The sequence below is a fragment of the Alosa pseudoharengus genome, unplaced genomic scaffold, assembly GCF_046254945.1.
Source record: "Alosa pseudoharengus isolate Yale_2024_CS ecotype anadromous, Long Island Sound unplaced genomic scaffold, YU_APseudo_1.1 YU_APseudo_1.1_scf_10, whole genome shotgun sequence".
Classification (NCBI taxonomy): domain Eukaryota; kingdom Metazoa; phylum Chordata; class Actinopteri; order Clupeiformes; family Clupeidae; genus Alosa; species Alosa pseudoharengus.
The window spans coordinates 41,491,212-41,635,390 of record NW_027468565.1 but is presented as its reverse complement, the minus strand read 5'-3'; the positions used below and the strand labels follow the sequence as shown (position 1 = coordinate 41,635,390).

The 144,179-nt window shown below is 42.3% G+C and overlaps 3 protein-coding genes across 3 annotated transcripts; 2 read left to right on the top strand and 1 right to left on the bottom strand.

Annotated features, from left to right (window-relative positions):
- Positions 1 to 22,476: 22,476 nt before the first annotated feature.
- LOC143138951 (uncharacterized) lies at positions 22,477 to 37,347 on the top strand. The gene is made up of 3 exons (XM_076299449.1): positions 22,477 to 22,494; positions 23,235 to 23,473; positions 35,301 to 37,347. Exons 1-3 carry the CDS (start codon positions 22,477 to 22,479, stop codon positions 37,345 to 37,347), a joined length of 2,304 nt encoding a protein of 767 aa, XP_076155564.1.
- A 16,428-nt stretch (positions 37,348 to 53,775) lies between these two features.
- LOC143138945 (RNA helicase Mov10l1-like) lies at positions 53,776 to 107,990 on the bottom strand. The gene is made up of 26 exons (XM_076299444.1): positions 107,900 to 107,990; positions 107,467 to 107,654; positions 107,109 to 107,268; positions 106,904 to 107,016; positions 101,660 to 101,844; positions 98,740 to 98,877; positions 98,136 to 98,582; positions 97,021 to 97,221; positions 96,306 to 96,420; positions 92,406 to 92,583; positions 91,708 to 91,778; positions 91,445 to 91,536; positions 79,775 to 79,833; positions 79,560 to 79,684; positions 79,413 to 79,479; positions 78,086 to 78,105; positions 69,932 to 70,093; positions 69,069 to 69,215; positions 64,062 to 64,183; positions 59,443 to 59,542; positions 59,166 to 59,312; positions 58,888 to 59,061; positions 55,360 to 55,509; positions 54,908 to 55,015; positions 54,045 to 54,185; positions 53,776 to 53,886 (listed from the first exon to the last, which is right to left on the bottom strand). Exons 1-26 carry the CDS (start codon positions 107,988 to 107,990, stop codon positions 53,776 to 53,778), a joined length of 3,612 nt encoding a protein of 1,203 aa, XP_076155559.1.
- A 4,355-nt stretch (positions 107,991 to 112,345) lies between these two features.
- On the top strand, positions 112,346 to 137,083 carry nuak1b (NUAK family, SNF1-like kinase, 1b). The gene is made up of 7 exons (XM_076272255.1): positions 112,346 to 113,553; positions 123,041 to 123,161; positions 129,024 to 129,175; positions 130,801 to 130,866; positions 131,341 to 131,460; positions 132,721 to 132,853; positions 135,928 to 137,083. Exons 1-7 carry the CDS (start codon positions 113,275 to 113,277, stop codon positions 136,974 to 136,976), a joined length of 1,920 nt encoding a protein of 639 aa, XP_076128370.1. The 5' UTR covers positions 112,346 to 113,274; the 3' UTR covers positions 136,977 to 137,083.
- The last annotated feature ends 7,096 nt before the right edge of the window (positions 137,084 to 144,179 follow it).

Sequence of the window (144,179 nt, the reverse complement as noted above, 5' to 3'; positions counted from 1 at the left end):
TTTGATTTTATAGATGTTTTGGTAACACTTTATAATAACTACACACAATTCATCATTTATTAAGCCTTTGTTACTTATTAGTTAATGGTTTGTTCATCATTAGTAGTTTCTTGTTCATACATAATTTATCATCAGTAAAGCATTTGTTCACACAATTATAAATGGTTTGTTCATAGTAAATAAGCCTATCCAAAAATATGTTTGTAAGTACATGATTTATACTTAATAAGTAATGAAACAACCACTTATAATGAAATCCTTTTCTTATTATAAACCAGTTGCAAACTATTACAAAATGCTTTGATCATCATTTGTAAAGCATTGTTCCTATGTTGATTCTCATAAACAAAGTATTTGTACGCACAATTATAAATGGTTTGTTCATAGTAAATAAGCCTATATCTAAAATATGTTTATGAATTATTGTTAATACTTAATACATTTTGCAATAATATTTTGTTGATGAAGTAATATTTCCATTATTTAACAGTTGTTACATACACATGCACTAATGATTAATTAGGGTGAGGAAACATATTTTATAAACCACTTCCTAATACTATAATTCATGATTAACTCAGGAGTTACAAGTGGTTAGTTAATGATATTTTGTGAGCTTATCTAAAGTGAGGACTTTCTATGCCTTGCAACACATTTTCAAATGAGTTGTAAAGATTACATTCACATTCATTCATTTAGCAGACAAGCGACGTAAACATGTCAATTAAATTGAAGGCCATTGACATAACAATGAAAGCTGGGAATCGAACCCCCAACTTTTCAGGCTATTGCATACTAGTCCTGCTCCTTATCCACTACACTACCTTGGCCCAGACAGAAACCCCTACAACTATGCAAGAGTTTCTGTTTTCTTCTACTACACACTGTTATTAAACATCTGTAAAGTATTATTAAATGCTGTATTCTTCGTTTGTAAAGCATTATTCCTACATTAATTCTCATCTGTAAATCATGTTTACACACAGTTAAAAATGGTTTGTTCATAGAAAACACGCATATCTATATTATATTTTTGAATTGACTGTTGTAATACCACTGGGCAGAGGTAGTGTAGTGGATAGGGAGCTGGGTTAACATGCAGTAATCCATAAAGTTGGGGGTTCAAACCCCAGCGTCCACCAATGTGGCCTTGCCCTTTAATTTCATTGACATGTGTCGCTTTGGGTGAAAGTGTCGGCTAAATTAATAAATGCATGTGTAAACTTTATAACTCATTTGTAAATGTGTTGCAAGGCATAAAAAGTCCTCACTTTAGATGAGCTCACAAAATATCATTAACTAACCACTTGTAACTCCTGAGTTAATTATGAATTATAGTATTAGGAAGTGGTTTATAAAATATGTATCCTCACCCTAACTAATCATTAGTGCATGTGTATGTTACAACTGTTAAATAATGGAAATATTACTTAATCAAAAACATATTATTGCATCATTTATTAAGTATTAACAATAATGTATAAACATATTTTAGATATAGGCTTATTTACTATGAACAAACTATGTATAACTGTGTGAACAAATGCTTTACTGATGATAAATTAGAAATTACTAATGATGAACAAACCATTAACTAATAAGTAACAAAGGCTTAATAAATGATGAATTGTGTGTAGTTATTATAAAGTGTTACCGATGTGGTATTATCAAAAAATGCTATAAATCTATATTATACATTTATTGAAAATATAAAAAAATCCAGTTGATTTACACAGCCAAATGGAACTTTGGATGGAAAACAAAATATAGTTAACTTAATAAATATAAATGATGTATGTCTACCTACAAAGATGTAGCTTGTTTTTTTGCATTTTTGAATAGTAAAAAATTCATATAAAATCAAAGAGTGAGTTTTTGGAAAAAAGAAGCTTTGTGTACTATGTAGGGCAGTTAGCCGAGTGCAACAGATGTGTTTTGACATGGGTAGGTCAAAAGGTGAAGGCACATAATAGATTTATAGCATTTTTGAATAATAAAAAAATAATATAAAATCAAAGAGTGCATTTTTGGAAAAAAGAAGCTTTGTGTACTATGTAGGGCAGTTAGCCGAGTGCAGCAGATGTGTTTTGTCATGGGTAGGTCAAAAGGTCAAGCCGCATAATAGATTTATAGCATTTTCAAATAGTAAAAAATTTATATAAAATCAAAGAGTACGTTTTTGGACAAAATAAGCTTTGTGTATTATGTAGGGCAGTTAGCTGAGTGCAGCAGATGTGTTTGGACATGGGTAGGTCAAAAGGTCGATTTGCATAATAGATTTATAGCATTTTTATAAAGTAAAAAATTAATATAAAATTAAAGAGTGAGTTTTTGGAAAAAATAAGCTTTGTGTACTATGAAGGCCAGTTAGCTGAGTGCAACAGATGTGTTTTGACATGGGTAGGTCAAAAGGTCAAGCCGCATAATAGATTTATAGCATTTTTGAATAGTAAAAAATTCATATAAAATCAAAGAATGAGTTTCTGGAAAAAAAGAAGCGTTGTGCACTATGAAGGGCAGTTAGCTGAGTGCAACAGATGTGTTTTGACATGGTTAGGTCAAAAGGTCAAGCCGCATAATAGATTTAAAGCATTTAAAGCATTTTTTTTACATTAAAAAATATTTATAAAATCAAAGAATGGATTTTTGGGAAAAAGAAGATTTGTGTACTATATAGAGCAGTAATCCGAGTTCACCAGATGTGTTTTGACATGGGTAGGTCAAAAGGGCAAGCGCATAATAGATTTGAAACATTTAACATTAAAAATTGTATAAAATCAAAGAGTAGGTTTTAGGGAAAAAGAAGCTTTGTGTACTAGAAAGGGCAGTAAGCCGAGTTCAGGAGATGTGTTTTAGTAACCCTAGTAAGTCAAAAGGTGAAGCTGCATAATAGATTGAAATCTTTTATCAGCCTAAAACATTCATAAAATCAAAACATGGGTTTTTGGACAAAAGAAGCTTTGTGTAATATAGGCAGGCCTTGTTTAAACACATTAAAGTTGGTTTGACACAAATTTGACCCTCGTAGTCAGTGCTAAATAGATTTTTTGAATGTGTCGAATATCCAACGTCCAATATAAAACCAACTTTACCACGGTTACAAACCGATGTGGCTGGTAACTTTTTAAAGTTACTAGCCAATCAGAATTTCTACAAGCCATTTTTTCCCCGGTGAAAATAAGAGAATTATGAGTTTATGAGATGAGTGTCACTGAATGCATTTGATCATTTTATTAACATTGTTGGCATGAATACATACCACAAAATATACACAGAAAGTGCAAACACTTCATTTCATGTTTGGGATAGCTATCTATCTATCTCTCTATCTATTTCTCTGATGATATCCTCATCCCCTGCTTCATTCCTCTTCTCGCCCCCATAAATCTGTCCCAACCGCCGCCGCATTTAGTTTAATCTTAACCATACCTGACAACATTTAGCTTTCCAAAAACGGGAGATTTTTTTTCGGGGGGGGGGGTGTCAGTGTTTATACCGGACCTGTGTTTTGCATATTTAATACGTTTCATACACGTGTTTCAACACTGCATTTCGGTCGTTGCTTTTACCTTACCATTACCTTACGCATGCCAGTTATGTATTCACCAGCTGCCTGCCTGCAGCCTACTTCCAAAACTCCAAAGCTGCTTGCTGTCAGATTTGGTTCCGAGGGCACAAGTTCAGTGTATCAAAAACACTCAATAACAGTTTATGTGATGTGTTAATCAATTAAAATTTCCAACAAATTCACAACAGCTAGTTCTGGAGTAGGCCATTATGGAAAGCGGTTTAGGACATAACGTCTGTCAAAATAACGCCTCCACGTGTAGATTTTTTACCTCTTCAGGAGTAAAAAATAGACGTCTGAGCGTCAGACGTCAAATTTTTACGTGTGCCACGCGCAAAAAATTTGCGTCTGACGTCAGAAGTAAAAAAATTACGTCTGGGTGATTTGCTGCAATGCCAGAGCCTTTGTGCCAGAGTAGACACAGCATTGGCTGCTGGAAACAGGAAATGCAGCTGCTATAGTTGCAGCAGAAGAAACAAGATGCCAGAGCAATGTGCAGAATATTCCTGCTCAAATCCATCGCAAACAGGGCTCGGGGGATTACTTTCCACAAGTAAGATTTAACATTATCGTACTATTGGTTGTATTTTGTGAATGCAATATTACCAGAGAGTTGAAAAGGAGCAAGGATCTTTGTTATTGTATGTAAATCGTAGCCAGCTAGCTAGGCTACTTGCTAGGTGTTCAGGTGTTCACCCGGCTATGAACTGAGACTTGATGAGTCATATTCCATAACACTGACTTACATTACAACTGACACAAGAATGCTATTGTAGAAATGAATCAAATATTACTAATATAACATTGGCCGGCGAATTTTACACAAGTGGCACAGACTGTAGCCTATTATCAGGCAGTTGCTACTTGTAGCTTAGCTAGTAATAAGTGTGTTGGTGGTAGCTTCACTATTTCCTGAATAAAGTAACTTTTCAATAGCTTAACTTCTTTATATGAAGTAGCTTGGCCAAACAAGCTACACTTTTGTCATGTGAAATTAGCACAATTTAAAGTAGCTTCCTTTGGTATGACAACTGCTCTGCCCATGACCGGAAAGCACTGCAGAGGGTGTGAAAACTGCCCAACGCATCACCGGTTCCTCACTCCCCTCCATCGAGGCCATCCAGGGCAAGCGATGCTTGCGTAAGGCGCGCAGCATCATCAAAGACTGTTCTCACCCCAACCACAGACTGTTCACCCCACTCCCCTCAGGGAGGCGTTACAGGTCTCTCTGCACCCGTAACCACGTAGCCTACTTGGAATAGCCTACCCCTCAGGTGTCTGAATGGCTGATCTCATTTAAATGTTTATGGAACCTTTCTGTATAAGTATATATACACTCTTTTGATCCCGTGAGGGAAATTTGGTCTCTGCATTTATCCAAATCTGTGAATTAGTGAAACACACACAGCACACAGTGAACACACAGTGAGGTGAAGCACACACTAACCCCGAGCAGTGAGCTACCTGCTACAGCGGTGCTCGGGGAGCAGTGAGGGGTTAGGTGCCTTGCTCAAGGGCACTTCAGCCGTGGATGTGGGCATGGAAGAGCAGTGCTCAACCACTTCCCCTGCCCACATTTTTCCTACTGATCGAGTGTGAGATCAGCCATTCAGACACCTGAGGGGTAGGCTATTCCAAGTAGGCTACGTGATTGAGTGACAAACCTGAGTAAATTGACTCAGAGTAGAAGAGCTGATACAGGAAACATGGTTGTGTGTATTTTAATATTCATAGTGGCTTAACAGTAATAGAATATTCTGTTACTGTACATCATATAAAGTGATGACATCCCAGATCAAAACTGGGAACATAATCCATAATGTTTGACAGCATAGACAAAAACTGGTTTGATACAAGTTGTAATGAGTTAAATGTAGTTGTAATTCTGTCGTGGCAGATATTCAGACTCGGGCCAGAAATTAAGTCCAAACATCTTGCCCACAACGTAACAAAAATACACCATTATAAGTGCTGAAGTCAAAAACTTGTCCCAAAAAGAAGGCGCAAAAGTCCGGCAGAGTTCCGTGCAAAAATTCCTTTAATGACTACATAGCGCAAAGCCTGAGTGGATCGCACGATCGCACTCCCGAACAAAGGTAGAACTCTCTTATTTATACCCCTCCAAAATGCTGACACAACACTACCCCGAACGAACTTTTCACCTTAAGTTTACAGAAAGTTCAGGGGTGTACAGTATAGAGTGATCACAGGTCATACATTGTGCATGGGTTAAATATCGTTCACCCCCTGCACTCTCCTACTGGTTGTTATGAGTAGAGCTCGCCCTGTGTACGCGTTATCTTGCAGCTTCAAGGCCGACTTTGGTTTCTTCAAAAGGCCTAGGCTAAGGCAGCATGAGACACAGTGCAACAAAATGAGACACAGAGCAGCAAACAGAGACATAGGGATACAGAGCGCACGTAGGGGGAATTCTGGTAGAATAGCTTCAGTATGTTAATAGTATTAGTTAAACTTGTTATTTAAAATGTTATAAGAGTATTATGGTTAGGAATAACTTCAGTGTATTACTTGATTATGATTAAGGTTATATGAATACATGCTTTACAGTTTCAAACTCGTTCTCTCATCATGATGTCTACAACCCATAGGATAATTTTATACAACATTCCCTCCTTTGAGACTTGCATAGTCTCACAAACTAAAAAATTATCCTTCCTTTCTGATTCTTATTTCTTATACTGGCTATACCGTCTCTGACTTTGTACACTTGAAGAGTATCTAAAATGGGTAGAGGTAAGAAGGAATATCACCATTAACATGTCAGTGAACATGCATTTCCGTGTCGTATTTTCGCTTTTGACTAAGCCATCATGGTATACACACAACATATGGTTTTTATATTATATACCCACAAGATAATGCAGTACTAGTACACACACTTTTCATACACACTGATTGTATCTTTTCGTTTAACACAAAAGAGTTATGGATAATTTTGAACATATGTACAATAGGTGATTAAAAACAACATACTGACTACTTAATGTTGTATCACACTCATGATTTGCTTGTTGAAGGTAAAAAGCCATTTGTTGATGGTCTTCACCAGCACGGTTAAATCTATAAGCTGCAAAGTCACATTGCATAGTTGGTCGTTGAGTTGTTGGTTCTCCTACTGATCTTGTTGCTGGTACCTTGTGTTCATTTCATGGTTCTTTTGGTGTGGGCCCTGCTTATGCTACAGGCATTAATGTGGTCATGAATGGGATCTTTGTTACTTCTATAAAGGCATTTTCTCTTTCTTTGGTATTATGCTCTTTGTTTCTTCCTTGATTGTTTTATCTTAGAGTAGAAGATCAGAAACTGGTGTTACCGTCCCTAGATGTGTACAATGCGGTGTATGAATCTTCCTCATCTGAGCCGTTTGTTGGATTTAGGTGATTGTGGTCTCATGTCAATCGCGTTGCTTTGGCATTAATTCAGAATTCCCTACTGGCCTTTCATGCTATCGCATACCCCAGTCCAGCGCTATCTTGTTTTAGGACTGGGGCTGGATCTGGAATAGGTATTAAACTTGGAGCAGGGTATGGACTTGGGGATAGTAATGGGCTTGAAGCAAGGAATGGCCTTGGGGGTGGTAATGGGTTTGGAGTAGGGAATGGGCTTGGGTATGTTAATGGGTTTGGAGTAGGGAATGGGCTAGGAATAGGGAATGGGCTTGGGTATGTTAATGGGTTTGGAGTAGGGAATGGGCTAGGAATAGGGAATGGGCTAGGAGTAGGGAATGGACTAGGGTATGTTAATGAGTTTGGAGTAGGGAATGGGCTAGGAATAGGGAATGGGCTTGGGGTGTGGACTGGAGATGGAAGTGAAGTTGAAATCCTCTGGCCTGGAGCTGGTGTCATTTGGGTGTAGAGGTTTTGAGTTGAGATCATCTGGTTGCAGGGTTCTGGTCGTAGTTTGAAGTCATCTGGCTGTGGACATTGTGTAACACCGCCACTGGAGTAGATGACTGTAGCCGCATTGAGCTGAAAGCAACAGTTACAGGTGGACTCCCCCAGACTCTCAAATCCTCACACATCGCTCAAGCAATGTAGCGCTCCTGGTCAGATTTATAGAGACAGCAGAATAGAACAAAAAGAAACAGCACACAACCCATACAGCCACACAAATCCTAAACCGTTTGGGAACTTGGAAGATTTTCAGATGAAGAAATTCATACAATCAGTTAGATTTAGCCCATAAGTCCTTCTTTAAGTCAGTCGTTATCAAATCTGTAAAACAATTTAACCAAAGTTAGTTAGATTATATGTTAGATTATATGACACACAGATTAATATTTAGATTAATATTTAGATTAATAGTTAGTAATAGTAGTTAGTTAATAGTTAGTAATGGTTAATAACAGTAATATTTCGTAGCAATCAATGTCTACATACTGTTATTCAAATTTCCTATCCCTCCCTCCTTTTGACATTTTTCAATGTCAACAAAAAATGGGATAGGTCTCGTATTCTCCTGGTTGTCAGTCTGATTAAGACCCCAGGTACGTCGCTCCATTCACACATTGCATGCACACTCACTCTTACATCTTTCACTCACCTGTCACTCACTCAAGCCTCATTCTGAATCAGTAACAGCTAATCTGCCCCACCCTGTTGCGTCCAACAGTTCCAGTAGGATGGCAAGGTTTTATGCTATTAGTCATTCTGAAATATTGTTGCTTTGGGTATTCACTCCCTACTACCCACATCCTTATTTCTCATGTTGACCGTCAATCAATACCAAGCGATCACAATCATCCTACCAACTTTTCACGCATTTCCACCTTCCTTGTAACTAATTAATTATTTCACAGAGTTATCATTTCATGGAAATAGTTTATGTTTTTTTTGATTATTATAAAGCGATTATTTATTTAGATTTGTTGGTTTATTCTGTTACTTTTAATTTCACTTATAGAGCGCCACAACATTACACATGTCTCATAGCGCTCTACAGAGTGTTTTTATGCTTATCAAATTTATTCTGTTAAAATTTTCTTTGTCTGTTCATTCAGCATATGACATTTATCATATCATAGTTAAAAATAATGAAAGTTTTGTTTTTATAAGGCAACTGTTACACTATTATTGTTTGTAGTTTTTCCTACTGTATATAGATTGTCATAAGCCATACTCTCACTCTTTATGAGATTTGGGAAGCACAGCAAAGTGTCCATTATTACCTACTGCTCTTAATACCATCACTCCTTAATCAGTTATGAGATCAATATTGAAGAATACTTAATTATTCTGGCCTTTACTTGCCCTTTCAGTTTCCCTAATCATCAATGTGTGTTGACCATGTGTATTATTCTAAGCCCTAGTAGAGCATCTTCTTCAATGACACATCAGATTGAACCCTTTCTTGGGGATTACTGGCTATGGATTCATATCCATGGCATCCTAAAGCCATGAATGCAAATTTAGACTGATTCTGGACTGGCCTGGCAACCAGAACCATGGATTAAAAATGATTTGAATTTTGAGCCAGAGCATCCTTAAAGACTCTTGGTTTACATTTCAATCCTCAGTATCCTTGAAGAACATGCCGTCAATCGTTCTGTCCCTTCTTAAGGTGTGGTGGGGGTTAGTACATATGTGTCGTCTTTTAGTTGTGACTTGAATATTGGTGGATGTCCAACTGAAGTGTACCTCTGGTCCGATCCAGCCCTGACAACCACTCTGGAGATTGATGAGATCCCACACCATGCTCATTCCTTTTCATCAACGATCATACTTCTCTCTTTAATTGTTGCCACATCGAGACTTGTTGCATTGGTATTTGCTGCACCTTGGTTGACAGTTGACATTTGTTGATCAAGTGGGGACCTCATAGTCCCTCTCCCACTCATGTTCTGATGAGTATGATTTTTTTTTTTTTTTTTTTTTTTTTTTTTAATGCCATAAAGACAGTTCCAGCCATAGTTGGTGTATTTTTGGTAGTCTCTTACTTCACTTGCAGAGGCTGTTTGCCTTTTTGTGTTCTTTCACTCCTTTTTCCAAAATGAGGCTCGGTTGAAAAGGAGTCAGGCCCAGTGAGCAGTATCAGGAGAATGCAAATGCTCCTCCCTCTTCCTGTGGTCCACTCCTTTTGTCGAGGTGGGACTCCTCCCCCTTGAGTCTGGCAGCAGTGGCTAACCGTCTCTGAAACAGTCTTAGCATTGGTATCACATGGGTAGACGTTGGTGTGGGTGACATGTCGGTTGGCTGTAATCAGGGCCTGGGTCTCGGATTCAGAGGGCACACAGCCTGTAGACAGACTCAAAACTGTGTTTAGTCAGTGGTTAGTTTCTAATCTTTCCCTGCTTCTGTACCCTGCCTTATCTAAAACATTAACCCTATTTGTTTCAAAGAATACCCTGGTTTTCATATCATTCCCCAAATTATGATGGTATCTCAGAACAGACATTACACTGTGCAATTAGTCAATTTGTTATTTCAATTTAGATTTTTATCCTAATCACAACATAATCAAAGTATTTGTCGAAATTTCCTTTCTCTCTTTTTTTTCTTAGCTTTATCAATTCAGCACATTTCTTTCACTGTGGTAACTATTTTAAGGATAACCTTTTAAAACATTTTTATTTTATTTTATATAATCTTAGTTCTTCCGTTAAATTGTATTCAACATTTCAATTAAACTCACTTTAAGTTGGATGGATGGCATAATTGTGGCAAACGATTGTGATCCCAATACCGACCGGAACAATTGAGACTATGATTTTCTCTAGAATGCAATATTCATTTTTATGTTCTTTTCTGTTATACTATCCTTTCTTTCTAACAAGTTAACTGAAACTGGTGACTAAACAATAATTGGTCAAAAGTTCCAATTCCATTTTCTAAATTCAGTGTCCATCCGCACATGAGTCATGCTTCCACCTCAACCCGGGTACACCCGCTTATACACTTGGACACAGCACAAATTCTGTCCAAGGCACTGGGCTTAACTTTTGCTGTACAGTCTTTTCCCGGTTTCCTTGAGGGGGAGTCAGGGCTCAGTGGCGGAGACCTCTACAGCAATCAGAAGTTAGATAAACTCATTTTCTCAGACACACAGAAACATTTACTTGCCCTCGGTTTGCATGCACTTACATTGGTTAGTATGAGATATTACATCAACCTTTTCCAAAAATGTTTTATATCACTCACGTTTCTAAGTTATCTCTCCAGCCAAAATGTTCTCTTTTCCATCAATTGCTTTTTCTTTTGACTTTAAGCTGCACTAACCAATGACAGTGCCACAACACACCAGGCAGGCTATTACTTTGTTTCAAAAAACATAACCAACAAAAAATGACCAACAAAAATACAAACTAAATTCAACAATAACTCATAACAACATATGCTCAGCAACACTAGTAATTGTAGCATACATTTTTCTAATTTCAAATGACTGAAATTAGTAATAGCAATTACAGTAAGGTGCAGTAATACCACATCTGATTCACCTTTATTTCACCAATTATTCCCCGCACCAATGCCCTTCAATACCAACACAAATACCTTCTTATCCTTTAGCTTACTATGAGGTGTGCCTTATCCAGCCTCTCCACCCGTGCGCGCCTCGAGTGGATAGCAATTACTATTGCAACCTGTCCTCATGTGAAACATAAAATTTACTGAGCGACTAGGGCAATTTTTACCTGCCGGCAGCTATCCCACGACAACATCAATGTCTATGAGCAGCCCACCGCAGTACTCAGTGAGACTTCTCTCATGCGACCCTTATGTCACTGAAACGTTAGTCCGCGATTAAGATTCTATCTGTGACAATCCCGAAATCCGACATCTTTGTCGTGCGGAATTCATCGCGATTATATCTTTTTAGGTTCTGAACTATAGCTCTCACCCGACCCATTATTCGTCGAGAACTATTATAGCAGAGGCGTCCCGTCCCACAAAAGCCCTTTAATCTTACACTTCATTTGCAATGATCAGGGATATAATTAGATTTGTGTCAATTAGTGAACTAACTTACAGCTACAAAAGCGAATTAACAGCTGGTATTCAAGCACAGCAGTAGCTAACATTTATGCAAGACACAATTAAACACACATATAAGCTTTTTCTAATAGGCTATTCATCCATATTCTAACCATCCATTGCTCTTCATCCATATTCTAACCATCCATTGCTCTTCATCCATATTCTAACCATCCATTGCTCTTCATCCATATTTACTCTCAGATGTTAGGCTCAGCTTTGTTTCATTTTCTTAAACTTTTGCTTTTTTTTTTTTATTATTATTATTTTTTTTTTTTAAAACATTCTTTTCAAATATCTATCCAATTGGTATGGTATAAAAATGGTGCGGCTCCTTTAAGGCTCAGTATATAGGGAGGGGGCAATAAACACAAAGAGACTAAAAAAAAAAAAAAAAAACTTATCGAACGGAACAAATTGTATGACTATGGTTCACCTATTTCATGGGAAAAGATGAGACAAACATCTTTTAAGCGATTCAAATGTAATTCAGGACATAAAAAAGGATTGCAGAAGACTGAAAGCCCTATTTATATCTTTTGTCATGCATTTTCAGTCGAGTTTATGAGAATGCGCACACCCGATGTCGCCCACACGCTCTCAAAACTGATCCTTGCTAATTATTTACGCCTTAATTTCTAATGGTATATACATCAATCAACCTTTTGATAACCTATGCCGCCACTTCCAAACAGTTTAAGTCATTTCTAACCATAATTTTTTTGTTTTTTTTTTCACTGAGCTCAGGCTCTTTTCTGTCCGGGATATTCAAGGTCATCCTCTGATAAGCACAAAAACTGTGATCTGATGTCAAACAGCACTCCTAGTAATTTCTCATTCATAGCCTACTACTGCACAATAGGGTTGTTAGTTTACAAAACATAAGCACACACATGCGGGGTTATTACACATATATTTTGCACCAAACTCTGCCAGCGACTCTTTAAAATACTCTTAATTTTATGTTTAACAATTTAACTAGGTTCTTTTGGAGGAGAGACAATTTCTTACCGTCAACCTGGGTGGAGTCCTGCACTCCAACACACTCAACAAAATCACAGAAAACAAAAAGCTCTACTTCGTATTCAATTTTGTGGGCCCTGGTGTCTTGTAGTGCAGGCTGGTCCCCCCAAGCTTCGGGTGTCTCGTTATCTCTCCTGGCTGGCTCGCCAAATGTCGTGGCAGATATTCAGACTCGGGCCAGAAATTAAGTCCAAACATCTTGCCCACAACGTAACAAAAATACACCATTATAAGTGCTGAAGTCAAAAACTTGTCCCAAAAAGAAGGCGCAAAAGTCCGGCAGAGTTCCGTGCAAAAATTCCTTTAATGACTACATAGCGCAAAGCCTGAGTGGATCGCACGATCGCACTCCCGAACAAAGGTAGAACTCTCTTATTTATACCCCTCCAAAATGCTGACACAACACTACCCCGAACGAACTTTTCACCTTAAGTTTACAGAAAGTTCAGGGGTGTACAGTATAGAGTGATCACAGGTCATACATTGTGCATGGGTTAAATATCGTTCACCCCCTGCACCCTCCTACTGGTTGTTATGAGTAGAGCTCGCCCTGTGTACGCGTTATCTTGCAGCTTCAAGGCCGACTTTGGTTTCTTCAAAAGGCCTAGGCTAAGGCAGCATGAGACACAGTGCAACAAAATGAGACACAGAGCAGCAAACAGAGACATAGGGATACAGAGCGCACGTAGGGGGAATTCTGGTAGAATAGCTTCAGTATGTTAATAGTATTAGTTAAACTTGTTATTTAAAATGTTATAAGAGTATTATGGTTAGGAATAACTTCAGTGTATTACTTGATTATGATTAAGGTTATATGAATACATGCTTTACAGTTTCAAACTCGTTCTCTCATCATGATGTCTACAACCCATAGGATAATTTTATACAACAATTCCATAAACATTTTCAAGTGTTTTCATATTTAAGTTCAGTGCCATCAAAAATAAAGTTTGATAAACAGACATTGGTTTGGAATAAGTAAAGGAAATGGTGTAACTGGGTTCAATATCTGTTAGAAAAGTTCCATAAACATTGAAAAGTGCAAGTTTGTAGGTTTGTTTCTGATCGTTAAAAAACAGACATTGGTTTTAGGCATAAGTAAGTGTAACAGTTCATTAATACAAGACAAAAAGGCCAGCATGTGTTATTCACAGTTCACAGGTTCCAGCCCCAATGAAGAGATCAAATAAAGAGGAATTAAGAAACATTTTAAAAACGGCTGAGATCAGCCCTGTTCAATGCAATCAGTAAAGAATCTGGGAGTGTCTTCACAGGCTCAGTGAGACAGAGGTTACTGTCATGCTGGTGACAGTACATGCACAACTGGTGCATGTAATTTTGTATGTTCCCAGTCCACCTTGCTAAAATTGCTTAGATACACTTAGACTGAGAACAAAAGTGCTACAGACAGCAGGTGGCAGTACATAATGAAACTGGATAAACTCCATAAAAGAGGACCGAGTCATCCAGACAGTGGGAAAATGGGAGACAGAGTGGCGAATGCAGGTGATTAGATTAGATTAGATTAAACTTTATTGTCATTGTGCAGAGTCCAAGTACAGAGACAACAAAATGCAGTTTGTGTCTAACCAGAAGTGCAAAAAAGCAGAAAAGTGCAATGTGATATACAAAGTAGTTGGTGCATAGACAGACAAAAGATATAGTGCAGTACAGTTGTTTTCAGAAGGTGGTTTAGAGTAGTATAAATTAAATATAAGTCTGTGCAGTGTATTAGCAGTAACCTTAGAAGAGCAGAATAAATATGGCCATGTAATATAAACAACATGTACAGACAGTAATGGTACTGCCAATCTGAATACTGAATAAATATGAAAAACTGAATAAATATGGATATTTAGTATAAACCATATAAACAGATATGTACAGTATGTACAGCTATGTGCAGTGTGGTAACAGTACCATTGTAGTGCAGAAACAGTAACATTATAATAGTATTAAGAATAAGTGTATGTGCAGGATGAAGAGCAGTAGAATATGGCTATGGATAAGTTTGTAAATAAATAGACACTATGGATGGGATCGGGTAGTCCAGTTGTGAGGGGGTGGGGTGGGACAGCACAGACAAGGAGGCATCAGGCGGGGGAGGGGGGGATGGGGGCTTAAATTCGTTGGATGTCACTGGGATGCAGAGCTAGAGTTTAGTAGGGTGACAGTCGCAGGAAAGAAGCTTCCTCTGAACCTGCTGGTTCAGGTGCGGAGAGACCTGTAACGCCTCCCTGAGGAGAGTGGGGTGAACAGTCTGTGGTTGGGGTGAGAACAGTCTTTGATGATGCTGCGCGCCTTACGCAAGCATCGCTTGCCCTGGATGGCCTCGATGGAGGGGAGTGAGGAACCGGTGATGCGTTGGGCAGTTTTCACACCCTCTGCAGTGCTTTCCGGTCATGGGCAGAGCAGTTGTCATACCAAAAAGGTGATGAAGGTGGAGCTCATTAATCAAATATCCAGTCACAGTGTAGCAGATGCCCTGCAGTACTGCAATCTAGAGCTGCACCTTCCTCAGTTCCAGGGGTGTGAGGAGACCGTTCAGCTCATTCGTGGTAGTCCTTGAGCAAGGCAGTTGTTCTGGGGAGATATAAAATAAATAAATGAATGAAAAGGGATTTGAGATGCATCTTATTTTTGTTAGGGTGAATTACATGTGAATAATACAGTGTTGGGCAAGCTACTTGGAAATTGTAGTGAGCTAAACTATCAGTTACTCTGCCATGAATAAAACTTCACTACACAAAACTACCACCCCAGTCAAGTGTAGCAAGCTTAGTAACACAAACACAGCAGGCTAGTTCACTACATAGGAAGCTACTTTAAATTGGGCATAAAAAAAAAAATTCTTGGGTTCCGGTTTCCGATTTATGTGCGACCCAAATTTATTTTATGAGCTTGGGGAAGAAATAACACTAAATATATTAAATAAATCCACAAATAAAAGGCGAACTATATTTACATTAATTACCCCTTGCGTTATGTATAGCAGGGGTTCCCAAACTTTTCAACCCGCGACCCCCAAAATAACCGTGCCAGAGACTGGCGACCCCCACTATCCCTGGATGTGACTCAAAAAATAAAATAAAATGTGCGCACCGGCCATACGCACTAGGCTTATCCAAACACGGTCTTAACGACAACACAAAAGAACAGAGCAGCCTGTTATGATTTTACATATAGAACTTTACTATATGATAAAAGCAGAATACCTTAGTCAAAAAATAATATCCATGAGTGCACGTTATTGCTGTCATGTGCAAACTTAACTTTGAAACATTACTTTAATTTCCATTTTAAAGCAACACCAAAGCACTTTTCCTGTCGCACGCACGCTTGTTTATCCAGCACTGGCTTTGGAAATAACGATGTCTACAGACAAGGTAGAGTACATTGCATGATTTTATGAAAGTATAATGTATTGCGACATCAGAAGCAAGTCAAATTTGTAGTTTCTTATGTCTCATTCCATCGAACTACAGATCCGCTAGCCGATCTGGCAAACTTGCATAGTGCGGTTAGCCGATAGGGTCGCGAAGAGAATGCAGAAGTGCCGTTCACCCTGTTACGAGTTGATGATTTTGGAAACAATATTTTAATGTACAAAAAATTCTTTGGTGTTGCTTTAACAGAAGAATATCTCAGTCAGGGTAATATCCACAAACTGTTGTTAACATATGTACATTGTTGCTGCGCAAATTTACATTTTGGCAACTACGTTTCAGCGTTAATCTCATCTAATGCGCTATGTGCGGAACACAGCAAGTCCATTCTTGGTTTAATTGTGGAGACGGCCACACGGAGATCATCCTCCACATTTAGACGCGATCTGTATTTGCTTTTAATATATGTCAGTGCAAAGAACGGCGTCAGTACGTCCATCGCGGCCTTGGATAGCTGTGGATATTCCCTCTCGACTGAAATCCAGAACTCAGCAAGCGTCTTGGAATTAAAATCTGTTTTTAAAGTGCGGTCACATGACAGATGACTTGCGGTGGTTACAGTGAATGGTGATCTTATCCAGTCATAATTTTTCATAATTTTATTTTTTCCAAATTTATTTGATTTATGGAAATCATTTCGCGACCCACCCCTCGCCGTCCCGCGACCCCCCCCCCACTTTGGGAACCCCTGATGTATAGGGATGAGCGTATTCTCTCTTTTACAAAGTAGCCTATGCACAGCTGTTCACGAAGACGATTGTTTTCGTCACTTACCAAGGCACTCGCAATTTTGTCCAAACACCGCAACTTTTTCGCAAATTTGACCAATCATCGTAGTTTCACCGTGAAATTTCACCTACCACAACAGTCCCTCGCGCAGAATATTGAGCCAGATGGCACACTTACTTCTGCACCTTTTGCATATGACACCAAAGACTGCCCTAACGTGTTCGTTCCTCTACAGTTTTGATGACAATAAATAGAAGGCTAACGGTAATGATCTGCTTACTTGCATCTCTCAACCTGGTGTTGCTAACCTACCTAGGCTATGAAAGTAAGTTAATTAAGGCCTACTTGGTTTACTGATTTTTGAGTAGGCTATGCAACCCATTGGCAAACGTTTACCTGGATATGTCCTTTTAGCTTATGTCATGTTTGCTAGCTTGTGGGCTTAGTTTGAGTAGTGCTACCAAAATCATAGAAATTAATAAAATTGCAAGACATTTACCTCTTCTATGATCCAATAATGATTTCATTTGAGTTGTTTTTTTTTAACATTTATTTAAACTAATGACATAGAAGACATTCCCAATTGCATCCACATATCGTAATGCACTATGCAAAAAGTGATTTACACTCGTAGCCGAACACAGTGAGATGCAAGCCTTCCAATCCACTCAGAAATGTACTTAGGCTACTCTCACGTCCTTAAAGGGGCAGGCAGTCAATTAGACGTACACCACCAATGTAATGACATTAAACAGAAGTGTAGTCAAATAGTTTAAATCAATATGAAATTACTAGATACTTACTTGGCTATTAGTAATTATGCAGGCCACAGACTATGAATTATTAAAAAGATATGAACTTAATATGAATTACAAAACATATGAATATATTGAAACATATGACATGATGCCATCTCTTTAGGTGACTGTGTTTTTTGGACAGTTCTACTATAATGCTTTGTGAATGACCTCAGTCAAAGCATTTTCACAAATAAAGTAGGCCTACTTTGATTTTCTGTAATCCTTACTGTTTACCTTTGATTATCCTTTTTAATAAGCATCAAGATTATCAGTGTGATTTTGGTCTTACTAACCTTAATTGCCCTAAATTTAAACTATTTTTGCAATTTTCACTTCCTCCTGCAATTTCTCCACAAGAAACAGCTAAAATCAACGCAACTTCCATCCAGGCATTTTAGGTCGCAACAGTCTCAAAAAACCTCGCGAAATCCTGGTGGGATTGATTTTCTACCTACTGTATCCCTTACTGCCACTGGGGAAAAAAAAAAAAAAAAAAAAATTCCCTACCGACCCATGGCCTCAACTGACAACCAACAGGAACCAAACCTTTTTTTTTTATGCCTTGTGCTAATTTCACATGACAAGAAAAGTGTAGCTTGTTTGGCCAAGCTACTTCATATAAAGAAGTTAAGCTATTGAAAAGTTACTTTATTCAGGAAATAGTGAAGCTACCACCAACACACTTATTACTAGCTAAGCTACAAGTAGCAACTGCCCAATAATAGGCTACAGTCTGTACCACTTGTGTAAAATTCGCCGGCCAATGTTATACTAGTAATATTTGATTCATTTCTACAATAGCATTCTTGTGTCAGTTGTAATGTAAGTCAGTGTTATGGAATATGACTTATCAAGTCTCAGTTCATAGCCGGGTGAACACCTGAACACCTAGCAAGTAGCCTAGCTAGCTGGCTACGATTTACATACAGTAATAACAAAGATCCTTGCTCCTTTTCAACTCTCTGGTAATATTGCATTCACAAAATACAACCAATAGTACGATAATGTTAAATCTTACTTGTGGAAAGTAATCCCCCGAGCCCTGTTTGCGATGGTCCGCCGATTTGAGCAGGAATATTCTGCACATTGCTCTGGCATCTTGTTTCTTCTGCTGCAACTATAGCGGCTGCATTTCCTGTTTCCATTCCAGCAGCCAATGCTGTGTCTACTCTGGCACATAGGCTCTGGCATTGCAGCAAATCATCCAGTCATCATTTTTTTACTTCTGACGTCAGACGCAAAGTTTTTGCGCGTGGCACACGTAAAAATATCACGTCTGCTCAGACGTCAATTTTTTACTCCTGAAGAAGTAAAAAATCTACACGTGGAGGCGTTATTTTGACAGACGTTATGTCCTAAACCGCTTTCCATAGGCCATTCAACTAGCCCGCTTGCTTACGACGAGACTCAGGCTGCGCAGTCGGCACCCGCTTCCTTATTTGGGTTTTGGGTTGCCAGGTTTTAGCCTATGACAAAAACGGTTGAAATTGAAACTAAGTGATCGTGTATAGGGTGTATTTCATACACAATCTGGCAACCTGAATGGATCAATGATTTTAAAATGAAGTTTGATGGCCATGCAAATTACAGGAGTTTTCCAGGAGAAATAACAAAACGGGGTGCTGGGAGATGACCTTGAAATACGGGAGAAACCCGGGAAAAACGGGAGTGTTGACAGGTATGATCTTAACTTAATAAAAAGTTTATATCAATTATCATCAACAATGACAAGCCAGCTGGAAGCTGCCACTCGTTTTCTCTCCCTCTTGTGCGTGCTCAGCGTTCTCAATTAAATGGATTAGCATTGGTCCTTCCTCTGTCTCTCGGTGCCCTATGCACAGTGCGTGATGCGTGTGGTGGTGATCACTGATCAGGCAACTTTTTTAAACGGATAATTTTCGCCTATACAAGCTCCTCACGTTCCTCTCCATCTTCAGCTAACTCCATAGACAATAAAATAAACGATCTAGCTGCTTCAGGTTTTGCGGCCTCCGCTACCCAGACAGCACACATAAATCTTACCGATGTCGGGCCGATGAATGCCGTTAAAGTCTAGAAGACATCGCCTAGGAAGCGTTTGCTCATTGGCAAGACATCGGCGGTGCTACCGGATATACGGTTTCTGAGATTCTGAGTTTCCATGGGTGGAGTCGGGTGGAGTTTAGCGTGAATATTTATGAGGTCGTGCGCGCGCGCCTAGCGACCCATTCCTTCCTGCAGCGTGAAACAATGGAACTGAAAATGTTGGCAGAGATGTTGCCATGGCTTTTCAACACGTTTTTTTGTATGTTCACATGGGATATCATGGGAAGACATGACCATTTCAACAACAGCTAGTGTTCGAGTGTAAGTGTAAATGCATTTTTGCGCCTATATTGTCTATGTTGTGACATACTGTAGCCTAGATATAGACATAGCCTACCAAATGTCATTGCTTCCATTTCTTATGGTAGCCTTGCACCATTTCGAATTTCTATTGGCCTATTTAATGTCAGTGGGACATTATGGGCTACCTTACATTGTTGCTTTTAAAGTGTCAGTAGGCTACTCAAGATGATACTTGTGTGATGTTCCAAATGAGTTTTAAACCTTGCCTACTCAATGCTAAAACAAACAACCTAGTTTGAAATTGGCTCGTTCAGTGCAATTCATGTAGGCTATCTGCCCAGTCCCCGACCACCACTAGCATATAGGCTACCTCACGAAATCATAATATAGCCTAATTGATATGTTGCTGCTAATGTAGCTTTGTAAAATAAAACGGAACTTTTGTCATTAAGTTGTCATTTATAGTCATTCATTATCAATAATTAGCGTTTGTCCATAATTGTTTATTAATCCCTATAGACCTAATGATGTTGTTGCCACAGCAGATCTTTAAGCCATGTTTTATTTGACATTCTGGTGTATCCCTAGCCTAGAAATCTAGACGCACCCTAGCGGCGGCAAATTAATTTGCTCAGCTTGTACGTCTAGTATCGAACCATAGGAATTTCTATTGGCTTAACACCGTGGATGACGGCCAATCACAGCGCTCTATTTCGTTAGAGAGTCTTAAGGCGGGCTTAACAGGATAACGACATCCTGCGACGGTGAACAACAAGGAAGGTGGCTATGGCAAACGAAGAGCGGTTGTTTGAATCGGCGTTGGCGTCAACTTTGGAGGAGTTGGACTTGTGCTTTTCTTCGAAAGTAGATCAACACAATGCACTTAAGTCATTCCTTTCGAAGAAGGATGTATTTGCCGTTTTGCCGACCGGATACGGATATGGTCGTAGCGCTGGCCTATTGCATGCCTAGGCAGTTTGAAAGACAATGATCTGCCCGCCCCTTGGATTAAGCGAGGTGAATGATTCGATGCCAGACTATACATGTCAATGATATAGGATGGCCCGCCAGGCTAGTGTATCCCACCATAGAATCTTGTGTAATTAATTAGGCCTATCCATCAGATTTATTTATCTTGTACAGACACATAGCATATTTACACCCTAGTGTAAGCAACTACTTGCATCACATATTGTATGTAACCCTAGTGGTCTACCAGAATTGGGCTGTTGAGTATCTTGTAAAAATACTGTCTGTATTCATCACTCCTTTTGCTCATGTGTGTGTGTTTGTGTGTCTGGCCTTGTTCTATATCATGTAATAAAAGCAAATTTTATCCAATAATAAAACTTGTTTTGTACAATCCTGTTGTTGTTATTGTGCCATTATGGAAGTAGTGCATTAATGATCCATACACTCACATTGGTTTATTCATGAAGGTCATTCATTCAATATGTTTTATCATCTCACAAACACTGCCTAAACAGTCCTTTAGATGGACGATGGCTACTTATAAAAGTCATTCTGATACACAATAGGATGAAAAGCTTAAAGGTTAATGTGGAGAATATGGTCATACAGACTCAGTTTGTTCCAAAAGGAGATACAAATGCAACAAAGTAACACTTTATAAGCACTATGTGCTCATCAAGGAGGATGACAAAAAACTACATAAGTTCATCCGAATGAGGTGAATGACTACATATGGGCTGATTATATATATATTGATATAACAGGGGAACGATAAAGTATAAGCTAAGAACACAATTGAAATAAGAGTTAAAACACATAGTAAAGGCCCTTAAAAACCCAAATGTCATGTGATGCATTACAGACCCACAATCCTTTGAGTAACAAACTTTACATATACACCCATCCTTTGTCAGACCAGTTGTGGGTTTAGTGAGTCAGGAGAATAGCTAAAGGAAAAGAAAAAAAATACTACGATGGATGCTTCTATGTTCCATGAACTATTTGAATTGAAGTCATTTGGGAGATTGCCCAATGACCTTAGTAAAAATGAAAAATATATATTACTAAGACGTGCAAAGAAGTTTGCCCTCAAAGGTAAGTAAATATGTGAAACAAACCTGGCCTAGGTAACAAGCCCTCAGAATGAACTTCTCAGTCAAACTTTATGTTTAGATGGTGAACTTCACTACATTAGAAAGGACGGGCTAGTAAAAGTGGTCCAGGGAAAGGAGGAGGTGGAAACCCTTCTCATGGAATTTCACACGTCTGCGCATGGTGGACACTGTGGAGTGGAGAAGACTCTACATGCACTAAATGCTAGGTACTACTGGCCTGGTATGTCTAGACGTGAAAACCTGGGTGAGTACAAGAAATGGTCAATCTCTCAAATAAGACCTTTCACTACTTTTTCACAATGAATCAACAATCCCATTATTTGCAGATAAAACAGTGTGCTCAATGCCAGAGCAACAAATCTGGCATTAAAAATAAATCCCAATATGAGCCCATTGTGGTAAGTACTTTCTGAGATGAAAGAATGTGTTGTCTATGTGAACTGAGTATGTTTTAATTATTTGACAATTGTTTATCAGGTGTCTGAGCCCTGGGAAGTTGTGGGGATGGATTTGGTTGGAAAGGTAAAGAAATCAAAAGAGGGCAACTATGAATACATATGTGTTATGGTTGACTATTTCACTAAATGGTCAGAAGCATTCCCTCTAAAATCTAAAAGTGCAGAGGAAGTAACCATGTGTATTATCAAACTCTTTTATCGATTTGGAGCACCAAAACGAATTTTAACAGACAACGGAAGAGAGTTTGTAAATCAGGTTAGTACCATTTTATCATTAGAATACTGCAGTATGAAATATCAGTGATAGGTGTAATTATTGTTAACACTTCTAATTAATTCTGTTGACTCCACATATTTAGATCAATGACGGCTTATGCAAATATCTGGGCATAAAGCACAGCCTTTGTGCACCCTACCATCCCCAGACCAATGGTTTGGTGGAGAAACTTAATGGTACCATCCAGAGGTAAACCATACCAAATTAAATCATTATTTAGCTAATAATGACTGAGCAGGCATGATAAAAATAAATCATGTGTATTATTCTTCTGCAGATGCCTCAGCAAACTTGTACAAAATAGGCCAGAGACATGGGCAGATTATCTCGAACCAACGATGTTTGCACTGAGGACCAAGAAGCAGCTAACCACCTGCTTCTCCCCCTATTATTTATTGTTTAGGAGAGAAGCTAGGTATCCCAGTGGAATACCACAGTTATGAGGTTTGCACAAATAAAGAGCTACTAAATGTTGTTACATGTACAGTTCCTATCATTACAATTGACATGCAACCTTACTCTTACAGGTTGATGACTCCATTGAGGACCTGGTGGCGGAAGAATTGGTGTTTTATGCCATCCAGAGGCAGGATGAGATATTTGAAATTGTGCACGGTAATGCAGCAAAAGTCAGGGAGAAAATCCGAAAAAGGAAGCAGCAGCAGGGCACACATTTGGCCATAATAGCAGGTGACAGGGTGCTGAGGCAGAATATCAGAAGCCAGCAGAGGAAGGGTGGCAAGTTGGACCCTCATGTTCTAGTGCCGTACACAGTTGTGAAGGTAGATGGAACAAGTGTTGACTTAATGGATGACAGGGGTACAGTCTTTCCAAAAATCAACATTGACCATATAATTCATTTTGAGGAACCACCAGAAAAAAAAAAAAAAAAAAAACCCATTCCCCCTGTACAGCTCCCTACATGAACAACCCAGACATGACCCAGCCACCTTCCCCTGTCATCCATACACCTTACAACCCTCCTGCTGCTGAGAGCCCTGCCCCTGCTGCCCCTGCTGCTGCCCCTGCCCCTGCTGCTCCTGCCCCTGCTGCCCCTGCTGCTGCCTCTGCCCCTGCCCCTGCTGCCCCTGCTGCCCCTGCCCCTGCTGCTGCCCCTCCTGCCCCTGCCCCTGCTGCTGCCCCTCCTGCTCCTGCTCCTGCTGCTGCTCCTGCCCCTGCCCCTGCTGCTCCTGCTGCCCCTGCCCCTGCTGCTGCTGCTGCTCCTCCTGCTCCTGCTGCTCCTGCTGCTGCTCCTGCTGCTCCTCCTGCTGCTCCTGCTGCTGCTGCTCCTGCTCCTCCTCCTGCTCCTGCTGCTGCTCCTGCTGCTGCTGCTGCTGCTCCTCCTGCTGCTCCTCCTGCTCCTGCTGTTCCTGCTGCTGCTGCTGCTCCTGCTCCTGCTGCTGCTGCTCCTCCTGCTGCTGCTGCTCCTCCTGCTGCTCCTCCTCCTGCTGCTCCTCCTGCTCCTGCTGCTCCTCCTGCTGCTCCTCCTGCTGCTGCTGCTGCTCCTCCTGCTCCTCCTGCTGCTGCTGCTCCTCCTCCTGCTGCTGCTGCTGCTGCTGCTGCTCCTGCTGCTCCTCCTGCTGCTGCTGCTGCTCCTGCTGCTCCTCCTCCTGCTGCTGCTGCTGCTCCTCCTGCTGCTGCTGCTGCTCCTGCTGCTCCTCCTCCTGCTGCTCCTGCTGCTGCTGCTGCTGCTCCTGCTGCTCCTCCTGCTGCTGCTCCTCCTGCTGCTGCTCCTCCTGCTGCTCCTCCTGCTGCTGCTGCTGCTCCTCCTGCTCCTCCTGCTGCTCCTGCTCCTGCTGCTCCTGCTCCTCCTCCTGCTCCTGCTGCTGCTCCTCCTGCTGCTGCTCCTCCTGCTGCTCCTGCTGCTGCTGCTGCTGCTGCTGCTCCTCCTGCTCCTGCTGCTCCTCCTGCTGCTGCTCCTGCTGCTGCTCCTGCTGCTGCTGCTGCTCCTGCTGCTCCTCCTGCTGCTGCTCCTGCTGCTCCTCCTGCTGCTCCTGCTGCTGCTGCTCCTGCTGATACTATTTCACTGCAATATTATCCCCGTTTCTCACAGTGCTGGAGAATATTTGGGAGAGGAGGATGGGTGGCAAGCTCTGCAGCAAAATAGGCCCATACAAGATTTTTACCTGGGACCTGGAATATCTAAAACCAGGAAAGAAACTTGAGAGCGAGGTTGTCTTTGATATTATCAGTATATTTCTATAAATGCCTTTCTTAATATTATAACCTATATTGTGATTATATTCCTTGAAATATGTATGATGTTTACCACAGGTAATCAATGGATATTTATGGAGCCTGGCTGCAGGCTCATCAACAAAAGCATTTGCCATAGATACATTTGAAATGACAAACATTTGGGAAGGAAAAGGCAGCAAAATGAAAAAGGTTCATACCTTTCTCGCTCTTAAAGGAATTTCATGGCCAGTAAAGGCATCAGTGCTGCTGCCCCTCCTGCCCCTGCCCCTGCTGCTGCCCCTCCTGCTCCTGCTCCTGCTGCTGCTCCTGCCCCTGCCCCTGCTGCTCCTGCTGCCCCTGCCCCTGCTGCTGCTGCTGCTCCTCCTGCTCCTGCTGCTCCTGCTGCTGCTCCTGCTGCTCCTCCTGCTGCTCCTGCTGCTGCTGCTGCTGCTGCTCCTCCTGCTGCTGCTGCTCCTGCTGCTGCTGCTGCTGCTCCTCCTGCTGCTCCTCCTGCTCCTGCTGTTCCTGCTGCTGCTGCTGCTCCTGCTCCTGCTGCTGCTGCTCCTCCTGCTGCTGCTGCTCCTCCTGCTGCTCCTCCTCCTGCTGCTCCTCCTGCTCCTGCTGCTCCTCCTGCTGCTCCTCCTGCTGCTGCTGCTGCTCCTCCTGCTCCTCCTGCTGCTGCTGCTCCTCCTCCTGCTGCTGCTGCTGCTGCTGCTGCTCCTGCTGCTCCTCCTGCTGCTGCTGCTGCTCCTGCTGCTCCTCCTCCTGCTGCTGCTGCTGCTCCTCCTGCTGCTGCTGCTGCTCCTGCTGCTCCTCCTCCTGCTGCTCCTGCTGCTGCTGCTGCTGCTCCTGCTGCTCCTCCTGCTGCTGCTCCTCCTGCTGCTGCTCCTCCTGCTGCTCCTCCTGCTGCTGCTGCTGCTCCTCCTGCTCCTCCTGCTGCTCCTGCTCCTGCTGCTCCTGCTCCTCCTCCTGCTCCTGCTGCTGCTCCTCCTGCTGCTGCTCCTCCTGCTGCTCCTGCTGCTGCTGCTGCTGCTGCTGCTCCTCCTGCTCCTGCTGCTCCTCCTGCTGCTGCTCCTGCTGCTGCTCCTGCTGCTGCTGCTGCTCCTGCTGCTCCTCCTGCTGCTGCTCCTGCTGCTCCTCCTGCTGCTCCTGCTGCTGCTGCTCCTGCTGATACTATTTCACTGCAATATTATCCCCGTTTCTCACAGTGCTGGAGAATATTTGGGAGAGGAGGATGGGTGGCAAGCTCTGCAGCAAAATAGGCCCATACAAGATTTTTACCTGGGACCTGGAATATCTAAAACCAGGAAAGAAACTTGAGAGCGAGGTTGTCTTTGATATTATCAGTATATTTCTATAAATGCCTTTCTTAATATTATAACCTATATTGTGATTATATTCCTTGAAATATGTATGATGTTTACCACAGGTAATCAATGGATATTTATGGAGCCTGGCTGCAGGCTCATCAACAAAAGCATTTGCCATAGATACATTTGAAATGACAAACATTTGGGAAGGAAAAGGCAGCAAAATGAAAAAGGTTCATACCTTTCTCGCTCTTAAAGGAATTTCATGGCCAGTAAAGGCATCAGTGGTAGGTGGAGTTGCTCAACCCTACCCCACAGCCTCCAGCCTGATGGCACTTCATGTGGTGTGTTTGTGTGTAAAGTAAGTGTGTTGACATATTCAAATGTTTTGTTAATTGTTAATAGTATCTGCCAAATAGAATTAATGTAAAGAGCATTGCTGAATTGAATGTTTATGGCTCAGTTTGCAGAGGCAGTCGTAACAGGGGGACATTTAGAGTTCCCCTGCACCCAGAGGGATGTGGCCAACCTCAGAAAACAGTTGGGTCTATACCTTCTGGAAAAATCAGGTATTTCAGACAAACTTACCTGAAAGGTCAGAGATCTAAGTTCAAGACTTACAGATCAGAATTCATAATACCATGTTTGTTTCCACAGAAGACCTTGGTGAATTATGTTAATTATGTGGAGACACTTATCCTTCTACACAGGAGTCCGTGGATACTTGGGTATGATATGTACATAAGATTCTTTTTTAATGTATATAACGTCTTGAGTTAATACTAATGTGAATCCTATGTTTTTTGTCTTCAAGATACAATGTGATGGCTGCCAGGGATGGTACCATTGCGAGTGTGTTAACTGGCCAGACACAAAAGGACTTTTTATTTGCCCAGGTTGTAAAGGGCCTGAGTAGCCTAATAAATAATTTCACAACCTTTTGTGTGTTTACAGTTTCATTTGTAGTAATTGCTATAGATTAGCCTATGTCCCAAAACAACTGTGCTGATGACGTCTAAATATACTTCTGTTATGACACAGGCTTGTGGCCATATGGTCTTCCTAGTAGGCCTACACTTGCTAAATCTACACAAACACAATTTGGGCAAGGAACACCAATGGAAACATACGAAGTGATAACATAGAGTAGTTTATTACAGATATTTGTCTCGGTATACAATAAGTCTTGCACAGGCTAGACTAGACTAGGCTAACAACAATCAAAATGATACACATTGCAGAGCAGATCATTTCATATCCAATATGATACTACAAATAAGTAGGCCTACCAATATGGTCTTCTGAGGCATAAAATAGCCAGTCCTAATGACATTAATGAAATAGTCAAAGGACCTAAACGTTACACCGCCTTTGTTTGACAGTAGGCCTAGGCTACAACATAACCAAATTGCATAACACTTACACTTACTTGACCAGCAGTTGTGGTGGAAATGACCGTGTTTTTTCCTATATAAACCATGTCAACATCCAAAAACCATGTTAAAACGCTGTGGTCTTATAACATCTCTGCCAACATTTTCAGTTCCATTTGATTCACGTTGCAGGAATAGGTCGCTAGGCGCGCACGCACGACAACCAACATTCATAAATATTCACGCTAAACTCCACCCGACTCCACCCATGGAAACTCAGAATCTCAGAAACCGTATATCCGGTAACACCGGGATGTCGGCAAATCATCGAAAACGATCAATGAGCCAATGTTTCAACGACTCATCAAAACTATCCCCACCCCCGGCTTATACGACCTTTATTTATTTAGGTCGGAACTTGAGATTGCACATTTTACACTAGGCTATAAATGATTAGATCTATAAAGACAGAAAGATGCCAGAAATATTTTCATTTCATTTTATTGAATGTTTAAAAGTCTGAATGATGAAAAAATGCTGTTAGAAAATGTTCCCCCAAAAATCAGGTTCTTCTCCTGCAAGAGACAAAAACAACAATTAATTCACTGCAACACTTTCATCTTTTAAGTCTACCCTTACCGATTGCTGTTAATGAATTTTCATAGATGCAGAGAACCACTACCAAGCTCGGAGAAATAGATTTCAAACCCATTAGCGTTACCTCAGCTGATATTTCAATCAAGCAGAGGCGAGCTAATGCCGTTTACTTGGCTAGCGCGCTAACGCCGGCCAAAACACGAACTCTGGAAGTGACTAGAGAAAGTTGGGACTGAAACGTAGCCTACATTTGCTTTGGGGACTTCGGCTGATGCATCTATCTGTGCATTTTCTCTGTGCAAAGGCGTTATGATGACACGACCAGGAGGTTAGCTCAGCCAAGACAGTAACGTTAACGTTAGCTAATAGCCTAGCTCCCACTCCTCTCCATTCAAAAACGACAGCCTTTCCTGGGTTAAGTCTCACGGTCAAATAATGGGTGCATCCGAATAGTCAGTACATACTAACGTCGGTTAGAACGTACTACTCAACCGTCAATTTAGTAAGTTATTTATGTATGCAAGCGAGTAGTAGGCATACTGGGCAGCCATCTTGCCTGTCCTTTGACCCCGGATGTTTACATGTGACGCCGACACACATGACGCACAGTGAAGGATGCCGCGAAATTTTAAAGCCACATCGGAGAATTTACCTCAGAGCCGTTCACGTCATTCGTCTTGTTTTGCTTGAAAACGACTAAACGTATTTATAAGAATTTACTCAGAGCCGTTCATTCGCCTTGTTTAGCTTGACACGACTGAACGTATTTACGAGAATTCACCTTATTTACTTTAGAGCAGTTAATTCGTCTTGTTTTGCTTGACACGACATATTTTTGGAAAATGTCCTACACAGAGTTAATGTATGGCAAGACAAAACGTCTGTCAAAATAACGCCTCCACGTGTAGATTTTTTACTTCTTCAGGAGTAAAAAATAGACGTCTGAGCGTCAGACGTCAAATTTTTACGTGTGCCACGTGCAAAAACTTTGCGTCTGACGTCAGAGGTAAAAAATGACGTCTGGGTGATTTGCTGCAATGCCAGAGCTTTTGTGCCAGAGTAGACACAGCATTGGCTGCTGGAAACAGGGAATGCAGCCGATATAGTTGCAGCAGAAGAAACAAGATGCCAGAGCAATGTGCAGCATATTCCTGCTCAAATCGGCGGACCATCGCAAACAGGGCTCGGGGGATTACTTTTCACAAGTAAGATTTAAAGGGGCCCTATTATGGTATTATTACAGTGCATGAAAATGCACTGTACTGTTCTTCCTAGGCTTCTTCTGATTACAGTGCATGAAAATGCACTGTACTGTTCTTCCTAGGCTTCTTATTCTTCTTATTATAGTGCATGAAAATGCACTATACTGTTCTTCCTAGGCTTCTTATTACAGTGCATGAAAATGCACTGTACTGTTCTTCCAAGGCTTTTTCTTCTGATTACAGTGCATGAAAATGCACTGTACTGTTATTCCAAGGTAGCCTGGCGGGGCCATCCTATATCATTGAGATGTATAGTCTGGCATCGAATCATTCACCTCGCTTAATCCAAGGGGCGGGCAGAGAATTGTCTTTCAAACTGCCTAGGCATGCAATAGGCCAGCGCTACGACCATATCCGTATCCGGTAGACAAAAGGGCAAACACATCCTTAGAAAGGAATGACTTAAGTGCATTGTGTTGCTCAACTTTCAAAGAAAAGCACAAGTCCAACTCCTCCAAAGTTGACGCCAACGCCGATTCAAACAACCGCTCTTCGTTCGCCATAGCCACCTTCCTTGTTGTTCACCGTCACAGGACTGTCGTTATCCTGTTAAGCCCGCCTTAAGACTCTGTAACGAAATAGAGCGCTGTGATTGGATAACATCCACGGTGTTAAGCCAAAAGAAATTCCTATGGTTCGATACTAGACGTACAGGCTGAGCAAATTAATTTGCCGCCGATAGGGTGCGTCTAGATTTCTAGGCTAATTCCAAGGCATTTTATTACAGTGCATGAAAATGCACTGTACTGTTCTTCCTAGGCAACTTCTTATTACAGTGCATGAAAATGCACTGTACTGTTCTTCCTAGGCAACTTCTTATTATTATTATTCCGCTTACCACTTTTTCTGTACGCTATTTCTCTTGAACAGTTTCACTTAGAAACTTCATTCAAACTTTGTAACGTAGGTATTCAAACGGACAAAGCTGCTATGTCTTTTCAACTTTGAAACTTTTATACTTTTTAAACTATTAAAGAAAAACTTTTTAAAAATCCCCATAGACTTAACATTGCCGATTGTGACATCATAATACGGCCGTTAAGCAATTATAATTCTATGGCAGGTGTTCAGGCCACCTGCAGCCTCAGGCTTTAAGCATACAATCTGGGTCAATTAAGACTACACATCCTATTCAACTGTTTCCTCTGCCCAAAACTGATTCAAAATAAAAGTCCTCACTACAATAATCCACTGTTAAACAATGTAACCCATTAAACTACTGAACTTTTTACATTCAACTTTTAAACGGTCTACTTTTAAACTATCATTACTATCTATCTATTAAACTAGCTGTCTATCAACAACTTTTAAATTATCTACATTCAACTTTTAAACTTTTAAACTATATACATTCACTAGCTGTCTATCAACAACTTTTAACTTGTCATCAACTATGTCAACATTTTTCATCAACTATGACTCCTACCCACTGTAGCTAGTTAGCATGGTTAGCAAAGTTAGCATGTTAACATTGTTAACATTTTTAACAAAACTGCTAAAAATGATTAGCTAGGTTAGCTAAGTCACATGGTTAGCATAATTAGCATGTTAGCATGGTAGTTAGCATAGTTAGCATAACTGCTAAAAATGATTGGCTAAGTTAGCTAAGTAACATGGTTAGCATGCTAACATGCTAGTAATAGTTTAAAAAGTATAAAAGTTTCAAAGTTGAAAAGACATAGCAACCCGATCTGTTTGAAGACCTACGTTACAAAGTTTGAATGAAGTTTCTAAGTTAAACTGTTCAAGATAAATTGCGTATGGAAAAAGTGGTAAGGAATAATAATAACTAGAAATGCAATTCCAAGGAATTACCAGTGCATAAAAATGCTAAAGTTGTGATGTAAAATATCATGTATAGTTAAAACAGATAATACAGAGATGGTTACTACGGTGATGCTAGGATAGACATGGTGGTTGCATAGCTTAATAAAAGTTGATAGTTTAAAAGCTGAATGTAGATAGTTTAAAAGTTGTTGACAGACTGGAAGTTGAATGAATGTTGATATTCAAATAGTTTAATGGCTGTGTATATAGGTAGATATTTGAAAGTTGGAACGGCTCTAATGTTTGCTAGCAGTTATGCTAAGATTTTTAAATCTGCTAACCATGCTACTTAGCTAATGTTTTATAGCAGTGCTAGCAATGCTAACATGCTAACCATGCTACTTAGTTAACTTAACTAACATTTTCTAGCAGTTTTGCTAAACATGCTAACTATGTTAGCAATGTTAGCATGCTAACTATGTTAACCATGTTACTTAGCTAACCTAGCTAATCATTTTTAGCAGTTTTGTTAAAAATGCTAACTAGCATGCTAACATGTTAGCATGCTAACTATGCTAACCATGTTACTTAGCTAACTTAGCTAATCACATAGACATATACACTAGATGTCGCCTTGACTACTGCTGTTTATTGGAACGAATGCGTCAATCGAGACGCCATCTTGCTTCAGTGATCCACTCCTCTATAATGCATTAGCGTCAATCTGGGCAAAGATCTAGCGAAAATAAAATCACCATAAATTGTCAAAATCTCAAGCAATTATCTAGTTTTTTGGGTTGTTCCAACTGACAGGCATGTATTTATGGTTGAGTCTAGAGAAAACTAAGCTTAAGACGATAATAAAGATACATTTTACCCGTCTAGCCCCATAGACTCCCATTCATTCTGCACTAGCTAGCGGCGGCCCCTAGAGGAACAATGAGTAAACTGCAACCAGGTTCAATACAATGAAAGTAAACAGGCTCTTCTAGACAGGCTCTGGTTGAGGCCACATATCCCTCTTCTCGTTTACTCATGTAGGCTAAGTTGTAATCTCACCAGAAGTTGCTGTAGATCTGTAGAACATTTACCTCTGCTACTAGGCCTACATAGGCTACGCCAGTCGTTACTTTTAAATCATGGGTCAGTGCCATGGGCCAACGAGATGTAGCTGAATTCATAAATGACAAAGCCATGAGAAAGGTGATTTTCTTACGTTTCAACAACAAAGAAGCCGATCTGCCATCATTGTGAGAAGTTCCCAAATTTGTCGCTAATCGCTAAAAAGGTTTTCTATCGCTGGGGATGGCCAAACGTCGCTAAATCGGTAACGCTGACAATACAGGAGAACTAGTTTAGCGCTTCAGATCCCTGTACAAAGATGGTGGCGGTGTTGACGCATGCTGAGAAGCAGAAGGCGACATCTAGTGTATATACCTATGAGCTAGACCGTTTAAAAATGTAATGTAAAAAGTTCAGTAGATTAATGGGTTACATTGTTTAATAGTGCTATTAGAGAAAAACTTTTTCAAAATCCCCATAGACTTAACATTGCCGATTATGACATCATAATACGGCCATTAAGCAATTAGAATCCTATGGCATTTTTAACAAAACGGCTAAAAATGATTAGCTAGGTTAGCTAAGTAACATGGTTAGCAAAATTAGCATGTTAGCATGCTAGTTAGCATAGTTAGCATAACTGCTAAAAATAATTAGCTAAGTTAGCTAAGCAACATGGTTAGCATAGTTAGCATGCTAGTTAGCATTTTTAGTAAAACTGCTAAAAATGATTAGCTAAGTAACATGGTTAACATAGTTAGCATGCTAACATATTAACATGTTAGTTAGCATTTTTAGCAAAACTGCTAAAAATGATTAGCTAGGTTAGCTAAGTAATATGGTTAGCATAATTAGCATGCTAGCATAGTTAGCATGCTAGCATGTTAGTTAACATATTTAGCAAAACTGCTAAAAATGATTAGCTAGGTTAGCTAAGTAACATGGTTAACATAGTTAGCATGCTAACATTGCTAGCATAGTTAGCATGTTTAGCAAAACTGCTAGAAAATGTGCTAGGAAATGTTAAGTTAGCTAAGTAGCATGGTTAGCATAGTTAAAAATCTTAGCATAACTGCTAGCAAACATTAGAGCCATTCCAACTTTCAGTTATCGTCAAATATCTACCTATACACAGCCATTAAACTATTTGAATATCAACATTCATTCAACTTCCAGTCTGTCAACAACTTTTAAACTATTTACCTTCAACTTTTAAATGGTCTACTTTTAAACTATCATTAAACTATCTATTAAACTAGCTGTTTATCAACAATTTTTAAACTATCTACTGTCTATCAACAACTTTTAAACTATCTACATTCAGCTTTTAAACAGTCTACTTTTAAACTATTAACTTTTATTAAGCTATGCAACCACCATGTCTATCCTAGCATCACCGTAGTAACATCTCTGTATTATCTGTTTTAACTATACATGATATTTTACATCACAACTTTAGCATTTTCATGCACTGGTAATTCCTTGGAATTGCATTTCTAGTTATTATTCTTCTTCTAACGCAGTTAATGCAGCTTCAACCGTTTAACGTAGAAACTTCATTCAAACTATGTTACGTAGGTCTTACTTAGGACATGTGGGCTTTGTATTTTTCAACTTTGTAACTTTTATACTTTTTAAACTATTAATTAAAAACTATCAAAATTTCCCCATTGATTTAACATTAGGCCTTTATGACATCACAGCAATTAGAATCCTATGGCAGGTGTTCAGGCCACCTGTCCCCACTGCCATTCTCAGGCTTTAAGCATACAAACTGGCCCTATTAAGACTACACACCCTATTCAACTGCTTCCTCTGCCAAAAACTGTTTTAAAATAAAAGTCCTCACTACAATATTTCACTGTTAAACAATTTAACCCTTTAAACTACTGAACTTTTCAACTGTTCAGCCATTGTAACTGTTACTTGTCATCAACTATGACTCCTACCCACTGTAGCTAGTTAGCTAAGTAACATGGTTAACATAGTTAGCATGCTAGCATGTTAACATGCTAGTTAACATTTTTAGCAAAACTGCTAAAAATGATTAGCTAAGTTAGCTAAGTAACATGGTTAGTATAGTTAGCATGCTAGCATGTTAGCATGCTAGTTAGCATAGTTAGCATAACTGTTAAAAATGATTAGCTAAGTTAGCTAAGTAACATGGTTGGCATAGTTAGCATGCTAACATGCTAGTTAGCATTTTTAGCAAAACTGCTAAAAATGATTAGCTAAGTTAACTAAGTAACATGGTTAGCATAGTTAGCATGCTAGTTAGCATAGCTACTAAATATGAAAACATTAGCTAAGTTAACTAAGTTAAGTAACTTGGTTAACATTATTATCTTTGATAACATAGTTTGCATAACTGCTAGCAAACATTAGAGCCATTCCAACTGTCATTTATTGTCAATTATCTACCTAAATAATTTAACCATTTAAATTATCCATCTATTTAACCGTTCAATCATTCCAACTATATTAAACCTTATCTACCAAGCAAATCATTTAACTATATAAACTATCCACCTATTTAACTGTTCAGTCATGCCAACTATATTAAACCTCGTCTACCTAGCAACCAATATAGTTTGTTTTTACTCTGTATGATATTTTACATCATATTTTTTGCATTTTCATGCACTGTATTTCCTTCAGGAAATGCTTTTCTAGTTATATTCTAACGCAGTTAATGCAGCTTCAACCGTTTAATGTAGAAACTTAATTCAAACTATGTTACGTAGGTCTTACTTAGGACATGGGTGTTATGTATTTTTCAGCTTTGTAACTTTTATACTTTTTAAACTATTAATTAAAAACTATTCAAAATTTCCCCATAACATGGGCTGATGACATCATAATGGAGCACTTAAGCAATTAGAATCCTAGGCCAGGTGTTCCGGCCACCTGCATCAACTGTCAGTTTCTCAGGCATACAGTCTCATTCTCTTAATATAATAAGACTAAACACATCTTGTTCAACCGTTTCCTCTGTCCACAACATAATTTAACCATTTAAACTATCCACCTATTTAACTGTTCAGTCATTCAGCCTGGATCAGCCATCTGATCCAGGAGGCCAGGGGGAGCCAGGGCAACCTAACAGTTGTCTGGCTGGACCTCGCAAATGCATATGGGTCCATGCCCCATTCCCTCATTAACAAGGCTATGGAGCAGTACCACATCCCCGACAAGATCAGACAGATGATCAACAGCTACCTGGGGTCATTCAAGCTGCGGTTCCAGACTGCCAAGTTCACCACCACATGGCAGCCACTGGAGAAGGGCATTGTAACAGGATGCACAGTATCCCCCATTCTGTTCATCATGGGGATGAACCTCCTGATTACAACAGCAGCAGCAGAGGCCAAGGGACCAGTTACGGCAGCAGGGAGCAGACAACCCCCACTGAGAGGATTCATGGATGACCTCACCATAACGACCACAACGCATGTGCAGGCAAGGTGGATCCTGAAGACTCTTGGGGCTGTAGCATCATGGGCAAGAATGGCTTTTAAGCCCAGGAAGTCACGGAGCATGGTGATAAGGCGGGGGAAACTAACAGAGGCTTTCGAACTGCATGTCCAAGGCGAGCAGATCCCTACAATCAGGGAGAACCCCATTAAATGCCTGGGGAAGTGGTACGACGACACCCTCAGTGACAGAAACAACATCTCTGACACTGTAAATCAGGCAGACGAGTGGCTAAGGAGGATTGACAAGTCAGGCCTACCCGGCAAGTTCAAGTCCTGGATATACCAGCATGGGCTCCTACCAAGGCTTATGTGGCTGCTGACAGTCTATCAGATCCCAGTGACTGCAGTGGAGGGAGTGGAGAGGAAAGTGAACAAACATCTGAGGCGGTGGCTTGGTATCCCTCCCAGCTTCACTGCAGTTGGGCTCTACATCCGATCAGGACAGCTCCAACTTCCATTTTCCTCTGTGGTGGAGGAGTTCAAGGTGGCTAAGTGCAGGGTGGCAATGATGCTCAGAGACTCAAAGGACGAGCAAGTAAGCAACGCAGGGGTCACAACACGAACAGGCCGCAAGTGGGCAGCAGACACGGCAGTCAGACAAGCTGAGAGCTCCCTGGAGTTGAGAGACATAATTGGCAATGTCTGCATGGGTCGGCAAGGACTGGGAACATCTCACTTCACACAGTGGAGGAAGGCAAGCATCCAGCAGAGGCGGGAGATGGTACAAGCGGAAGTTCGTCACCAGGAGGAAGAGACACGGAAGGCTAAGGCTGTGGAACTGGCAACCCAGGGAACATGGACCAGATGGGACCTCCCAAACAGGAGAGTCACATGGACTGAGCTCTGGAGGCTGGAACCTTTCCGTGTTAGCTTCCTCCTGAGGTCTGTGTATGACACACTCCCATCACCAGCAAACCTAGCCAGGTGGGGCTTGAGGGAGGACCCGCTCTGCAAGTTGTGTGGGAAGAGGGGGACACTGGCCCACATTTTAGCAGGGTGCCAAATCGCTCTGGCTCAGGGGAGATATAGGTGGCGGCATGACCAAGTGCTCCGAGTGATGGCTGACATTTTCGAGCAGGCCAGGAGAAGACCACAGCCGACCAAGCCACAAGTACCATCAATGCAATTCGTCAGGGCAGGAGAAAAGCCATCCTCCGTTAAAAGAGCCAGGACCAACATCCTCCTGGGGGCACAGGGGTGGGAGATGTCAGTCGACCTGGGGAAGAAGCTCACTTTCCCATCCATCGTCCAGACCACCTTGAGGCCTGACGTTGTCATCTGGTCAGAGCAAGCTAAGAAAATCATCCTGGTGGAACTGACTGTGCCTTGGGAGGAAGGCTGTGAGGAGGCCCATGAGAGGAAGAGCCTAAAATACCAGGACCTCATCATGGACTGCAAAGACAAAGGCTGGCAAGCATGGCTGTTTCCAGTGGAGGTCGGGTGCAGAGGGTTCCCAGCAAAGTCAATGTGGTCTGTGCTCACTGCTCTTGGCATATCTGGCAAGGAGAGGAAGACAGCTGTGCGCAGGATTGGGGAGGCAGCAGAGAGAGCCTCATGCTGGGTGTGGTTTAAGAGGGAGGAGGGGGGCTGGAGGCCTGGAGTTGATGGGCAGTGACTTGGCCACCACTGCTGACCCGCCAGCTGGAGGATGTAGCGGTTAAGGGTCGAAACACCCCGAGAAGGTTGGGCACCGTCTGATGACATCAGCTCCAGGCCAAAAGCCACCCATAGTCACTTTAGGGAGTGGCTGTATGTATAGCATCACGTGATGTATTCAACAAGTTATACCTCATCTACCTAGTTCAGTCATTCCAACTATATTAAACCTTATCTACCTAGCAAATAATTTAACCTTTTAAGCTATCCACCTATTTAACTGTTCAGTCATTCTATATTAAACCTAATCTACCTAGTTCAGTCATACCAACTATATTAAACCTCATCTACCTAGCAAATAATTTAACCTTTTAAACCATCCACCTATTTAACTGTTCAGTCATTCCAACTATATATTAAACCTCATCTACCTAGTTCAGTCATTCCAACGTACGACGGAGTATTAGGGCCACACATGAAGAAAAAAAATATTTTTGCCATGGCGAGATTAAACTCGACATGTTGACTTTAAAGTCGACATGTCGACATTAAACTCGACATTTCGAGAATAAAGTTGAAATGTAATGTCGACTTTAATCTCGATGTGTCGACTTTAAAGTCGCCATCTCGACATTAAACTCGACATTTCGAGAATAAAGTTGAAATATCATATCTACTTTAGTCCACGACGTGTCGGCTTTAAAGTCGACATGCTGACATTAAACTCGCAATAGGCCCTGTTTAAACATAGCCTACACAGTTTAAGCTATGAAGCCTACACTAATACACAATATGTTACATGAAAAATGGGCTTCAAATAGGTGTTATTGCATTGCATGTAAATGCAATGGACTATTATCACTGTTCTTCTTCTTATTATCGTCTATTTTTATTGCATTGCATGTAAATGCAATGGTCTATTATCGCTGTTCTTCTTATAATTATTCTTCTTCCGACCAAATTCAACGTTTAATGCGACTGAAACCGCTGAACCGTCTAACCTCATTCAAAGACTCCTACAAAGCTCTTGTAACGGACAATCGTTCTATGTATTTTTCATATTTGTGAACTTTATACTTTTTGAGATATTTAAGATAAAAGAGCAAGAAAGGTCCGTGTAACGCTTTGCAGTGCTATGTTCTATTTGCAGAACTCACATGAAAAAATATAAAAATAGGCTTAAAAATCCGTTATCCATTCTTTAGGACGGCACAGTAAATGGGTTATTGTTGCTTATTTTGATTTTCAATTGAGCACTATTACGGTTTTCTGTTCAAAAGTTAAAAATTGAATTGAATTTTCTAATTTCCCTTTTTTGCACTTGTGGTTGGACTGAACCACGAGCACCGGGGGGAGAACACCATCTAGCTGGGCCAGGCTAGATGGTGGAAGAGAGCGCCGCCTGAAGTTGTTTGTGATTTTGACATTACTTTAGAGAATAATAACTGAAACATTTTGGGAGAAGGCACGTTAAACATAACTTTCAGCCTATGTTGAACATATCTACAGTAGGCCCTAGCCTATATTTGAATACCATGGCCATGCCATACCAAATAATTCCCCAAACAGAATGCTTTGCCATCGACGTCAGTCTTGGCTATACCGGGCTATACAGGCTACCCCAAGCACTGTTTGACATGGCATTTTTGCTTATTTAACGCTTTACGCTAGACTAGGTTTCATTAGGCTAAACGAAGACACAACAGTGAGCCTAATTTATCAGTTTATCCATTTATTAATTTCAACAGCAAATAGCCTACATTGGCCTGTAGGCTAGGGCTCAAGTCCATTGGTAATGCTATAGGTCTTCAAAGCCTCCCAGATCAGGGCCCACTTCCCCGATAACGACGGAGACACGCTCTTAAGAGGGTTTTCTACGATTCATCTTACGATCGTTCGTTTGGTTTTTCCGACTGTTTCCCGAACATGCTCGTAGCATGAACGCGCGTGCACTGCTCTTAAGATGCTCTTAAGGGGAGCTGTCCACGTTAATAGTTCTGAAATATCCTCTGATTTGACGGTGATGTCAGGTGACTGCACGTCACAGCTATAGGCCTACCATTTAAACTTCGGATCTACACATTCACATCAATACGAATATAGAAACACTTTGACATCTGCATGTAAGCATCCCAAGTAGGTTATATACCACGCAGAGACATAAATAATTGTAATTATTTTAAGATTAGATTGTTGCACCATGCAATAATTTTTCGCGGTGTCACTTAAGAACACGTTTGAAGATAAGAAAGAAGTCGAGTAAGAAAGAGAGGAAATGTGTAGGCTTAGATTTTGATGCAGTAGGCTACAGACTAAACCACATGTTGCTTTCTCTGCTTTTTACCTCATAGGCCTAATAAAATATTCACTTAGCAAAGATAATGTCAAACTATTCTGGCAACGTCGCATTTCATAACTTGATTGCATTTTTGTCCGCTTTTCATCACATTATTATGACCATTAAATGTAGGCTATTTTGCACGCTAAAATCTGATTCATCACAGGTAAACACAATAAAGAATGGGAACGTAAATTGGATTATGTATTGTAAGTTGTAATTCCTCTGTATGTCCTGTTGGTGACCTCAGTGAGAAGTACTGTTAAGACGCTCTTAGCCGGTAACGAGTACTCTGGAGCACTCGTAGATCTACGAGTGTTTTCACGATGCTCTTAAGCTACGATGGTTTCGGGAAACAGTCGGCAAATCTTAAGACGTTCGTAAGAGGGACTTTACGACGCTCTTAGGCTTAAGATGCTTTCGGGGAAGTGGGCCCAGAACAATAGGCCTACTCATAAGTGTCAGGACGCAGCAATGTCTCCCTCTGCATAAGGTTCTGATCTCGAGCTGACATTATCAATCGCTTGGCACCTTGATACAAGCTGAACTGTGTTTGATAGTCCTCTATCTCTACATCCGCTGATAAAATGTGATTACCAACACCGCGCGCCAATATGTATCAGCCCCCCTCCCCCGCCCCCACGCGTGGTTCAGCCTAACAAAAACAGTAAAAAAAAAAAAAAACGGCAAAAATCCAATATTAACTGAATTTTACTTTTGTTTACTTTTCTTTATCTTGCGTGACTAATGACACATTTAGAAAATAGCAGCAATTATCTATTTGCTGACCATTTAAAAAAAATTGAAAATTGGATTATTGAACACATTTTTTATTTGGATCGATCAGATGGATGGAGCAAATAGAACAAAGCACTGCAAAGCGTTACACGGACCAAGAAATTCCCATAGAGTCAACATTGACCGCTGTGGCGGCAACTTTTAGCATTATGACGTGACGGGCAGGCTGCCTGCCTGCCAGCTGAAAGCAATCACCACAATCTTTCTCCCACTGGAGCTGTGAATATTCTAAACGTTTTGGACGTTTTCGTCTGCCGTGATACTTTACTTGCTCGTAAAACTCTCCTTCAGAGGCACATTTCTCTAATTACAGACAAGGTAAGTGTTTTGGTTTTTGGTATTTGAGTCATTCATGTCGTCAAACGTTGTTTCCTATTAGACATTAATCTCTGGCTATAACGTTAGCATGTATGACAGTGGGTCACAAAAACTAACGTTATAACGTTAGAAAACGTTAATGTTAAGTTAGTGAAATAGTTAACGTTAGCACCTTATTACGTTGATATTTATTATGTAAGGAAACCCACTGTTAATCAACGTTAATGTCGTCGACTTTACAGTGACCGGTTAGCTGTAGGTTTTGATAGCTAACGACAGTCAAACGTAACGTAACGTTGGCTCCCAGCTAAGCACTAACATTACATTTCATTAGGCAGCAGCGTTTTAACTAGAAACGCTAGAACACTAGAAACTAGAAACTCTGGTTCTATTTAACATTAGGTCACTTTCCACAGGTGTAGAATCAAGCACCTAGAATAGATTATGAATGCAGACTGGTGCTTGATTATACTGTGTGAAGAGACCTGATGAAACCCATCATGGTTTCATTCATGGCATGAATAGTCATTGTTGATGGTCGTAACGTTATACTGTAGCTTCTACCGTTCACATTTTAGTTAAAGCTAACATATGCTCCTGTTTTTATTTACCAAACGTTGTACACCGCTTGTTTGTGTAAATAGACCAGGCTACGTTTTCATTCTACGCTGTTGATTCTTATGTAGCCTAAGTAACTAAATACGATCACGGTATGCTATCATAGTTCGTTTTTTGATGGGTTTCATCAGGTCCCTTTCCACAGTTGTATACAATCAAGCACCTAGATAATGAATGCATGGCGCTTGATTAATACTGTGGAGAGGGACCTTATGAAAGCCATGAATAGGCTACTGTTAGGAAATGGACTATATGAAGTATTGTACAGAAGTTGCGCTATAACGTTTGTGTTGTCTACAAAGGCTACAATAGTATGTTTGCTTGGCCTACTCATTTCTGCCTATGTGTAGCCTGGCACGTGAATCGAGCTTTCCAGTTGTACATAGTAATTTGTAGGAAAAAATGTGTCTGACAGACCTAGCAAGCTGTTTTTATAGCAGTTGGTTATCAAGATACTTAGGCCTAGTATCAGAATGATCAGTCCTTACTCATGATTATCAACAGCAACAACAAACCCATGCCTACAAAGTTTTCTAAGCTGCTTACGTTTTATATTGAAAAAAATATGATTAGCTATCAACTATCCTTAAACTGAAAACAATAAAACACAGAATTCTGCTTTGTTTGTAATTTAATATTATAGGCTAGTATTTATCTACCAGTAGCTTGATGGTGCAACAATTGTATTGTACTCTACCTTTTTTAATTGTCCTAGAATTGTAGAGAATTGTTTAAAAAGCTTAAACTGTTTACCATGGTATTCGTTAGGTTAAACATGTGTCAGCCTAATGTAACTAATGTAACTTCACTTAAATAAATAAGCTGTATTGAACAATTGTACAATTGCAGACATTCCTTGTATTGTTTTGGTATAGCTGTTAAACTTGCTTGCTTTTGTCTTTTAGGTTCCAGACCAGTGGTGATGACCATTTACATTGTGTGTGTGCCTGTCTGTGCACACCTGTCAACCATACATCTCTGACAATGTTGCTAGCAACATACCTACTAACATAAATTCTTACAAACATGTGACCACATCTCAACATATCTGTGCACATACCATTTAACCATACTGAGACGTTTCTGAGATCTACACTGAGACATTCTGAGAACTATTGTTGGAACTTGTATACCTGTGAATCATATTTGTCAACCATTCATCATACCTGTGCTGTAACATCTGTGAAATTTAGTTATGCTGTTAGACCTCTGTTTTTAGACCTGAGCTGTGCTGTGTGAAAATTAAGATTCTAACTAAGTTCTGTCTAAAACTGATCATCCGAAGGGCTGACTCTTTTATTCTTCAGTATATCACCATTCAAGTTCTGTAAGAATGCAAATTCAGTAGACATCTGTTTTCTCCCATATCATTATTGGTTAACTTTAAAATTGGTTTCAACAACTTTGATTTTTTTGACTTGAAGCTTGCATTGGTTGTTAAGTGTTCATTAGTGTGTTCTGAGTATCACTCTGCTGTTTCTGCAGTACTGTATTAAAACAAAGAATGTTGATCAATATTGAATTGACCATTTATTTTTACTGACTGTCATATACTCTAAGCTAACATCTAAACAAGTAAGTGGTTTTCAAGAATACTGTAAGACTGTGTAATCTGAATAATCATACTGTAAGTAATATAATGTTATTGTAACAGGACAAGGTCCACGCCCCTTGCTTAACCCATTAGTGCCATTGCGAGTGGCTCTTTGCATTCGGAGGTGAGCCAATTAGCGTAGGGAAGTGGCTACTTAAATTGTAACTTTTAATTTGAAGGCTGACGTCACAGCTGCATACTGTTGGTTGTCCACCTGACTCCTGCCTTCACCGCGGGATCCCTTGTGCTCTTTTGGCCTCCTGCTCACTGTGCATGCATCCAGTGACATTCCTGGTAGGTTATCGTGGCATTGCGTGAGTAGTAACGTTTCATAAATGTTATAGGCTAGTATAGCTAACACAAACTTTGGGGGTTTTAGGATTTGCTGTCGGCTGCTGAACATGGGCCTCATAGCCGACCTCAGCTGATTTGGTATGTAATTTTAACCGTCTTCAAAATAATATGTAGCTTGCGTGGGTTTTTAATTGTATCTTTTTCGTGTAACAGAGCTTGCGGTAACACAAGGAGCGGCAACATCAAGGCATCTTGGTTCAAGTTCCGAATGCTGCTGTTTTGTTCTGTTTTGTTTTGTCCGCGCCCAAGTTGTGTTAGTCAATTTTAAACATTCCACACGGGAGAACTGTACAACGGACGCTCTCGTCCAGTTTTATTCTGTCTGAAAGTGGCCTTGAACGCCCTGCGTGTTAAGTGTCCATAGAAGCTGTGGTTGTGTGGTGGATTTCTATGACTTAACGGATGCATGTATGGTTTTTATAAACTTTGATAGTACTGCAATTATTATGAGACTTCAAGGCCTGTACACATCTTAAACAGACCAGACCAGCAGTCAAGGAGTGGGGTGAAGGAGTTCACAGTGACACCTGGCTAGATGGTCGAGGTGAAGGAGTTCACAGTGAACTAGATGGCCGAGAGCGAGAGGATGATGTAATTGGATGATGTAATGGTGGTAACAGCAAGGCCAAGTAACAGGTGGCAAGATAAGAAGCCCTGTTACAACTGGACTTTATGCATGATGAGACAGTGGGTTCCACCAATAGTCGTAACCTTGGTGGATGCTGATAGGCCAACAGGTGTCTTTCGAGGGAGGCGAGAAGGCCCAACTTCAAGGTTAAGGAGTATAAAAGATAGGCCGCAGCCATTTTGATTTCAGATCTCATCGGGGGCGCCAGCTGATGACATCTCATATCACCCTATTGCTTGACACCTGGTCTGGACATCGTTTAGGCTGGACTATCATTGCAATACGGTGAATAAAGATCAACAGTCTTCAGAGATCTCCTGTCTGCATTGTCTCCTTCGGACGCTTTGTTCCAGAGTGCTAATTAGTAAGTAGTTAAGTGATAAATTGTTCATTGGATTCGGAAGTGGACCGGTTTTTCCACGACAGTTGCTAAAATGAATGAAAGTTTGTGTTTTTATTGTAAGTTGTCTCCAGAGTGTGAGTACATACGATGTATGGTGTGCATTAGAATTAGTGGCTCATTCGTTGATCTCTCCCTCTCTTGCTGGACAGGAGCTGCAGGCCAATTGGGTGGCGGGCTATCTCGGTGGTGGTGTCCCTTCACTTTTCCTGCTGTGGTGAATCTTGAGTATCTGGTATTGACATGTTCACGTGTGGTGTGTCTTTAGACTCTACTCTGATATACTCTCCAGCCCTGGGTAAGCTTCAGCCCTGTTCCTGGCTCTTCCTACCCTCCATCAGCTGTTAGCCCACTAATCTTTTGCAACAGTCTGCTGTGTGTGTGTGTGTGTGTGTATTTGTGCATGTGTGATTGTGTATATTGTACATGTGTGTCCAGGCCTTGTAGGCCATTTGTGTCAGTGCCTTAGTGACTAAGGTTCTGACTGTTTGGAGAGAACCCACTCCCTGTATGTTTTAATATTTGTTAATAAAGACAGTGTATTTTTGGAACCACGCCTCTGGTTTCTGTGACCACGAACCTGTGTTGCCTGGTTGGGCTTCATGTACCCAGTTACAGTACAATTGATTGAATATTCTGAGGGGCAGGGCCTCAGATGGCGTAGTCGACATTTCTATTAGAGAGCTAACCTACCACTTGCCACATTATACACAGCTTTTTTGCATTTACATGCAATGGTAATTCCCTGGAATTGCATTTTCTAGTTCTTCTTCCGACCAAGTTTGACGTTTAATAACACTAAAACCACTGAACCGTTTGACGTCATTCAAACACTCCTACAAAGGTCTTGTAACGGACAATTGTACAATGTATTTTTTACATTTGTGAACCTTATACTTTTTGAGATATTTACGATAAAAGAGCAATAAATTCCCATTGACTTAACGTTGAGACGCTTTGGTGGCAAATATGCATTGTTACGTAAGTGCTAATTAAGCTTTACAGCTGTGAAAACATTCCAACACTAGAAGCAATCTAACCTTGAAGTAGAATATACCATTCCACAGCTGCGGCAAACCTGAACGTTAACGTTTTGTCGCCTGCTGTAGGAGCTACTGTAGCACTGCTCCTTACCTTTCAGAGGGTTTCTGCAATTACAGACAAGTAAGTGTTCCATTTTTTGGTATTTGACTTATTTAGAACTCGTCAAACATTATGTCATGTAAGTTAGCATTAACGTTATATGTGTGAAATGAGTGGTCGTCGATATGGGTTATGTAAGGAAACCCACTTTTAATTAACGTTAAATATGTAACGTTAGTCAAACGTTAACGTTACAGTAACCGGTTAGCTGTAGGTAACGATATAAATAGCTAACGACAGTCAAACCTAACGTTAACTCCCGGCTAACGTTTAACGTCAGCACTATATTTAGCTAACGACAATCGAACCTCAGCTAGCAGGTAAGTGTTTTGGTTTTTGATATTTGAGTCATTAATGTCGTCAAACGTTATGTTTCCTATTAGACATTCTCTGGCTATAACGTTAGCATGTATGACAGTGGGTCACAAAACTAACGTTATAACGTTAGAAAACGTTAATGTTAGTGAAATAGTTAACGTTAGCACCTTATTACGTTGATATTTATTATGTAAGGAAACCCACTGTTAATCAACGTTAATGTCGTTGACTTTACAGTGACTGGATAGCTGTAGGTTTTGATAGCTAACGACAGTCAAACGTAACGTAACGTTGGCTCCCAGCTAAGCACTAACATTACATTTCATTAGGCAGCAGCGTTTTTCTAGAAACGTAAAATCTGGTTCTATTTAACATTAGGACCTAGGTCACTTTCCACAGGTGTATAGAATCAAGCACCTAGAATAGATTATGAATGCAGACTGGTGCTTGATTATACTGTGTGAAGAGACCTGGGGCCTGTACTACGAAGGGAGCTTAACCTACCCAGATGTAACCCAGGGTTACTTTGTTAAACCGGGGTTGACAAAACCTGGTTATCTTTAGTGGTGTTAATCGGTACTATGACGCTGATTATGAAGTTGATTTGTTGAGCTGGGGTTAACCTCATTGGAGTTTGTGCGCGTTCACATAAAAGGGGCGGGTTGCAGCGCAAATCACCACTTTCAGTGATGACGCGTTCATCTTATTTTACGGATGGGGAATGCACAATTATTATGACAAGTTATGAGGAATTAAAACCCACTCTACGACAAAAATCAAATACGTCGGCAGTGAACAAAGCAAGCTGGCAAGGCTGTTGGCAACGTATTGCAGATCCTAAATGCCTAAAAGTAAAGTTTTATTTCCACATGATCTTCACATATGGAGGATTAATAGCTTGCGGAATGTATTTAATGAGTTGAAATAATTAAATTACTTATTTTGAGTTCATAGAAATGCCTACAGATGCAACACAATTTAGAAGTGGGCATATAGATTACAGTAATAAGGATAATTGAATGTTTAAGTAGCCCCATTGACTGATTTAGTGTATGCCTAATCCTGTGAACATTTCAGATGCAACACCATTGCCAAACGCACATGGCAGCAGGTGAAAATGAAACACAAACACATTATTCAGAATAGTGGTTTATATAGTCATAGCTTGCATTAATATTTCTTAATTATGAAAACATGTAGGCCTATGATTATAGCCTTCACTTGGCCTCTGTTTTACAGCTAACAAGAAAAAGGTGTCTTTGAACACTACTGTAAGGCACCAGAGTGTTTTACAGTAGCAGAGGAGTTGGCCATCGCAAATAATAGTGGAAGGCCCATTATGGAGGGGGTTGAGGGAGGCATTCGGTCGGATTCTGGTGCTGTGGAAATGTGTAGCCTTTATGTGCAGGGTACCCTACAGTAATATGACATTCAATTCAACAAGTTTGTTAAAATGGTGATTTTTATTTATTAGGCCTACTGTAGGCTATGTGCGATTTATTTTAGGCTATTCTTGCTCAGATGTTCAGCATACTGTAGGCCTATGTCCGATTTATTTTAGGACATACAGTATTCTTGCATCACCGATTGAATACATGAATGTCCACGTACGGGCATTGCTATGAGACGTCTTCCTAGATCATCTGACAAAGATAACGAATTCTGTCGGCTGACAATCTATATCTTCATAGAGAATATCGTCCGGGTAGGCTATATATATTTTCTGGCGGTCTCTAAAACCCCTCGCCCTGCGAAGAGAGTCCCTCACGATTTGCGCTCCAATGTCGTATGGATCATCCAGGTACGCCGACATGTCTCGGGAGAAATTGTTAGTGGAGGGGTGGTACTTATAAAGGGTGTGGTTAACGGAAACCTCGGGTTAACCAAGAACATAACCTGGTCGGAGCAGGTTTGAGATGCAGCGTAAATTGCCATGGCAGCATACCTCGGTTAAAACCTATCCACCTTTCGTAGTACGGGTTAATCGGGAAGTTACGCCACACGTGATCAAGTTACTCTCGAAGTTACCCAGATAAGCCAGAAACCCCGCTTTGTAGTACAGGCCCCCGATGAAACCAATCATGGTTTCATTCATGGCATGAGTACATTGTTGATGGTCGTAACGTTATACTGTAGCTTCTACCGTTCACATTTTATTTAAAGCTAACATATGCTCCTGTTTTTATTTACCAAACGTTGTACACCGCTTGTTTGTGTAAACAGACCAGGCTACGTTTTCATTCTGCTGTTGATGTAAATACGATCACGGTGTGCTATCATAGTTCGTTTTTTGATGGGTTTCATCAGGTCCCTTTCCACAGTTGTATAATCAAGCACCTAGATAATGAATGCATGGTGCTTGATTAATACTGTGGAGAGGGACCTTATGAAAGCCATGAATAGGCTACTGTTAGGAAATGGACTATATGAAGTATTGTACAGAAGTTGCGCTATAACGTTTGTGTTTACATAGGCTACAATAGTATTGTAACGATTTGATAGCGAACCACACAGTTGTCCAATCAAAAGGTTTATTCACTGGGAACGAGAGCCGGGACACAGATAGACACAGAACACAATGCAAACAGGGCAGGTCAAGCACGCACACACACTACACATACAGGGGAGGACGCAGCCTCCCACACAAAAAGGATCACACACGAGGGAGAACTAAAAGGGAAACATGTTACAATAAAGACGCTAACATTACACACAAAACTAAGGAGAATAACGACATAAACCCCCCAAATGTTCGCTCTCGTATCCCAGGATCCCCTGCGCGGGAGAACGCTAACACTGTCTTTTGCGCCGACGTTACAGTATGTTTGCTTGGCCTACTCATTTCTGCATTGTTCTGGCCTATAAATTAAAGTGTAGCCTGGCACGTGAATCGAGCTTTCCAGTTGTACATTGTAATTTGTAGGAAAAAATGGAAGGAAGATTGATCAGTCCTTACTCATGATTATCAACAGCAACAACAAACCCATGCCTACAAAGTTTTCTAAGCTGCTTACGTTTTATATTGTAAAAAAATATGATTAGCTATCAACTATCCATAAACTGAAAACAATAAAACACAGAATGCTGCTTTGTTTGTAATTTAATATTATAGGCTAGTATTTAACTACCAGTAGCTTGATGGTGCAACAATTGTATTGTACTCTACCTTTTTTAACTGTCCTACAATTGTAGAGAATTGTTTAAAAAGCTTAAACTGTTTACCATGGTATTCGTTAAGTTAAACATGTGTCAGCCTAATGTAATGTAACTTCACTTAAATAAATAAGCTGTATTGAACAATTGTACAATTGCAGACATTCCTTGTATTGTTTTGGTATAGCTGTTAAACTTGCTTGCTTTTGTCTTTTAGGTTCCAGACCAGACCAGTGGTGATGACCATTGACATTGTGTGTGTGCCTGTCTGTGCACACCTGTCAACCATATATCTCTGACAATGTTGCTAGCAACATACCTACTAACATACATTCTTACAAACATCTCAACATATCTGTGCACATACCATTTAACCATACTGAGACTGAGATCTACACTGAGACATTCTGAGAACTATTGTTGGAACTTGTATACCTGTGAGTCATATTTGTCAACCATTCATACCTTTGAATCATACCTGTGCTGTAACATCTGTGAAACTTATTTATGCTGTTAGACCTCTGTTTTTAGACCTGAGCTGTGCTGTGTGAAAATTAAGATTCTAACTAAGTTCTGTCTAAAACTGATCATCCGAAGGGCTGACTCTTTTATTCTTCAGTATATCACCATTCAAGTTCTGTAAGAATGCAAATTCAGTAGACATCTGTTTTCTCCCATATCATTATTGGTTAACTTTAAAATTGGTTTCAACAACTTTGATTTTTTTTACTTGAAACTTGCATTGGTTGTTAAGTGTTCATTAGTGTGTTCTGAGTATCATTCTGCTGTTTCTGCAGTACTGTATTAAAACAAAGAATGTTGATCAATATTGAATTGACCATTTATTTTTACTGACTGTCATATACTCTAAGCTAACATCTAACCAAGTAAGTGGTTTTTAAGAATACTGTAAGACTGTGTAATCTGAATAATCATACTGTAAGTAATATAATGTTATACACAGCTTTTTTGCATTTACATGCAATGGTAATTCCCTGGAATTGCATTTTCTAGTTTCAGATAGATTGCGTCTTGTCTGTTAACTATCATTGCCGTCGTGAAGTGCTCGCGGTTATGGAAATACCATGCACTATGCCGTTTAGGCTAAATAGCTAGAAAAATATATGTATCCAATGATATAATGTTTCTATACAATTATATAATGTTTCTGTTATTTCACTCTGTTTTACGTGGTTAAGGCCACTGCACATCCAAATAACTGCCCTTCATGACCCACAGGCGTCACTCTCCATAGGATAACATGGCAAAACTCATTTTTCTAAAACTGCTTTTCCATGTCTTACCTGCAATACGCATAGGAGGCTAGAAACACAGGTATAGCCTAAGCATACTATTTTGATCCCGTGAGAGAATATGTGTGCATGCACTTAGTGTTAATTTTGTCGCCTATTTTTAATTTAGTCTTAGTCTTGTGACAAAATGTCCTTTTTAGTCTTTGTCATACTTAGTCATTCAAATATCATTTTTGTTAGTCAAGTTTTAGTCGACTAAAAGTCTCGTCATTTTAGTCTAGTTTTAGTCAAAAGAAAACTAAAGGTATCTTAATCTTAGTCAGTTTTAGTCAACACATTTTAGTCATTTTTTATAACAAATTATTTCTGATTACCATTCGAGTCAAATAGTGTTTCACACATCTCAATTTTCCAACAATATTGTGTGTCCACAGGGCTACTCGTCTGTTATAATTACTCATTCTGATTTTTTGTCAGTCAGTATGTTTACATGCACAGGTAAGTCGAGCTACAGTTATAGCTCGGCTGGGATTTGACCATAGATAGTAAAAGATTTGACTGGACCACTGTCATATTCGTAGACCAGTGTTTCTCAAAGTGTGGTCCGGGAATCACTGGTGGTCCGCAAACTATCCCAAGTGGTCCGCGAGCAGACGTGGTAAAATATATTATAGTTGAGTTGTTTGCAATATTGAACCAACTTGTATGTAAAAACAGTTCTGCAACACTGTCTATGTAAGATATGCCAGTTTAAATCATACAGTATGAATGTATGAAGTGGTCCTGAAACTGAAAAAGTTTGAGAAACACTGTCGTAGACCAAAGTATTAATGTTTTACTCCGCCTCGCTAGATGGCGATATGCGCCCAAACACAACACATTCCCCAAACAGACTCTCCATCTTAGCCATAGCTAACTTGCTAGCGAACTTTCCATATTAGCTTACTTGCTAGCAAACTTTGCATCATCAGTCTAACTAGTTAAATAGTTGAGATTACATGATGAACATTTTCGTATGGACATTCTGGGGGATGTTCATTTGTATGAGAGAAGCTTCAACTTCTGGGTATGTAGCATTGTGGCATAAAGCTTAGGTAGTTAGCTTGCTAACTGGCAGAAAATCTCCAGTGTTCTTGTTCCATGTAGTTTCGTGTTGCAGCCACAGGGTTGCAGCAACAGCACGTAGACTAGCCTACAGGAAAGCTGTTGCGTATGAACTCATTCGGAATATTTTGAAAACGTAACAGCTAGATATTCTGTCTTCTCATTTTGTAGACGAAAATGAAGATAGATTTTATCTTAGTTTTTATTTCATGCAAAACATTTTAGTCTCGTCTTTTTTCGTCAACAATAATGCATCTTAAGATAGTCTTAGTCAGTGTTTCAGGACATTACTGCCGTCTCGTCATCGTCTCGTCTTAGTCATGAAAAAAAAGGTTGTTGACGAACATATTTCCTCTCGTCTCGTCTGACGAAATTAACACTACATGCACTTTATTTATGCACTTTGTGTGCATATGTGTGCATGTAGGCTACTAGCCTACATGGGGTGGTCGGGAGGACAGCTTCATTCGTCCCTCCATAGACAGCAATAGGCTGTTTTGCATCCATTACAAACAAGCAACGTGAAAGTCTAGGATTGGGAAGAGCGCCTAGTATGCCTCTAGTGCATAAGCATGAAGTTGAACCTTTAGATGAAAAACAACACTTTAATAATAGGCCTACAATAAATAAATAAACCGCTATGACGTTTAGGCTACTTTTGACCATCGCATTTATCGCCTGTAACTCCTTGATAAGGACCTAACAGCAAAGTATTTGGCTGAGCAACGTAGGTTAATATGTTCTATGTTTTGTCCACATGATATAGGCCTATGTCTAATCATTGTTGCACTCGAACACTCTGAATTATTGTTGCACTTGTTGCATTGTTTCATTCGTCCTCCCTTTCAATCGTCCGGAGCGGTCGTTCTCTCTCCAAACTAACTTTATTCTCAAAATGTTGAGTTTAATGTCGACACGTCGAGATTAAAGTCGACATGATATTTCAACTTTATTCTCGAAATGTTGAGTTTAATATCGACATGGCGACATTAAAGTCAATACGTCGAGATTAAAGTCGATATTACATTTCAACTTTATTCTCGAAATGTCGAGTTTAATGTTGACATGGTGACTTTAAAGTCGACATGTCGAGTTTAATCTCGTCATGGCAAAAATATGTTTTCCTTCATGTGTGGCCCTAATACTCCGTCGTACCAACTATATTAAACATCATCTACCTAGCAAATAATTTAACCTTTTAAACTATCCACCTATTTAACTGTTCAGTCATTCCAACTATATTAAACCTCATCTACCTAGCAAATAATTAAACCTTTTAAACTATCCACCTATTTAACTGTTCAGTCATTCCAACTATATTAAACCTCATCTACCTAGCAAATAATTAAACCTTTTAAACTATCCACCTATTTAACTGTTCAGTCATTCCAACTATATTAAACCTCATCTACCTAGTTCAGTCATTCCAACTATATTAAACCTCATCATGTTGGTTGCTAATTAGCACATCATCTGTTTTAACAATATATTTCACACCATATGTTTTGCATTTTCATGCACTGGTAATTCCCTGGAATTGTGTTTTCTAGTTCTATTTTTTAACCAAAATTATTCAAATTGATTTTAGGATTGCATTGTCACTTTGCAGATTAAAATACAATTTGTTGGAAAATATTGCAAATTGCAATATTAAATTACATAATGAATTGGCAATTGCATAATGTATTGTCTTTTTGAATTGCATATTGCAGATTGCATTCTCATTTGAATTAAGCTACACATATGCTTCCATATACCTCCTTGATGATCACTTAACTGAAAATGCCTTTTGTGTACATACTGTGACTAACTGTACAGATGTGTCAGTTTTTAAGACAGACAATGTATCATTTATCAAAGTGGCTTAATGAAGTAATTTATACTGAACAAAAATAAAGACGCAACACGCAAGTTTGATTTAACCAGCATCTTTTGTTGTGTCAGTTGGGTGTTTTATTTTGGCAAAGGTGAAGAACATGCTAACAAATATCTTTAGAAATGTTAGAGAAATAAGCCTTTTGTAATTACAATTATTGAAAAAAATACATTTGGCTCAGTATAGAATACAAGGAGAAATCACTGAAAATAATACTTTAACCTTCAGCTTCAAATCCAATATTTTTGTGAGGGTGTAGGTGATAAATAACTGCCATGTATGTGGCATAAAAATCCTTCATGTGCCCACACAATGTCCTGAACAAAAGAAAAGACCACATGGGCTTGGCAATAGCAATGACTTATTTATTTTATTAACAAAATACACAAACGGTACTTTTGAAACAGTCATGAAGAGAGACTTCCAGGTAAGGGTCTCCAGTCAGGGTGCAGTCAACTTTCTTTCTCTGAGCTAGGCCTGAAGAGTGGCACAAAAAATAAACAAATGATAAACAATGATTAGTTTACAAACAAGTGTATCTGTTCCTATTTGTCAAGAGAAGAGCACACACCTCTGGGACGCATGGAGAGAAACAGGAGGATCAGAGCCGACGAAGGCTCCGTTGTCATAAGCGTACTGCAGCAGGGCATTGAAACAAGGGTCCTGCAAAACACGGAGGAAAAGAGAGAAACAGGTGGTAGGTGGAAGAACAGTAGAAAATAAATCTTTTGTTGGTTACTATTATCAATATGAAGGTGGACGTTTCTGTGAAATTGTAACAATACATCTTAGGATACAGAGTGGACAATGGCTTTAGGTACCTTGATGAGAATGTGAGGGTTGCCCACAACTATGAGCAGGGCTTTGGCTCTGGTAATGGCCACGTTGAAGCGCTTTGGGTTGGAGAGGAAGCCTAGGACATTCTGAAGGTCTTCCTCCAGCACAGCCTCACTGGATCGCACCTGGTGGAAAACGTCAAATGGGAGAACGTCAAAAGTCTTGTCACCAAGACTGTGAAGTATACTGATAGCGAATTACCCTGAAACATCATCATGATCAAGATACAACACATACAATTCTGCATATGCTATGTAAGGGACAACAGCCGCCGAGGTGTCCTGTTGTACAGAATTATTGGACGAGGGCAAGACCCCCACAAGTCCATTAATTCCGTATAACAGGACAACTCGAAGGCCGTTATCCCGCTTATCACCTGGTTGCCTATCTAGGCAATAGCCATGCCTTTATAGCACGCACAACTTTCTTTAGCCCTATAACAGTTATAGCATGGACAGTTCGCTTGTTTACAGTTGATTCCATTGTTGCGAAGCCTGCCTCCAGGCTCAACCGTCGTCCTACTATGGTTGATATAGTTACCATTCATAAGCATTGATATGGAACGGTGATTAAACTTTTTTTTTTAACCAGATCTACTTCATAGGTGTCCTGTTATTCAGAATTAATAGCGACCCCACCAGCCAATCAGAAAAGAGTATCTTTCTTCTCTCCGGGTAATAGAGCCAGTTAAACCATTTTCACACCAACTGTAGCTACTGTAATATATCTAGAGTATTTTCTGTGCTGGCCTGAACAGCTGACTGCCTGGTTCTTCCAGAAACAACAGGACTGGTTGAACTGTGACTGTTACAGGTCAGAATCAGTGGTGAATGGATATGCACTTCACCGTGGACAAGATGATGACGAGGAATTCTTGTCCCTGAAACTCCTCCACAGAGCCGACTTTGATGTCTGCTAGACCCACCCTGTGGAGCAGGACTCTCATCTTCTCCACCTGAATCAACACACACACACACACCATTGGAATCAACACAAAACACACAGCAGCCACGCACGGACGCACACATGGCCTGTGTCTCAGCAGACAAACGACCATGAAAAACCCATGAGCTGCTATGGACTGAAGGTATTTAAGGATGCAAACCCATGAGCTGCTATGGACTGAAGGTATTTAAGGATGCAAACCCATGAGCTGCTATGGACTGAAGGTATTCAGGATGCAAGGCACGCCAGAGGTACAGAGGCCTGAAGGTATTTAAGGATGCAAGGCACGCCAGAGGTACAGAGGCCAACTGTAATAGTGGTGCAGCTCTTAGATGTGGCGTCGGTGTTGGCTACCTGTTTCCTGTAGGGGGCGATGATGCCGATGTCGGTGGGGGAAATGGGGTTGTAGAGCCTCTTGGCCAGCTGGCAACAGTACAGCATGACCTGCACAGCCTCGCCAGGGTTGAACCAGGAGGGATTATTACCCTCCCGCATCTCAGTGGCCTAGGGTGAGGGAGTCAAAAACAAAACAAAAACACCTCATGGATTAATACAAAGGTCTCATTACTCTCATGGATGAATACAAAGGTCTCATTACTCTTATGGTACTAAATTACTATTCGGTGCTTTAGTATTCTTGGTGTGTAATTATGGCAGAGAAAAACACATTACAGGTTTAGCTAACTATATTCATTTCTTGATTCGTCCCCCTACTTCTTGAATTTCCCCTGGGGATCAATAAAGTATCTATCTATCTATCTATCTATCTACTCCATGAGGTGTGACATCTAACAAGTAGCACACTCATGTGAAAATAGCTGTCAAGCTTCCAGACCCTAAACACAACTTAAATAGATTACTAAGCTATAACATATGACGGCAGGGTGGAGGTCTCTTAAATAGACTACTAAGCTATACCACATGACCCCAGTGCAGGGTGGAGGTCTCTTAAATAGACTACTAAGATATACCATATGACCCACGCAACCCGAACAGACTGTGATTAACATCTCGGGATTCGACCTCAGTGGGGTAGAGACCGAAGTGCTAAGCAAAGGTTTATCTTTCTGCCCCACCAACAATGTTAACCCATTCAAACTCAAGGTAGACACTTTCAAATTCTTCCGATCACTCCAACTTAAGCATTTTTTCTCCCCCAAACCTAGTGCACCTAGGCCCACTAGTAATTCTGTGCAGGTAATCTCCACTGTTGATAGCACAGAGCCACCCATGAGAGAGAATACACCTTTCAGAAAGAAATCCACTTTTGTTCCCTATTCTAATCTGAACCCTTCCATGACCACATACAAAAATTTGGTGGAAAATGATTTTACCAAGTTATGCAAAGAAGCGCACCAAAAGAGAATGAATGTCAAATTCCGAAATAAAGAGTTTGAATGAACTAGAAAAGAGAACAGATATTCTTATTCGCCCTGCTGATAAAGGGGGTTCCATTGTTGTAATGAGTACTGACAATTACAACTTGAGTATCATGTCCCAACTCAATGACAAAGATTGTTACACTCCGTTAACCCGCAATCCCCTAGAACACCATAAAGCGGAGATTGATCAGCTATTGGAGAAGGCATTACAAAGGGATTGGATTACTGAAAAAGAAAAATACTTTTTGACTGTGAAACATCCTGTATGTCCCGTGTTTTCTGGACTTCCCAAGATACATAAATCCCTGATTGATCCACCACTCAGGCCCATTGTGTCTAGTATTGGCTGCTTAACTGAGCCTCTGTCACAGTATCTGGACTTTTTCTTGAAAAAAATTATTGTTATGTTTATATACATGCATTCCTCATGAAGCAGGGACCGAGGCGCTACTACACTTCTTTTCAAGACGGGCCACTGACACAGCTCCTCCCAATGAATTCTTACTGACACTGTCCGAAGTTGTTTTAACAATGAATTATTTCCAATATGCGGGCTCTTATTACTTACAGAAGTGTGGGGTCAGTATGGGTAGTTGCTTTGCACCATCATACGCATGCCTAGTAATGGGTTTATGGGAAGCTAAGTTCATTGACAATCCTGTGAACAACCTATTCCTCCCTAAAATCCCTCTTTGGAAGAGGTACATTGACGATGTATTCTTTATTTGGATGGGGACTTCTCTGGAATTAGATCAATTCATGGCCTATATTAACTCCACGACACCCTTTTTAAGGTTCACAGTGGAACACTCTACAGATAAGGTTAATTTCCTTGACTTGACCATCTACAAAAATTCCCAAAGAGGTCTAGAAACATCAATCTATCGCAAACCCCTCAGTAGAAATACCCTCCTCAGAGCAGATAGCCATCACCCCAAACAACTCATTAAAAACATTCCCATTGGCCAATTTTTACGACTCAGAAGGAATTGCAGCAGTGATGCCGAGTTTGAGCGCGGTGCAGCAGAAATGACAGAGCGCTTTCGCAGTAGGGGCTATGCTGCAAGCGACATCTCCACAGCCTATGTACGAGCCAGATCGACGCAACGAGCATACCTCCTGGTTAAAACCAAACGCACCTCGAAGCAAAGACTCTGTTTCTCCACAGAATTCTCGCATATTGGTGGAGAATTAAAACATGTCATTAAGAAACACTGGCACGTCTTGCAGAGCGATCGAGCTCTTAAAGACATGCGCAGAACCGCCGCGTATTACTTTTAAACATCCTCGCTCCCTTAGAGACAGGTTGGTTCACACGATCATGAGCCCTCCACCAAAACCTACGTGGTTGCCGGCTCCTCCTCTGGGTTTTTACAGATGTGGACATTGTACTCATTGTTCGAACTCTTGTGACACGAAGCAATTTTCCCATCCCCAGTCAGGCAAAAAATACAACATCAACTCATTTATTAATTGCAACACTACCCATGTGATTTACATGTTGAAATGTCCTTGTGGCTTGGTCTATGTGGGCCAAACTAAACGCCCCCTGAAACTACGCATTGCAGAACACAAAGCAGCTATCCGTAACCGGAATATGGACTATGCTATTGCGAGACATTATGTGCAAGCGAATCATGGCTCCAATGCGTCCCTTAAATTTTGGGGGATTGAGAAAATCCTACCCTCCAAACGAGGAGGGGACATACTGTAGTGAGGTCCCTACTACAAAGAGAGGCTTTCTGGAATTTAACTCTGAACACAGTAGAACCTAATGGTCTTAATGAGGAACTTGGCCTCTCTTGTTTTTTATAATCCACACTTTGAGGTACCTGTATAAATGTTGAGTCTGTATGTATATTTATTTTCTATACTTCTACATGTACTTCTTCTTTGAAGGTGTTGAATGTGTATATAAATATATATATATATATATATATATATATATATATATATATAGATATATGTATTTTCCTTTTTTGGTTTCTTTTTGGTGGTTTGTTTTTTCCTTTTCTGTCTACATCTGAGTGCTTACACAGGACTGGTTAATTGATGTACCACACCCACCTAGGCCAGTAACCAATGCCTGGGAAGATGTTAGTATCTGACTCTTTAAAAACTGTACATCATTGCCATTGACTGTTTGACTCCGAAGAAGACGCATGGGCGTCGAAACGTTAGTCAGTTTGCACAAATAAAAACACGTTAAAGCATTGAGTGCTCCGGTCCTGCTCCTTGGCTCCTGTTAGACCTTGGATCTCCCTTTTTGACTTCTGCGTCCTGTTCCGTGAGCACCAACCAGGCTGAAGCGCAAGTGACACCCTTCTACAGACTACTAAGCTATAACATATGACCCCAGTGCAGGGTGGAGGTCTCTTAAATAGACTACTAAGCTATACCATATGACCCCAGTGCAGGGTGGAGGTCTCTTAAATAGACTACTAAGCTATACCATATGACCCCAGTGCAGGGTGGAGGTCTCTGAGGCGGCTCAACTCACCCGCACTCCATGGAAGATTAAGGGGAAGCCCTTCCTGGGCAGCCGGCCCCAGTGACACAGCGAGTCCACCACGGCCCTCTGCGCGCGCATGGCCAGGTCACCAGCATAGAAGAGCCGCGAGGGCAGCGAGAGCAAAGCCTCATGGGAGCGGTAGTTGTACAGGAGTTTGGTCACCTGAGAAGAAGTGGTCATGTTATTTAGAACAGCAATACAGAGGGAAACATCGGCAAGATAAAGCCGTGCTGCACACAATAAGATGCACACCATAAGATGCTCACCAGAGAAGGGTTGAAGCCATTGTCATCGCAAGCGTAGAGGGGTATTGCCATAAGTCTCTCCAACAGAGACACTCCCAGCCCAAACACAGAGGCTAGCTTGGACTTCACCACCGGGCCCAGCTGGCATGGGTCTCCAGCCAGCACTATCTGGATCACACCAGAGGAGAGAAGCGTACCGCATCAGTGTCCATGAAACTTGACCATTCTTTGTTATGTTAAGTGAAGATAAAGCAATTCATGTAAGAATATTTTTGCCAGGTATACAGCTAAGTCTGACCTGGCCGTCCTTCTCTGACAACAGGCCAATGGGAATCAGGCACTCGGGCTCTGTGGCCTGTCCAGCCTCATCCAGGAACACATGGGTGAAATGGCCAACCCTGTGGTGGGGAATGAACACACTTATATACAGTAGCTCATAGGATAAGAAGAGATGCATCAGCTCTTTGGTTTATCACGTGGCATAACCAGTGACTATAGTAAGCATAGGGTTAGGGTTAGAGCATGTGGCATAACCAGTGACTATAGTTATAATAATAATAATAATAATAATAATAATAATAATAACCAGTGACTATAGTAAGCATGTGGCATAACCAGTGACTATTATAATTACAACAACAACAACAATCAGTGACTATAGTAATAATAATAATAATAATAATAATAATAACAACCAGTGACTACAGTAATAATAATAATAATAATAATAATAATAATAATAATAATAATAATAACAACAACAACCAGTGACTATAGTAATAAAAATAATAATAATAATAATAATAATAATAAATATAGCTGCAAGCAGCAATGAGGGGGCCAAGCAGTTAAGCAGGAGTTGGGATTGGATTGGACTGGACATACCAAGTTTGGTTTAAATCGGTGAAAGTGTTGCTAATCATAGAGTGTTAATTATAGCACCCCTAGTGGTGAAAGCACACCAAATTAATTGTGCATCCTCAGGATCTATTCCCAAGTCCACATACCAAGTTTAGTTGCGATAGGTGAAAGTGTTGCTAATCATAGAGCCCCTAGTGGTCAAATGTCACCAAATTTATTGTGGGTCCTTAGGATGTGTTTACGAATCAACGTATCAAGTTTGGTGTTGATACGTAAAAGTCTTCCTAATTATAGCGCCCCCTAGTGGTCAAAGTATACCAAATGTATTGTGTGTCCTCAGGATGGGATCCCAAGTCCATATACCAAGTTTGGTTTCTATATGTGAAAGCATTGCTGAGATATGATCCTACTTCCTGTGATTATAGCGCCCCCCCTAGTGGTCAAAAGACTCCAAATTTATTTTGTATCTTCAGAATGGGGTCTCAAGTCCATGTACGAAGTTTGGTTTCAATATGTGTAAGCATTGCTGAGATTCTGAGTTCTGAGCCCATGTAACAAGATTGGTTTTGATACGTGAAAGTATTACTGAGATATCCCTTCACTTACTGTTTGGTGGCTTCGCCGCCAATTTTGATTGGCTGTTACGGGCGAACGGTTTTAGGTTTGAAGACAAAAAGGGATAACTTTTTTGAGGCTTGGACTGAAGATTATGTGTGTCAAGTTTGGTGTCAATCGGACAAAATTTGTGACCTGTGAAAACTTTTAGGTGTTTTTTTATTAAATCCAATATGGCCGCCGAATCAATTAGGATGACATCACAGTTTTGCTTGGGTCAGCCTAAGGACCTCCGACTGTATTAACAGACCCCACTAGTACATTTTAATTCCAAACACAACAGCAGCTACAGGCCAAAACACATTGTTCCTAATTGCAGCGCCCCCTAGAGGTCAAAGGTCACTAAAGTATTTTAACATCCTCCTGATGGAGTCTTGAGTCTACGTACTAAGTTTGGTTATGATACATGAAATGGTTGCGGAGATATGAGCTCACTTCCTTTTTGGCGGCCTCGCCACAAATTTCGATTGGCTGCTACGGGCAAACACTTCCGTCAATTGTTATGGAAATCAAAGCACCGATAAGGCATGGTCTGAAGATGGTCTGTGCCAATTTTGGTGAGGATCCGATGAAATTTGTGACCTAGAGAAATTTGATAGTGGTTTTGATTAAATCCAATATGGCGGCCAAATCAATTATGTTGATGTCATGAATTGCCATCTGTCGACATAAGGATCTTTCACAGTATTACCAGACACCACTAGTACATTGTAATTCTAGGCACAACAGCAGTCCAAAAGGCATGTTACTGATTTACAGCGCCCCCTAGAGGTCAAAGGTCACCGAATTTCTAGAGCATCCTCCTGACGGGGTCATGAGTCCATATACCAAGTTTGGATTTGATGACTGCAAGGGTTGCTGAGATATGAGCTCACTTCCTGTTTGGCGGCTTCGCCGCAAATTTTGATTGGCTGTTACGGGCGAACGGTAATACTTCCGAAGACGAAAAGTGATAACTTTTGTAAGGCTTGGTCTGAAGATGATCTGTGTAAAATTTGGTGGGAATCAGAGAAAGTATGTGTTTTTGATGAAATCCAAAATGGCGGAAAATGACGTCATAACTCGGCTTGGTCCAAGGATTCCAACGATACCTGACTTTTGAAAATCGGACTTACGGGTCAAAAGTTACGTGAGTGAACACACTTCCAACTTTGGCCTGTTGGTGGCGCTAGAGGGTTCGAGTTGCCGACATGAAACATGGTGACATGAATCATGGGACCGTCCCCAATTAGTGTGCCAAATTTCCCAACTTTTTACCAGACGGTTCTATGGGCTGCCATTGACTTCCATTGCATATAATAATAGGAAAACGTAGAAACACAATGAGGTCCTCGCAGCTTCGCTGATTGGCCCCCAATAATAACCAGTGACTATAGTAAGCATGGCATCGTGCCCTTTCGTAACACAGAAATGAAACTATTGATCAGATTTAGAGGTGTCATATGTTCCACTGGTCAGATTTAGAGGTGCCATACTGTATGTTCTTGGAGCCTGATTCTTATTTAGTTCCAGCTGTATGGAAGCATATGAGTAGCTTTATTCAAATGAGAATGCAATCTGCAATATGCAATTCAAAAAGACATTACATTATGCAATTGACAATTCATTATGCAATTTAATATTGAAATTTGCAATAATATCCAACAAATTGTATTTTAATCTGCAAAGTGACAATGAAATCCTAAAATCAATTCCAATTGAATTGATCAATTCCAGATTGCATTCTCATTTGAATATAGCTACCCATATGCTTCCATACAGCTGTGTCACTGTTTGGAAAGGCTTATACTGTCCATGCTTCATACCATCATTGAGTAGAACATAGGTCATACTCCAGTGCATTGCCCATTGAGTAGAACTTCAAAGCACTAGGCAGGTCGTACTCCAGTGCATTGCCCATTGCTTCTGTGCTATGTTAGCATTGCCCATTGCTTCTGTCAGAGGCATATCAAGCTTTTTAAAAGTGTGGGGGTTGTGGGATAGGGAAGTGAAACAATTCGGCCAAATTATAAATAACAAAATAATTAATTAAATAATTAATATGCCTAACTATAATACCTATTAAATAAATGTAAAGGACACAGAATAATGACAGAACTGTAAGCTCAAATTCAAAAATGTTTTGCATACCCAAACATATGCAAAGGGAATATAAATAAATTGTGTTTTATATAGCCAGCTTAATTAATGTCAATTTAAAGATTATGATTAGCAGTTTCTATGCTATTTCCATTGATAGTTACAGGAAGCCACGTTGTTGTTCAAACTATTGTTGCTTCTAGCCCACGTAGCCTCCAGTTTCACTTGCTGCAGGGATGCACACATTGCATGAGCACTCATAAGCGTTAATGCTGGAAATAGTTCAGATGTAGAACTGAAATGTGTCTTGACGCCGCCGTTTGTAAGATCAAAATAAGATGTTCTTAGGAACGTGATCGTATTTAAGACATTAATATCTCCAGTAGATGTAGAACTACGAAACACATTTGACAGTGAAATGCCGCCGACGTTTGTAAGATCAATAAGATCAAATAAGACGCGATGTAATTAAGCTGTTCAGATCTTTTCCAAGCGTCTTGGAGACGTATGTGTGCTGACTGGGCTATGTCTATATAGTTGATGATACCAAATTAATGTATTTTTAAAGTATTTCTGATTGGGGAAATGTTTAGCCTAGTTTATTTTTCTTTCAGTCCGCGGTTCCATACCATTCAATCTTGCTGCAAATGATCAGACATGTGAAGCACCGGGCATAACAATTTTGCGGCTTCGTGGACCATTAGGCTAATTGTTGTGGAGGCCCATAGTTTGAGAAAAGCTGCAGATCATAGACAGAGAAAGCATAATGCTCTGAGAACAGTAGCCAAAGGTCTTTCTGCAGAAACAACAAGTGCCTTGGTGCGCTCACCCCCGCTTTCACTTTGACTCCCTGAATTTTACATTGTGACAAAAACGGTCAGTCAGACAGTGAATTTTGGTTTACTAAATTAGCATAATGCGGTAACAATTATCATTTCAATTCTACCTCAAATCTGCTCACTGCAAACGTTATAATGCAGACCCAAGCAGCAGCACAGCCTTGAAAGACGGACACTTTGAATTTTATCAGAGCAGCTTTGGTTCTTAACTCATTGAATGTTTTCGGAAGCTTTGTCCTAGAGTGTCAGCAATCTAGACCATTGTTGATGATTTTTGTACAGCCACAGCATATTCTGTTATAACACCCACATCCCCCACGCTTGCTACGCCCCTGGCTTCTGTACTATGTTAGCATTGCCCATTGCTTCTGTACTATGTTAGCATTGCCCATTGCTTCTGTGCTGTTAGCATTGTCCATTGCTTCTGTGCTATGTTAGCATTGCAGAGCACAGACAGGAGGGACTGAATATGGCGTCCGTTGTCCAGTGCTCTTCCAGCTGGATCTCTGGTCTCATGACTCACCGCAGGCCGATCTGATAGAACATTCCAGCGCTGGAGCAGGTGCTGACCACTATCCTGTGGAAGGAGGCGTGGCGGATGTCCTCTCCCGCACGAGAGTACTGCTGCAGGACCTCAGGGATGGACTGAGACAGAGACACAGAGAAAAGGACAGAGTTCAGCATCAACCACTTCTCCAGAAATTACCCCTCTCAGAGAGGAGAGATGTGCAGAAATTACCCCTCTACACTGATAACTACCCCTCTCTACTGATAACTACCAAAATGCCAAAGTGCTTCGCAGAAACCTTCAAAGATTCTTAAACAGAAGACTCTTGCCACTAGTATTTTTAAGTATAAGTATAAGTATATATACTCTTTTGATCCCGTGAGGGAAATTTGGTCTCTGCATTTATCCCAATCCGTGAATTAGTGAAACAAGGATACAAGGATACAAGGATACAAGGAAGTTTATTGTCACATGCATATAGTTACTGGAAGTAAGAAATGCAGTGAAATTAAGTATGGTGTCAGCCTATTTGTGCATTTATGGGGGGGTAAAAAGTGCAGTAGAAGAGGGGTTTAGTAGATTAAGTGGCAAGGGCTGCATAAGAAAGGTGGGGGAGGATTGCGATTGGGGGGGGGGGGCACCAACAAGGAGCACCCAAGAGCAACAGGGGCAAGGAAAAACTCCCTTACCAAGGAAGAAACCTTGGGCATATCCACGGCTCAAGGGGCTAACCCAACTGCCAAGGGTCTTGGTGTGTGTGTTGGGGGGATGACAAGGGAGATGGGATAGTGTGCTGTGTATGTGGGGAGAGGGCAGTGTGCAATATGTGTGTTGGAGAAGCTTCCTCATGAGACAATGTGCTGTGTATTGGGGGGCGGGGGCAGTGTGCTGTAAGTATGTTGGGGATGTGTGTTGGAGAAGCTTCCTGATGAATTAATGTGCTGTGTATGTAGGGGAGAGGGGGGGGCAGTGTACTGCAAGTATGATGTATGTGAGTGATGACAGTGAAGATGTGTGTGTGGGCGGGAGGGGAGTGAAGCAGTGACTGTGTGTGTGTGTGTGTATAGTGTGTGTGTGGGTAGGTGGGGGCAGTATGCTGTAAGTAAGTAGAGGATGTGTGTTGGAGAAGATCCTGAAGACAATGTGCTGTGTATGTAGGGAGGGGGGGGGGGGGCAGTGTGCAGCAAGTATGTAGAGGAGGCTTACTGTAGCAAGCAGTGTGCTGTATGTATGTGAGGTGATGACAGTGATGATGTAAGAGTGTGTGTTTTTGTGTGTGTGTGTGTGTTGGGGATGGGGGGGGGGGGGCAGAAGGCTAGGCAAATCAAGGACATGGGTAGATAGATGGAGGAGAAATCAAAAATAATAAATAAAAAGTTCTATAGAGATGTGCAAAAGTTGGAGAAAGTCAGATATGTGTTTGTGTGTGTGTGTGTGTGTGTGTGTGTGTGTGTGTGTGTGTGTTTTGACGTGTGATGAATAAGAAAATAAATAAAAGGTCTGCAGCATAGGGAGAGGGATGTAAAAGTGCTAAAAGTCATGTAGGTGTGTGTGTGTGTGTGTGGGGGGGGGGGGGGGTCATGAGTGCTGAGGAGTGGATGAGTGCAAAGTCAGTATAGTGTGAGTTCAGAGTTCGGATGGCCTGGGGATAAAAACTTCTCCTGAGTCTCTCAGTTCTGGCTTTGTGACTACATAGGCGTCTTCTTGATTTCAGCGGTAGGAATAATCCATTGTTAGGATGAGAAGAGTCCTTCAGAATCTTTTGGGCTCTTAGGAGTACTCTTCTGGAATAGATTTCTTGTAGAGCAGGGAGTTGAGTTCTTATAGTACGTTCAGCTGAGCGCACTACTCTCTGCAGAGTACTACAATCTCTAACTGTGGAGTTCCCATACCAGGTGATGATGCTACCAGTTAGAACACTCTCAACCGCTGAAGTGTAGAAGGCCTTCATGATGGATGTAGAAACTTTGAATTTCCTTAGCTGACGAAGGAAGTAGAGTCGTTGTCTGGACTTCTTCAGAACATGTTGAGTGTTAACAGTCCATGTTAAGTCTTCAGTAATGTGGACACCAAGGTATTTAAAACTTGTGACTCTCTCTACAGGTTGCCCGCTGATCATTAGTGGGGTGTAACTGTAGTTCTGCTGCTTCCTTCTGTAATCCACTACCATTTCCTTGGTTTTATTGATATTCAGTGTCAAGCTGTTAGATTGACACCACTGTGCCACCTCATCAACCTGATCCAAGTAGAGCTGTTCATTGTTGTTACTAATCAGGCCCAAGATCACTGTGTCATCTGCAAACTTGATGATGGAGGTATGACTACTGTTGGCTTTGCAGTCATGTGTGTAGATGTTGTACAGCAGTGGACTCAAAACACAGCCTTGGGGAGCACCAGTGCTGATGGTTAATGAGTCAGATGTCAGACCCCCCACTCTAACCACTTGTGAACGGTTGGTGAGGAAGTCAAATATCCAGTGACACAGGGTGGTGTTCAGTCCTAAGGCCTTCATCTTTGTGACCAAGGTGAGAGGTACTATCGTGTTGAATGCTGAACTAAAGTCAATGAACAGCATCCTCACATAATTCCCATTCCCCTCCTCCAGGTGAGTTAAGGTGGTGTGCATGAGGTTTGAGATGGCATCCTCTGTAGACCTGTTGGCTCTGTAAGCAAATTGGAGGGGGTCGAAGGAGGCAGGGAGGGATGAGCAGATAATGTTTTTCACAAGCTTCTCAAAACACTTCATCACTGTAGACGTCAGGGCTACTGGGCGGTAGTCATTCAGACATGATGGACTTTTGTTTTTCGGTACTGGAACAATAACAGACTGCTTGAGGCAAGTAGGAACTGTCTCTTGAGTCAATGATGTGTTAAAGATATAAGTGAACACAGGAGCTAACTGAGCAGCGCAGGATTTCAAAATCCTGTTAGAAATTCCATCCGGTCCAGCAGCTTTTCTACAATTAACCCTCCTAAAGGCATTGCTCACATCGACCTCAGAGACACAGAAAGGTGCATCCTCATTTGCTTCACATGCTGCAGCTAGTGCAAGATAGTCTGTGTTTTTCATGTCAAAGCGAGCATAAAAAGCATTAAGTTCATCAGGGAGGTCTTTACTCACATTCATCATAGGAGGGGACTTTCTTTCAAAGCCAGTGATGGTTCGGAGTCCTTTCCACACTCGTGCTGGATCACCCTCCAAGAAATCAGCTTCAACTTTGTCTCTATAGCGCCGCTTAGCATCTTTAATAGCTCTACGTAAACTATAAGATGCTGCTTTGTAATCCGTCATATCCCCTGAAATAAGCCCAGCATTATAAGTCATGGTGCGTGTCTTTAATGCCGTTCTCACTTCTCTATCCACCCATGGCTTCTGGTTATGGAAGCTTCGGATCTTTACAGTTGGGATGATGGAATCAGTTAGCATATTGATGTAACTCAATGATACTTCCGTAAACTCATTGATGTCAGCAGAGTTCGTCTTGAACATCTCCCAGTCAACGTTGCTAAGGGCGTCCTGTAGCCTGGCTTCCGATTGGTCAGTCCAGCGCTTGACCTCCTTCGTCACTGGGGGGTCCGTCTGACTTCTCTGCTTGTACATAGGCAGAAGGAAAACAGCGGCATGGTCTGATTTTCCGAAAGCTGGTAGAGACTTAGCTTTGTAACTGTTCTTGAACTGTGTGTAGCAGTGATCCAGTGTGTTGTCACCACGTGTAGGGAAGTGAATGTGTTGAATAAATTCAGGCATGGACCGGTTCAGATGTACTTGATTGAAATCACCGGCCACAATAAGCGCAGCTTCAGGGTGCGTGTGTTGTTGTCTATTTAACACTTCTTGCAATTCTGAAACCGCAGCATCTGTGTTGGCTTGTGGAGGAATGTAGACAGCGTTGAATATTACCGAAGTAAACTCACGGGGCAGGTAGAAGGGTCGACAGACGACCGCTAGATGTTCTAGATGAGGCGAGCAGGACTTGTTTGACATTTCTAGGATCACACCACTTGCTGTTCGTCATGATGCAAACACCGCCACCTTTCGATTTCCCAGATTCCTCAGTCCTGTCAGAGCGAGCAGCAGAGAAAAACTCCACCGGAGTGATGGCACAGTCCGGTACAAGTTCAGTTAGCCATGTCTCAGTAAAGCATAGAATGTTACAGTCCCTGATGTCTCTTTGAAACTGTATCCTCGCTCTTAGTTCATCCATCTTGTTAACAAGAGACTGGACATTGGCTAGGAGAATGCTAGGCAGTGGAGGCCTATGAGCTCTATTCCTCAATCTGTTACGGGCCCCGGCTCGTTTTCCTCGGTGTTTTTTCCTTCTGCGCCGAGATGCGTCTCCATGGTTCCCTGATGCATCTCGGAGAATCTCAGTCGGCCAGGTAGAATCGTCAATTAAAACATCCCGAAACAAAAAAGGCAATTCATTTCCGATGTTTCTGAGTGTAACGCCATCATACGTAATCAGTGCAGTGGAAAAGTGCAAAAAATTAGGGGTTAATAAAAGGTAAAAGAGTAAATATAAGCACAAATTAGGCGGAGCAACCAAAAAGGCGTCCGAACGCGGCGGCGCCATGGCAACAAGTAACACACTCAGTACACATTGTACACACAGTGAGGTGAAGCACACACTAATCCCAGCGCAGTGAGCTGCCTGCAACAACAGCGGCACTCGGGGAGCAGTGAGGGGTTAGGGAGGTGCCTTGCTCAAGGGCACTTCAACCGTGCCTACTGGTTGGGGTTCGAACCGGCAACCCTCCAGTTACAGGTCTGAAGTGCTAACCAGTAGGCCACGGCAACCCTCCGGTTACAGGTCCGAAGTGCTAACCAGTAGGCCACGGCAACCCTCCGGTTACAGGTCCGAAGTGCTAACCAGTAGGGCACGGCAACCCTCCGGTTACAGGTCCGAAGTGCTAACCAGTAGGCCACGGCTGCCCCTAACAACCACTGCCCCTTTTTGCCCGTTTGTCGGTGGTACTAATATGCACATTTGGCACAGAGGGATTTCCTTGTGAATGTAATACCTCTTCCTGCCTGCAGGAGGCGTTGACGCGCGCCAGGCTGGCCGAGTGGAGGAACCCACTCTCGTGCAGCCGGATGCAGACCAGGTCAGCGGCGCTGTTGGAGGGCGTGCAGACCAGCAGACGGCTGGAGGGGATGCGATGGTACACCTGCAGCAGGACACACTCCACACGCTCAGGACACACTCAGGACACACTCCACACGCTCAGGACACACTCCACACGCTCAGGACACACTCCACACGCTCAGGACACGCTCAGGACACGCTCAGGACACGCTCAGGACAAGCTCAGGACAAACTCAGGACAAACTCAGGACAAACTCCACACGCTCAGGACACGCTCAGGACACACGCTCAGGACACACTCCACACGCTCAGGACACACTCAGGACACACTCCACACGCTCAGGACACACTCCACACGCTCAGGACACACTCCACACGCTCAGGACACACTCCACACGCTCAGGACACGCTCAGGACACACTCCACACGCTCAGGACACACTCCACACGCTCAGGACAAACTCAGGACAAACTCAGGACAAACTCAGGACAAACTCCACACGCTCAGGACACGCTCAGGACACACTCAGGACACCAGACACTCGCCACACGCTCAGGACACACTCAGGACGCTCAGGACACACTCCGGACACTTACTTCCAATCCCACTCAGGAACTCTAGCTTATAACCACTTTTCACATCATGTTATCAAGCATAACCACTTTTCACATCATGTTATCAGCATAACCACTTTTCACATCATGTTATCAGCATACTATTTGGCTGGCAAAATTTGCACTTTCAAAATGTTTCAAAATGGTTTTAATCATTTATGATTGCTTCAAGTTTCATTAGCACCTGTAGAATGGCCTCAATGAGGGTCATTGTCTTGCCAGTCCCTGGCGGTCCGAATAGAACATAGGGGGTGGGCCGACACTCTCCCACCAATATGCGCTTCACCACTTCTCTCTGCGCCGGATTCAGACTGCGGTTGAAGAACTGGCCTGGACGGGGAAACTCCTTCTTGGGTAATCTGTCTGTAAAAGGGACAGGACACTGACCTTACTGGGTAATCTGTCTGTTACTGGGTAATCTGTCTGTAAAAGGGACAGGACACTGACCTTACTGGGTAATCTGTCTGTTACTGGGTAATCTGTCTGTAAAAGTGACAGGACACTGACCTTACTGGGTAATCTGTCTGTTACTGGGTAATCTGTCTGTAAAAGGGACAGGACACTGACCTTACTGGGTAATCTGTTACTGGGTAATCTGTCTGTAAAAGGGACAGGACACTGACCTTACTGGGTAATCTGTCTGTTACTGGGTAATCTGTCTGTAAAAGGAACAGGACACTGAGCTTACTGGGTAATCTGTCTGTAAAAGGGACAGGACACTGACCTTACTGGGTAATCTGTCTGTTACTGGGTAATCTGTCAGTAAAAGGGACAGGACACTGACCTTACTGGGTAATCTGTCTGTTACCGGGTAATCTGTCTCTAAAAGGGACAGGACACTGACCTTACTGGGTAATCTGTCTGTTACTGGGTAATCTGTCTGTAAAAGGGACAGGACACTGACCTTACTGGGTAATCTGTCTGTTACTGGGTAATCTGTCTGTAAAAGGGACAGGACACTGAGTTTACTGGGTAATCTGTGTTACTGGGTAATCTGTCTGTAAAAGGGACAGGACACTGACCTTACTGGGTAATCTGTCTGTTACTGGGTAATCTGTCTGAAAAAGGGACAGGACACTGAGCTTACTGGGTAATCTGTCTGTTACTGGGTAATCTGTCTGTAAAAGGGACAGGACACTGATCTTACTGGGTAATCTGTCTGTAAAAGGGACAGGACACTGACCTTACTGGGTAATCTGTCTGTTACTGGGTAATCTGTCTGTAAAAGGGACAGGACACTGACCTTACTGGGTAATCTGTCTGTAAAAGGGACAGGACACTGACCTTACTGGGTAATCTGTCTGTTACTGGGTAATCTGTCTGTAAAAGGGACAGGACACTGACCTTACTGGGTAATCTGTCTGTTACTGGGTAATCTGTCTGTAAAAGGGACAGGACACTGAGCTTACTGGGTAATCTGTCTGTAACAGGGACAGGACACTGAGTTTACTGGGTAATCTGTCTGTTACTGGGTAATCTGTCTGTAAAAGGGACAGGACACTGACCTTACTGGGTAATCTGTCTGTTACTGGGTAATCTGTCTGTAAAAGGGACAGGACACTGACCTTACTGGGTAATCTGTCTGTTACTGGGTAATCTGTCTGTAAAAGGGACAGGACACTGAGCTTACTGGGCAATCTGTCTGTTACTGGGTAATCTGTCTGTAAAAGGGGCGGGCCACTGATCTTACTGGGTAATCTGTCTGTAAAAGGGACAGGACACTGACCTTACTGGGTAATCTGTCTGTTACTGGGTAATCTGTCTGTAAAAGGGACAGGACACTGACCTTACTGGGTAATCTGTCTGTTACTGGGTAATCTGTCTGTAAAAGGGACAGGACACTGAGCTTACTGGGTAATCTGTCTGTTACTGGGTAATCTGTCTGTAAAAGGGACAGGACACTGATTTTACTGGGTAATCTGTCTGTAAAAGGGACAGGACACTGAGCTTACTGATGAAGGTAACAATTCTAAAAATGGGAAGTATAGTAATACTACTCAGATGTGGGCCCGTCATGATGACTAGTTTTGCTGGAGGATACTTTGTCTCAGAAAATAGTGATAAACACAAGTACGGTGCCTCTCCACCTGCATTTGTTTTGTTTCCCTGCTGGATGTGATCATATTTCAGATGAATTTAGTTAGTTGCATTGCCTTGCTTCCTTGTTCCTGTCAGAGACTCAATACGCATATGGCTAGACTATTTCTGAAAACTAGGGCTGTCAAACAATATTTTTTTTAATCGCAATTAATCGCTGCATTTCTATAGTTAATCGCAGTTAATCACATATTTTATCACATGATTACAATTCTATTATTTTGCATTTCTGAACTTTCCAGAAGTCCATATTAACAATATAAAGCAATTATTACCAGTGTATCTAGATTGGGATTCAAATGAAAGCAAAGCAAGTTACTTTATTAACTTAATTAACTTTAAAGGGGTGGTTCAGGATTTTGGACATAGGACCTTATTTCCAAGTTAGCAAGTGTGATATTTATCAGTGGAGACTGTTTTCAACAAGTTTCATCCAGTCCTTCTAGTTGCAGAGCCTCGCAGGTGCTAGGCTAGCGCAAGTCATCAGTATGTGTTAGCCTGCCACTTAAATCAGTCTTACCCACTCCACAGTACACCCGAGGCAAATAAATTATAACGCCAGACAATCAATGTAAATTTCTGTGTTTGACACTAAAAGTATGCTCCTACTTCATTACCCTGTACGATATCTGTCCTAACCATGGATAATGTATCGCGTCAGGATTGATATCACTTCTTGTTGTTTGTTTTGCGTCAAAAACCATTAGCATCATTAGGCCCTTTCACACTGGCAAAATCGCCGCGATTGTATGTACCAGAATCGCGGAACGACTGTCCCTTTCACATAGACCGAGGCGGAATGGCGGGACAAAGTGTCTCGCCAAGTTTACTACCAAGCCCCCTAGACATTTTGCCGAGTTTTTTCGTTCCGCCACCAGTGTAAATGGGTCAAGGCGGAAAGGGGAATCTGGGCGGGCATTTCAATGCTATGTCCAGCCCACCACAGGAGATTGCAAATAAATCTAACTGATCAAAAGAAACAGCACATTATGTCAATCTATAAATTCACAAAGTCTCGAGTCATTCAATGCCTGCTAGAGTTGACTGTAGGCCTAGCTTGGAATGCAATCAGTTGCCATAATAGGCTATCCTAAAATCCAGCGATAAAACAAAGCATGCTTTGCCTACACTGCTGTTTGGTTGTCCCAAACTTTGAGACGATCCATACTCGCATTAACTGAATCTTATCAACCCGAACTGCGATGTTGAGTGACAGGATGCAATGCATAATAATCTCACTGCCTTCGGCATAACTGCTAACAGTGCGCCTAGGCCTACTGTTAAACACCTGAAAAATATTAAGCTGCTGTTTTCTTTTCATGACTAGCACTAGGCCTACGCTTGAATGATTTATGACTGAATGGAACGTAAAGAACTGCTTATCACGTCGTGTGACAAAGTTTACACTAATCATCATCTTCTAATGTATCCTTATGTTGAGATGTCCATTCTCTTTGCCCTAGGCTATCAATTGTGCGCGAAGCATGTTTCAATTAAGACAGTACACAAGCTATTTGTTGTAATATTGAATGATTTCATAAATAAATTGTATGCACAGTACATTGTACGGCCAACGCAAGGGGCAACTCTTCTGATCAATTTCCCTTCCAAATTACGTTTTATTGTCTGAAGACATCTATCGCAAGAATTTAACTAATTCTTAAGAAATTCTAACAGCAACAACAAAGCAAATGCAAGCTGACCAAAGTGCAGTCGGTTCTCCCGCCATGGTTTTTGAAATCACACACCTGCTGTATCTAAAGGCCCACGCACATAAGGCCTACGACTATCACTCTACACGCCCCCTGTTGCATGTCACAATTGAATTTACTATAGCTGATCCTGCCTTCTGGCTCCCCAAAATGCCGCATTATGTGAACAGACACAAAAAGACGGCAAAAAGACGTCTCCTCTTCCCGCAAATTTAGCGTGATCTCTGTGTGAAAAGGCCTATTGATTAGGGTAGCCTGGATGTCTTCTGACTGCCACTGTTACTGTATGGTTATCTATTTTTTGCTGTTGTGTACTTAAACCCTGAATAATTCTGTGTCAAGTCAGAGATGCATATTCTGGAATGCATTGTGCTTGGCGTTTGCCTCTCTCCTGTATACAGCCAAATAGTGACCTACTAATGAGATATTCAGAACATTAAACCACATATTGGAATACTGGACCTAATGCTCCATTCCACTTTCTCTCCACCCTCACAGCACAATAGTATTTATAGTAGATTTGGCTCCTCACAGCACAATAGTATTTACAGTAGATTTGGCTCTCCCAAAAGTATTTACAGTGGATTTGGCTCCTCACAGCACAATAGTATTTACAGTAGATTTGGCTCCTCACAGCACAATAGTATTTACAGTAGCTTGAAATAAAGAAAAACTCCAAAGTGCTCAGGAATTGTAGAAAAAAGATATTGAAGGTGCTCTTTGGTGTGGGGAAAACACACAAAATGTCATCAAAAGAAAAGGGAGTCCAAGGCACTCTTCTTCAAAAAGTTATAAAAAGCCTTTATTTAAACATGGCTATTTTTTTTAAAAACATGATCTGGGCAGACACCCACGCGTAGCGGCACAGAGCCTTCTTCAGGGTATACTGCACGAACAAACAATTGCCTCTTTTGAGGTTAACTAATGACATACACCTGGACAGCACAGGTAATGAATTCACATAGTTCTCAGGTAAACACTACATACAAGGGCCAGTAGGTGGCCCCACAGGTGTCACAAGGCAGTGAATAGCCAGGTAAAGAAAAAAAACGAAAAAAAGAACCACTAGGTGGCAGCAAATTTAGGTTAGGACAGACATCAATACTTGAAAGTGAAAAGTCATTACAGATAAGGACTAAAATCTATCTCCTCATTTAATCCAGGGTATGTCATGGCCTGCAGAGTATATATGTAGAAAGTTTTCCTTTGCAATAATGATTTTAACCCATCACCACCCCTAATATTCTTTTTTATTGTTTCTAGACCTTCAACCATTAGACCATCTGGATTGCTGTTATGTACTGTGTGAAAATGTTTCGCCATTGGATAATCCAAATTTACCTTTCTGATGGCATTTTTATGTTCAGAGACTCTATCTTTTAGACGCCTCTTGGTTCGGCCTATATAGAAACAGCCACATATACATGACAAACGGTACACCACAAAGGTGGTATTGCAGTTGATGAATGATTGTATGTTGTATGTTTTGTTAGATTTGAAGTCAACAAATTGTTTGCATTCCTTTATGTTGGAACAATGGTTGCAAAAACCACATTTGTATGTACCGGTTATCTGTCTTTGAAGCCAGGTAGTCTTTTTGTTCACACTAAGGTGGCTAGGTACTAGTTTGTCTCGAAGGGTGGGGGCCCTCCTAAACGTAATTTTGGGGGGAACTGGAAACACTTCTCTCAAAATAGAGTCACTTTTCAACAGGTTCCAATTAGACACAATTATCTTTTTAATCGGATTGGCAAGGCTGCTATATTTTGTGACAAAGTAAACTTGTTCTTGACTAGATGACTTTTTTTTCTTCTTTTTAAACAAATCTGTCCTCTGTTTGGAGAGAGCTTTTTCATTAGCAGACTGTACAACATCAGTCTGGTAGCCCCTCTGTATAAAGCGATGAGACATGATTTTGGCCTGCTTCTCATACTCTTGGTCTGAATCGCATATACGTCTCAGACGTTGGAATTGTCCAAAAGGTATGTTGTTTTTTAACCAGACTGGGTGGAAACTATCTGCTCTTAACATAGTGTTTCTATCAGTGATTTTGCGAAAAACTGTAGTATGGAGCCGGCCATCCAGTCCTTTTGAGATAGTTAGATCTAAAAAGTTAATAGTTGTCTTTGAATGTTCCATAGACAGTTTAACATTTCTGTCATTTTTATTCAACTTATCATGAAACATAAACAACTCATCTTCAGAACCAGTCCAAATTAGGCAAACATCATCAATGTACCTCCCATACCATTTTCTCTCATCACTGTAGACATTATTGTAAACATATTCCTTCTCCCATAGGCCTAGGAAAAGATTGGCATAATTAGGGGCAAAACATGCCCCCATGGCAGTGCCACATACCTGAATATATAATTGGTCTTGAAACAAAAAGATGTTATTTTTCAATGTCCATTCAGTGAGTTTAATTAGGAAATCAGATGGAGGAAAGCAGTCTGTAGACCTGTTGGTTAAGAAGTAGTTTAAAGCTTTCAGTCCATCGTCATGAGTAATATTTGTGTATAAAGATTCTACATCCATAGTGACCAGATAAGAATCATCAGAAACAGTCATATCATTCAAAATCTTTAAGACATGGGTAGTGTCCTTTATATAAGAAGGGAGCTGTTGGGCAAGAGGTTTTATATGAAAGTCTATAAATTGGGAGGCAGGTTCTGTGAGAGACCCATTTGAGGATATAATGGGCCTTCCTGGTGGACATTCAAGGGACTTGTGCACTTTAGGGAGCATGTAAAATGTAGGTGTGCGGGGATGTTCCACATAAGAGGAAGTCATGTTCTTGTTTTGAAATCCATCATCCATTGATATCCATACTACTAATGATGACCAGAAAAAACTGCCATTTGAAAATAAACTGAAGGAGGATCTTGAAAAACTGACAGACTGGGTGAGACAACAGAAAGTCAAGAAATTTAAACAGGATGAAAATGACTACAAAGAAGGGAAGGTCTACCGCTGGTCTGAACAGAATCGCTATGGAACACAACGACAGAGGTCTGTATCCTTCAACCTTACAAGCAGTGATGAAGAATCTACTGCCTTCTCCAATGCATCCTCTCATGCATCTTCTTCTGATTTTTTGGACGAATGCCCCCAACCTGGAAGATCCATCATAAAAAAACAAGGAGGAGCAGGAAGAGGACAAAGGCAAAGAGCATCACAGCAACCCCCGCCGACCCTCAGGAGCAGAATGAAACAGTAATCAATCTATCTAATACATCTTTGTCTCCCGATTGTGTCAGTGTGTTGTCAAAAGGACTTTCTTTTTCTCCTACCTACCACACAAATGAATCCAATACTAAAGTGGACTTGTTCAGATTCTACCGCAGTCTCCACCTTAAAGCTTGGTATCACCACCATAGCCTAAGAAGTGTTTCAACTGTCCAAAGCTCCCCTTTCAGACCAAAATCACATTTTATGCCCCCAGCTTCTAATGCCACTTTAACTGCCTTTACAAAAAAAGTGGATTATGAAATTGAAGAACTTTTCAAAACCTCTGCTCAGAAGGTTAGGGAGAATCTGACTAAATCAGAAAAACTGGCCATTGATCACTCAATAATCATAAAGCCAGCAGATAAGGGGGGCGCAGTTGTGGTGCTGGACAAAGAAAAATACATTGAAGAAGCCCTACGACAGTTGAACAACTCTGAATGAATTTTTTTCCACAGCCATGGTGGCCGGATGGATTTCAAAACAAGAACATGACTTCCTCTTATGTGAACATCCCCGCACACCTACATTTTACATGCTCCCTAAAGTGCACAAGTCCCTTGAATGTCCACCAGGAAGGCCCATTATATCCTCAAATGGGTCTCTCACAGAACCTGCCTCCCAATTTATAGACTTTCATATAAAACCTCTTGCCCAACAGCTCCCTTCTTATATACAGGACACTACCCATGTCTTAAAGATTTTGAATGATATGACTGTTTCTGATGATTCTTATCTGGTCACTATGGATGTAGAATCTTTATACACAAATATTACTCATGACGATGGACTGAAAGCTTTAAACTACTTCTTAACCAACAGGTCTACAGACTGCTTTCCTCCATCTGATTTCCTAATTAAACTCACTGAATGGACATTGAAAAATAACATCTTTTTGTTTCAAGACCAATTATATATTCAGGTATGTGGCACTGCCATGGGGGCATGTTTTGCCCCTAATTATGCCAATCTTTTCCTAGGCCTATGGGAGAAGGAATATGTTTACAATAATGTCTACAGTGATGAGAGAAAATGGTATGGGAGGTACATTGATGATGTTTGCCTAATTTGGACTGGTTCTGAAGATGAGTTGTTTATGTTTCATGATAAGTTGAATAAAAATGACAGAAATGTTAAACTGTCTATGGAACATTCAAAGACAACTATTAACTTTTTAGATCTAACTATCTCAAAAGGACTGGATGGCCGGCTCCATACTACAGTTTTTCGCAAAATCACTGATAGAAACACTATGTTAAGAGCAGATAGTTTCCACCCAGTCTGGTTAAAAAACAACATACCTTTTGGACAATTCCAACGTCTGAGACGTATATGCGATTCAGACCAAGAGTATGAGAAGCAGGCCAAAATCATGTCTCATCGCTTTATACAGAGGGGCTACCAGACTGATGTTGTACAGTCTGCTAATGAAAAAGCTCTCTCCAAACAGAGGACAGATTTGTTTAAAAAGAAGAAAAAAAAGTCATCTAGTCAAGAACAAGTTTACTTTGTCACAAAATATAGCAGCCTTGCCAATCCGATTAAAAAGATAATTGTGTCTAATTGGAACCTGTTGAAAAGTGACTCTATTTTGAGAGAAGTGTTTCCAGTTCCCCCCAAAATTACGTTTAGGAGGGCCCCCACCCTTCGAGACAAACTAGTACCTAGCCACCTTAGTGTGAACAAAAAGACTACCTGGCTTCATAGACAGATAACCGGTACATACAAATGTGGTTTTTGCAACCATTGTTCCAACATAAAGGAATGCAAACAATTTGTTGACTTCAAATCTAACAAAACATACAACATACAATCATTCATCAACTGCAATACCACCTTTGTGGTGTACCGTTTGTCATGTATATGTGGCTGTTTCTATATAGGCCGAACCAAGAGGCGTCTAAAAGATAGAGTCTCTGAACATAAAAATGCCATCAGAAAGGTAAATTTGGATTATCCAATGGCGAAACATTTTCACACAGTACATAACAGCAATCCAGATGGTCTAATGGTTGAAGGTCTAGAAACAATAAAAAAGAATATTAGGGGTGGTGATGGGTTAAAATCATTATTGCAAAGGAAAACTTTCTACATATATACTCTGCAGGCCATGACATACCCTGGATTAAATGAGGAGATAGATTTTAGTCCTTATCTGTAATGACTTTTCACTTTCAAGTATTGATGTCTGTCCTAACCTAAATTTGCTGCCACCTAATGGTTCTTTTTTTCGTTTTTTTTCTTTACCTGGCTATTCACTGCCTTGTGACACCTGTGGGGCCACCTACTGGCCCTTGTATGTAGTGTTTACCTGAGAACTATGTGAATTCATTACCTGTGCTGTCCAGGTGTATGTCATTAGTTAACCTCAAAAGAGGCAATTGTTTGTTCGTGCAGTATACCCTGAAGAAGGCTCTGTGCCGCTACGCGTGGGTGTCTGCCCAGATCATGTTTTTAAAAAAAATAGCCATGTTTAAATAAAGGCTTTTTATAACTTTTTGAAGAAGAGTGCCATGGACTCCCTTTTCTTTTGATGACATTTAGTATTTACAGTAGACTTGGCTCTTCCAAAAGTATTTACAGTGGATTTGGCTCCTCACAGCACAATAGTATTTACAGGATTTTTACCTGTTTTTGTTTGAGTGGCAACCGACTTCATGTCTGCGATCACACTTGAACCCGCCCCATGATGATTCTCTTCCACTTCCTGGTTCTGTAATGATAAAAATGGGGCCGCAGGCTCGGTCATCGACACCCACCTGAATGACACACTACCCAAATATTCTTCTCCCGTTCCCCTCCACTCACCGCCTCCTCCTGCTCACCCCTGAGGGACTCGTCTGGTCCCCACTCTCCCACCCACTGAGGGGCCTGAGGGGTCAACTCACTGGGGAACAGCACTGGGCAGCAGAACAGGGTCAACAGTGTGGAAATAATAAATGAAGGTGAAACCGATAGCAGTGAAATGGGAAGACAGAGACAGTACTCACCAGCATCTCCAAAGTCCTTTGCCTGATTAATGGCCAGATGGCACCGACGCATAGTCAACCTGGTATGATGGACATCATATAATCTTTAAATCCTAATAATTTCTGGAATAAACTTAACAAAAAGCAACATGAGGAACTTGCCATCAAAAATGGAGGACTATGGAGACGCCATAAGCCCTGATGGCATCCTCAATGAAATGATTAAAAATGCAACTTTCGTCTGGCTATTCTAAAACTGTTCAACTTGCTTCTGAGTGTCAGATACTTCCCTGATATCTGGAATGAAGGAATCATTACACCTCTTTTCAAAACTGGAGACAAATTCTACCCTAATAACTACTGGGGCATCTGTGTAAACAGTAATCTGGGGAAGTTATTTTGTAGCATTTCAAACAATAGAATAATAAACTTCCTTATCGAGCATGATGCCCTGAATAGAAGTCAAATCGTTTTTTTTTACCAAAATGTAGAACATCAGATCATATTTTCACTCTACACACCTTAATAAATAAACATGCAAACCAAAATAAAAAATTGGTTTTATGCTTTTATGTAGATTTCCAAAAGGCCTTTGATTCTATTTGGCATGATGGCCTATTCTGTAAACTTATTGAAACTGGTGTAGGGGGGAAAACATACAACGTAATAAAAGCAATGTACTTAAACAACAAATGTGCAATTAAAATTGGAAACAAACAGAATTCTTCACTTAGGAACGGGGTGTGAGACAGGGCTGTCCTCAATCACCGACCCTCTTCAATATATATATATATTAATGGATTGGCAAAAAGACTCGAGCAGTCAGCAGCTCCTGGCCTCCTATTAAATGACTGAAATCAAATGTCTTCTCTTTGTGGACAACTTGGTTCTGCGGTCTCCAACAGAAGAGGGTCTACAGCAGAGCCTAAATTCTTTCCAGAACTTTCCAGAAGACTTTCCAGTAAAAAAATCCAGATATCAGGGAAAGAAATTAACCCTTGGTACATATGCAATCGATTCAAATGGTAATTTCAACATGGCCGTGAATTATTTGAAAGAGAAAGCAAGAAGGGCTTTCTATGCCATCAAAAAATCTATTCAATTTGACATACCCATTCGGATCTGGCTCAAAATATTCCAAACAGTTATTGAACCAAATGCATTATATGGCAGTGAAGTGTGGGGTCCTCTTATGTACAATGGATTTGAAAAATGGGACAAACATCCAATCGAAACCCTGCATGCAGAGTTCTGTAAAAGTATCCTCAAGGTACAGAGAAGCACACCTAACAATGGATGCAGGGTGGAATAAGGCCAATACCCTTTACTAATTAAAAATAATAAGGCCAATACCCTTTGTTTATTTAAAATAGAAAAAAGAGCTATCAAATTCTTCGAACATCTCAAAGCGACCCCAACTCTTTTTGTTATAAAGCCCTAAAAGTAAAAACAAGTCCCCTCATCCAGCTAGTCCCGAGACATACTAATAGTACAACTAACACAACTAATAGTCAGCCTCAGGACCTTGCCACCCTTTCTCAAACAATTCAGCCTAATCAAATTATAAATGGAGAAAAACAAAATGACTTATCATATTGGACTGAAACAACAAAAAGACAAAATAAACTTCAGGGCAATTACATGGAAAATGTTATTTGGTACACTGTGGCAGACTACCTATCCACAGTCACTGATACCAGACAGAGAAAAACCTTGACCAGGCAGGTACAGAATAAGCAATCACAGTCTGGCTATCGAGAAGGGCAGACACAGGCAAACCTGGCTGCCCAGAGAAGACAGGCTGTGCACCAACTGCAACCAAGGTGCCATAGAAACAGAGCTACACTTTATGGCTGAATGCTGCCAATGGAAGATCAATTCTTTCCTAAATTCAGAGAAATGCATCCAGACCTTCAAAACTTTAAGGGAATCCAAGTCGGAGAATATTATTATTAGCAGAGGAACAAAAGAGTGCAAGAGTCGCAGCAAGGGAGTCACGTGGGATCACCGAGCAAGATGGTCGCATAGTTGGAGCTCTCCTGTGAACCCATCAAAGTTACCTGAAATTCGCTAGTAAATTGTGTGCAGTCGACATACTTGGTTTTATAAGTTGATATTAATAGCCTACAGTTTAAGTGTCTGACGGTTTGAATTGTGCACTATGTCGTCGTCGAGAAGAAATACTGAAAAAAGCACTGTCGGAGCAAGCTGACTACCAATGCAGGAGCTAGCAAAGAAGAGAGTGAAAATGTGTTAGCATCTATGCAGCAGTCCTTGGAGAAAGCTATGGAAGAGATGGGAAGAGTTGGAAAGCTTCTAACAGCATTGCAAGCGGATATATCAGAAATTAAGGATGCCAATGCTGGGCTACGAACAGGCTGTTTTGCTCAGGCTGGATGAAGCTGAAAATCGAATCTCTCAGCTAGAGGATGACAACCATGAGCTCCGCCAAAAAGCAGATACAACGGCTATGAAGTGCGAGGAACTACATCGGGCTGTTGAGGACGCTGCCAATAGAGACAGGCGACAAAACCTGCGGCTTATTGGTCTGAAAGAAAAGCTAGAGAATGGTAAACCGTCAGAATGTGTGAAGACTATAATCTCCGAGGCACTAGGGGTTGAGCTTGATGGGTTGCAGTTGCAAAGAGTGCACCACGCTCCGGCACCTGTGCCCAACGACGGCTACCCTCCCAGACCAATAATAATTTGTTTTCTCAGTTTTCTGGAACGAGAGAGAGTGTGGAGAGCTGCAAAGAAGAAGTACAGGAACAAGGAGGAGATCGTATGGAACGGATGCAAGCGGTCATTATTCCCAGATATGACGAGAGATGGCGGAGAAGAGGAGAAAGTTTAAAGATGTGCGGAATCGTCTACATGATCTTGACGTGCGTTTCACCCTAGCGTATCCAGCGGAGCTGCGCTTTACATGGCAGGGGAAAAGAATGAAGTTCGACGATGACAGAGAGGCTATGTCTTTCTTAATAGAGAGTTAAAGGTGCAAGGATCGCCGAACAAGACGACAGAGCAGGAGCCTGCAGTTGAGTAGCCTAATTTACATGTAACTATAGGCCTACTTGGCTACCATTGACTCAACTAAGTTTCGGATCCGAGGGCGAACAGCTGACACGGGGGCAATAACGTAAGGATATTTCTTATCATGCCCCTTTTATTATTTTTATAAATGTTATTTTCTTTATTATCCGCTTTTTTTTGCCCTTCGGTAAAAGAACAATCTGCTGCTTTCAAAGGCAGAGTAGCCTAGGAAAAGCCTGACGTCAACATGCAGCCAATGCATGGCCTATGGCGCCTCCTTTTGAATATTCTCTTTCGTCCATGTAGCCTATAAAGCACATCGTTTAAAAATAAGATAACTCAATGTCAATACTGGAATGAAGTACTTGGGTATTAAGTTGTGTCCAGCCTTGGAAAACATAATTGCTATGAATATGTCACCTTTAATTAAGAAAATGAAGTTGAATTTGGAGAAATGGCGGCTGATTAATCTGACTCTATGGGGGAAAATTAGTATCATAAAAATGGTGGTGGCTCCACAATTTAATTACATCTCTATGATGATACCAGTAACACTTTCTGATGGAATATTTAAGCAATATAACAAGTTAATTACAGAGTTCTTATGGAATGGAAAACGGCCCAGAATTAGACTAAAGAAACTACTATCTTCACGAGATTGTGGTGGATTAGCACTTCCTAATGTGGAACTGTACAGCATACTGTAGCTTTTGAGATGAACAAACTGGCAAGACATTGGGGAACCTACTTATCTGGTCCTGGGTGGATTAAGATGGAGGAGGTGCTTGCATGCCCATATAGTGTTGTAAAACTAACTTTGCCAAGATATGTATGTGACAGAGTGCAGCACATCTGTCACGGACAAAGGCAGTTTTCCCGCTGCAGCACAAACAATGACTTTTGTTGAAATTAATATGAAAGCTTATGTATACGATATGTGTCTGGTTGTAACATTGATTGGGGACATGTGAAGTTGTGTGTGTGTGTTCTAGACCTGCTGTGTGTCTAAAAGCAAAGGTAATTCCACACGGGAACTTGTTTAGGTGAGTGTATGTACGGGAAATGAAGACGCAATATGCGTCGGGCCGACTGTAGCATATTCTATCTGAACGGTAATGTAAGCGATAAGCGCGCATTTTTAACATCAATGCTTACGAGCCGATAGAGAGAAATGTTAGGTCTGTATGCGGAGATATGCATTAACATGCTTACCTGTTGCCTGCTTGTAGTCTCTTCCGGGTATGGGGAGCAAACCGAGGTGCGGGGCATGGAGAACTTTTATGCATTCTGTTCGCGCTTTGAAGTGAGAAGCGCTCATTGGAGCAGGGGTGTCTAGACGGTTTATATTTGTTTCCTTAATGAGGTTTTATTGAGCATGATCGTAAGGGCACATGAATGTTTTTAGTAATGTGTATTGCTTGGATGTTGTGTTGGCCAAAATATGATGCCTATGTGTTAATTGATTTATATCGTTATATAAGACCTGTGGGTTAAATGGGGGCTGTTTAGCTCAGACGAGAGACTCCTCTGTAGCGAGAGGTCATGCCAAAGGACCTCAGAGGTCGGCCTAGTTATGCGTGGGCAGCGTCTCTGTGTTTATTTCTTGTTTTGACGAAGTGTTTGTTTGTTTGTTTGTCATCATTGTTTTGTTTTGTATTAACCTGCCGGCAGCCTAACAAAAAAAAATAATAATAAAAGAAAAGCCTTTTGACTACAACGCAGCATTTGTACATCCTTCAGTCTGACCCACCATCCGCTCGGGCGCACTCCTTTACAATGTAGCTTGGGCTAGATTCTGTGCAGAGATTGAGGAAATTATTTTTATGTTTGCTTTGGACTGTTTAGAAAAGATGCTTTGACGGGTTTGATGGTGGGGTTTCTGATGATGATGACCACTTGTGCCTCATGGACCATTTTTGTGGAGGGTCTCTCAAGGAAGAGAGAAGGGTTAGATGGGGTGGGTATGGGATTGTTTTCCATGTTCCCTGTTCTAAAAGGGTTTTGAGTGTAGTTTATTGTGTGTTAACTTTTTTGATTGGCAGCTGGGCAGCACCCTCTCTTTTTCGTTTCATTTTACCCTCATTTTCTGTTGATCATTTATATAGGCCTAGGCCGACATGTGGTGAGAAATGTTCTAGATATGTGAAGGACACATTTTTTCAATTTCTTAAGTCATGAGTAACTGTGTGAGAATAGTGTCCTGGAATGTGAATGGACTACAAAATCCCATTAAGAGAAAGAAATGTTTATCTTACCTTAAGTCTCAACAAGTTCACATTGCTTTTATACAGGAGATCCATGGGACTGAGTCGGAGGCGGTTAAATTAAAGAGAGACTGGGTTGGCCAAATTTATCATTGCTCATATTCCAGTAAAAAAACATGGAGTAGCTATTTTAGTGCATAAGAATCTGAATTTTCTCTTTATAAAAGAGCAAAAAGATGAAGAAGGAAGAGTTATATACGTAGAAGCTAAGATTAATGGAGTAAAAGTTAATTTATGTAACATCTATGCTCCAAATGTGGAAGACCCAGGTTTCTTCCATAACATAAACAAAATAGCAGGAAAGGTGGATGGATATACAGTCATAGCTGGGGATTTTAACCAAGTACTAGATGGAGCCTTGGATAAAACCACTTTTTCCAATCACATTCCAAAAGATAGAATGGCCATTGAGTTGTTGATAGAGGATATAGGCCTGACAGATATTTGGAGACTTGTCAACACAAAAGGTAGAGAATACACATTTTACTCTCACAAACATAAATCTCACTCCAGGATAGATTACTTCTTGATCAGTAATGATCTGGTTAACAGTGTTTCTGACTGCTCGATAGGCCCTATAGCATTGACTGATCATGCGACAGTGCATCTAGGATTAGTAATGGGGACAGATGGCAATAAAGGTAGTAGGTGGAGAATGAATATTTATCTGCTTCAAGACCCATTATTCAATAGTCAAATTGAAGAAGAACTTGATCATTTCTTCTTGGTGAATATGGGTACAACAGATAGAGTTGGAGCAGTTTGCTTATATCAGGGGAAAGATTATAGCACATTCCAGAAAGCTTATATCAGGGGAAAGATTATAGCACATTCCAGTAAGAAAAAAAGAGAGCAAATGTGACAATTAAAAGAGCTTCAATCACAACTTCAACTTAAGGACTCTGAGAATTTATTGGCTCAGAAACATAGTGATCTCCTACTGAAGCAAGTATGTGACTTGAAATTTAAATTGAATGAAATCTACAATAGAAAGGCAGAGTATGCCCTATTTAGACTTAAAAGTAATTACTATGAGAGTGGGGAAAAATCAGACAGATACGGCAAAAAGAGGCTAGTTACGTTATACCAGCGATTAAAAATAACAAAGGGGACTTGGTGACAAGTACTAGAGATATTAACAAAGTGTTTGAGAGTTTCTATAACCAGTTATATAAATCTGAGGCTAACCCTGGAAGGAGCGAATACGATACTTTTTTCTCTAAGATTCAACTGCCAGAAATGTCAGAGGATCAGAGGATGTTATTAGATCGCCCTATATCAGTAGATGAAGTCAAAAGTGCAATTTCATCAATGAGGATTGGGAAATCACCTGGTTTGGATGGTTTTCCATCAGAATATTATAAGAAGTATATTGACAAACTGGCTCCCATCTTAACAGAAGTGTATAGAGAATCATTTTCAGTGGGTAACCTACCAGATACGTTTAATGAAGCGTTGATATCTTTAATTCTCAAGAAAGATAAAGATCCTATGGATCCAGGGAGCTTTAGACCTGTTAGTCTTATTAATGTAGACTGCAAAATCCTGACAAAAGTTCTTGCTACTAGGCTAGAAAATGTTTTGCCACATTTAGTACATCCTGATCAAGTAGGCTTTATAAAAGGCAGATCATCTTCAGATAACATTAGACGTTTACTTTACCTCATGCAGATTAATCATAATAAAAATACGCCTATAGCCGCCATATCTTTGGACGCCCAAAAGGCATTCGATAGAGTGGAATGGAGCTTCTTGCATTACACTCTCCGTAAATTTGGATGTGGAGACAGTTTTGTCAAATGGGTGAATGTAATATATTCTGACCCAAGGGCAGCAGTAATGACAAATGGCATATCACATCACCGTTCTTTAAGTTAACACGTGGGACAAAACAAGGAAATCCTCTCAGTCCACTGCTATTTACAATGTTTCTAGAACCCTTGGCCGCTGCCATTAGGGCTGAGAGTAGTATTAAAGGGGTTTTACATGGGGAGGAGGAACACAAAATGTTCCTCTATGCCAGGGGTGTCCAAACTTTTTGACTCAAGGGCCACATTGGGTTTTGAAAATTGGCCGGCGGGCCACACACACAAAAAAATAATAATGAAAAAACAGAATTACTTTGTCATTTAAATGATACAAAACATATATATATATATATATTGTTTTGTATCATTTAAATGACAAAGTAATACTGTTGTAGAAAATGAATTTCTTACGAAATACTGTTCATTTGATGTTGTTTAATTCATTTATAAATGGTGCACTGTCACTTTAAGGCTCTTTTGCCAGCTCCACTAGCCTATGGCTAGTACTGTGCCTATGGCTCACAGTTTATAAATGGTCAGTAGTGGAAACTACTGTTGCCATCGCGATTTCCTTTTAAAGGTTTCTTATAAAAAGGAGATATCAATTATCAACAATAACAAGCCAGCTGGAAGCTGTCGCAGTCTCTCCCTCTTGTGCACGCTCAAATGCGTTCCCAATTAAATGGAGTAGCATAACGTAGTTAGATCTGCTGCAATGGAGATACTATGTATCTCGATGTAACAAGCTGTTTTGACATTGACATGGTAAACGCTTTCTAAGAAGAGTGTAAAGCAGTTTGCAGTAGCCTAAAGTTAATCACAACGTTGTCTATGCTGGAATAGCGAGTGGCCTATGATAACCTAATTAATTAAATGCAGGGCAGGCCGGATTAAAGTGCGTGGCGGGCCGGATCTATGATAAACTAATAAATGCTCGGCGGGCCGGATTAAAGTGCGTGGCGGGCCGCAGTTGGCCCGCGGGCCGTAGTTTGGACACCCCTGCTCTATGCGGATGACATTTTATTGATTATTGAGGATCCTCTAATATCAATCCCTAACATACTAGCCACAATAGAAGCTTTCTCAAAACTGTCAGGCTATAAAATAAACTGGCAAAAATCTGAATGCATGCCAATATCAAAAGGATGCAATCAATCTATACTAACCAACTTTCAGTGTAAATGGGTCAATACTGGAATGAAGTACTTGAGTATTAAGTTGTGTCCAGCCTTGGAAAACATAATTGCTATGAATATGTCACCTTTAATTAAGAAAATTAAGTTGAATTTGGAGAAATGGCGGCTGATTAATCTGACTCTATGGGGGAAAATTAGTATCATAAATATGGTGGTGGCTCCACAATTTAATTACATCTCTATGATGATACCAGTAACAATTTCTGATGGAATATTTAAGCAATATAACAAGTTAATTACAGAGTTCTTATGGAATGGAAAACGGCCCAGAATTAGACTAAAGAAACTACTATCTTCACGAGATTGTGGTGGATTAGCACTTCCTAATGTGGAACTGTACAGCATAGCTTTTGAGATGAATAAACTGGCAAGACATTGGGGAACCTACTTATCTGGTCCTGGGTGGATTAAGATGGAGGAGGTGCTTGCATGCCCATATAGTGTTGTTAAACTATTATCACATAAAAATACAGAAAACCAGACAATGGGAAGAAACTTTATTCTGCGGCATTCACAATGGGCATGGGCAAGAGCACACAAGATATTGGGTCTCTCACAATACAAACAAAGCTATTCCTCAATATGGAATAATCCCTCAGTTTGTATTGCAAAAAAGGCTTTTACTTGGCAATCATGGCTGGCGAAAGGCGTACGAGTAATTAAAGATCTGTACAGGGAGCAATTATTTATGTCATTTGAGGACCTTAAAGAGCAATTCCACTTAACAGATAGAGGGGATTTTTTGAAGTATTTGCAGCTGAGAAGTAGTGTGGGGTTTGTGTTTGGATTGAGAAGAAAGGAGGACAAAGACAATGTGATACAGGGTTTCCTTAATTCTCCACATATTCTACACTCAGCTATTCTATAAGAAGATGTCAAGTATTGAGACCAAGATGTGTGAAGGCTTAAAGGCCGTGTTGCAGGGTTCATTTTCCAACGAATTTGCACAATTTGCTTGTTGATAATAAACATTTAAACTGTTATCCATTGTATTTGATGTTGTTGGGTATCACAAAACGGAATATAATACGAAAAAGCAGCTACTATTTCACAGCGTTTGAAGTGATTTTCCTTTCCCCCACAATGCATTGCATTACGTCACCTTGGGGAGACTACGGACCAAAGCCCACCTTGAGACCCCTGAGAGTAACGAGAGAGGAGTAAAGAGAAACGAGTAAGGGATTGTTCAGCAGTAGATAAGATTATAGATAAATAGATAGGCTATAGATAGCCTAGATATGTATATAGACAGGTAGATAGATAGCTAGATAGATCATGTCATATGCTGGTCACAGGGGAGCTCCTCGACCAGCGGCCAAAATGCACTCGCTTCCCTAGTTACTGCAGCTCTCCACCACAGTTTCCATCGGGACGGCACAGCCCACACAAGCACCTGCAAAACTGCGACTTGCCCATATTATCTCCCTCTTTGGTAAACCGTACCCTGACGATGTCAATGGCAATCAATCACGAGCAGTAGTTTTCGAAAATATTCATGCTGAAGACACGACCAGCCTAATCGGCGGCGGCTAGAAGCTAAGTAACTGGGGTGGCTCACAGCTGGGACTAAAAAGTTAGCCCAGCTAGCTATCATGATGCTTCATATTCTGATCTTCTGACTAAGTTTGCCTGGTAGCCTACTTATCTGAACTAACGACATTATCACTATCACTAGATATAAAGAAAATGTTGACTTTCATTCGGTGCTGTTCACTGACAGTAACAAAAAAAGTGTCGTAATGTTATAAGCATAATACATTAAACTGAATAGGTGCATTAAATGTAGCCTCATAACGAGGCCTCTCAAATTCAGAAAATTGCATTAAACTAAAATCGGAAGAAATTGTTATCTTTGTTAGACCATAGGGTCGTTGTCATATAAATGCTGTAACGAAATTCGAAGTGTAAATATACAAACTTTATGTTGAAAGTGTAACCGCGACCGTTTCCCATAGGAATGAATGTAAAACATACCCTCCAAAACGAGACCTCCCGAAATTCAGAAAAATTACTAAATTGATATCAGGCACCGTTATTACCATTGGTAGATCATAGTGTAGCTGTGATATAAATGCTGTGACGAAATTCGAAGTGTAAATATACAAACTTTATGTTGAAAGTGTAACCGCGATGTCCATTGAAATGCATTGAAATGAATGAAGCGCAGATCAAGTAGTCCCCAAAGTGACGTCATCACCGAATTGCGTACAAAAAACCTGCTAATGCTAAAAACAACAAAAACTGGCATTTAACACCATTTGGAGACATTTTTAAAAATGATATACATAGATTGAGTGCTTTATGTACCCATTAATCAACAGTGGTGGTTAACCTGCAACACAGGCTTTAAGGACTATATGGCAGAACGATTTTGGTCAGGACATAGATGAGGACTCATGGCAAGATGTGAGCCCAGCCAAAAACTCCAATAAAATTTGTATCAACTTTGAGGGACAGCTATGACCATGCAGGATTATCCAGACCAAACGTGACAATTACGCTACATACTATTCCTATTTATGTACCAGCATGCAAAATGTGAGCCTCCTACATGGTTTAGTTCTTGCGCTGTGGGCTTGTGAACTTTGACAAAAAAAAGAGGCCGAACAAAATCGACACCCCCCTCCCCCTGTAAAACTGGCTGTATCTTGGAAAGTATTGATCTTACATAAGAGTAATTTTACAGTGTGTCTCCTGGGTAAAATAGGTACACCTGGTCATTTTTTCAGAATTTTTTGAGACCTAAGTGCGTGGGCCCTGGTTGAACTGACGTGTAATGACCCCTCAGGTATGGGATGTTTTGTTGTATGCCTGTGATTTAATGTTTGTGAAATTGTAAAAATTAATAAAAACTTTAATGACAAAAAAAAGAGTCGCAGCAAGATACATACACACACACACACACACACTGCCGTTGCAGTAATGTATGATGCATGATGTTTTGTTTTTCTTTCTTTACACACTACTACGTACATGTATGCTTTGGCAATACAAATTGTATTTTTTGTCATGCCAATAAAGCTTAATTTAATTGGAGAGAGAGAGAGAGAGAGAGAGAGAGAGAGAGAGAGAGAGAGAGAGAGAGAGAGAGAGAGAGAAAGAAACAAAGAAAGAGAGAAAGAAAGAAAGAAAGAAAGAAAGAAAGAAAGAAAGAAAGAAAGAAAGGAGAGAGAGAGAAAATGTAATAAATACAAAACCAAAACAGGGGGTTAGCCAGCTCTACAAATGTTTTATCTTCCTAATTGAATCATTACATCAGACAAAATAGCTCTATAAACCAAGTTTCCAGGCCCTCATTGGGCCTTCACAGATGAATACTGAATAGTGTATAGAATGGAGGGCCTTCACAGATGAATACTGAATAGAGTGTATGGAATGGAGGGGGATTACCTGTTAAAGGTGAACTCCACGTCTAAAGGCTCCCCAAGGTAGGCTTGATGAAAATCATAATTCACTCGCAGACTCACGTCCTCCTCATTGATCTAATGGTGTCAGACCAGGTGGAAGGGTAAGGGTGAGTGTAAGAGTGTCACAGGCAACAAACGGTCACTGGGTACAAAATATCACATGCTATTTCTGGCCATCCGTCCATAATTCTCCAACACAATTCACATGAGTCAAGCATCACAACCGACTCACGATGTGGTATTTACCTCTGCGACATAGCCAACATACTCCACCACCACACCCCCAATTAGAGGCTTTTTAAGAAGCACCTTGTCACCTGGATAAAAAAAAAAAACAGGATCAAAGTGACACACAAAAAGCCAACAGCTATTTCCTTTGTAACAGATCATGAGGTTAACAAAACAGAATCTGTGCTCACAACTCCTGAGCTAGTGTTTCGGCTGCTGTTTCAAGTGCTTCTGAGCTCACAACTCCTGAGCTAGTGTTTCGGCTGCTGTTTCAAGTGCATGTGAATAGCAAACAGTGGAAACATTTTCATTCTCTGCTGGCTATTTCATAATAGAAAATTGAAGACAGAGGGAGGAGCAGCCAGTACACTAAGGTTCCTCCATAAATCTAGTTAGAGTAGCTTTGACAGTTGGCAGACAATCATTTACAGTTAACAAATTCTGTAGACCTTTATTCAAAGCAATTTTAAAGCATTGATTTATTTGGCATTAAAGCACTGTTCTTATTTAACAGATTTAAAGTACATACGAGTTCCCAGCTAATGCACCCCTAACCTTACTTTTCCCAAGGCTCTATTCTGCTGTGCGCCCCTAAGTAACCCAAGGCTCTATTCTGCTGTGCGCCCCTAAGTAACCCAAGGTTCTATTCTACTGTGCGCCCCTAAGTAACCCAAGGTTCTATTCTACTGTGCGCCCCTAACAGGGCAGCTGCTCACCGATGAACAGGCTGGGCCGGCCCTCAGCCAGGCCAGGTACCTCCAGGTGCAGGTGGACGGCTCCCTTGCGGAGCAGCGCGCCACTGATGCTGAACTCCCGCAGCTCGGACTCGGCATGCAGCTCCTCCAGCCACAACAGAGTGGAGAAGCGCTGCTGCAGGTTGGCCAGGGACAGTGGCTGGGGAGAGAGGTCAGCAGGGGAGACGCGTCAGCAGCACCCAGGGGTGGACAGGGTCAAGGGGACAGAACCTAGACCAGGCAGACGCATTCCTTATCCACTTCAGTGTTTCTGTCTTGTCTCACACAGATGTTTTTTGCATTTCAGGTTGTTGAGTAGAATTTGTATATTCTAAATCTACTGTGTGTTATTATGACCGCCGCGCAGCGAAGTGGCGGTCATATAGGTTTAGTCAGATTTTTTTTTTTTTTCCTTTTTCGCATGTCCAAATTTACGTCAAGGATTCCCGGGACACTGAAAGACCGGGGTAGGGCTGGGCAATATGGACCAAAACTGATATCCCAATATTTTGGGGCTGATTGGCGATATACGATATCGATACGATATTGATATTTCAAACAGAAAGAGCGAAGTGCTTCATATATTCACTCAACACAACAATTATGACAACACAGCCGGTTTTAATTATATTCATTTCAGACTGCTCTAACGGAGCTGTGCAAAAAAGTGTAAACAATACCAATAGGCATAGTTGCTCTGAGGGCTGTGCAAATAACAATATTCTGTCGACCCTGATTGGCAACACAGGCCTACAGCTTTACAACAAGAAAACAATAAAGGTAACACAAAACATAGGCTACCGTTAAAAGCCAATATAATAAACCAATTGGCATACAGATAGAGCTGTGCAAATTAGAAAAAGTAGGCTACACAGCACATACCTGTTTGTAAATATTTAACTGCACAAGGAGTAGGGCTGGGCGATATGGACCAAAACTGATATCCCAATATATTTTGGAGCTGATTGGCGATATACAATATATATCGATATTTTAAACAGAAAGAGCGAAGTGTTTAGTATTCACTCAACCAGCTTTAATTAGAATGATTTCAGACTGATCTAACATAGCTGTGCAAAAAAGTGTAAACAATAACATAGGCCTACAATAGGCATAGGCTACAGTTGCTCTGATAAAGCTGTGCAAATAATAAAAGACCAAAAGTTGACCATGACTGACAACGCAGGCCTACATTGTACTGCACAATGCAATATTTTGGGCACAAAATTATTGAAAACACCTGTAGTTTTGTCACACAATGCAGTTTTTTTACCCGTAAGGGTTTGATAGGGCCTAGATGACAAGCAAATGTAGCCTATGATGGCCTAGAGATGTTGCTATCAACAACAAAAATAGTTTTAAACAATTAGGCTACTTAAACAACGTAACTGAGTCACTCATCAAGAGTGTGATAGACGCTACCGTCATTTTGTATGCGTTCATTTTTGCATGTTCCGGTTCGTAAGAAAAATCCCTATGCGCGATTGAATGGGGTTTCAGGAATCATAAAAAATGATGCCCCTAACTGCTCGCGAGTCCCCGCGCGCACATCCTCTTAATAAAATCAGCGTGTAGGTTGTCTCCCTGAGGACTATAGATCTGCAAATGTATATCGCTAAACGCAAGCATTCATCAGTGTATTTAAATTAGCTAGGCTATGTACCAAAAATGACATTTTACCGTGAGTCGAAGAGCTGTAAACAGTGTTGTAACTTAAATCTGCGTGTACAAAACCGCTTGGAGCTCCAGTGGAATTTAGATTTCACAACGAGAATTCTCGCTCTAGCCGTTGATGTGCCGACGGAATAGGCATCAGCACTAACCTCTGATCAAGGTAAACAAAATCTGACTCAGTGTCCGTCATGTTTGAAAGTTTGTAGTGCTGCGAGGGAGAACGTGCACACGCAAGGGGCGCAGTTGAGCAGAGCTGCGGCTATCTGAATGGTCTGAATACAGAAGAGCAAGTGGCTTTGATAAAATGCCCCATTATTTGACATAATACCGGTATTACGATATTGTCTCAACTACATATCGTTTTCAAAAATATATCGGTCGTAGTCGTAATACCGATATATCGCCCAGCCCTAGACCGGGGTACACAAAACTTGGTGGGCATGTAACCACACATAGATAGCATGGAACCATCGTTTTTCGTTTTGATCTGTAGCCCCCCCGCTGGACTGGACCCCCCGAAAGGAGGGTAGGGCAGACACAGTTTTCTGTGAATATCTCGAGAACCGTAAGGTTTAGAAGGACCATTTTTTTTTGTATGTTGATCTCAAGGGGCCATGTCAACCAATTCAATAACCACTCATTTCATGTATAGCACCACCTAGTTAAACACAAAAAAGTAAAAATGAGGTGTTGTAATCGCAGGTATCTGTGACCTAACATAGTCAAAACTGCACGAAATTGGAAGTGTAGGATCATTATGACACCCTCTGAATGCACACCAAGTTTTGTGGAATTCCGTTCATGGGGGACCACACAATAAATTCATTTATGTTACTATATACCAACTGGCCTGTAGGCGGCCGGAGACAGTTTTCTGTGAATATCTCGAGAACCATAGGGCCTAGGATGTCCACCTTTTTTTTGTATGTTGGTCTTAAGGGGGCATGTCAACCCATCCCATTACCACTTATTTCATGTATAGCGCCACCTAGTTAAAAATTAAAAAGCAAAAAATGAGGTGTTTTCATCACAATATCTCTGGCTGACATGGTCGAAACTGCACATAATTGAAAGTGTAGGATCATTATGACACCCTCCGAATGCATGCCAAGTTTTGTGTACTTTCGTTCATGGGGGGCCTTACAATAAAATAATTTATGTGTACATTTTTGTGACCATACACCAACAAGGATTCCTGGGACACTGAAAGACCGGGGTACACGAAACTTAGTGGGCATGTAACCTCACATGGATAGCATGGAACCATCGTTTTTCGTTTTGATCTGTAGCCCCCCCGCTGGACTGGACCCCCCGAAAGGAGGGTAGGGCAGACACAGTTTTTGTGAATATCTTGAGAACCGTAGGGCCTAGGATGACCAATTTTTTCTTTATGTTTGCCTCCAGGGGTCATGTTAACCCATTCCATGTGCACACATGTGCATAAACAGATACACACGCACACACATACATTCACAGTAATCATACGTATGACACATACTCACACAGTAGACATATGTACGCATGCATGCACATGCACAAACACACATACGCAGACAAACACACAAGCACGCACACACACACACACACACCCACACACATAAACATAAACATGTGCACGCATACATGCACACAATTCAAGAATTTCTCAGAATTATGAACAGGCAAGATGGGGGTGGGGTTGTATAAAATCAATTTTACATGTGAAATCTATGAACTAATCATGTTTTGGTACTTGTTGTCTAGCAGATACCAGTGAGAATTGAGTGTGGATAATGCAATTTAGTGAGACAGTTAGAATCATATAGGCCTTTCAGCGTGATTTATTTTTGTGGAAAAAATGTGCTGGACTGGGCGGCGGTCATATTTTGTACCGCTCTGCGGTACATCTAGTTCTGTGTGCATGCAGTCTTTCTATAGCATGCTGCTATATTAAGTGCACACAGCCTTTCTATAGCATGTCATTATATTACGTGCATGTGGTCTTTCTATAGCATGTCAATATATTATGTGCCCACGGTCTTTCTATATTATGTGCATGCGGTCTTTCTATAGCATGTCATTATATTACGTGCATGTGGTCTTTCTATAGCATGTCAATATATTATGTGGACACAGTCTTTCTATATTATGTGCATTATAGTCTTCCTATAGCATGCCGTTATTATTGTGTGCAAGACACAGAAAGGACAAACACTGCACCAGACCAACCTCTCCCAACTGGGGCTGAACCACCAGCACGTCATTCCTGGACTCCACACAATCACGAAGAGCCTGGGGCACTGGGTAGTTGCCCAAAAAGTTGGGCAAGTGCCTTTTTGATGTCCTGACAACAAAACACACAAATGTCACTATACATGCAAATGTCTCTCTCCAGGGTAGTGGCGGAGAGGGGGAGAGAGAGAGAGAGAGGGAGAGGGAGGAGGGGATGAGAGAGAGAGAGAGAGAGGGGGGAGAGAGAGAGGGGGAGAGGGAGAAAGAGAGAGAGAGAGGGGGGGGAGATAGAGAGAGAGAGGGGAGGGAGGGAGAGAGAGAGAGAGAGGGGGGAGAGGGAGAAAGAGAGAGAGAGAGGGGGGAGAGGGAGAGGGAGAAGAGAGAGGGGGGGAGGGAGGGAGAGAGAGAGAGAGAGGGGGGAGAGGGAGAAAGAGAGAGAGAGGGGGGAGAGGGAGAAAGAGAGAGAGAGAGGGGGGAGAGGGAGAAAGAGAGAGAGAGAGAGAGAGAGAGAGAGAGAGAGAGAGAGAGAGAGAGAGAGGGGGGAGAGGGAGAAAGAGAGAGAGAGAGAGAGAGAGAGAGAGAGAAAGAAAGAAAGAAAGAAAGAAAGAAAGAAAGAAAGAAAGAAAGAAAGAAAGAAAGAAAGAAAGAAAGAAAGAAAGAGAGAGAGAGAGAGAGAGAGAGAGAGAGAGAGAGAGAGAGAGAGAGAACTGACCTCACTGGAGCAGGGGCCATGACCGTGCGCATGGTGGTCGGCTGCTGCTGCTGTTGCTGTCGCAGTTGGGAGACTGGGCAGTAGGGGGCACTAGGCAGCAACAGCTTCTCCTCCCTGCTGCTCACTGCCACCTCCAGGCGCCGCCCGATGGTGAAGGAGGAGAAGTGCAGCAGGAGCAGCTCAGCACAGCGACCCAGGCTCCTATTGGACAACGCAAATATGCAATATATAGACTTGTGCTCCTATTGGACAATGCAAATAAGCAATATATAGACTTGTGCAAGGGCAAGATCAGACTGAGTCATTAATCATTAGTACAGTAAGTCTGTTACACTGACTTAACCCCATTTTCATACAGAAACATTTAATTTCTAATCAGTTTCAATACTACCTGAGAAACAACACAAAACTGTTACTACATAGTGGGGATTCCAAGGGATTCGCCTTCACCTGGCGGCCAGAACGAGGCTACAGGGTACACTTGCCATTACACCTCAGTCCAGCAGATGGTGGTAATGCACTCCATTTGCAAACTATTATGCATGTGTGTGTGCGTATGTGTTTGGATGAACACTCATTAGTGTAGAATGTAAAAAGAACTGGTGTGCTGGTGACCTGTACTTATGTTTTACACACACACACAGGCATCATTTCTAGCTAATAAATAAGTTTTAAATGTAGGCTATAGCCATTTAAACGCATTTTACCTGCTAGGCAGCAGCTTAGCCACATAACACGGATTCTCTGGCAGGTGCAATAGAAAGAAACAAAATTCCAGTGGATATTTCACATCTTATCAAAGACTGGCGTTAAGAGTGACGTTTTTGCCTCAAAAATAAAGCCAAGAACTTAAGGATTTTAACCCCATGCAGTGACATGCAGGTCTCTTTTGTGAAGGAACCCCATGCTAAAATAAAACTCTGTAGTCACAAATTTGATCGTGTTAGTATGAATACATGTTGTAGTATGCGATTCCTACAGTGTAAAAAATTATACTAACATCTTGGAAACGTGGTAAAATGATTGAAATAGATTAAGAAAGCCACCACTATGGTCACTACTATAGTTAGATTGACTTTGATCCATTCTGATTTTCCAACAACACCATCACTCACTTTCCACGGCAGCCGACGGTCACTGAGCCCTTCTGTCCGGGCGCGATCTGCAGGTCTCTCTCCAGGCTGCGGGTGGCGCTCTTCTGCCCAGCGGCCTGCTGCAGCTCCTCGTACATAACATCCGAGCCCTCGGCGTCTCCGTCCACCTCGTCTCTCTGCAGCTGCTCTTCGTCCTGTACCCGTCCGGGGAAAGCGGGCAGTGGGCAGAAGCCGTAGCCCCCGATGCTGCCCAGTACGGGCACGCGAGCTCGCATGTAGGCTGTGTACGGGTTGCTTGGCACCTGGGGCCCGCCATTGAACATCCACATTTTGCCAGGCTGCAAGAGGGGCGACTTGCCATCCAGAGAGTTAGCCATGCTCAGGTCCAGGATAAAGGTGAACTGCTCTTGTGAATCCCAGCCAGCAAAATCACAGCACTTCAGCTGACGGGCTTCTGAGCCCTTGTTCCTACCACAAAGTACAGGGGAGCATATATACTTTTAAAAAAGCCATTACATCATGTCCTTGGTTTTCAAACTTGCACCAGGATGAAAACATTTCAAAGTGAGCCATCTAGATGAATAACATATACAGATGGTTAACTATTCAGTAATTCAACACTCACTCTATCCAGATCACAAGCTCTTTGCTCTCTCCTAACAGAAGATCTCCAAAGTCAGTGACCTCACTGACCACCAGGCCTTCTTTGTTCTCCAGCAGAGACTCCAGCTCTGCTTCTGGCATGGGCAGCGCAGGTCCCGCACTGTCACACCCAAAGAGATAGATAGCAAAGGTAGAACAAAGCCAGTAATATGTATGAAAATTAGGCATCTGGCCATCTTCTGCCTTTACTTCAATTTACTGGACAGATTTTACGTCGATCTCATTGCTCAGATTTTACATTCATATATCAAATGGCATTATCCAGCAAAATCATGAAAGGTACAGTATGTAAAGCGTCCGGTAGCCGACCGGTAGTGTGACAATGTGACATCAAAATTGCGTCATTTCCTCTGTCGCACAAGAAATTTCAGCTTCGTGCAGGCAGGTTGTGCACAGGAGATTTTTTTCAGATGCGCGCGACAAGCAGGATGAGCTTGAAGCCAAGATCAGAGAGCATGCGTGCCTCTACACCAGTGGTCCCCAAACTACGGCCCGCCACCTCATTTTGGGTGGCCCCCCAAAACATGTCCGTGGTATATAGCAACCGGCCCGCACGGGAGTACGACATCGTCAAACTATAACCTCCGCAATTTCCCCCATTCATTCTCTATGGCGAGTCTTAACAGTACACATTAAATACTCTTTTTGTCCACTGGTGGTTGTTTTGGCGCTGTTTCGCGTTTGCCATCAAAAACGGAATGAAATGTAGGCCTACCTGCAAACAATGTAAGAGGCCTATGCTGACTGCATCAGTGCTCAAAGTATTGTAAAAGTTTATCAATTAATTGTTAATAACTAACTAACTTCTATTCAAGTCATATTTCTGGGATTTTCTGGGATAATTATTTCTATTTTGTATTCACCCGTTCAAATATTCATACAAAGAGGTCACAAGTTCAGGTGAGTGAAAGTTAGAATGGTGGTCATTTCATTTCATAAAATTCTCATAGTTTGAGAACTTTAAATGTTCAGAGTTCACACATTTTTAATAAAATATACTTTTGGGACTCCCTGCTAATACTTTTGGGAATGCAAAAGTCTTTTTATTAGTATTATTTAATTTGAGTTACATTTTACACTGATATGGCATGATGGCAATATAAACACAGCTAACAATGGTATTAAATTGCAATAGCCTATAGATTAAATGTAATGGAATATTCAACTAAGGTAGACTGCTGTTGTTTACAGCACTAAGCTATTTATGGTTACTGATATACTCCGAGTCTCTGGCCCTCTCTTAGAGCCAGGCATAGTAAGATGGCCCTCGGAAGAAAAAGTTTGGGGACCACTGCTCTATACAGACATCAACCACATTCAGGCATTTTTGCCTAGCCCACATCTTAAATAAACATGGTGTTTGAATAGTCAGTTTGAGAATAGAGGGAAATTAACCTGGCTGTTACCAGCGAGAGTTCGTGCAGTGTTTCCCATACATTGACTAATCTGTGGCGGTGCGCCATTAAATCAAAATCGGCCGCCACATATTAATATTCTATGTTTAATTTAATTTAAATTAAATTAAATATAAGATCAAATCCTTGCATTGCCATTGAGCTGGGCTATTTACGCACGCACCTTTCCTTACCCCGCCCCGCTCTCTCTCGTAGCCTGCTGCCCCTCCTCTGTGCATTTAAGAAAATATTCACGATTGTTGAAGGATTGTTGTTGCCACATAGAAGCATTGCATAGAAGACATCTGGCTAAATTGCTATTAAATCCGCTTAGCATCGTGACTATGCTGCGCAAATTTGTTCAAAACTGCTGCATTGAAGTGAACTCTGCTAAGGTCTTATCACAACATAGTAGGCTACATTGAAGAGACTAAACTAAGTTAAGTTATGCAATCAAGCAGTATCTCAAAGCTAACGTTAGAATACTGTTTGGATGTCGAATTTAGCATGCGCAGCCTACTTACAGCTGCTTGTTTCGTTGAAGGGCTAATTTTATTGACTGACACTAAATGTAAATGGAAAAGTGTTTTCCAAAATTCCAAAGTGCTTGTCCCAAGGAGAAGTGCAACTATGTAGAAAACGTTATGAATTGCATCCACATCAGCAGCCTTTTAACTGTGTTACTCACAAACGTCTTATGTGAGGCACTCAATTAGACCTATACACTACCAAGACGATCTTAATACACCCCGCCCCCCCCCCACCATTGTCCAAGTCAGCTACCGCCACAAATTTAGTCCAATTCTGTGGGAAACACTGTCGTGGTTTTTAAATAGTTTGCTGGATAAGTTAATGAAGCTACCAGAGAGAGATGTAACACCCAGGACCCAGGACCCAGGGACATGCCAATAATCCAGCAAAAGGTAACAAAGATATTTATTTTCAACCAAAGGATATCTGCTAAGGCCTGAAAAAAATCTCTTTCCATGGATAAAGTAGCCTATCTATCTATCTATCTATCTATCTATCTGCACACACCTTGGAAACTAAATGGTAATGATGGTAGTTGTGAATAGCAGCAACGGAAGTCTGAAGTATCATCACAGAGGGTAGTTTTTACTGCCATTGAGGCCAATTCAGGAGAATATTGCAACTAGTGTCGCGACCACCACGCGCGAGTATAAATGGTTACGGCGCTCCCGTGACATCACATTGTCGCGCTACCGGTCGGGAGTGGCGAGTATGTAGGACACTTAAGGTAAGGTAAGAAAGGTACAAATCATATTTGCTTCTTAGATATTGTATCCATGTCCTTGGCAGCTTGCTCTTCTAGCTAGGTGTACACTCTGGGAGCAAGGCGTGGGTGCTGGGTGTACACTCTGGGAGCAAGGCGTGGGTGCTGGGTGTACACTCTGGGAGCAAGGCGTGGGTGCTGGGTGTACACTCTGGGAGCAAGTCGTGGGTGCTGGGTTGCGTCTCCGTTCTCACCTGTGAGACGGGGCCATGCACAGAGCCCTCCAGCAGTAGAAGGACTGACTGCTCTCCACCACCACCACACTGACCAGGTCGCCCGGCCCAGGCCGGTACTGAGCGGGTAGCAGCAGCGCGTCCAGGCTGAAGAACACGCTGTCCTCCACCACGCCACTGCTGCCGAACACACTGGACACACGCACCTGAGCACACACACACACACACACACACACACCATCTGAGATACTGTATTCTCTGGCAAAGATCTTGCATGTAGTTTACTACTTTGTCTCGACATACTAAGGCTGAAGGTAACAATCAGAAACGAAAATATATCACTCTGCAAAATGACAAAGTGCAGTAATTGGTTATGAGTATCACCTGCTACAGCCATGAATACTACACTTTTTACCGTCACATTAACATGAGTACTGCACTTCAACATGAATACTACACTTCTTACCGTCACATTAACATGAATACTACACTTCTTACTCACATTAACATGAATACAAAACTAGACATTCTAACACACCTTATATGTGATTTTGGGAACTCTGTGATGAATGGAAATGAAATATATGACGATCGAAAACTCAAGAAAACATTTTATCTGGACATTTTATCATAACTTGGTTGCCGCTTTGGGTCGAATCAGTTAGCGTGTTTCCATCCAACTCATGCGAATTAGTGATGCGCATCCGTGGTAATGCGCATAAATAAAATGCGTATTAGTCAGCGTTTCCAACACCTATTGATTCTAAGTATTTTGGGACACTTTGCCTATGTTGAGTGAAATGGACGCCTCTCTGCTGTCGGAATAGCCTAGGCCCTATAGGCCTAATTCATTCCTTCATTTTGAAAATATTTTGTTTAATATCGATTAGAAGGAGAAAGCGGAGAATGTTTATATTGCGCGATCGGGCCGGAGACCGCCATACACTTGGGAACGACCAAGGTCTCGGCAGTTTTTTTGTCAAATTTGGCACTTCACTGTAGAGCTTCATTTCTATCATGTCACGCGGGCTCAGGCTTGCGCGGTAGGCTAAATGAGCGGTCAGGTGATGCATTTCGGTTAGCTGCGAGAAAGATGCAGAAAAGGATGCTTAGGAGGTGAAACAGAGGCTGGCCTCTTGTGACTGGCGTTTTAGTTACACCGGCAAAGAAAGCAAAGTCTGAGGTGTGGAAAAGTTTTGATCATGTGCATAATAAGAATAAAATCCAAAGGATGCAATATTCTGTAGAACGACAGGGAATTCGTCGCTGATAAGGCATGTTGATCAAAGCTGTCAGTGCCCATCAGGATCACATCGTTTGTTAGGCTACAGCAACAAAATCAAACCCTGCAAAGGTGAAACAAATGGTTACGGAGAAAAAGTGTGTCAGCTTTCGCTGTAAAGACCTTTTAATATCGTAAATGGCGAGGGGTTTGAAAAGCTGGAGCAAGAACTATTTAATGTCGGGGCTGCGTATGGGAGGGTTCCCGCAAACTTCAGAATGCTGAGAGGACTTGGGCTATTTTATTTCTTTGTTCCAACTTCCAAGTGGCCTAGGCTACATTAGTCATGAATAAATGATGTCAAACGTTACTCATTCTTGACAAAAGGCAAAAGAGCTGCATGCGTGCGGACATTTGAATAATGTATGTATGTATGTCTACTGGCATGAGTAGTGTCTTGCTACTGGCATGAGTAAGTGCAGTGCATAGTTTGACATTGTTTGGATAAGAAAAGCTAAATATATCGTTATATATCGGTAAAAGAAGCACAAGTTGGCTTTCTCCGCTCTACCATAGCCACCATCTCACACAGCACTGCACGCATGACCAGAGAGAGGATAAGCGGAGATTTGGCAGCACTAAATCACGGTTAAAATGCAAGATGTTTGATTATCATCTCTGACCTTATGTTTGCTTGCATAAAATGATTACGCAGATTTTGCAACAACACGCCAACAAACACGGGTATGTAGTGGCTATTCAAAATTACACGAAAAGTATGTGCAATAAACTGATGCTTTGAATAGCCCAGGCTACATTGGACGTGAGACTGTGAATAAACAAACTACATTTCCGACTGCAAGGTCCCAAATTGAAACAAGCGATAGGCTAATGGTCCCGAACTTAACGTTTCAGAAGACGTGCCACACAGCTAGACAACAAGTGGCAGACAGAGAAACGTCACTTATGCTAGGGCTGGGCGATATGGACCAAAACTGATATCCCGATATTTTGGGGCTGATTGGCGATATACGATATAGATACGATATTGATATTTTTCAAACAGAAAGAGCGAAGTGCTTCATATATTCACTCAACACAACAATTATGACAACACAGCCGGTTTTAATTATATTCATTTCAGACTGCTCTAACGGAGCTGTGCAAAAAAGTGTAAACAATACCAATAGGCATAGTTGCTCTGAGGGCTGTGCAAATAACAATATTCTGTCGACCCTGATTGGCAACACAGGCCTACAGCTTTACAACAAGAAAACAATAAAGGTAACACAAAACATAGGCTACCGTTAAAAGCCAATATAATAAACCAATTGGCATACAGATAGAGCTGTGCAAATTAGAAAAAGTAGGCTACACAGCACATACCTGTTTGTAAATATTTAACTGCACAAGGAGTAGGGCTGGGCGATATGGACCAAAACTGATATCCCAATATATTTTGGAGCTGATTGGCGATATACAATATATATCGATATTTTAAACAGAAAGAGCTAAGTGTTTCGTATTCACTCAACCAGCTTTAATTAGAATGATTTCAGACTGCTCTAACATAGCTGTGCAAAAAAGTGTAAACAATAACATAGGCCTACAATAGGCATAGGCTACAGTTGCCCTGATAAAGCTGTGCAAATAATAAAAGACCAAAAGTTGACCCTGACTGACAACGCAGGCCTACATTGTACTGCACAATGCAATATTTTGGGCACAAAAATATTGAAAAAACCTGTAGTTTTGTCACACAATGCAGTTTTTTTACCCGTAAGGGTTTGATAGGGCCTAGATGACAAGCAAATGTAACCTATGATGGCCTAGACATGTTGCTATCAACAACAAAAATAGTTTTAAACAATTAGGCTACTTAAACAACGTAACTGAGTCACTCATCAAGAGTGTGATAGACGCTACCGTCGTTTTGTATGCGTTCATTTTTGCATGTTCCGGTTCGAAGAAAAATCCCTATGCGCGATTGAATGGGGTTTCAGGAATCATAAAAAATGATGCCCCTAACTGCTCGCGAGTCCCCGCGCGCATATCCTCTTAATAAAATCAGCGTGTAGGTTGTCTCCCTGAGGACTATAGATCTGCAAATGTATATCGCTAAACGCAAGCATTCATCAGTGTATTTAAATTAGCTAGGCTATGTACCAAAAATGACATTTTACCGTGAGTCGAAGAGCTGTTAACAGTGTTGTAACTTAAATCTGCGTGTACAAAACCGCTTGGAGCTCCAGTGGAATTTCGATTTCACAACGAGAATTCTCGGTCTATCCGTTGATGTGCCGACGGAATAGGCATCAGCACCAACCTCTGATCAAGGTAAACAAAATCTGACTCAGTGTCCGTCATGTTTGAAAGTTTGTAGTGCTGCGAGGGAGAACGTGCACACGCAAGGGGCGCAGTTGAGCAGAGCTGCGGCTATCTGAATGGTCTGAACACAGAAGAGCAAGTGGCTTTGATAAAATGCCCCATTATTTGACATAATACCGGTATTACGATATTGTCTCAACTACATATCGTTTTCAAAAATATATCGGTCGTAGTCGTAATACCGATATATCGCCCAGCCCTAACTTATGCTACCAAACACTGCTTTTGAGTCACATCGTTGCAAATGTCAAACGATCACAAAATGGCTTGTCTTTACTATCAGGAAAGTTATGCAATAAGCTAGGCCTATAGCCTTAACTCAAAACATTTGTTATGCCATTCTGATCTGTAGAAATCACATGCAGTCATGCCTAAATTCTGCTTACTGCACATTAATTATAGGCTATATATTATGATATTCAGTATACATTATTGAATGCTTAGCTGGAATGATGTTTTTCCCTATCATCCAATTGTTAAAGCAGGCATACCTGCGGGCATGTAATCGGGCTACAGGTTTTCTACAGGAATGGCATGTTTGAACGGGCACTGCACTAGTTGTATAAACTTGCGATGTGTGCCGATCGAGTTGTTGGCGAAAAATGTAGCGTCAGCAAAACAACTGTGCACCGAAGTGTGTATTCAGTTTGTTTTATTCTACGGAAACAAGCAAGAGAACACATCAAGTTGCCTAATGTTATAGGGAAGCGCCAGAGATTGCTGAGATTCTCTGAAGGTTACGTCACACGATTCGAATAAACCGTTTCCATCAACTTTATTCGCATTATACCGTATGCGCATCGAGAGTTAATCCACCCCCTCTAGCGAATCAAATATAGATGCGCATTAGGATTTTTGATACGCATTTCACGTGTTTCCAACCGGGATTTCTTATTCGAATAGATTAAATGCGCATTAGGAAGTTGGATGGAAACACGCTAAGTGACGCATGCACGTCAGGTCAAAACCAGGCCATTTTCGTGGGTCTATCACTAGGTGGCAGTCTCGCCAAGTCTCGCTGATCACTTCCCGGAAAGTTTACACAAGTAAGTAACAGGCAACACTTAATATTTCATGAAAGATGTTATATCTCCATTTCTAAAAAAAAAACAGCGATTTTGATGAAAACTAGCCACTTTCTCAGGAACAGAGGCGTGTAGAAATACACGGTTTGCACCCACCGAGAGCTTAAAGTCTCACCTTTAATCGAGCTATTGTATGTGGTCATAGCTATAACACAGAATATGCTGTGGCTGTACAAAAATCATCAACAATGGTCTAGATTGCTGGCACTCTAGGACAAAGCTCCCGAAAACAGCTTGGCATTCAATGAGTTAACATGAATACTACATTTTAACATGAATACTACACTTCTTACTCACATTAACATGAATACTACACTTTAACATGAATACTACAGTTCTTACTCACATTAACATGAATACTACATTTCAACATGAATACTACATTTCAACATGAATACTACATTTCAACATGAATACTACACTTCAACATGAATACTACATTTCAACATGAATACTACACTTCTTACTGTCACATTAACAGGAACTGTGGAAGTGAAACCTGGTCTTATGAGGGACAGAGAAGCAGGTCTACACACAGAATAGTTTGCAATCTGAGGGCTCCAGACTGACCTGGTCGAGGCGGCGATAACGCAGCGGGGAAACCGTACGGGCCTGACTGGACCAGTGAGTGGGACTGATTATATACTGCGCTTGCACCCAGTCTCCCTTCATTGGTTCATAGCCTACAAAGAGACCAGATACGACAAATATGACCACCGTAATCTTTGCAACTTATACAAATGTGTGCTTGCTCTGGAGAACTGTAGTCAGCAACCTTCACACAATGCAGAGCGGGAAAAAAAGGTTGTCTGATTAATGAACCCTCCATCGCGGTCACATGAGGTCACTGTGCCAACCAGCGGTCGGAGCTTTTCAAAGTCGTTCTCCAGCGACACTTCTCCCATGTCTTCCCACGCATCAGCCTGGCGCTCCACCTGGGGAGGAGGGGAAACAGACGATCAGAAGATCAGCATCCGTCAAATTAATAAGAATAAAAAAAAAAAAAAGATCAAAAGAGCATGCATGCTAACAAAACAATAGTCATACCCATAGAGATGACCATGAGCTCATCAGTAACACAGCCTGACCCCCCCCCCCACACACACACACACACCAAAGCTCACTCCACTCACCCTGATGGCCCTCCAGCCACACTGAACTCCGTCACGCACTGCTATTGCGCTGACAGCATCCCCCGCCCGTAGGGGCACCCCCCCCAGGACCTCTCTGGAGGTGAAGTAGATGGAGTCGTTGATCAGCCCGTAGTCCTGACACAGGCGAGTCACCACGCCTCCACGCACCTGTTGGATCTCCTCAGTAGCTACAGAATCAAATAAGGATTTCGTTCTTTTCTTCACTTTGTTTCGCAAAATTACCATGTACAACTCTTAGAGAGAGCTCTGCAAATGACAGGTATTGTGCAATCACTTCAGTTTGGTTAAAATGAATGAATGTTGCTATGACTCAACAGGTGTGATGAAGTTAGTGTGCAATAGCAATGGTTCTGAACGTTCAAACCGAATTGTGGAGAACTCGTGCTATTGCATAGTTAAGTTAAAGACAAACCTGTACCAAACTTCTCATCATCGCTGCCCTCAGCTCTCCTCCACAAGGGCCACAGTAGTTTGGATAACACAAATTGCACAGCTGTTGCCATGATAGAGGAATGCCTAGGATAGAGAGGTGACCAACCATCAAATCAACGAGGAACAACTCAAGCAAACTTTAGGTTTATCAGCATGGCCCACAGCCACGGGTATTAGCCATCTTTTTGGGCCGTAATAACCAAGACTTATATGCGTGGAAGTTTATAGCAAGTAGAAGAGCTAATGTTACTAACTTGAGGACAATTCTAAAGACAACTGTAAGACCTTAAAACTTAATCATATTAACACAACTCCCAATGATGGTTAATTAATGACATTAAATTAGGCAAACACTCCAGTTAAAGACAGCCAGACAACTCACACGTGTACGCTGGTATCCCACTTTTCTCACGTGCAGACTGTTTAGCCTAGCGTGCTTCCTTCACTGTGCTAAGGCAATCGTTACAAAAAGTCCTCGCAAGCTAAACTTCTCAAAAGATCCAATTTGGAGTTCAAGTCGAATTGTACGTTTCCAAAGGACAAATATGAATGCACGGTGTTTGTTACCACGCTAAACTCAGGTTTACGTAGGAAAATAATCTACTGCACATGCTGGTCAATCGTTGTCACTGTGGTGTCGACCTTGGCATCTGCTGATGAATGACGTCAGTTTAATCAAGGGATTCACTACATCGGTCTGTGTGATCTTTTCTGGGCCCAAAACACTGTAAAATATAATGTCCGAATTATCACCAACAGAGGGCGCAAGTGTATACATTTTTAAGGCTTTCAAAAATAAAATCACCTGGGCCGGCCATCCTAGAATAGGCGTACCTGCTATCATTATGGTTGTATTCTTTCACACAAACACGGGTATTTGTGGGCGTTTAAGGGCGTTTTTTTATGTAGTCAAAGTTTAGTTATTGTAAACATAATAATCTTACATTTCAGAATCATGAGTGCTCTTCTGAATGTTGATGCATTGCTTTGAGGGTGTAGTGAAGCCCCTCCAGACACTTTTGAAGATCAAAATATTTTTTTGGATAAACAATGGATTTTTGTTAGGCTGAATGTGATCAACAAACTATGTACAAATATACACTATATACATACAAGACAGACCCCGCAAGTCGCTAGGCTCACGCCCGCATGGCAGACGGGCTGCCCAGGTTGGTCCGCAAGTCGCTAGGCTCACGCCCGAATGGCAGACGGGCTGCCCAAGTTGGTCCGCAAGTCGCAAGATCCAAAGAGGACCCAGATAAAACTCCGCCAGTCACAGGAGTTAAAACTGAGTCAGCCCACCAGACACAAGGCTAACCAAGAGGGCCAGGGTTCTATTACAGGTACTGTACTAGGTTAGCAAGTCTTTTAGTCGTAGACATTGTAATCTACCATTTTGTTTTATTTTATTAATACCGAAGTACAAAAAGATGCACCTGTGCTATTACATGAGCTGTGAACAACATCTGTTTGAATTTCAATCAGCTTCATTAATGTAATTCAATATGCATCTGCATATAAAAAGAAAGACTTTTGAATGTTTTCATTTATATTAAAGTCAGCTGATGTGATCTGAAACCCATATGATATGAACCATCTCTTGAATGTGCCAGAGAGGGAGAGATCACTCACTTTCCACATATAACCTGTTTAGGCCTGCAGCTGGCATTCAATGCTGTTTTCCATGTCAGGGGCATTTGGTTCACCCACACTATTTGTAATTTAAGATGATGCTCCTGTGACATAGTGTGCATAGATATTTTTATGATGAGACTCAGTCCTTGGAAGTCCACATTTAAACAAACCCTGGCCTTTTCTGTGCCCTGCTTAAGTATCACAATCCATCTTCAGGCACATTCTGAAAAGCACTTGGCAGTTTTGTACTTGTCTTTGTACTTTGTATTTTACCTTAAACAGACATGTTTTATTTTTAAGAATTTCTTGGGGCAGAAGAGATGCTGCCAGCTCCTCAGAATCAGATACCATCTCTCATGTTGTTTTATTCTGTGGTGCATCTATATTAAGATTTTGATAGTTGTGCAGATCTTGAAATACTTGTAGAGTAGATTCAGCCAGATGTCTCTAGGCAACTGAATACCTGAGTTTTCCAGGAAATCATAGTTCAAAGCTTAGGAGTTATGTTTATCTAACGATTTTATGACACAGTTATGCACACAGGAAAAAATATGCATGTTTTTCCTTATGATAGTTTCATAACTTTTGTTGCAGGCTATTTTGAAGAACTAAGAAAGATGTATTGTCTTGTTCAGAAGGGAAGATTTTTCCATTGGATTTATGGAAATTAATGTACATATTTTGGTGGGTAGCATTGCCAGCTGTGTACCAGGGTGGAAAGGAAACGGACAGGAACTTTTATGCTTTCAAATATTTATTTTCCAGAAGATTCAGACATAGTATATCAGAGACACTAGGATATTATTGAATTTTATTGTGTTTAGGCTCTCACAAATACAACTGCTCGGCAATTTGCAAAGTGATGCTGACCAAAACAGGCCTAACATGCAAATAGTAGATAATCTCCAGGGAGACAGTTGAGTCCAGGCAAGGTGACATCACTGTCCGTCCATGTAACTGTCGCGTTTTTTTCTAGGTGCTTCCCAAAGTCCCCCTGTTAGAACTTTCTGGCCTCTGCTGAGGTTGGATAGCTGGAGGTCCACCCTGACAAAAATAGGGATGGAAGCCATAACTCACTAACACAGGGGCCTGCTGGAAAGGTGCTAATCATCTTGGCATTGCACAGTATACACACAGAGCCAAATGTATGGGGGAGTGCCAAATTTAGAGCTGCATAGTCATTAGGTCACAGAGTCGATAGGGGTTACATCAAAAGATGCAAGCTCATAAAACATTAATAGAATGTTCAGAGACATGTCAGCAGACATAGATATACATCACATACTGTATAATATGCCCGCGGCAACTATCGTCCAGGCTTGAACATTGGGAGACATGTTGAAGCTCATGTTAGACTTAGTGCACCCTTTATGGATAGAGCATGCAGCAATCCAGCTACAACATGTTTGCTGTCTGCTGCAGCGACATGTAGCCCATGCCCTATCACTGACCGCCCTCAAAATAAGTCATACGGGTCAAGTGATGATGTGTGGGGAAAACAAATGGTATGATTGTTCAAAAGTCATGTAGAGTTTAAACTGTTATAATGACGACTATGCTTGTGGGCCACTAGGGTTACTTTTCAGATCAAATGTATGATTGCTAATCACATTTGTTCTCCACTGTGGTCTACAACTCAAGGCACCTCTGACGGACAGAATCTCAAATCATTGATTGCATGCTGATTGCAGATGTTTACTCCAACTAGAAAAAATACATTGCAGAAGTCCTGCCCTTGGATGATCTTGGCTGTCATCTGCAGACGAGTTTGGCAGAGAACCACTGCAGGCCCCGTACATGCCACTAGGAGGCAGTAGATCACATAAGATTTTTGTTTTCTTGCCAGGGTGCAAATAAGGCCAAGCATTGTCCCAGATGCAAATATCCAGGATACTCTGTTGCTATTTCAGTGTGCATGATTCTCTATTGAATACAAAAACACAAAATCACTGCATTCCTACTGCTATCAAGATCAAACAGGACTGGTATGCACTAATCGGATTCTGTTTGACATAAACTTCCTCTCTCCAATCAGAGGATGAATTACTCTACCGAACCAAAACAGGAGCAGACAAAGCAAAACAAAAGCTGACTCTCAGAAACAAGCATGCCCAGGGCATCTCCAGGACAGGTCATGTTTTATAATGTCTAGAAGCACTTCAGAATCACTATGGGAAGATCATAGTGTAGCCTACACACAGAGTTATTAGATCCAGTCAGGGAAACAAAGTAGACCCTATTCTACTTTCCGTGCTGTGGATGAGTTAATGTGCACATGAATCACTTTTTGATTTTGGCATTACCTGTAATGATGCATTCATTGTATCAAAGACTGCATTAAACACTATAACATTACATACACAAACAATATACATTTACTCATACATTTACTCAATTGTTAAGGCTACCATATGATGAGTGGACTAAAGGACAAATTGACAAATTTGACAAATTGAAAGATTTCAAAACAACAGGATTCACACTCCTTGCAAAAGTGCAAACTGTGTGTGTTGTCTACCCTAGGCTGCACAAGCTGGTTTATGCATATTATGACACAGGCTAGAATAGCCATACTGAATGAGTGAAGAATGAAGTGTTGTGGGACTGCACGAGTTGCTTTGTGATCTTTTCTTTCACATGCAGTCTGTTTTTTTTAACCCGCCTTTGTTACCTCTGTCCTGTTATCTTGAGCCGCAGTCCAAAAATCAGCGAGCGAGCCAGACAGGGAGTACAAAGGGAAAGAGAGAAGGATTTTAAACTCCGCCTCCGCCTCGACCATCTCACATTCTTCATACTCTCTTTTCTAGATTACAGAGGACGGAGGAAAGAGAGACGAACAGGGCACGCGAGAAGGCGAGTAGGATGAACATGGCAATACCCAGAACGTCTGAGCGCTTTCAATCCGATCACAACACGCGTCTGACATCGATTTGGGCATGGATCACTCGCAGCAGAGACAGAGTCCAGATGACTGACGTTACACCTAGGCTTTGGACAAAATGAGGGTCATCTACATCCAGAACGCCGGCTTCGTCGCTGCTTTCTCGGGAGGCAATGACGGTTGAGGTTTTTAGCTGTGACTTTGAGATATTGACTGTATTTCACGGTACATTATTATAGGATATGCAGCGCCCTTATTAAAAAAAAAAGAAAACTGGCAGATCATGCCAGTTCACGCAAAACGAAAGAGAAAGATAGCTCGATGTAATATGTGTTGAGAATTGATGTATTGTTTCGAATGACAATAGCGAGAGGTGCTGTAAGTGGCATAGGCTACCTACCTGAAAGGAATTTGTTTAACATCAAACGTAGGCTAAATGGTGCCACTGGCAACATCGAGTCGCATTCTTGGTTTTTGTCATTGCTAGCTACTTAAAATTAGACACTTATAATATGCAATGTAAAATATATTTGACCGGTCAGTTTATAGCCAACTCATGAAATATACGTTCACTTTATAATGGTATAGACTATTTAATTCATTAATTAGTCGAGTCATTTTTTAATTGTGATAGCCGGCTATGTAGATTAGACTCCTTGGCTAATAGATATAACAAATGCGAGTGATCCATAGACAATCTTAGAGTTAGATGTTAATTATAATTAATCATTTCCTTGGTTATTTATTTATTTATTAAGACTATTACTAGGCCTCTTAGTATTATATTATCGATATTTGCCTATAACGTTGGGGAAGAATTAGTATTAGCTTTCCTGAAAATGGAATCAGGTTGTGCATCACCTCGAAGCGTCTCTCGCACTGAGGCTGAACCTGTTCGGTCCTCAATGGCGAAAACCGGAGGGGACGAATCGCCTGCAACATCACCTGCCGGCCACCCGGTGCCAGAAACACCCACGGGTGACGGCAGGAGAAGTTCGGGCGTCAAGAAGCATCACCACAAACACAACCTGAAACATCGTTACGAGTTGCTGGAGACTCTGGGAAGAGGGACATATGGCAAGGTGAAGAAAGCCATTGAAAGACACTCCGGGCGAGAGGTAAGAGAATTCTCAGTCATTGGGCTACAAATAATTAAACAGAACAGTGTCTTTCCAGGGCAATTGATTTTCAGAAATCAATATAGCACCTTATCAGATGTCTCCCTGAGTGCTGTGCTGAAATAGAGCTCCTCTCTTGTTGGGGTTCCCTCTTATGTGCACTGCTCCCTTGGGGCCGCTGGAATGCCGACAACACGCGCTCTATCCCCAGTAAGCCAACATTCATGGCGCTATTGATACCGCTTTATGACCGAATGACATGCACGACTGAAAAAGGTCAATGAATCTCCAAGGTGGACTACAAATAGGGCCATAAATTTGCAACTGCTAATACCACATGTCTGCTACCTTTGGAGACGGTGATGATTTACAGCCGTGTGTAACCTTATAAAGCAGCACACTATGTACAACTCTATACCAATCTGGTGTGTCATGCAGAGATATGGTTTGGGATTTGTTCTCAGTGGCTAGTCTGGATCTGTCAGCGGCTGGATTGAGTGATGGTTAGGGTTTGGTAGGACTCACACTTCACATATAGCACCTGTTGGGCCATTCAATCACTAATGCATTTCAGAGAGAATCGTGCCTGGGTCCAACTTTGTTATTTTGTTGACCTTCCTCTGCAGCTGTGTAATTGGTCCAGACAGCCCACCACTCTACCTTTAGCTGCAGTAAAAGTATTCCCACGTGCGGCAGAATTTGACCCCTGCACCCAGTCTGGCAGCGGGAGGAGAACTTTCCATGTGTGACATATGCCAGGGGAAGGCTCAGCTGACGGCTGACGTCCTCTGTGGTGTTCAGCTTGAACACTCCCATGTCTGTCAGCTTGAACACTCTCATGTCTGTCAGCTTGAACACTCCCATGACCTCTGGCCTTATTTACTGGGCTTCTGTCCATGATTGGCACAACATTGGATGTGTTCACACCTGGTCTTGTTGCAAAGAGCAAAACAAATATGTATATCATTTTGACATGGCAAAGCCCTGCTTGAGGTCATTCCATCATTATCATACATCACTGCACAGTATAGAAAACCCATCTCTGAAAGCATTAAATCAGCTTTAGATTCATTTGATGGTCATACCACCTCTGTTCTGTCACATTTATACTCCTTTAACACAAACAGTTGAACACACACACACACACACACACACACACACACACATATATATACACAGTGTTGGGAGGGTTACTTTCAAAACGTATTCCGTTACTGAATACAGAATACATGCCCAAAAATGTAATCTGTAACGTATTCCGTTACGTTACTCAATCTGAGTAACGTATTCTGAATACTTAGATTACTTCCGCATTGAATTGCATTTTATAAGTGTAGGAATGCGGCCATCAAATCCTGCTTAGGCCTACTAAACAGGCCTATTCTGGTGTGTTCTTCTGTTCCAACTGGCTGAAGTGTTAGGCGAATGTAAAGTCAACTAAGCTACCTGATACAACTTTAAAATAGCAAGGTGACCACTAAAACTACTGTACAGCAGGCGACTAGGCTAATTAAAACAAACTAAATAAATAGGCTACTTTAACTTTAGTGCCTGTGAGATTTTTCGGTGGCATCAACCCAGTACAAGTGAGGGGCGCATATGACAGGTGGAACGCAAATGACCTGTAAATGTAAACACTATCTAGGCTACTGTATATCAGTGCTCTCAAAATGAACGTGATTGCGTAATGACAATCAAAAACCGCACGTTAAAATATGCTAGCCTACTCGCAAGAATAATTCTTCAGAGGCTGCACCATATAATTCATTTTAAAACGTAAATGTAGATCTAATTAGAAAAAAAAAATCCATAAAGCTATTTTAAGTTAGAATAAAAAGCTTAGAATGCAGTGCCTATTTTAGAGATTGGTTTAATTGTAGGTCTAAATCAACACGTGAACTAGGCTCTGTTTATTGATTAGCAAACTGTGTAACCGATTGGCCGAAGTAGCCTGAGCTATTAATACTTGGGAAAATATCCTTTGAACAGACATCAGGAACCGCGATCAGTGAGGAGCAGGAGTTACCTCCACTTACTTTACTCCTAATTTGCTGTGCAAACAGTCATTTCAGGGTCTCCGATGACGCGTCCATAATGCGCGCTGGCTGCGTTTTGAGGCTAGTGCAAGACGGCGGGGCTTGGATTTAAACATGGAAATCATAGATTGCTTTCAGGAGCTTCTGGGAAATGGAGTTGCCTTAATTTATTTAGCGAGTGAATAAACTTATGAAACAGAGAAGTATCGTCATGTAATCCATTGATTTCAACAATGTAACTGTATTCTAAATACCAACTATTTAACTTGTAACTGTATAGGAATACAGTTACTCATAATTTGTATTCTGAATACGTAACGCCGGTACATGTATTCCGTTACTCCCCAACACTGTACACACCGATGCAATGCATACACAAGAATGATGTATTTCAGCACTAAGATATGTAGAGACCCCCTCAGTAAATAAACTCTCACTCCAGCACACATACACATACAACATACACATACACATACAACATACACATACACATACACATACACATAGACATACAATATTAATGGTGGTCTCACTCCAGCCCACATACACATACAATATTAATGGTGGTCTCACCCTCTGGTGCTGTGGTGGTTATGGGGGCATGTAGTATAAGCGGCGTGTCTCTATGCCAATATGAATGTTTTATGGGCCATGTTATGATCCTATCACAAGTGAACATCCTCCAGAGGGTCCCACTGTGTTTGGGTCCTGCGCTAAATGTGGGTTTAAAGGACTGTGTTCCATAGCGCTGCTGGTGACGTACACTAAGTGCTTCCTCTCCTCTTGCTTATGTGTACGACGTCAGACTGTTTTGTGTTTCTGGGCGCGGGGCCAGGCCTACGCTCCTATCCATCTTTTTAGCAGCTGGCTGATGGGGAGTGTGGCCATTGGATAAGCCATCTAAAAATACCCCAGCGTTGATTTAGCAAGAGGTGTGTGCACTAATGGAACTTTTTTTGTGTTTGTGATCTTTTAGCGATTAGGATTGGCACGACGTGTAAAGCAAAATGTAGAGTTTTTGGAAGAGGATTGTGTTGGTGGTCCAGAGTGGACCTCTAGCTAGCCATGTGTGTGTCTGCTGTGCTTTGTGCCGCTGAGTAGCCATGTGTGTGTGTGTGCTGGGTGTTGTGCCGCTGAGTAGCCATGTGTGTGTGTGTGCTGGGTGTTGTGCCGCTGAGTAGCCATGTGTGTGTGTGTGCTGGGTGTTGTGCCGCTGAGTAGCCGTGTGTGTGCTGGGTGTTGTGCCGCTGAGGTTTCTGGTGCTGGTGTTGTTGTTGGCTCATAGTGCTCTGTGATAACTATGTCCTGCCAGGGTTTGTTAGTTCAGCAGAAATGACTCACTAATCCCACTGCATTCCTCCACTATCTCAGAGACAGAGCTTTCCTTGAAGTGTCCTATCACCGCAGCAGAGGTAGCAAGCAATCTACTACTACCAGGGAGGGGGTTGGATGGGGGGCAGTGGAGTTTTTATCTCTGACCACTGGTCTAAAACAAGACCATCTTTCCATGGCACATCTACAAGACAACAACAAACAAAATCTCCTCTCCCCTGCTTGTAAACATTTCACATTTAGAATTGCACTTTGAAGATTGCAGCACAAGTTGCTTAGACCGCAGAACTTAACTGGAGCCAGGGAAAGCTGTGACTTTGTAAAAGGGACTGTCACACTGAGGCTTAAGCTGATGATAAATGTTGCATGTGCTGATCCATCGAGTGAGAGTGGAGCACGTAATGGCCTTACATCTCCCGTTACACCAAGGCTTCGACAGCCAAACAGCCTGAGCCGCAGACTGGCTCCACGGTTGGTGCTGTGTGTGCCATGGTCATGACCTTTGACCCCTAGGGACCCAGCAGACCGGGAGCAACGGGAGTGATGGCAGACGAGTGAGACTGTTATGTAACGTCCTGTATTGCTTTCCCGGAGCGGCCAGCTAACGTCCCTACCTGTATTGCTTTCCCGGAGCGGCCAGCTTCCTCTCAGACAGCAGATGAGATGAGCAGATGGAAGTGGCTGGCTGGCGGTGGTGCTTAGGGAGGCCGGGGAGATGACAAGTGTGCTTGCATGCGTGTGTGTGTGTGTGTGTTTGCTGTTTGCGTACACACAGGGACACTAAAAGCTTAGAATGCATCCATGAGGGACCAGAGGGGGCTGTTTCCACAGGGTGCTATTTACGCCTGTGAAAGCTCTCTCCTCACGTACACTTAGTTGTGCATTTAGCGAATAGGCATGAGTATGTGTGCTAGCTGCCCTGTGCACATGAGTGCCTATGTGTCTATGTGGGTATAGGGATGAATAGGCATGAGTATGTGTGCTAGCTGCCCTGTGCACATGGCCTATAGGGATGCTTGAGGAGGAGCATGTGGTGTATGGCCCAAATGAGAAGACTCCAGATCTGAAAAGGTTCTGGTGACAGCAGGGCTGAAAGGGGATAGCAGCACATGAAAAGTCATCAGCAGCAAGAAATGAAAGCTGCAGAGAAAGTTAATATCCTATGAGGGGGGTCTACGTGATGGGTGTGTTCTCTACGTGATGGGCCGATTAGGGTGTGTTCTCTATGTGTTCTCTACGTGATGGGCCGATTAGGGTGTGTTCTCTACGTGATGGGCCGATTAGGGTGTGTTCTCTAGGTGTTCTCTACGTGATGGGCCGATTAGGGTGTGTTCTCTACTTGTTCTCTACATGTTCTCTACGTGATGGGCCGATTAGGGTGTGTTCTCTATGTGTTCTCTACGTGATGGGCCGATTACGGTGTGTTCTCTACATGATGGGCCGATTAGGGTGTGTTCTCTACTTGTTCTCTACATGTTCTCTATGTGATGGGCCGATTAGGGTGTGTTCTCTATGTGTTCTCTACGTGATGGGCCGATTAGGGTGTGTTCTCTACATGATGGGCCGATTAGGGTGTGTTCTCTACTTGTTCTCTACATGTTCTCTATGTGATGGGTCGATTAGGGTGTGTTCTCTACATGTTCTCTACGTGATGGGCCGATTAGGGTGTGTTCTCTATGTGATGGGCCGATTAGGGTGTGTTCTCTACATGTATATATATATAAGTATACACACAGTGAGGGGAAGCACACACTAATCCCGGCGCAGTGAGCTTCCTGCAACAACAGCAGCGCTCGGGGAGCAGTGAGGGGTTAGGTGCCTTGCTCAAGGGCACTTCAGCCGTGCCTACTGGTTCTCTAGGTGATGGGCCGATTAGGGTGTGTTCTCTAGGTGTTCTCTAGGTGATGGGCCGATTAGGGTGTGTTCTCTACATGTTCTCTACGTGTTCTCTACATGTTCTGTATGTGAGTTGGCCAAATGAGTGCACCGCACATAGATCACCTTGAGTCAGATGCAAACATGAGGTTGATATGTGTTGCCAATAATGCTGTCAGTTTTATTGTTGTAGCTTGAGTGTGCCTGTCACCGTGATTGATTGATGGGTGACACGCTGTGCAGGGAGGACTCAGCTCATCTGGTCTTCAGAGATTCACAGCTGGTGCCCCCTTAGGCTGTGGTTGGAAATAAAGAATGCATTTTGTAGCACATACTGTACACACATAAATTGACACACACTCACAGACACACACACAAATTACCATAGATATTCATTCATACCCAGCCACAAAGACTGAACATGGCCAGATGTATGCAAAGGCACACATTCATGTTTCATGTACTGCTTGCATAACCCCTCTCCATGCTGGTAGTGGCTCTCAGCCGTTTTAATGAGCTGGAAGAAGAGAATAGCTGGAGAAGACCTCCACTTCAGACCTCACTGCAGACACACACCTGGGAACAGGAGTGTTTGGGTGGGTGGGGAGAGGGGGCAGGGATGCCATATGCTACATACCCTCCCCACCCCCAGCACATGCTTAAAGACCTTCTGTAGGTGAGACTGAGGCAGCTAGCCAGAGCAGCTGGGGAGCACACAATGCTTCATGCTCAGTGAACCAACCTCACAGACACAAGGGACAAAGGGCAGAGCAAGGATGGGTATCTATGTCAGCTTTCCTTTTGATTGAGTTCTCTTGCTTTTGTCATGCGCGTAGCGCACACATCATTAAGTCCTTGGGGCCAGACAAAGGCTGTCTTACATCGAGTACCTATACCCACAGAGGTGATCTTATTCCATAATACTGGTGCCTTTTAAGGTAGAAACAGTGAAATACAAAAGCAGTGCTGCCAGAGTTAGTTTCAATCACCACAGTTGGGGGACTGTGGGTTCTTGTGCACCGTGATGTATTTGGCAGGGGGTGAATACCTCTGCTGTTTGTAACGTCATGAGGTAATGGAAAACAGTGCAGGTCAGCCCACCAGTAACAAGCAACCTAGCAGGACCTCGGACTCAGCGTGTGGAAAACAAGGTCCCAGTCCAGGTAATCGTGCTTGTGGGTGATTGTGGTTTGGCTTTATAGTATGGATGTGCACCATCATTTCATTGGCACCATTGCAAGCTGTTGGTGTTTGCTTGTTTTGGAGACAACAAAGTCTCCTTCACCATGGCACAGGGAGAGAGCAGTTGCCAAAAGAAGAATGAAGGCAGATTCACACTTTGCTGCAGTTTAATTGCAGATTCACACTTTGCTGCAGTGTAATTGCAGATTCACACTTTGCTGCAGTGTAATTGCAGGGTTGAACTTGCAGGATTGAACTTGCAGTATGGGGGTTTGGAGAGGTACGTATACCCGAAGGGAGTTTTTTAGCATGTCATCTATGCAATAAACCCTTTACTCCCTGATGGGGCAATAAACCCTTTACCCCCTGATGTGGCAAGTTTATTAAGGCAACATGTCAAGTTGCGCACAGTGCCTGTGAAGGAAGAAATATTTTAGAGTCCAGTCGTCTATTTGAGAAAGAGAGAGAGACAAAGAGAGAGGGAGTGTATGAGTCAAAGACCTCACTGTAACCACAATCACACAGCCCCCTCACTCCCATTCCGGGTTGCAGAACTATTTCACCCCACCTTACCATGTCAGAAAAGCTGCACTTTATCTAAAAAAGGCCAGCCAGCACGAGAAAAGGAAACAGTGACCTCTTTAAACACACACACACACACGTCCATCACTTCTCTTCTCCAGTCTGATTTAATGAATCCCTCCGCAGGCCCCTCTCTCGCCACGTCCACTCAGCACCTACAGTAGAGTCCACTCAGTACTACAGTAGAGTCCACTTAGCACTACAGTAGAGTCCACTCAGTAGAGTCCACTCAGCACCTACAGTAGAGTCCACTCAGTACTACAGTAGAGTCCACTTAGCACTACAGTAGAGTCCACTCAGTAGAGTCCACTCAGCACCTACAGTAGAGTCCACTCAGTACTACAGTAGAGTCCACTCAGCACCTACAGTAGAGTCCACTCAGTAGAGTCCACTCAGTACTACAGTAGAGTCCACTTAGCACTACAGTAGAGTCCACTCAGTAGAGTCCACTCAGCACCTACAGTAGAGTCCACTCAGCACCTACAGTAGAGTCCACTCAGCACCTACAGTAGAGTCCACTCAGTACTACAGTAGAGTCCACTCAGTACAGCACCTACAGTAGAGTCCACTCAGTACTACAGTAGAGTCCACTCAGCACCTACAGTAGAGTCCACTCAGTACTACAGTAGAGTCCACTCAGCACCTACAGTAGAGTCCACTCAGTACTACAGTAGAGTCCACTTAGCACTACAGTAGAGTCCACTCAGTAGAGTCCACTCAGCACCTACAGTAGAGTCCACTCAGCACTACAGTAGAGTCCACTCAGCACCTTCAGTAGAGTCCACTCAGCACCTACAGTAGAGTCCACTCAGTACTACAGTAGAGTCCACTCAGTACAGCACCTACAGTAGAGTCCACTCGGCACCTACAGTAGAGTCCACTCAGCACCTACAGTAGAGTCCACTCAGTACAGCACCTACAGTAGAGTCCACTCAGCACTACAGTAGAGTCCACTCAGCACCTACAGTAGAGTCCACTCAGTACTACAGTAGAGTCCACTCACCCAGAGGCCCCTCTGTCCTCCTAATGCCTCACAGTCCTAAAGCAGATACAATGTCCACTGGCTCTGAGTCTCAGCAGGGGGCTCTGAGTCAAGGTAGAGCTCTGTTATGTAATTATGATGCATTTGGGGGAACATATGGAACCACTGCAGCGCAGTCTGACATCACTTACACATGCTTCCCTGAGTTCTATTAAGAAGTATGTCACGCTGGTCACAATTATTTAAGGGGTTCTTTGGGGGCTCAGTCACTCAACAGGAAAATAACTGGTCTGCTCACACAAATGGCTTTTCTTTCTCTCTCCACATAGGCAGCAATGTACCAGTGCACTTTAGTGAATGTTTTTTTATATGCTCAGGTAATGACCTGGGCTGAGCTATTGGTTTTTAGTGCCAGCGTTGGCCTTAGTGCCAAGGTGCTATGAAAATGATTAATGGCAGAGCCTTAAAACAGCATATACCCTACACATATTGCACTTTTAAAAAAGAAAACTTTGTGACTCTGTTAGTATGGACTATGATGTTATGAGTTATGAGACTCTGTTAGTATGGACTATGATGAGGAGACTCTGTTTTCCAGATATGGAAAACTCCTTTTTTTAGTGTTTTCTCAGAGCTGCCTTTTCTTGGCAAGGATTCTGGAGAGAGGGGCTTATGTTTTTAAACCACTTTAGCGCAACACTTGCCATTGCCAAGGAGCCACAGTGGCACGTGGGGGTGAATAGACCATGTGACTTAACTCTGAAGCGTGAGTCACGCCACGGAGGCCATGAAATCCCGGTGACAAAGAGGAAAGCAATCCTCGCCACCCGTCGCATCAGAGGGAGGAGCACAAAGAGAGCTGCCATTAAGGCACCACGTTTTTTTTGTTTTCCAAGCTTGCACCTTCATTTCTCCCAAAAGAGTCTCTTGAAATTACACCCTGGTGGAGGCAAATGACTCCTTTGCGAAGGCTTCTGGCTCGCAGACGTCCTGTCTGTGTTTAGCGGATAACAGCTGTGCAGTGGTCAAAGTACAGTCCTGTGTGGTTCGGGGTTGGAACAGGGTTAGCTGAGGTGGCACAACGTTTGAGAGGTGGTGGGGTCAGAGGCCAAGGGGACGCTGGGCAGAACACTGAGCACAAGAGCTTTTGGGAAATGAGTTACCGCTTTTCATTCAAATCTGATTGAAACACACTGGAGCTTTAGTGTGTGTTTATCCACCATGACAGAACAATAACTACAGTCATTTTACAGTCTGGAGCAATGTTAACTTTCAAACATGAAGAAAGATCTTTTGATGTAGACTTCAACAGCTTTGTTTGTTCCAAGCAAATATCCTTTCTTTCTGAAGTTATTAAATTGTCCTTTTTGTGTACATATTGTAGTTGCTTTGTGTAGGGGGGAAATATTGTTTTGACATCTTTTGAAGCAGACACCTTTGAACCAGCTGTTTTTATCTTCATGAAGCGTAACTGACCTCTGACCTCCCTTATCTCCAGGTGGCCATCAAGTCCATTAGGAAGGAGAAGATCAAAGACGAGCAGGATATGGTGCACATTCGCCGAGAGATAGAGATCATGTCGTCCCTCCGTCATCCACACATCATCTCTATCTATGAAGGTTTGTCTCTTCCACCCATTCATCCCTTGTTCCTCCCTCCCTCCCCCAACTTTCTCCTCCCCTCCTTTTCTGCTTCACTCTCTTCTGTCTCCTTGAGACAAGCACTGGACTGAAAATCCTCTCAAAAGAAGATGTCACTGTGGGATCTCGTCCACAGCCTGAACATGTTATGCTGGGGTGCTCCTCCATCTTGGCCAAGTGTCGGTGTGTGCGTTTGAGGGTGTTGCATGGGGGGGTGTTTGAGCTTTGCTGTTCCCCACATCTGAGGGGTCTCTTCCTCTACTTCTATTCGCTCTGCCTTTTGCTTTCTTCTTTTTTCATTCCTTCCTTCCCCTTGCCCATCCATCCTCTTGATCTCACTGCCAGACATCTGCTGGTGTTTACAGTTCTGCAGCTGCTAGCCAGCCCTGGCCATGAGACAGTGGGCTAGCCTCTCTCTCTCTCTCTCTCTCTCTCTCTCTCTCTCAGCCGTCTGACTCTTCCACACAGCTCAACAACAGCATGCTCCTCACAGCAACAGAGGCCTGCAGCCAGCATGCAGACTAGCAACAAAAAATACACATCCAACAAATAAAACTGCTGACATGATGAAGTCAGCATTTTCAAAAATGGCATGTTTTTGTGCGTACGTCTTGCGTGGGCGTGCCTGCATGGGTGCAAGTGTCTGCGCTTGTAAATGCATGATGACTTGATGCATCATCAGCAGTCCAACTGTACCCAAAACCATTTTAAAAGCTCTTTCGCACGGGAAAACATGGTCTAACACCATACAGGGGTGTCCTCCACATGGTCTAACACCATACAGGGGTGTCCTCCAAGCTGCTGCTCCACAGAGAATGGAAGTGCAATGCAACTATCCAAGGCAAGGATGTGAAATAGGAGCCTGTAATCAGGGCCCTCTGGCTGGAAGGCTGCCCTACGGCTCTGCCTCCCTCCGGGCTGCACCCAGTGGAACACTTTTTCCCTTTGTGCCACGTCAGGGCTGGCACGATGCAAATTAGCTGACAGCGCTCTCGCTCGCCCGCTCACTTAGCGCCGCTCTCGCAAAGAAGTCGTCGGCCTCTGATTTTATTAATCCCCGAGTGTTTTTGAAGAGCGGCCATATTCACCACTGCGGAGTGTCATAAGTCAGCGAGTGTTGTGGTTGGCTCGGTCTGCGAGTCTGAGAGAATGATTAGGAGAACAACCCCCACTAAATGAGGCCTTGGAGTCAGTCGCTGCTCCTATAGGAACAAGTTCATTGTCTGCCTCCGATGCCAATGCCACAGACTTTCTCTCCCCCTCTCCCTCTCTCTCCCTCTCTCTGTCTCTCTCTCTGAGGCTGCCTGGTTTCTGGTGTGTCTGTTAAATAGTGTTTACTGTTGTGTGCTGGCACTCCCCCAGAATATCGTTGGAAACGTAGAGACAGAAATGTGTATCCGGCAACACCCGTGTCAACATTTAACTACTTGTGCGAGGCAAAGTGGAACCAGATGTGAGCACGGATTGATTTCGCCATGCGCATTCTGCATCCATCAGCATGTTGCAGGCATTTCAGCTCATTTGCCTTGTCGCCAGCAGGATAATTCATAACCCTGTAACCTCATTTTGAGATTGATTTGCATTGCAGTTTACACCCCAAACTCTTAAAGCTGTAACCCCAAACAAGTGGACATAGATAAAAAACAAAAACTTGACTGACTTCATAAGTATCACCCAGACAACAAGGCTTGCTTCACGATGCAGATAAATCCTGTCCCAAATGAAACCTTACATTTAGGACATTTGAGCTGTATTAGGGTAGGTTGCTATGTTCTCTGAAGATTACCATAATGATTAGGGTGATCATGCATTTATGGGTCAGCAGTCATGCTCTATTGATTCACAAGAAAGTAATTACAACATGGATTAAAGACAATTTAAATAGAAGAAAGAGTGAGGGCATTGTAAGCTGAAGTGTGCTGTAAAGCCCCGTCACAAAGCAGCACAGGGGCACAGTGTAGTGAGTGGCATCCAGACAATAGGTGGTAATTACCAGGCTCCTAAGAAAAGCCTCCAGAACAAAAGCTCAGGGCAGGGGGGGGGGGGGGCAGGGGGGCAGTGGGGAGGGTAGTGTCCAACCGGCTGTGTCTAATGGTGCTTATGTAAGCCAGGTAATTATCCCATTGAGAGTGATCCCAGGGGGTCACGGGGGTTCAACGCTAATGAGTGGCCGTGGTGGGTGGTGAGCGGCACCCCTCTCTGCCAGTCGCACGGGGTCACGGTGGCACGGGAGTCAGCACTCGCTTTTTGCAGGCGCATTCAGGCCAGAATCCTCGACTCGGCGAAGTCAGAGATGATGATGGTCAGTGTGGGTCGTTTTTTCCTCTGTCTATGCTGTAGTGAGGTGGGTTAGCATGCTAGGCTGTCTATGCTGTAGTGAGGTGGGTTAGCATGCTAGGCTGTCTAATCTATGCTATAGTGAGGTGGGTTAGCATGCTAGGCTGTCTATGCTGTAGTGAGGTGGGTTAGCATGCTAGGCTGTCTATGCTGTAGTGAGGTGGGTTAGCATGCTAGGCTGTCTTATCTATGCTGTAGTGAGGTGGGTTAGCATGCTAGGCTGTCTATGCTGTAGTGAGGTGGGTGTGAGGTGGGTTAGCATGCTAGGTTGTCTATGCTGTAGTGAGGTGGGTTAGCATGCTAGGCTGTCTATGCTGTAGTGAGGTTGGTTAGCAGATAGATAGATAGATAGATAGATAGATAGATATATAGATACTTTATTGATCCCTAGGGGAAATTCAAGCATGCTAGTTAGCAAGACTGAGACCAGTGGCCCATCCTAGTGGGTGAAAGGGGCAGTAGAATAGGGACAGCGCTTGGACAGGGCGATCCATGGCGGAAATATGCCTCTACACCCTACCCTGCTGGACCCTGCTGCACCCTGCTGGACCCTGCTCATCCTCACATGTCTCAGTTGCTCTGCCCTGCTCCACTGGGTAATGGGCTCTGCTGGGTAATGGGCTCCACTGGGTAATGGACTCTGCTGGCTAATGGGCTCCACTGGGTAATGGACTCTGCTGGCTAATGGGCTCCACTGGGTAATGGACTCTGCTGGCTAATGGGCTCCACTGGGTAATGGGCTCTGCTGGGTAATGGACTCTGCTGGCTAATGGGCTCCACTGGGTAATGGGCTCTGCTGGGTAATGGGCTCCACTGGGTAATGGGCTCTGCTGGGTAATGGGCTCCACTGGGTAATGGGCTCTGCCCTGCTCCACTGGGTAATGGGCTCTGCTGGGTAATGGGCTCTGCTGAGTAATGGGCTCTGCTGGGTAGTGGGCTCTGCTGGGTAACCCAACCAGTCACAGAGTCACAGAGCCCTTGCCTCTACATGACGAAAGGCTCCAGATGTGAAAGAGTGCTGGGATAGGCAGTAAGGGCAGACGGCCCAAACTAGTTAAAGAAGATATCCAAAATATCAGGGGGGAAGTACACAGAGTGCCGTGCTGATTGTGCCCCCCCCCCCCCCCCCCCCCCCCACGTCCGCCTCACGGGACCTTCCTTGTGAAAAGGTGCTTAGCGTGGAGGTCAGGAATGTGAGAGAGAGACGGCTGCCATGTCCTTTTGACACGATGAGCAGCCACTGATTTACTGTCCTGGGAAACAGATGTGCTCCTTTCCAGATTCAGACACCCCCCCCCCCACACACACACACACTTCTCCTGCTCACTCTACTCCCTCCTGGACAAGAGGGTCCAGCACATACTGTAGCACACTCCTGGGCAAGAGGGTCCGACTCCTTTCAGCGTAGTTAGAGCCCCGCGGCAAACACGTGAGGTGGGCCGCTGATGTCATGGCCAGAGAAGCACGGCCTGCTGCAAGCCTGACAGACGCACTCTCCCAGAGTGAGCAGGGTGGGGCGCTCCATAAAAGGAGATTTGTGCTTTACACGTGGTTTACATTAGCATGCTGAGCCAATTTGCCTGGAATTGAAATTGTATGGCATATGAAACAATATGGATGAGGCTGTTTGTGTGAAAAGGTCACTTGGCAGTGCTGTTATATTAGAGATTAGGCTCCAACGCATGTTCCCCAATATACAATATAATATAATATAATATAATATAATATAATATGCCCTTTTAACTAAAAACGGTTTGTTACCCCACTGCCTTATGTTTGTGAGTTAACTTGACAATAAAATACATTTTTAATCAACTTCCCTTACTTAGACAAATCAACAAAAGTTTACATAAACTCTTGTTGTGTCAAAAAAAGTATGTAAGTTAACTTGATTAATTTACATGTTGTTTCAAAATAGGATCATTCATTGAAATAAATTTGTTGACTTGAACCAATTACCGGAAGAAGTTTGTTCCCAATCAATCCTTACTTAAATTTCATCATAAAATAAAATACATAACTAAGAGACACTGACACTAAAGGCTATACTGCTGTTGTCATGTTATCGTGTAATTATTTGTTGGTGCCACAAACCATCAAGTGAATGACCATCCACAACAGCTTAATCAGGTGCCTATGGCATAAAGTACTTAATCAGCTACATAGGGCATAAAGTGCTTAATCAGGTGCCTATGGCATAAAGTACTTAATCAGCTACATAGGGCATAAAGTACTTAATCAGCTACATAGGGCATAAAGTACTTAATCAGCTACATAGGGAATAAAGTACTTAATCAGCTACATAGGGCATAAAGTACTTAATCAGCTACATAGGGCATAAAGTACTTAATCAGCTACATAGGGAATAAAGTACTTAATCAGGTGCCTATGGCATAAAGTACTTAATCAGCTACATAGGGCATGAAGTACTTAATCAGCTACATAGGGCATAAAGTACTTCATCAGCTACATAGGGAATAAAGTTGTGCGGTGTTGACGTTGTGAATATAAACTTCCTTTTTACAACTATATCAGTCCAGTTGCTACAGCTTTTATATCTATTGTATTCATTGTAAACATATAAGGTCCAAGAACCTTCACCTTATAAGGTAAAGATCAACTCCAATTGAGAAAGTAGTCAATTCTGCATTGAACCCAGAAGGGAAGTATGTCTACTCTTTAAAATATTCTATATGTTTCAATAATGGTTTTCTCCTCATTGGTAATCCTGACAATACTCTGAAAATCTCTAACACAGTAATTTTGCTCATCAGTTGTTCTACCTCATACAAATCCAAAAAAGCCACAATAAACAGTAATGAGAAACAAGAAAGTATCATTTACCCATAATCCCTAACTGTTGTAGTTAGGACCATAACTTACAATTTTAAGTTCAGCCCACATATTATTGAGTTGACTTCAAAACCAAAGTTGAAACACTGTTAACTCATGAAACTTAGTTGAAATGGCATTACCGTAAAACTTCAAATTATTATTAAAGTATTTATTATTATTTGGAGTTTTACGGTACTTATTTTTAAGTTGAAGTAAGGAAAGACTTTACTATGACTCCTTTTTTACAGTGAAGAGACGCAAGCCAGACTCACGTGAAATAACATGCTTTATAGAAATAACTACAAATACTATTTTGTATGAACTGTGGCACTAGTTTGCGGGGAGAATAACACATATTTCACATATAGCTGAATCATAGTCAGCTGACAAAAGAATAGAAGTTAAGATAACACCAAGGGCAAATCATTTCTTACAGTAGGGTCATGGGCACGTACATGTGTTTCACATGAACCATATTAACCCTGGAGTAATTGGCCCAGGAGCTATTGTTTTGGGCTTTTTATTACGCAGAAGACACCAACTAACCTTTCTCCTTGTGTTGTCTCCTAAAGTACAAAGCTATGCTCATACCTAACCTTTCTCCTTGTGTTGCCTCCTAAAGTACAAAGCTGTGCTCATACTTGGTCCTCTGTTCTTCTGTCTCTACAGTGTTTGAGAACAAGGACAAGATTGTAATCGTGATGGAGTACGCCAGCAAAGGCGAGCTGTACGACTACATCAGTGAGCGACGCAGGCTAAGTGAGCGGGAGACTCGACACTTCTTTCGACAGATCGTCTCTGCCGTGCACTATTGTCACAAGGTAAACCTGCCCTCAGCTCTCCAGCTACCTGTGCAAACCAACATAAAACGAGACTTTTCCCAAGAATTCACTATGCAGGGGACAAGTGAAAGAGAAAAAAAGTGCCTGTTTTTGCACAGAAAAAGACCTTACACTAAGCAATCCATTATGGAAGCCAGAGCTTATTAAAAAGGTAGGGGAAAAGGGGAACATCAAAGGCTCTTTCCCCGTGTTTATGACAGACCATCAACCATTCCTGTCTCACTGGGTCCACCCAAGGGTTCACCCCAGGCCCTGTGGGTCTGCCTTCATTGCAAACTGCGCAGTTATTAAATAAAGCCCAGCGGCGACGCAGCTCTATAAGTATGTTATTCTTGGCCCCTTCCTGATTTGGGAGGAATCTCCATGTGACAGAATGATGAATAACAGCCCTGCATTGTCGATAGCCCATCGGACTGCTTACCATTGCTGTCTGTCATGTAGTAAGCTTAGCTATTACAGCATAGGGACGCCACATAGGCAAGAGAATGAAGACACTACACAAAAACAGCTAACTACAGCGAGTGTTTCATCTCCAAGCAATTGACCCCCCCCCCCTCACTCTGCTCCGTGATTGGTTAGCTCTGTTCATCATTTCTTGGCTCCATCCAGCCTTGTAAAAACCCCTCCTCAGTCACACACAAACATACATACACAAACATATACACACACACACACACATACACACATAGACACTAACACACACACACACCTTTGCTAGCTGTGCTTCTTGTGCCTGCTCTGGTGAGAGTCCTTCCCAATGCACTATTGTCATCTTCCCTACAGCTGGGGGAGAGGGTGATGTCATGGTGATGTCATCCCCGGCTGGGAGAGCTCCAGACATCGTGGTGCACAGAGGATGAGTCACTGTACGCAACAGTGCTGGTGGTGTGCTCTGTGTGCATGTGTGTGTGTGTGTGTGAGGGAGAGAGAGTGTGTGTGTGTGTGCCTGTGTGGGGGTGTGTAGAGAGAGGTGGAGGGGGAGGGGGGTCGCTGGGTGGGGTACGTATGACAAGAGGGAGGAGCGAAAGCAAAGCGGTGTCAATTGGCTGTCCGTGTGCTCCAGTGAATCGCGTGTAAACATGTGTTCTCTCTCACGGCCAGCCGGTTAAAGCGCGTGGTGTGTAGCCACAGCCATAACGAGCGCGCTCTATTCCCCGTGCCAAACGAGCTCGCTCTATTGCCCGTGCCAAACGAGCTCGCTCTATTCCCTGTGCCAAACGAGCGCGCTCTATTGCCCGTGCCAAACGAGCGCGCTCTATTCCCCGTGCCAAATGACTGCATTTCCGTCGCTGTGCCCCACATGTTAATGGTTTCAAACAACACAAGTTATTTCCTTAATGCAGAGCTGTAGTGAGGACCTCATTTACACTATTTCATAATTACAGGGTCTGCTTTAGATGGCAGATGTTGGGTTGCACAGAGATACCTTTCAACATCACAAAGAGATACAGCTGAAATGTCATGGTTTCCCGACTTGTACAGCAATAATAAACCAATTTGTCTGTTTTGAGTGTGTTTTTGCAACTTGACATTAAGTATGTGAAGCAAATCTTGCGGTCATGTCCACTAACAAAATGTTATTATTTCCTTATGCTTTTTTTCAGAATGGAGTGGTGCACAGGGATCTGAAACTGGAAAACGTGCTACTAGATGAAAACTGTAACATCAAAGTAAGCATGACTCTCCCCGTTTCCTCTTTGCTATAACTCATTGCTGGCTTGCTAAACGGCACTCCGGCCAACCGGACAATGCCACCCTGACCTTTGACCTGTCCTCACCCGCCTCAGTGTTTGGTCTGGGGAGGAGTCTCTGGATCTAGCGGTACAGGAAGATAAGGGCAGGGGTGGGGCGCCCACAGCTCAGAATGACAGGAACTGGTGGTGGCCGTGGGTCACTTGGCCCTCCTCATGATTCATAAACTGGGAGGACAACCATGAGACCATATCTTTGATTACTTAGCCTACTGAGCAAGACTGTCTGGAGTTGCAGTACATCATGTGCTGTGTGTCTGGGGGAATAGCCAGCTCCGCGGGAGAGCTAGACTGTGACACCAATGGGTGTGTGGAAGACCAGTAAATGTAGTCTTGATTGCTGAACTATACTAATGTGCTGTATGTGTGTGTGTGTGTGTTCTCTCTCAACAGATTGCTGATTTCGGCCTTTCCAACTTATATCACAAGGACAAGCTCCTGCAGACATTCTGTGGGAGCCCCCTGTATGCTTCGCCGGAGATAGTCAACGGGAGGCCCTATCGTGGCCCAGAGGTCAGACATCCCTACTAACCCTGACTGATTCAGAAGTGAAGCCCTAAGGAAAGAGAGAGAGAGAGGGAGAGACAGAAGAAAGAGAGAGAGAGAATAGTTCTAATCTCCAGGACCTTCCCCCATGGAGGTTCCTCAGTGATGAAACAGAGAGTTACTGAAGCGTCAGTGTTAGGCCTTTAAAGGGATTAGCCCTCGGCAGACCCCCACAATCCCACCCAAAACAGCCCTAGATTCTCCACCACTGCCCGCAGATGGTGTCGGCCCTGCAGACCCTTTGGAGACTTCATGGTTGTTGTGCTCTGGACGTGTGTCCTTACAAAAGCATCTAAATGAGTTACACAAGTATGTACTTTATTGCCAGAACCTGTGGTCCTCTTGAAAGTTCCACTGGTTAGGCCAGGACCCAGAAAGAACCTAGCTTTATACAAGTCCTCTGCTGATTAAAAAGCAATCTCAAGGCGTTGCCAAATTATAGCAGTTGTATACTTTAAAACAAGTGTAATTCCTATTTTAGACCCAAGCCGAACCTTTAAATTTCCTATAATTTGCTGTAATTTACTTCTGGGTACAAAAAACAGCAACGAGATCAAAATCACAATGTCAAAAACTCCAATGGGGAAAAGCCGCAAATTATAGCCAACCCCTGGAAATGAAAACAGAGCACAATGGCGCTCCCTCAGTCGCTCCGAATAGACAGGAAGTGCACCGATCCGAAAGGAAGTCCAATCACACCGGGCCACTATCTGATTTCCTGAGTCCTGACACCCACCAGACTTGGCGACATTCCCTGAAGCAGACTTGGCGAACATTCCCCAAAGCGAGCTGCCCCACTCTGACCCCCTCTAATCAGCACCTGTCAAGGTGTTGAGGCATTTCCAGACCTCGATTGTCAGCCATCAGTGCTGGTCTCGTTCCATCACGTCAGTAAGACTTACGTAACTTGCCCTATACGTGTTTAGAGAAACTTGTTGCATAATGTCTGGATGTGAAACAGAAGGTTAAGTCTAATTAGTTAGGGTTGTTTATCAGCCCATAGATTTCAAAAGCGCCGCAGTTAGCCGATCTGCTTTTATTATGAGGTAATAACTAGGACACAATGGGCAGTGAGTCTGTTCTGTTAAACAGTGACCATCACAGTATTGCAGAGGCTCAGATTATACAATTCTAGAGTCAGTAAAGCTCAGGCCTCAATAACATTATTGATTGATGTTTTTGTGAAAGCACTAATCAAGTTTGGCTAATGTCCACTATTCTCGTCAGGTGGACAGCTGGGCACTGGGTGTGCTGCTGTACACTCTGGTCTATGGGACAATGCCGTTTGATGGAGGAGATCACAGAAACTTGATTCGCCAAATAAGCAGCGGGGAATACAGGGAGCCCACTCAGTCTTCAGGTGAGACATCCTGATAACACTCCATTAAATAGACCACTCAGTCTTCAGGTGAGACATCCTGATAACACTCCATTAAATAGCCTTCAGGTGAGACATGCTCCTCCTGATAACACTCCATTAAATAGACCACTCAGTCTTCAGGTGAGACATGCTCCTCCTGATAACACTCCATTAAATAGACCACTCAGTCTTCAGGTGAGACATCCTGATAACACTCCATTAAATAGACCACTCAGTCTTCAGGTGAGACATCCTGATAACACTCCATTAAATAGACCACTCAGTCTTCAGGTGAGACATGCTCCTCCTGATAACACTCCATTAAATAGTCTTCAGGTGAGACATGCTCCTCCTGATAACACTCCATTAAATAGTCTTCAGGTGAGACATGCTGATAACACTCCATTAAATAGTCTTCAGGTGAGACATGCTCCTCCTGATAACACTCCATTAAATAGACCACTCAGTCTTCAGGTGAGACATGCTCCTCCTGATAACACTCCATTAAATAGTCTTCAGGTGAGACATGCTGATAACACTCCATTAAATAATCTTCAGGTGAGACATGCTCCTCCTGATAACACTCCATTAAATAGTCTTCAGGTGAGACATGCTGATAACACTCCATTAAATAGACCACTCAGGGCCAGATGTACGTACATTTGCGAACGTAACATTATCAGCGCCATGGACAAACCGCAGACTGCGAACGCTGACAGACCCAAGTTTCCGTCGTATTTATCAATCGTTCAATCCTTGGTGTAAACTGCGCCTTTCTCTGCCTCTCTCCGCCCATAAACGCAATTTACGAACGTCCACAACTGAATGGCAGAGCCTACAAGCGCAGTTGAATGAAGTTAACTGATGACAACATTAAAAAGAATCAAACGTTTAGCGATCATGAAATAATACCATAGATAAGATGTCAACGAGCAGGGAGATAATGAAGATCAGTAGTTCTACTCAAACTACTTGTGAACGTAGGCTATGGAAAATTGGTCTAATCTAGCAAGTAGGAAAGTTTAAGTGAATGACGTGAAAGTGAAAGTAAGACATTCGAAAGGCCAACGAAAGTTAATGTTGCTTTTGATAGTAGCCTACAAAGACTTGCAAAACTGGTGCTCTAATTAGCGATTCTGTTGTCTTTGAAAGGTTCTCTTATTGAAGCATTGAACTTAATTTTGGATTAACACCTGCTTTTACAAGGCGCAAGTATTTAGGCGCAGAATAGACTTAGCTTTCAGGAGCAGTCTTTGTACATACCGCGGAATACATAATTAGGCGCTCTTTACTCTTCCCCTCCCATCTTTTTGCGCTAAACTCCCACTTTCCCCTGGATCCTCCCATGAATGCATATGCATGACATGAAAAGCGCAATTAGACATTTTCAGCTCCCGCGACAGGCAGATTGCGCTTTTACCTCATTGCGGCCTGTTTGTACATACCTCACAATGATTTTAAACGCAAGTTGCGAAACAAATACGCCTGAAGTGGGCGCAAAAGCGTTAGTACATCTGGCCCTCAGTCTTCAGGTGAGACATGCTCCTCCTGATAAATAGACCACTCAGTCTTCAGGTGAGACATGCTCCTCCTGATAACACTCCATTAAATAGACCACTCAGTCTTCAGGTGAGACATCCTGATAACACTCCATTAAATAGACCACTCAGTCTTCAGGTGAGACATGCTCCTCCTGATAACACTCAATTAAATAGTCTTCAGGTGAGACATTCTCCTCCTGATAACACTCCATTAAATAGTCTTCAGGTGAGACATGCTGATAACACTCCATTAAATAGTCTTCAGGTGAGACATGCTCCTCCTGATAACACTCCATTAAATAGTCTTCAGGTGAGACATGCTCCTCCTGATAACACTCCATTAAATAGTCTTCAGGTGAGACATGCTGATAACACTCCATTAAATAGTCTTCAGGTGAGACATGCTCCTCCTGATAACACTCCATTAAATAGACCACTCAGTCTTCAGGTGAGACATGCTCCTCCTGATAACACTCCATTAAATAGTCTTCAGGTGATACATGCTGATAACACTCCATTAAATAGTCTTCAGGTAAGACATGCTGATAACACTCCATTAAATAGTCTTCAGGTGAGACATGCTCCTCCTGATAACACTCCATTAAATAGTCTTCAGGTGAGACATGCTCCTCCTGATAACACTCCATTAAATAGTCTTCAGGTGAGACATGCTGATAACACTCCATTAAATAGACCACTCAGTCTTCAGGTGAGACATCCTGATAACACTCCATTAAATAGACCACTCAGTCTTCAGGCGAGACATGCTCCTCCTGATAACACTCCATTAAATAGACCACTCAGTCTTCAGGTGAGACATGCTCCTCCTGATAACACTCCATTAAATAGTCTTCAGGTGAGACATGCTGATAACACTCCATTAAATAGTCTTCAGGTGAGACATGCTGATAACACTCCATTAAATAGTCTTCAGGTGAGACATGCTCCTCCTGATAACACTCCATTAAATAGTCTTCAGGTGAGACATGCTCCTCCTGATAACACTCCATTAAATAGACCACTCAGTCTTCAGGTGAGACATGCTCCTCCTGATAACACTCCATTAAATAGTCTTCAGGTGAGACATGCTGATAACACTCCATTAAATAGTCTTCAGGTGAGACATGCTCCTCCTGATAACACTCCATTAAATAGTCTTCAGGTGAGACATGCTGATAACACTCCATTAAATAGACCACTCAGTCTTCAGGTGAGACATCCTGATAACACTCCATTAAATAGACCACTCAGTCTTCAGGTGAGACATGCTCCTCCTGATAACACTCCATGAAATAGTCTTCAGGTGAGACATGCTCCTCCTGATAACACTCCATTAAATAGACTTTAGACTTTAGGAGGTACAGTAACCGTTTCAAAAGACTCTTTTGCATCTATATACAGTATATATCTGCATCTATATACAGTATATATTTGTACATTTGTACTTGATCATGTCAGATACATGAAAGTGTGTTTTCTGTGACTAAAGTGCACTTAGTAAAGCGCTTGTTTGGTTTTGTGTTGCTCTGCCAGACGCCCGCGGTCTGATCCGCTGGATGCTGATGGTGAACCCTGAGCGGCGTGCGACGGTGGAGGACATTGCCAACCACTGGTGGGTCAACTGGGGCTGGAAGAACAGCGTGTGCGACTGCGAGGCCCAGCGGGACGCAGGCTCTCCCATGCTGGCCCGCTTCATCGACTGGCAGAACCGCGCTGAGCCCCGGCCCAGCAAAGCCACGCGCCCAGAACAGCTGCTGCTCGTCCGCCAGCGGCCCAAGAAGTCCAAGAAGGAGAATGACACGGGGGCGCCTCACTGTGGCGAGGAGGACAACCTGGAGCTGAAGCGACCCAAGGGGATCCTGAAGACCAGGCCGTCAGACGAGCAGCACTCCCCTAGTCTGGAAGAGATTGATTTAGGTCCTGCTGCCGACGTTCCCAAAGGGGACTTGATAACTGGTGCTAGAGAAGAGGAAGAGGGGCCTCCACTGATGGGAAGCTCGCCCACCAAAGCAGTGCCTAGTCTCCCCAAGAAGGGTATCCTGAAGAATAACCAACAGCGTGAATCAGGGTACTACTCCTCGCCAGAGCGCAGTGAGTCCTCCGAGTTGCTAGGGGGCAGCATTACACCTCTCGTGGCCAGTTCGCCGCCGAAGAGGGCCGTGGGCAGAAAAGGAATCTTGAAACGCAACGGCAAGTTCTCCACCTACAGTGCCATGCCGTCCATGAGCGTACTGGGCGAGCCGTCGTCCTCTGCTGACGCCGGCCTGTCCCGCAGCCAGAGTCGCCCGTCCAGCATCGTGGGCGAAGACAGCGTCGTCCTCGCCAACAGCTCGTTCAGCGGAGCCGAGTGGCCGCCCTCCACCCCGAGGCCCAACATCAGAGGCTGTGTGTCCGCTGAGAATCTGCTTCAGCTGGCCAAGTTCAAGGGCCTCCAGACGGCACCGCCTCTCCCTGGGGCCAAGTTCGGCCGTAGCCCCCAAAGCTCCCCGGGGGACAACGGCAGCTTCTCCCTGCTGGGCGACCTGGACGACATGACTCAGGTATACCAGCAAGCCCTAGACATCAGCAGCAACCTGACCTAGAGGGGAGATGAGAGAGAGAGAAGGTGAAAGAAAGAAATAAAGAAAGAAAGAATGAGAGGGGATGAGGGGGGTATGAGAGGGTTGATGGTACCATCTGACTGTCAGTGTGGTGGGTGGGTATGTGAATGTCTTTGCGTGCTCTATAATGACGACCAGTGTGGTGCTGGGAAATGCTTATGGGAATAAAGCGCTCCGCTGTGGGATCCAATCATGCAGGAAGCTGTACTTACTAAGACAGACGCACACACACATATTGTAAGTCTCATAGACAGGAGAAGAGTAGGGGGAAGGGAAATGTGGTACAATGAGAGTGGCTCCAGTCTATCTCCCTAGCTCAAGTGCTGCAGCCAAATGTTTACATGTTCATTTGAAAATCAAGAAGTAGAATCACAAACACAAGACACCATGCAGTGGTAGACTCTAAGAAACAGGGGGGTAAAACCGCTCGCTGAGCAAAGAGAGTCAAACTGAGTTTACAAAGGCACCTTAACACTCACCCAGAGCTCATGTTTTTGTGATCTTTGCTTCCTGTAAATGAAAAAAAAATGAAAAGAAAAGAAAACAAACCAGGGTCTTGCTCCAAAAGAACTATCATTGTTAATTATTTATTACTATTTAGCGTAGATGTAGTGATACCAAACTGGTGTGGTCTGGCTCTACTGGAAGAGTGGATGAGCTCAATGTCTCCAATCCCTTTGTATGGAATTGACATATATGATTATTGTGTTATTCAATTAACTGACCTAGCGTATTCGATATATCTCGAAGACCGCATATGTAATACAAGGGGTCACATATATCACGCATATATGTCCTTAAGCATATGTATGGTTTGTATGGGAACATGTAGGAAGTGCCTTTTTTCAATTCATATGAAATTGTGTATGTCATTTCCTAAAAGTGGAGAGAGAAATGCCAGGTTAAGCCATCACCAGATGTGCTCTTTAAGTTGTGTTGAATGTGGAAAAGACCCAGGACCTCAAGGCACCGAGCCTCTCTTAGGGATGTCAAAGGTTACAGTGCCAAATAGGATCCGTAGTCACATCTGCAGCTCCTGTCTGTGCAAAAGCCATGTTGTCATAGTCACCCGCTTCTCAAACCCACCTCACAGGCCACATCGATCTTGTGCCTTGTTTGTTTGTTTGTTTTGTTGTCTGGGCGGCCTCTTGACTGGACATTCTGGACACACTCACCTTAGCCCAGCTTTACAAAGGTACAAGTCTCAGACGCACTCTCAGTTCCTAGGAATGTTCTTTTTTTTGGGGGGGGGGGGCATAATTTGCTTTTCTACTTTGTTTTGTCTGGAGGGCCCTGAAGTGGACCTTCTGGTTTAAATCCCCCCCCCCCCCCCCCTTTGTCTTTAGAGGAGCCATTTTCATACCGATTGATTGGTAGCTACAAGAGTGAGCAGGGTGATTACAGCACAGGAATTTGGGGGGGGGGGGGGGGGGGGCTGCATGATGTTTAGTCTGTTATTATAACATGTCTTAAGCAAACTTTGAAACTAGATCTGTTTGAGAAAATAAAAAAACAGATATGCTGGGATGGAGTGATGAGAGGGCACATTCCAGTCCAGACATGTGGGCACAAGAGATCTTATCAGCGCTAGACTTTGTGGCTTTTTCAGTGTTTGTCACTATTTCTTATTAAGCAGGGCAAAACATTTAGTTGAATGTGCTTTTCAATCAAAAATGCTGTAGATTTCATTTTGTTTATGTTTTGAATCTTAGCAAGAGAAATAGAGAGTAAGAGTGAAGTAGAAGTCAGAGGTGGAGAGAGAGAAATGGGTAGAGCATCAAGTTGATGTAGACAGTAGATGGGAAGAGATTGTATACTGTAGATGGGTCAGAACTAGAAAGATGTTGTTGTTGCCGTGGTTAGGCGGCATAGGAAGGAAAGATAAATGTAAGTGTTAATGAAATGAGTACCAAAGGAAGGTAGAGACATGAGACAAAGTAACAGAATGTTTGCTATGAAGCCAAAGAGGAATGAAAGCTTTATATGCTTGTTCATTTTGTAGCTTGTGAATGTACAGTATGTAGTGGTAGTACCTCAGTTGAGTAGGATTTGAGGAGCCTTAAGTTTTGAGGTTTTAGTTTGGAAAGCCACAGTTTGGGTGGTCAGCAGGATGGGGAGGTCAGGGATGTGTCCAGCTGGATGGATATCTGTCACTCTTCGGGAGATAGATGAACCTCTACACACCAAACCAAACCAAAGCGCAAAGAGTCAATGCCCATTAATGAGAGACTAGCCCTCGCTAGCCATTACTGTCCACACAGCAGAGAACAAATTCTCCATGAGTGTGTCCTGGAAGTTTAGTGACACTGCTATGATGCTGGGTTCTGTTGAGAACAGTGGGGTGTAGAGAAATGCAGTACTTGGAGTACCTTGAGAGAGCGCTCGTTTGGAAGGGTCTTGACCACCAATATGGCAAACCCTGAAAGATGACAAATGAAAACTCACTGTGCTCATCCAAAGGTTGAAGTGTGTGACAGAGGTCCTGGGTATTGTTCAAAAAGAAACACCTATTGTGTATCATATTATTGTATTGCATTTTTTTTGTATTGTATTGTATTGTCAACTGGATTTACAGTGATGAAATTATACTATGTTAGTATTTTTAAATACTTCTCTGTTTTTGATTCTCCAAAATATAGAATCTTTATATTGCTTTATGTTATGGCAGAACCCTGTATGTGTTTGTAGAGTCTAGTTAGCATCAGAGGCCCCTCCTTGCCCATGTGAAAGAGTAGTGGCTGAAACCATCTAGTGTTTGTCAGTGCATGCACACCATGTGCAAAAAGTGAATGAGCAACTGCTCAAACAGTCCGGCGGACTGGTCAAAACCAGGGTTAAGGGGGCAGTAAGCCATTTTGTTCTGCCCTTGTTATCATTTCAGTCTACTGACCTATTTACCATAGTACGGGGCCTCTTTAAAACGTACCTGCTTTGAAACACTCACGATCATCGTCACTATGAGATATATGAGCGATGCTGGCTGTGTTAGCTGAGTCTGGGCACTGTTTAACACCACACTGACATGCCATGTCTACGACTACACAAGCTCACACTTAGCATGAGATACTGTACATCTTCACTCTAACAGAGTCTTTTTAGCATGAGATACTGTACATCTTCACTCTAACAGAGTCTTTTTAGAGCAACATCGGGTCACAAATTAGTAGACAGATTCATAATGCTTCTGCCAAACTGGAAATAACTGGTGCATACTCATTAGTTAGCAGATGGCCTAATCATAGGAAAACTTGACTGGATATTGTTATGACAATAATTATAGTATTATGTTATTTAAGTATTACTTTGTTATGGTTCATTACTATTGTTGGCTAAAGCCGCAATTATCTTTTTTTTTTAAGTTTTTTTTTCCTTGTTGAAAACCTGGACTGCCAAGGTGATTTGTGTTCAGTGCCTTTGCTATCTTTTATGATCGATCATTCATTTTTGATAAGGAAAAATAAATACCATTGTGTTTTTATACGCCTATTTATTGGTGGGGAAGCCATGTTGTTTGACTTAATGCTACTTACCCATGCCATCCATGCCCAAGCCAAGCCTGTACTCACACATTTGTATTGACATCAGTTGTGGTGACAGTAGAGAGCATGTTTTTACTGTGCGTTTAGGAAATTGATGGTGGTAGTTTGTAGGTGACTGGGAGATGGTAAAAGATGTGTCTTCCTTTTATGTTCATTCAAAACCACTGTAACACCAACTTCAATAAAATGGAACATTTCAGAGATTTCTGCTGTCCTTGTGTCTGTCTTGTGTATCTCTACTCTACACCACAGCTGCATTAGTATGTGCACGCTATACCTGCACTTGCATAGACATAGACGTCATATGTTGATTTTGTGATAAATGTAAAACAAAACAGGCATAATAATAATCTTCCTTGTCCACAAATATGGAAATTTGTCTTTGGCTTCACAGGATAGTGTAAAGACACAAATGGACACAATACATTTATATAACAATGCCCAATAATGCATGCCTGTATATAGCAATGCATGCGTGTATACAGCATAACAATGTCCAATAATTAGGGCTGTAACGATTTACGATTCGAAACCGAAATCGCGACATTCATATCCACGATACTGTGTCGCGGTGTGAAAAGGCAGAATCGCGACACACACTTTCTAGTGTTTCACGCAGTGCTTTGCAGCTTATGCGGCCGCAAAAGCAACCCACAACTCCCGCTTTAGGCCTACCTATCGGTAGCCTACGTTGTCCAAAAACAAATAAATAAATAAATAATAATTTCATACCTCTCCTTGCTTTCATTGTAGACTATGTGTGCAACTTTACCAAACAGTATAGAAGTAAACCCCCTCTCCTTGCCCCGCTCTCTCTCGCGCTCCCTCCCTCTCCTGCTCAATGAACACGCGCGACATAAAACATTCACAATCGTGAAAGCAAGGACACATAGACGACTAGCTAAATTACTATTAAATCCGCTTAGCATCATTAGCATGCTGCACATATTTGTTTAAAACTCTTGCATTGAAGTTGACTGATCATCTCAATACCAACGTTTCCCAAAAGGGTCTGTCCCAAGGAGAACAAGTATTACCTTGAAACTTAAACACACATGGGGAAACTGAACAGTCCAATCAGTAGACTATGATAGGCTAAGCTATATGCTACTTTGTTTACAATGTTTCCAGGCTTCAACCAGACAGCTGAATTAAAGAGGTAGAGTTGTAATAAAAAATAGTAGGCCTAGGCTATAGGCTAATCTGCATAAAGTGTGCTGTCATAAATATCAGTCATTCAGAAAAATATTTTTATATCAGGATATAAAATAATAGATATATTATATTGTAATCCTCTGGTGTTCTAAGGGAGGCTGTTAAAATGTTATTTAATAAAATGTCTAGCCCCCCCCCCCCAAAAAAAAAAAAAGAAAGAAAAAAAAGAAAAATCGAGATTCGTATGGAACCGTGGGTCAAAAATCGAGATATAAACCGAATCGGGAGGTTGGTGTATCGTTACAGCCCTACCAATAATGCATGTGTGTATATAACCCAATCCAACACACCATAGACTCAACATCTGACAGACAAATTAAAAGGAGATCAAAATATGAATATTGTGGAGAGGAGGAGGAGATAAGCACCAGAAGTAAAAAGAGTGAGGGACATGGGGAGGAGTTCTCTGCATGGTGCTATGGGCTATGGGGAGGAGTTATCTGCATGGTGCTATGGGCTATGGGGAGGAGTTATCTGCATGGTGCTATGGGCTATGGGGAGGAGTTCTCTGCATGGTGCTATGGGCTATGGGGAGGAGTTCTCTGCATGGTGCTATGGGCTATGGGGAGGAGTTCTCTGCATGGTGCTATGGGCTATGGGGAGGAGTTCTCTGCATGGTGCTATGGGCTATGGGGAGGAGTTCTCTGCATGGTGCTATGGGCTATGGGGAGGAGTTCTCTGCATGGTGCTATGGGCTATGGGCTATGGGGAGGAGTTCTCTGCATGGTGCTATGGGCTATGGGGAGGAGTTCTCTGCATGGTGCTATGGGCTATGGGGAGGAGTTCTCTGCATGGTGCTATGGGCTATGGGGAGGAGTTCTCTGCATGGTGCTATGGGCTATGGGGAGGAGTTCTCTGCATGGTGCTATGGGCTATGGGGAGGAGTTCTCTGCATGGTGCTATGGGCTATGGGGAGGAGTTCTCTGCATGGTGCTATGGGCTATGGGCTATGGGGAGGAGTTCTCTGCATGGTGCTATGGGCTATGGGGAGGAGTTCTCTGCATGGTGCTATGGGCTATGGGGAGGAGTTCTCTGCATGGTGCTATGGGCTATGGGGAGGAGTTCTCTGCATGGTGCTATGGCTATGGGGAGGAGTTATCTGCATGGTGCTATGGGCTATGGGGAGGAGTTATCTGCATGGTGCTATGGGCTATGGGGAGGAGTTCTCTGCATGGTGCTATGGGCTATGGGGAGGAGTTCTCTGCATGGTGCTATGGGCTATGGGGAGGAGTTCTCTGCATGGTGCTATGGGCTATGGGGAGGAGTTCTCTGCATGGTGCTATGGGCTATGGGGAGGAGTTCTCTGCATGGTGCTATGGGCTATGGGGAGGAGTTCTCTGCATGGTGCTATGGGCTATGGGGAGGAGTTCTCTGCATGGTGCTATGGGCTATGGGGAGGAGTTCTCTGCATGGTGCTATGGGCTATGGGGAGGAGTTCTCTGCATGGTGCTATGGGCTATGGGGAGGAGTTCTCTGTGGCTGTAAAGGGAGATGACCGCCTGCACAGGCTTAATTCGATCCACATTGGAAGGAGTGGGCGGCCGTCTGGCTGGCTGGCTGGCTGGAGTCTGCTGGGCTCCAAGGCCCCAGAAGCACTGAGGAGCAGGGGAGCACTGCTGGCTCATGCTGCACGAGCAGAGAGACTTCCCAGAGATACACACACACACACACACATACACACACTCACACACAAATCCATCTGGCCACGTTCCAGGACAAGGGCCCAGTAAACTCCCACACCGCTAACACGCTAACACAGCAAGTAGCTGCACTCCATCCTCAGTCACTCAGCAAAAACAAGGCTATCAGTGCGGTGGAAGGCTACGGCCAAGTGGCAGTCTGTGCACCTCTGCACAGTACAATCCAGAACGTTACAGTACAATCCAGAACGTTACAGTACAATCCAGAACGTTACAGTCCAATCCAGAACGTTACAGTACAATCCAGAATGTTACAGTCCAAACGCCCCTGAGGTTTGGTGAGACTAGTGCGGAGTACTCAGTCCTGAGCGCCCGGGGAATCCCAGGTGCACCACGCTGCATAGTTTTGGCACAGACGTCTAGGTTTGCTCCCCATAGAGAGAGAGAGCACTCATGGGATGAACAGAGCAGAGAGAGAGAGTGCATGCTCATGGGATGAATAGAGCAGAGAGACACTGACAGTGAGTCAGTGTGTGAATGAACTGTAGATAATTCACTGGGCCTTCCTGTGCCACCACCCTTCTGTTTTTTTCCCTTTCTGACGCTCTGATATGCAAGGCCTCCCTTTGAATCATATCAGCACTATCAACACAAAACATGAATCAGAAAATAAATAGTCACTCATGGTTTAGGATTCACGGATAGGGCAAGATTCAACAAGTCTGGCCCAGCTGTCACCACATTTATTTTTTTCCAAGGCCAAAATCCTGCTTCCTCTTGACCTTTAAATG

Excerpts from the sequence above, each read along its gene's own strand:
- nuak1b (XM_076272255.1), top strand. The coding sequence starts at position 113,275 with ATGGAATCAGGTTGTGCATCACCTCGAAGCGTCTCTCGCACTGAGGCT. Across the intron at positions 123,162-129,023 it reads CATCATCTCTATCTATGAAG|TGTTTGAGAACAAGGACAAG; the intron begins GTTTGTCTCTTC and ends CTGTCTCTACAG. Across the intron at positions 132,854-135,927 it reads GGAGCCCACTCAGTCTTCAG|ACGCCCGCGGTCTGATCCGC; the intron begins GTGAGACATCCT and ends TTGCTCTGCCAG.
- LOC143138951 (XM_076299449.1), top strand. Across the intron at positions 23,474-35,300 it reads GACCCTCATGTTCTAGTGCC|TCATTCAGCCTGGATCAGCC; the intron begins GTACACAGTTGT and ends TTAACTGTTCAG.
- LOC143138945 (XM_076299444.1), bottom strand. The coding sequence starts at position 107,990 with ATGGCAACAGCTGTGCAATTTGTGTTATCCAAACTACTGTGGCCCTTG. Across the intron at positions 107,017-107,108 it reads CCGCTCTGCATTGTGTGAAG|GCTATGAACCAATGAAGGGA; the intron begins GTTGCTGACTAC and ends GTCTCTTTGTAG. Across the intron at positions 54,186-54,907 it reads TCGTCATCATCTTGTCCACG|GTGCGATCCAGTGAGGCTGT; the intron begins GTGAAGTGCATA and ends GTTTTCCACCAG.